Below are 123,062 nucleotides of genomic sequence, written 5' to 3' on the forward strand. Positions count from 1 at the left end.
ATGATCCACCCACCTCGGCCTCCCAAGGTGCAGAGATTACAGGTGGGAGCCACCGCACCCACGCAAGTGCGTATGTTATATGTCAGGTGAGTTGTCTCAGGCCCGAGCCACTGAAGTGCCTCCCTCAGCCATTTCTGCTCTGTGACTTGGGCGCCATGTTGGATGCAGTGTTAGCCTGATCCAAAGGCTCCCTTGAGAGATTTGAAGACTCCTCAGGCTACACCCAGGGAAGTGGGAGCCCCAGCCCTGCTGTTCTTGTTTCTATTCTCTCTTCCGCCTGGGGCTTTCATCCTGATGGGTGGGGCGGGAAAAGCCAGCACACTCCCAGCCTGCCCCTGGCCTGCCTTTTCTTCTCCCGTTTCTTAACACCTCCAAGTCTCAAGGTAGCTGTGCTTCTTCCTGGGGGGTAGAAACTTCCCTTTTGTGAAATCTGCATTTTTCTCTCCTCCGTGATTCACTCAATAATTACTTGATTTCACTGAGCTTTGATTTTTGGATATGTAAAAACCCCAGCCTTGGGGACTTCAAGAAAACCCTTTCTCTCTTTCTGCAAAGCCTGGCGTTTGAGACTATCGTCTTGCGATCAGATTTTAAGTCTACTTTGAAACTCAAAGCAGAAAAATGAAGTCTTTGATTAATGCTGTCACCACCCTCCTCTTTCTTAGAGAGGTTTTCCACTGATTCCTGGCCCAGGCTTAATGGCACAAAGGCTATGAGAATAAGTAATGAGGTGGGCACGGTGGCTCATGCCTGTGATCCCAGCACTTCGGGAGGCCAAGGTGGGCAGATCATAAGGTCAGGAGTTCAAGACCGGCCTGACCAACATGGTGAAACCCTGTCTCTATTAAAAATACAAAAAAAAAAAAAAAAAAAAATCTGGTTTTTGGAATTTTCAGCAAAAAAAAGAAAAAGAAAAAGAAAAAAATACCAAAAAAAAAAAAAAATTAGCCAGGCGTGGTGGCATGCACCTATAATCCCAGATACTCAGGGTGCTGAGGCATGAGAATCTCTTGAACCTGGGAGGCAGAGGTTACAGTGAGCCAAGATCACATCACTGCACTCCAGCCTGGGTGACAGAGTGAGACTCTGTCTAAAAAAAAAAAAAAAAATCATTTTATATCTATCAAAGTTGCAAAACCGTTTTAAAATTTTAATATCTAATGCTGATGAGGATGTACTGGTGCAGGCACTGGTGAGACTAAATTCGTGAAGGCCATTTTTTTGTTTGTTTTAGACAGAGTCTCGCTCTGTTGCCCAAGCTGGAGTGCAGTGGCATGATCTCTTCTCACTGCAACTTCTACCTCCCGAATTCAAGGGATTCTCCTGCCTCAGCCTCCCAAATAGCTGGGATTACAGGTGTGCGCCACCACACCAGGCTAATTTTTGTATTTTTAGGAGAGATGGGGTTTCACCATGTTGGCCTGGCTAGCCTCGAGCTCCTGACCTCAAGTGATCTGCCCGCCTTAGTCTCCCAAAGTGCTGGGATTGCAGGTGTGAGCCACAAGGCCAGGCCTCATGAAGGCAATTTAAAATGTAATTTGGCAATAGATATCCTGCCAAGCCCCTCCAGGTGGAGCAAAATCCCTTTGCAGGAATGAATGCCCCTGGGAAATAGGACTTTACCCTACCGATTTTCAGGATGAACTCTTTTTTTTTTTTTTTTTTCTTTTTCTACTTCAAGAAAGAAAGGATGAACTCTTAGGAACGTGCTAGGGTTATTCTGTACCACACCTTGCACCTGGTGAGTGGACAGGTATGCAGCCAGAGTCTCCAAAACACTTGGGGTTGCAGGGCTAGAAGTAGGAGCAATAAACCCCTTCACACCTCCTGTTGGCAGAGGGCACCTGGTGCCTGGCACATGGTGAAACCCTGTCTCCACTAAAAATACAAAAAGTAGCTGGGTGTGGTGGCCATGCCTGTAGTTCCAGCTACTACGGAGGCTGAGGCAGGAGAATCTCTCGAACCTGGGAGGCAGAGGTTGCTGCACTCCAGCCTGGGTGACAGAGCTAGACTCCATCGAAAAAATAATTATTATATATATTTATTTATTTATTTATTTATATTTATTTATTTATATATACGAAACCAGATTCGTCAGCCTCTTTGACTTCTCAGCTTCCTCAAACTTTGTGGCATGTTTGCATAGACCTACCCACTGTGAAACAACTGGGCTGCCTTCTGCTTTCTGTAAACATTTCCACACATTTCCACAGCCTTCATTATTAAAGGGACTCTACTTCCTCTACTGATGTCTGCTATATCATTCTACTGTCATGTCATGTCACATCCTGCAGGGATATCCACATTACAGTGACTTCTTGCTTGCAACAAGCTCTCTCAGCTGCTCCTGGAAAGCTGGGTTTCTATAAACACTAAAATAGATCATCAAGTTCTAGAATTGTAACCACGAGGAAAATATTGAAAACTATCTCTGCAATCAAATAGCTTACTCCACTTCCCTGACAAATGACTGAATATTTGTTAGCTCTGTAAGAGTTCCCAGAAATGCTCTATCATTCCCATAAAATATAAGCCAGACCCAATGGTGACATGTCCTGGCTCTGATGTGTATTTCCTGCTACTGTATTACTGTGCCACATCTAGTTCACCTGTTCACTGAGCTAACACCTATGCATGGAGCATCAACTAAGTGCTCAGTCCTAATCTTTGTGGAATAGGTGCCTAAGCTGAGACTGAGCCTGGCTTTTTGACAACCTTGATGATCAGAAGGGGGAGTGGGTGAAGAGGTGGGTACCGCTCTTTTAAAATTTTAAACATAAGCTGGGCACAGTGGCTCATGCCTGTGATCCCAGCACTTTGGAAGGCCAAGGTAGGAGGATCACTTGAACCCAGGAGTTGAAGACCAGCCTGGGTAACACGATGACACCCCTTCTCTACAAAAAAATTAAAAAGTTATCCGGGCACAGTGGTGCATACCTGTGTCGCAGCTACTCAGGAGGTTGAGGTAGGAGGACTGCTTAAGCCTGGGAGGTCTTAAGCATGGTTAATCTTGGTTAAGCAAAGTTGGAGTTAAGCAAGGTTAAGCTCTGCCAGGCACAAGGCCTTGCTTTAGCAGGCACTTAAGGTTGCAGTGAGCTATGATTGCATCACTGCACTCCAGCCTGGGTGACAGAGCAAGACCCTGTCTCAAAAAAAAAAAAAAGTAAACACATTTTTCTACCTTCTTAGAGCCAGGAGTTTGAATGTTCCGTTGAAGGAATTGGATTTCTTTTGGGAAAAACTTCTAATGGGCCTATTAGTCAGAATTCTGTTGATTGTTGAGGGCATAAACCCATTTCAAACCAGCATGGGCCAAAAGGAGAATTTCCTGGATTAAGTAACCAAATCCCAGGAAGCCGGGGCCTGCAGCTGGGCTCCGAGAGAGACAAGAGACAAGACTTACTCTGGACTTTCTCACTGTCTCTCTCTGCTTCTTGTCTCTGCTGCTCTCAGCTCCTTAGCTTCTTCTATAAGGCTCAGGAAGATGCCCTCAAGAGAAGAAAGGGTCCCATTAGGGAGTGTGCAATCCACATCAACCAAAGGGCAAAATTATGTAAAGGTTTTTCCGTAAAGTTTTTATTGAAGGATTAGAAACGTGCACAAATCAAAAATTACCAATTTGATTCATTTTCATAATAGATTAAACACACTTGTCTAGCCAGCACCAAGGTCAAGAATCAGAACTTGCCAGCACCCACAGCCCCACACATTTCCCTTGCAGTCACTACTCCAGGTCAGTTGTAGACTCTTCTGTAAGTTTGATGTCTGTCGATGAAAGTGTCAAGCAGCATCGAGTAGTTTTGCGTTTTGCCTGTTTTAGAACTTTATGCAATGAATCCAGGCAGTTTATACTGTTTTCGGGCTGGCTTCTGGGACTCACTACCATGTCTGTGAGATGCATCCACGCTGTTGTGTGCCGTCACGGCTCATGCATTCCCACTGCTGCAAGGAATCTCATGGAGCAAAGGTGCTGTTCTACGATGACGGACATGTGGGTAGTCTCCAGGTTTTGGTAATTACAAATAGGGTTACTATGCACATTCTTGTGCATTATTATTGAGATAGGGTCTCACTGTGTCACCCAAGCTGGAGTACAAAGGCACCATCATGGCTCACTGCTGCCTTGATGTCCCAGGCTCAAGTGATCCTCCCACCTCAGTTTCCCAAATAGCTGTGACTACAGGCACATACCACTGGGCCTGACAAATTTTTGTGTTTTTTATAGAGATGGGTTCTCACTATATTGCCTAGGCTGGTCTCTAACTCCTGGACTCAAGCAATCCTCCAACCTCTGCTTCCTGAGTAGCTGGGACTGCAGATGTGTGCCACCAAACTTGGTTAACTTAAAAAAAAAAAATTGTAGAGATGGGTCTCCCTGTGTTGCCCAAGCTGGTCTTGAACTTCTGGCCTCAAGTGATCCTCCTGCCTCAGGCTCCCAAAGTATTGGGGCTACAGGCGGGAGCCACCATTCCCAGACTTCTTGCACAAAATTCTTGGTAATCACACACACTCATTTAGGCTTACTACATACCCAGGAGTGTGTGTCTATGTCATAGAGTCTGTATGTGTCCCGATTGAGTAGATAGGGAGTTACCGGTGTTCCATGTCCTCTCCAGCACTTGGGATGGCCAGCCTTTTAATTTTAACACTCCAGTAGGTGTGTAGTGGTAATTCATTGTGGTTTTATACTGAATTCCATTTCATATCTTTATCAGCCACTTAAATACAATCACGCACCACATAATGATGTTTTGGTCAATGACAGACTGCACATACAACAATTATATTACACGTTTATAATACCGCATTTTTACTATACCTTTTCTGTGTTTAGATGTGTTTTGATACACAAATATTTATTGTGTTATAGCAGTCTACAGTACAGTAACAAGCCAAACAGGTTTGTAGCCTCAGAGCAATAAGGCTACACCATATAGCTTAGGTGTGTGGTAGGTTGTGCTAGCTAGGTTTGTATAAGTACACGCTATGATATTTATTCAATGACAGAATCATCTAACCCATTTTTTAGATCATATCCCTGTCATTAAGTGGTGTGTGACTGCATTATCTTTTGTGAACTGCCGATTCAGGTCATTTACCCATTTCCCGACTGAGCTGTTGACATTGCCTATTGGCATGTTTATGCACTGTGACTCTTCTGTGAGATGCATTTGTCACAAATGCCCTCTCAGTCTGTGACATCCTTTTCATACTCTCACCTTCTGATGGTTGGAAGTTCTTAAACTTAATGTAGCCCAATTTATCAAAAGTTCCCCTGATGGTTAATGCTTTTTGTGTTATATTTAAGAAATCTTTGCTGATTGCAGAGACTGTATTTTAAAGGTGATTTTAGGTACAAAGAAATGAAGTTTTAAAGTAAGAATTGCTTAGAGAAAAAATTGTAAGCAAAATGTTTTGTACATCCAAGTTGTAATGTGAAAATTCCAACTCTAAAACATATATTTTAGACTTAATTGGACACTAAAACTAAAGTTTACTGCATCAGTTTGTTTTTTTTTTTTTTAAATTCATCATGAAATATCAGGGTTGCAAAGTCTGAAAAGTCTTGCCTTTCATCAGTCTGACTCAGGTCAACAAATACTCACTGAGCACCCTTCTGTGTCATGCTCTCCTGGGAATTAGGAAGGAGAGAGAAATGAGAAGTTACTGTTGCTCCGGACCTGGTAGGGAGGATAGCAGGGCACCCCAGTCATCTTGATGCTGCTGCAATGAAATCATGTCCCAGGCATCTGAAGCCTCAAAGTAGAAGGGTACATCTGCTTGAGACAGAAGGCCTGCAGAAGAAGAGAGATACTTAGGAATTGGGTCTCTCTTTTTTGAGACGGAGTTTCGCTTTTGTTACCCAGGCTGGAGTGCAATGGCGCGATCTCGGCTCACTGCAACCTCCGCTTCCTGGGTTCAAGCAATTCTCCTGCTTCAGCCTCCTGAGTAGCTGGGACTACAGGCGTGTGCCACCATGCCCAGCTAATTTTTTTTGTATCTTTAGTTGAGACAGGGTTTCACCGTTTTGACCAGGATGGTATCGATCTCTTGACCTCATGATCCACCCGCCTCAGCCTCCCAAAGTGCTGGGTTTATAGGCATGAGCCACCGCGCCCGGCCTTTTTTTTTTTTTTTTTTTTTTTTTTTGAGACGGAGCCTCGGAGTCTCGCTCTGTTGCCCAGGCTGGAGTGTAATGGTGCCATCTCAGCTCACTGCAACCTCCACCTCCTGGGTTCAAGTGATTCTCCCTGCCTCAGCCTCCCAAGTAGCTGGGATTACCGGCGCCCGCCACCATGCCCAGCGAATTTTTTGTGTTTTTAGAATAGATGGGTTTCGCCATGTTGGCCAGGCTGGTCTGGAACTCCTGACCTCAGGTGATCTACCCACCTCAGCCTCCCAAAGTGCTGGGATTAGAGGCATAAGCCACCATGCCTGGCCAGGAATTGGGTCTTAAGCAGCTGTATGGGAGCTCTCGAGTGGACAGCGATGGAGGGTGGGGTTGTTTATTTGAGACAGAGTTTTGCTCTTGTTGCCCATGCTGGAGTGCAATGAAGCAATTTTGGCTCACTGCAACCTCTGCCTCCCAGATTCAAGTGATTCTCCTGCCTCAGCCTCCTGAGTAGCTGGGATCACAGGCATGCACCACCATGCCCAGCTAATTTTGTATTTTTAGTAGAGACAGGGCTTCTCTGTGTTGGTCCGGGTGGTCTCGATCTCCCGACTTCAGGTGATCCTCTCTCCTCCGCCTCCCAAAATGCTGGGATTACAGGCATAAGCCACCGTGTCCAGCCTGAGGGTGTTTTATTCCAGGAGAGGAAATAGGTGATCTGTGGTTTGTGCTTATATGGACTGGGCTTGAATGGGAGCAGTTACAGCCTGCCTTGAAGGCTTCTATGTGCCTCATGGGCTCAAACTCCAAAACAAAACTTCCAAACACCCTATTTCTAGACCTGTGTTGACAACACTGGGAAATCTAGGATCTTGAACCTAAAGACCAGACCCAGGATAGTAGGTGGACTGTATTGCCCTACTCGGTAGCGTCTCATTGCCTACATCTGCTCTTTGAAGGAGTTGGTGGCTTTTAACTTACTAGGAAAGGTTTCTCTTGCAGAAAAATTGGTTTGGAAGGCCCATACATGAAGAGGAAGCTGTTGAAAAGAGTGTTCCTTTGCCGAACCTCCTAGTGTCACAATTACTGGTGTAATATGACCGATCCTTTATTATTATTATTATTATTTTTTTTTTTTTTTTTTTTTTTTTGAGACGGAGTTTCGCTCTTGTTGCCCAGGCTGGAGTGCAATGGCGCGATCTCGGCTCACTGCAACCTCCGCCTCGTGGGCTCAGGCAATTCTCCTGCCTCAGCCTCCTGAGTAGCTGGGATTACAGGCACGCGCCACCATGCCCAGCTAGTTTTTTGTATCTTTAGTAGAGACGGGGTTTCACCATGTTGACCAGGATGGTCTCGATCTCTCGACCTCGTGATCCACCCGCCTCGGCCTCCCAAAGTGCTGGGATTACAGGCTTGAGCCACCGCGCCCGGCTCCGATCCTTTATTATAACCATTTTTTTATTTTTATTTTTTTAAATGCCTGGCTTCTAGCGACAATGCACACCTGGAAAAATAAACAAGTTTGAGGCAGTTGCAAAAGGCAAAACAGATGCTCAATAGGTGCTGCATAATTAAGAGGGAACAGAAAAAGAAGACATTTGATTAAGCACCAGTGGTGTCTGAGGTTATTCTAAACATTTTACTCACTATATTTCATTTTATTACTGTGACACAGAGGTAGGGTGTAATAATCCCCATTTTACAGTTTCCATGAGCAAACAGAGCTCCAGAAACGTTAAGTCACCAGGTTGAACAGTAACAGCAGCACCAGAATTCTCACTTGGGTCTGAGTCTGACCTCCTCTAGCTAGAATTATTGCAAAAAAAAAAAAAAACAAAAACAAAACAAAAACAAAAAAAACCAATGTGCATGACACATGTGGGCCCAGTTATATCACTGCCACGCAATTTTTTCTTTTTCTTTTTTTGAGACAGTCTTGCTCTGTCACCAGACTGGAGTGCAGTGGCGCAATCTTGGCTCACTGCAACTTCTGCATCCCGGGTTCAAGCGATTCTCCTGCCTCAGCCTCCCCAGTAACTGGGACTACAGGTTTGCGCCACCACACCTAATGTTTGTATTTTTAGTAGAGACGGGGTTTCACCATGTTGGCCCGGACGATCTTAATCTTTTGACCTCATGATCTGCCCACCTTGGCCTCCCAAAGTGCTGAGATTACCGGCGTGAGCCACAAAATTAAAAAGAATATTTGCCCCGGGGAGAAGAGGGGCACCTGGTGATGAAGTCCCCTGAAGTGGCAAACTGCTTGTGAGTTCAGGGAACGTAGACAATGACACCGGCAGGTCCCAGCAGGCTCCTTGCTGCTTCCCTGACCCTTTGAGCTTGCTCTTCCCAACAGTCACACGGGAGCATCCCTGTCTTTCTGCTGTCTTGCCTCCAAGTGTTCCCAACTTAGCCTGTCCTTTTAGATCATTCTCCAGACTTCTAAATAGGTTCTCTTTTCTGTTGATTCTAATAAAAAAAAAAAAAATTAAGGTTTTGATTCTAAGCCTGTTACATATAATGATTCTTAACTGTAACTGAATGGTGACTGGTGATGACTCGCTCACCAGCAATGTAGGGTTTCCTTACACTCCTACGGGCTTGGAAAGTATTCCTGAGAGCCTTTCCTTGTCTTGAAGTCCATTCATCTTCCTGGCGTTCCCCAGCCTTACACATCATCTGTCCTCCCTGTCTGCTTCCCCGCAGTGTAATCAAGAATCTCACAGGTGTGTTTGATGCTCAGAGAACTCAGGGATGTTTCCATCAGCGGCTGTCCCAGAGCGGCCCTGCATCTTTGTCATCATGTTCTGATGGGTGTCTGCACTCCCTTCCCTCATGAGAACTGTTAGTTCAGTGCCCTTTTAGGAAAGGATCACCCAGCAGCAGAGGTGGAGAAGTCTTGGTCTGCATACTAAGCAGGAATCGGGAGGAGAGGACAAACACAATTGAGAGGCTGGGTTGGGGGAAGAATGGGTATTAAAGCAGGTAGAAAAGGTGGCTGAACTCCGGGCAGGAAAACACAGTCACAGAGGAAGGCTGTCTGGAGAGGAGCTAGCCTTGGAGGAAGGCTTGCAAGGATGATTTCACCCTGCATGGAAAAGATGGTTACGGTTTTTTGTTCTTTTATTTTCTTGTTTTTGAGAACGGAGTCTCGCTCTTATTGCCCAGGCTGGAGTCAAACGGCACCATCTTGGCTCACTGCAACCACCTCCTGGGTTCAAGCAATTCTCCTGCCTCAGCCTCCAGAGTAGCTGGGACTACAGGCACCTACCACACTTGGCTAGTTTTTTTGTATTTTTAGTAGAGACAGGGTTTCACTGTGTTAGCCAGGATGGTCTCCATCTCATGACCATGTGACCTGCCCACCTTGGCCTCCCAAAGTGCTGGGATTACAGGCATGAGCCACCACGCCCAGCCCTGCAGTTGTACTTTTTAAAGATGGATGCAATGTCTCCCACCTCTCCCCAGCCCCATGCTTTTCTATTATCTTAGCATTTCTCCATCAAAGGTGAAGTTCAATTCCCCTTGATGTTGGGTGGGCTTTTGTGACTGGTTTGTTTGTTTCTTTGTTTGTTTTTTAAGACAAGGTCTCACTCTGTCACCCAGGCTGAAGTCCAGTGGCACAATCATGGCTTCACTGCAGCCTCTACCTCCCCAGACTCAAGCAATCCTCCCACCTCAGCCTCCCGCATAGCTAGGACTACAGGCATGCAGCACCATTCACAGCTAATTTTTGTATATTTTATAGAGACGGAGTTTTGCCGTATTGCTCAGGCTGGTCTTGAACTCCTTAGCTCAAGCAGTCTGCCCACCTCAGCCTCCCAAAGTGCTGGGATTACAGGTGTGAGCCACCATACCCACCCCCTTTGTGACTCTTAATAACATGCCATTGAAGTGACGCTGTGTGACTTCAGAGGCTCAGCTCTAAAAGGGACACATATTCCACCTTATTCCCTGTGATCCTCAGTCTTAAACCCTTGAGGCTTGTGTAAGCATTTTCACTGTCCTGAGGCCATCAGTCTGTAAGGAAGCCTAAACCAATCTTTCTCACGCTGAGAGGCCACACTGAGGCCCTGAAACCATATAAAGAAACAGAGGTGCCCAGCCAGCCACCTGCTGCTTCAGCTCTGGTTCTCCAAGTTCCAGCCGCTGTCCGAGGGTAACCACACAAAAGACTGGAGCCAGGACCACCCAAGCAGGCCTTCCCAAACTCCTTATCTTCAGAAATCCTGAGAGATTACCAAACAATGACCATCGTAAGTCACTAAATTGTGAGGCAATTAGTTCTGTGGCACTAGCTGGCCGAACAGGAGTTCTGGCCGAGTCTATATTAGGCCAGAAAGCAAAGTGGAGTCACTGTAAATCATTTGAAGGAAGAAACACGTTTGCTTGACTTTTCTGGATTTTCTATGCCAAAGCATTTTGGATTAAATCAATAGCACCTTCACCAGTCTATGGCCTCAAAACGATGCCCTCCTTCCTTAGAACTGCATGGTAAAGACCTAAGCCCCGTCATCTTGACCACTGGCTGTCAACAACCCTGTGGTTCAACCTGCTATTTCTGGGCATCACATGGGGTGTCCTCTCAGGCCTGCTGACACGCTACAGTTTCTACCCCTCCTCTGCCCCACTCCCTGCCCCAGCCACTCTTCCTCCTGGCCAGGACATTGCCCGCAAGGTCATTTGGTGGAGCTTTCCCACCACCATGCCATCAGTGGTCCTGGTGCTGAGGCAAGGTGACCAGTCCTGCCCACAACCAGTGCCATGTGGTGCTCCCCGGACCCTTAAGCAGTTACGCTTTTGCCCAAGGTCTCCAAAAATCTCATCTGGCAGTTTCAGCCTCTAACCCTTTTCCTTCCTCTATTATGATTCAAAGAAGAGATGCCATAGCATCCCTCTGGTGGTCCTTCCGCCTCCTCCAACCCATCGGCCACATAAAACTAACTCCTCTTCTCACTGTAGATCCAAAGATCCCATGCAGGCCAGGTGCAGTGGCTCACACCTGTACACCCAGCACTTTGGGAGGCCGAAGAGGGCAGCTCACTTGAGGTCGGGCGTTTAAAATTGGCCTGGCTAACATGGTGAAACCCCTGTCTCTACTAAAAATATAAAAATTAGCTGGGCGTGGTGGCACACACCTGTAGTTCCAGCTACTCAGGAGGCTGAGGCAGGAGAATTGCTTGAACCCAGGAGGCAGAGTTTGCTGTGAGCCGAGATCGTGCCACTGCACTTCAGCCCAAGCAAAAGGGGCAAAACTCTGTCTCAAAATTTAAAAAAAGATCCTGTGTATACAAAGAGATGCTGGATAGGGATGGGATGTTTTTTCACACATCGGGGCCCTGTGTAACCCACCAAAAATTCTTCTTAAATAATCTCAAGCAACAGCCTCATCTCCACAGTGTACATTTGACTTCTGAGGAGTCAAAAATTTGAAAAAGGACTATTTAAATTGCATTTCAGAGAAATTAGGGTGAGAGGATTAAGATATAAAACCTGCTGGCAATAAAACTCTCAGTTATGGGAATCTTTCCTGGTGGATTTCGTGGGAGCATTATTGCACATTTCATTACAGACTTGAGCAGACACTGGTGCCATTATGGAAACATATCACAACGCAGGGTTCTCTGCAAACCAGTTTGCTTTAAAAATGCATTTAAATTTTGCTGTGCAGGTTTTATGCCATCGACCTGAAATCAGCTAAAAGCTGGTTATCCCGGGGTCCTGGTCCACATGATCAGCGGAATCTATTAATTTAGGGTGTATCTATCAGGTCACTGGGAGTCTGAAAGGACAGCTGCGGTGGTAGGGAATGTTTTCTAGCGATGCAGAACAGAATCTGAGCTGAAATCTGCAGCTGTGTACCCACTTGGAGCCTCTACACAGGACACTAAAGATGAGGAAATTATTTCTTCAGCTCTCAGGAAAATTAAAGACATGAGAAAGAAATGAAAAGAAAAGCTATGGCTTTAAAGAGTCTGCAACAGGGAAAGAGATGTTCAGTGTTAGTGAAAGTCAGTGCAGACAGAGATGGAGTGGAAATGCTGAAGCACAAGCCACTATTATCACAGACTACAAATGACATCTCACCAGGGAATCTCGCAAGGTGAGAAGCGCTGTATTCAAAAGAGCTTATATTATTCACCATGGCCACTGTGAAAATACTTTCCCCAACTCTTACCCGCCCTGAGGTTTTTCAGAAAATCACTAAAATGTCCTTGACTAATAGCAGTACCTAACCCCTGCCACAGAGATGTCTGACCTACCACCTCTTTCCTCCCCTGCCAGGCAGTGGGTGCCCATTCCTTCAGCCCATTCCTCCTTTCTTCCATCTCCACTGCTTATGGATCAATTTGCTCTGAGACATATGGCTGCTACCCAACCACTTGTCCAACAAGATTCCGGCTTTGTTCTGTACCTACCTCCGTGACAGTTATGTGATTTGCAGGGGATGAGCCCACCCTCATCTCCCGAAGAGTGGGTGCTAATTAGTGCAAGCCAATGTTGGTGGCACCACTACCCTCACCTGAGATTGGGTTAGACAGGAACATATAATACAGTTTTGGCTAATGAAATATAAGAGAACATTTATGGGGAGCTTTAGGGAACCATTTTTATTTTGGTTTGGGTTTTGTTTTTGGTTTTTGATTTTTGGGTTTTTTTTTTTTGAGACAAAATCTGGCTATGTCATCCAGGCAGGAGTGCAAAGGCATGACCTCAGCTCACTGCAAACTCTGCCTCCTGGGTTCGAGAGATTCTCCTGCCTCAGCCCCTGGGTAGCTGGGACTACAGGCATCCTCCACCACACCTGGCCAATTTTCGTATATTAGTAGAGACAGGGTTCCCCCATGTTGGCTAGACTGGTCTTGAACTCCTGGCCTCAGGTGATCCACCTGCCTTGGCCTCCCAAAGTGTTGGGATTACAGGCGTGAGCCAGGTTTGATTTTTTAACTGAGAAAAGGTCTCATCATATTGCCCAGGCTGGTCTTGAACTCCTAAGCTCAAGCAATCCATCTCGACCTCCCAAAGAGCTGGGATTATAGATATGAGCCACTGTGCCTGGCCTGGGAATCATTTTTTACTGGTAAAAGACGTATGGAAAGAGGTGCCTCTCCCTTTTATCAGTAGGCATCATTGGGTCTGCTGATGATGCTAGAACTGTGGTGACCATCCTGGGACTAAGGAGAGCCAACCTAATGATAAAAGAGCAGAAAAAGGGAAAGAACCCAGGTGTTTGGGCATGTCTTTGAGCTGCCAAACTATCAATTTTGGAGACACTCCGGCTTGGGGACTTTCATTGGTTAGTCCATTGTCAGTTGGTATTTCTGTTGCTTGTATCTGGAAATATCCTAACTGATATAACCATTTAACTTATTTCTTCCTCCATTCTTCCAGCTCTTGCCCAGCTGGAGAAAGGCACTTAGGGATTCTCTGTTTCTATATTTTTCCTTTCCCTTTTTATTCCTGTTGTGAACCCAAAGGTAGCTATAATAATTGCTGATAGATTTAAGAGACAGCTCAACCTTGTACCTGTATCATAAAAATAGAAACCCTGAAGTTTTAAAGTTAAATGACACAACATGTTCCAAAGGAATTGTTCTAATTTTCAGGGGTCACAGATCCCTTTGAAAATCTGATAAGAAGGCCAGGCATAGTGGCTCACACCTGTAACCCCAGCACTTTGGAAGGCTGAGGCGGGTGGATCACTTGAGGTCAGGAGTTCAAGATCAGCTTGGCCAACATGGCAAAATTGTGTCTCTACTAAAAATACAAAAATGAGCCAGGCATGCTGGTGGGTGCCTGTAATCTCAGCTACTCAGGAGGCTGAGGCAGGAGAATCCGAGAGGCAGAGGTTGTAGTGAGCTGCATTATGCCATTGCACTCTAGCCTACGTGACAGAGTGAGACTCTATCAGAAAGAAAGAAAGAAAGAAGGAAAGAGGGAAAGAAGGAAAGGAGAAGAGAGGAAAAGGGAAAAGGAGGGAGGGAAAATCTGATAAGGGCCAAGAGGCAGCTCATTAGAAAAGTGGACATGCAGGCTGGGCGTGGTGGCTCAAGCCTGTAATCCCAGCACTTTGGGAGGCTGAGGCGGGTGGATCACGAGGTCAAGAGATCGAGACCATCCTGGTCAACATGCTGAAACCCCGTCTCTACTAAAAATACAAAAAATTAGCTGGGCATGGTGGCGCGTGCCTGTAATCCCAGCTACTCAGGAGGCTGAGGCAGGAGAATTGCCTGAGCCCAGGAGGCAGAGGTTGCGGTGAGCCAAGATCGCGCCATTGCATTCCAGCCTGGGTAACAAGGGCGAAACTCCATCTCAAAAAAAAAAAAAAGAAAAAGAAAAGTGGACATGCACACCCAATGTGCCCATATACTAAAGCTTTCAGAGGGACTCTGGAATCACTAGTGGGAATCTCCCCAGCCTAAGGTATGTTCATGGTGCTGTATGCCCAGCCCCATCTAGGCATTTTAATTCAAGAAATGGGATGGAGGAAATGTTCTTCACCAGAAATCTGGAGAAGGCTTTAGAAGAGAGCAGTGGGGCCAGGTGGGTGGGGCATGCTGTTCTCATGAAAGAAGTCATAAAGAGACTGGACTGTGTTCTACAAACGTTTATGGAACGAAAAGGGGAAGAGAGGAACTTTGGAAAATAACGAAGTGGGAAAAAACAGAAAGGCTGCAGGCACCCAGATGGTAGATGGCCATGTGTGTGACGAGGCCTCTGCATAGTCCCTCTAAGTGTCACTGAATTCACCAAAATTATGAAATGTTGAGAAAGGTTAGGTTCCCTATGGAAAAGAGTGGTGGAGGCTAGAATTTACATTTGGGTTTGCTGTGGGGCAACACACACAGACATACAGGGTGAAGGCAGATAAAAACTAGCAAAAAAGTATTCTGAGACAGAGTCTCACTCTGTTGCCCAGGCCAGAGTTCAGTAGTGTGATAATGGCTCACTGCAGACTTGACCTACCAGACTCAGGTAATCCCCCTGCTTCAGCCTCCTGAGCAGCTGGGACTACAGGTGCATACCACCACACCCAGCTAATTTAACTTTTTTAAATTTATTTTAAATTTTTTTTAGTAGATATGGGGGTCTCACTATGTTGCCTAGGCTGGTCTCAAATTCATGGGCTCATGCGATCCTGCTGCCTTGGCCTCCCAAAGTGCTGGGACTACAGGTGTGAGCCACCACACCCAGCCCAAAAAAATTTGTAAAAAAGAATTAGGAATTAGAACATGCAGAAACTGTGAGGCAAACTCTGAGTTTACTTAATCCACTCCACATTGGGTTTAAGTCAAATTTACTAAATCTCCAAGGGACAGGAAGGCCCCTAAATGGCAATCAGGTCATATACACACAGCTCTGAGTTAAGCGGCACGCCCAGAATAACACAGTTCCTAAGTGACGAGCTGGGATCCCAAGCCTATTCGGACTCAGATGCATCAAAGGAAAGAAAAATGTTTTAAAGGTTATTTTTCTTAATCACCGGTACTGCCATAATATTGACTTCTACTATTATTATTATTATCATGGTTTTTTTGAGACAGAGTATCACTCTTGTCACCCAGGCTGGAGTGCAATGGCGCAATCTCGGTTCGCTGCAGCCTCCGCCTCCCAGTTTCAAGTGGTTCTCCTGCCTCAGCCTCCCAAGTAGCCGGAACTACATGCAGGCACCACCACCCCTGGCTAATTTTTGTATTTTTAGTAGAGATGGGGTTTCACCATGTTGGCCAGGCTGGTCTCGAACTCCTGACCTCACATGACTCACCTGCCTCTGCCTCCCAAAGTGCTGAGATTACAGGTGTGAGTCACTGCAGCCAGCCCCTATTTTTATTATTAAAATATAACTTTGCAACAATTCAGCTATATTCATTAATTATTCTTTCACCCCTATTGATCAAGAGTCTATGCTATACATAAGGTACTCAAGGTTGGCCTTTGGTTTTCTGATTCTGACATTCCTCTCTTCTACCCCTGGGATTTCTCATCAAATGAACTGTACTCATAAGGAACGAAACCAAATGGGAAATAAGGTAGTACTGGGTGTTACTGCATAAACACAGAGGAAGACCCAGTAACTAGGGTGACCATATGCCCTGGTGTCACTGGAACGTGCACGGCTTGTGCCTGTTTCTCAGCATCCATGTTAATAACTGGTCTCCTCTTCATTCTCAAGATGCCTGGTTTATATCATGAGTTATATGGGGACCCTACTGAGAATCCCAGTGCAGAGTTCTGGTATGAGCTGGTTTGGAGCAGGCAGTTCAGGTTAGGAAACCTAAGAGAACCCTTGATTCTCACATACCAACCCTACTCCCCATGAAGCTCAGGTACCTGAATGTGAAGCCTCCAACCTTACGTGGAGAAAGCAGACTCGAACGGCAGGTCTTGCCAGTTTGCGTGCACTACGTGGAACAGAAAGTGAAATAGAAAAGAATGGCTGAGCCCAGAGAAGACAGGTTCTGCTTATTTATACTTACCACATGTGGATGGGAAGGGCAAGGGGAAATTCTCTAATGTGCCCCCACCTCTGACACTCAGTGACCCTACCCACTGGTAAACTGCTGCCCAATCCATTTCTCGGGATCTGACCACTCATGTTACCAATTCTTCCTCCTGTGGGAGGAGATCAGTGTCAGGGCAGCCAACAGGCTATAATAGTACATAACATATACTAACAGGTTGGGCTCAGTGGCTCACGCTTATAATCCCAGGATGGCTTAAGCCCAGGAGTCCAAGCTACAGTGAGCTATGATCACATCACTGCACTCCAGCCTGGATGACAGAGTGAGACTCTATCTCTAAAACAAAATAAAGGGAGAAGGGATTATTATAAGGACTGTGGAATTGCACAGCTCTTGCTAAACACCACTGATGCTTTAAAGAGAGAAAATAACAGGCCAAGGACAAGTCATCATCAGTTCAAACTGTGAAAGTCAGAGGACTTCCTTGGCAGTAGTTAAAGGCATAGTGGCCCATCTCTTATAGCCAAAGGGCAGACCATGCTGAAGAGCAGCCTTAGGACACAACTGTAAGAGCAGCAGAAATTCAAAGCATTGCTTTCTCAGCCCCATCAAAACCAGAGATGTTAACCAGCCCAGCCCAAGTGCCATCACCCCGTAGCGGGAAAGCTGTCCCATGAAGGAGACTGACCATGGACATCAAATGACCATGTCACCAGAACTGTCCATCATGAGCTGGGTAATGTCAGACCCACCAATTGATAAGGTTGGCAGGCCTGGCAGCAATTCTTCAAAAGATGGAAGGCGCGGACTCAGGATCAGGTGTACATAGGGCAGAGCGTGTGAGTGGGCCAGATGATGAAGTGGCAGCCCCATGTGGCACCGTCACTGTTGCACCAACATCTCTCCCTCCGCTCACCACTCTGGCCCCGCAAGAGGTTCCTATGACCTGCTGACACAGGATAAGGGAAGGTCAGAGCTTGGTTCACGGGTGAGTTGGTTCGATGTGTGGGTACCAGTTGAAATGGATTGCTGCTGTACCACAGCCCCGTTTGGGTGACCCTGAAAGGCAGCTTTCAAGGAAATCTTCCTGATGGGCTGGGCTTTGGGTAAAGCGCACTGGCCCTCCACTTTGTGTGGAAAGAGAGTGGCCTGAGATAAGAATATACACAGATGCATGAGCAGTGAGGAATGGCTGAGCTGGCTGATGAAAGGCCCAAACCAGCAAGATTGGGAGATCAGGGACAAGATCTGGAGAAAAGGCAGACAGTGGACCTATGAGAGTACTCACAAATTATGAGGATCTCTGTGTTGCATGTTAATGACCATCAGAGAATATCTACTGCAGAATAATCACTAAAGTCCAGGTGTGGTGGCTCACACCCGTAATTCCAGCAGTTTGGGAGGCCGAAGCAGGTGGATCACCTGCGGTCAGGAGTTTGAGACTAGGCTGGCCAACATGGTGAAACCCCGTCTCTACTAAAAATACAAAAATTAGTTGGGCATGGTAGTGGGCACCTGTAATCCCTGCTACTCAGGAGGCTGAGGCCAGAGAATCACTTGAACCCAGGAGGTGGAGGTTGCAGTGAGCCTAGATGATGTCACTGCACTCCAGCCTGAGCAGCAGAGCCAGACTCTGTCTCAAAAAAAAAACAAAAACAAAAACAAAAAACAAAAAAGAATAGGTACTCAATAACTTAGTGAACAGGATGACTCCACCAGTAGACATCAGTCTTTGTCCCCAACCACTCATAGTTGGCTCATAAATGGAGTAGCCAGTGTGGCCGAGATGGAGTCTATGCAGAAGCCAGTAGCATGGCTCACCTCTCACCGAAGCTCCTCTGGCTCTTGTCGCTGCTGAGTGTCCTACGTGCCAGCAACGGAGATTAACTCTGAGGCTCCAGCATGGAATTATCCCTTGATAATTCCCTTGAGGAGACCAAACAGCTGCTTGGTGGAAAGTTAATTACCCAAGAAGGACAGCAATTGATCTTGTACAGGATAGGTGCATATTCCAAGAATGTGTCTTCCTTGCCTGCCTGAAAGGCCTCAGCAAGCACAGCAGCCACAAACCGCCCTTGAAAATGTTTACTGCAGGAAGCCCAGAAAGGAAGCACCAAGGTGATTTAAGGGACTGTTCTTGGGGTTGTAAGAGAGAGGAGATAAAAGGAGCAAAGATCTGAGATCCCAGAAGATCTTAGTACTGACTCAAGACTCTCTTGAAAGATGTAAACTCCGATAGAGGGTGTGGATGATTTGTTTGATCCTTTCTGGGGCTTAAGCTGAGACTCTATCAAGCAAGTAAGTGGGGGAGTGCGCTTATGAACAGCTCATTTGAAATAAAGCAGATGTTCTCTTTGCTTCTCAGAATATTTTAGGCCAAAGCATTTTTGTGGGTATAAATTAGCCTCATATCAGCCTCAATGCTCTATTTCAGTTTATTCATGAAGACCTGGTCTTTGGGCAGTAAGCTATTAAGAAATACAGAATTGGCCGGGCGCGGTGGCTCAAGCCTGTAATCCCAGCACTTTGGGAGGCCGAGGCGGGTGGATTACGAGTTCGAGAGATCGAGACCGTCCTGGTCAACATGGTGAAACCCCGTCTCTACTAAAAAAAACACAAAAAATTAGCTGGGCATGGTGGCTCGTGCCTGTAATCCCAGCTACTCAGGAGGCTGAGGCAGGAGAATTGCCTGAACCCAGGAGGCGGAGGTTGCGGTGAGACGAGATCGCGCCATTGCACTCCAGCCTGGGTAACAAGAGTGAAACTCCATCTCAAAAAAAAAAAAAAGAAAAAAGAAAAAGAAATACAGAATTCACCAAGAGTAGTGGCTTATGCCTGTAATCCCAGCACTTTGGAAGGCCGAGGAGGGCAGTACACAAGGTCAGGAGTTCAAGACCAGCCTGGCCAACATGGTGAAACCCTGTCTCTACTAAAAATACAAAAATTAGCTGGGCATGGTGGCCTGTGCCTGTAATCCCAGCTACTCGGGAGGCTGAGGCAGGAGAATTGCTTGAACCGGGAGGCGGAGGTTACGGTGAGCCGAGATTGCGCCACTGCACTCCAGCCTGGGTTACAGAGCAAGACTCTGTCTCAAAATAAATAAATAAATAAATATAAATAAAAATAAGAAATACAGAATTCTCAAGTGTATTTCAAGGAAGTGTAAAAACAAAGTGTTTCCTGCACACTTACGTAGATGTATACTATGTCTATAACGAAAGTGTAAAAATATACATGGGAATGATGAAAACTTACTTTGGGGTAGTGGTTTTCTGGGCAGGCAGGAAGAGAAATGTATCTATGTGTGTTACTTCTTATTTCTGAAATAAAATAGCAATATCTGAGCAACTGCAGCAATACGTTAACTTCTGTTAAATCTGAGTAAGTGGCACCTAGTTTTCTCTATGTTTGAAATATTTTATAATTTAAGTCTTTACAAAAAAAAAAAAAAAAAAAAAACCAAACTTGTAGCTGGAAATCATTAGATTAAAGGGGTGGGTATGGTAAGCTCCTTATAGGTGATGACCTTCTATAGATAATAGATGTTGGGGGGTTGCCCACAGCACCTAGAGTGCTCTTTCTTTCACACAAATCTGACCATATTCCTTCCCTGCTTCAAAGCTTTCCATGGCTCCCTGCTGTCTTCAGGATAAGCTGATGCCCTTTTGACCTGGCACACACCATCAAGTCAGTCGCCTCTCTTCTTCAAGATAGGGCCTCTGTGAGGGCAGGGACTGTCCTTCTGACTAGGCCTGGCCAGAGGTCAGCAGTGCCCTCATCCGTCCTTCCTGCTGTGTCCTGTCCCCCATCAATTCATGCACAGGCCGTGGCTGTACACCTGCTTCCTTCCACGCACGCCCGGAAATACAGCCACACTCAAACTAAGATCTTGCTTGAGTCTGAGGAATGAAACAGAAAGGCCACTTCACAGGGTTGGGGAGCCTTCCATGGCCCACTCCTGTGTTCCTCGGCATCACCTCTCTTTCAGCTCCCCGCCCCCCTCCACTGCTCCCCTCTAGAACAGCCCATGGGCTTGTCTCCTTCCCGTATCAGGCCGAATATCACATCTACCCAGCAAAGGTGCTTTCTTTTCGCCCATGCTAGTGACTGGGAGAGTAATAATATATCCACATTTTTTTTTTTTTTTTTTGAGATGGAGTTTCGCTCTTGTTGCCCAGGCTGGAGTGCAATGGCGCGATCTCGGCTCACCCCAACCTCCGCCTCCCGGATTCAAGTGATTCTCCTGCTTCAGCTCTCCGAGTAGCTGGGATTACAGGCATGCACCACCACACCTGGCAAATTTTGTATTTTTAGTATAGACAAGGTTTTCCATGTTGGTCAGGCTGGTCTCAAACTACCGACCTCAGGTGATCTGCCCGACTTGGCCTCCCAAAGTGCTGGGATTACAGGCGTGAGCCACCACGCCCAGCCTGTGTCCACAGTTTTAAGACAAAAGTTGCTGAGTGCACTTATTTGAGAGGGAAGAAGAATTAGAAGCATCTGGAAAGTGGAGTTTGCAGATTGGGTCATTATTTCAGCTGCAATCTCTCATTTTGAAATGGCCTCATTCACCCAGGTCCCAAGAAACCAGGTGAGCCTCAGCAAAGGGACAGGACTTCCCTAGGGGCTCACTCTTCTCCCGCAGACCCAGACAGTCCCCTCCATGCTTCCATTTATTCCCTTCCCCTATAGGACAAGGACAACATTTAGGAGTCCCAGTGGGCATCAGGCATTAGCTAATGTGATCTTGACCAGTCAGAGATATAATACTTGGCAGTAATCACAGACTCAGAGACCCACTGACTGCAGTTCAGTGAGTTTCCGTTTACTTTTTCAATAAGGACAGGAAATTGTCTGGCCTACAAGCGTGGGCAGCATTTGGAAGCAAGCCCACACTGTGGAGTTACGGGCCTTGAAGTCCACCATGTTCTGAAATGGTCACTTTTGAGGAGTGCTCATGTGTCTATGATTTCATTTCCAAAAATGCACCTAGCAGGGCCCCAAATGGCTCCTTATGAACCCCAGAGAATATAGTCCCAAGATCCTCACCTTCGTCTTCCTGGAAGGCAGAGGGGAGCTGAAAGCAGTGAGAACAACACGCTACCTGGTCCCCAGTCCCCAGTCCCCGATCCCCGGTTCCCGGTCCCTGGAGCACTCACATCTGCATCTCCCCAAATAACTCCACGGGAGACAGAATTCCCCGTACGTTACTTGGGAGGACTGGATGCCTCCAAGGTGGCCTGTGACTTGCCCACAATCTTCCAGCTGCTACGGGCCAGAATTTGCCCTGTCCCTAATGCCCACTGGGGGCGACTGGGCTCGGGCTTTGTTTTGCAGGCAGTGTCCTCTGGCCACCTTTGGCTTGGGCATAAAAACCTCTTGGTAGTATCATCACCCTTGTGCCCATATTTTGAAGCCTGCTGTTTGAGGCTCTCTCTCCCTCTTTCTCTCTCTCTCAATCTCTCTCTCTCATGGGTGAATCCTATTTGGGGTCCCTCCAGAAGATGGACTGAGCCTTCTCAGGACTGAGCCTCTGCTTTCCGGCCCTAGCTCCTTAGAGCTGGAGCTCTGTTTGGAAAGAAGCTACATGTCTATAGAGCTCAATGGTTTTAGTGCGTCCTTAATGAAAGGCAGAAATATGACACAAACACCCAGAGGGTTAACCCATCTGGAGGTGGCTCTGAGCCAGTACTTAGGGCTGGCTGCATAAAGACTTCCTGGGATGGGACTTCTGTCCCCACCAGGCTTCTATCAGAATGTGCTGCCATCATGGGGCCGGAGGAAAAGGAGCTAACGCCAGCACACGGGAGGGAAGACGCAGGGACTCAGAGCTCCACTGCCCTCCATCCCAAACCGCAGCACCCACTCCACAGGTGAAGTGGCTCAAGTGACCTGCCCATGTCACCTTGCTGAGGCTGAAGAGCAGCTGCTTGAAGATGCTGGGAAATAAAAAAGAAGGAAGCCTGATTCTTTCAACCTCAGGCAGCTGTCCTCAAAGGCAGATCGAAAACTAAGAACTTGTTGGCCTGAGTGTCTGCAGGGGCAGATGTCCTGATGGCCGCAAATCTGGCCCCTAGTGGGGGGCCTGCACTTCACAGGTCCTTAGTACACAGTTGGTGGTGGAACGTTAGAATGAAAGAGGCCTTGAAGTTTTGGGGCTGAGACTCTTGTTCTCCCAGGTTTCATTCTGAGCTCCATGGTCGTCTTTTTTCTTTCCAGATGCCCCAGCTCCCCTGGGGGCAACCCTCGCCCTAAGAGAGACAGAGGAGTGCATGAGTCAGCACATTCCTTCTCTGCCTCACCTCGCCTGCCTGCCTGGGATGAGAATCAACCAACACCCATTCCAAACACACTGGTTACCCGGTCGCGCCTCCACCCAGCTCTGCTGCCAGAGTGGCACCTGGCTTGCCACACCCTCGCTGCAGCCTTAACCCTCCCACAGAAGCACAGAAGCAGATCCACCTCCACTGAAAGCACCTCCAACTCTCAGGAGTCAGGTAAGTGAGGACTGGCTTTTACAGTGCATACTTCCTAAAGGACTGGAGGCTGCTCTTTACAATAAGAAACGAAGCGATCCACCAGCAAGGCCTGAAATGGAAGGACAGTAACGGTGTAAGGAAGCCCACGTGCCTTTGCTTGGCAGCAGGCAAGAATTTCTTGTGTCAGGAATCCTGATTTAAACAAGGCTGGGTGGGTTAAGCCTGTAATCCCGGCACTTTGGGAGGCCCAGGCAGGAGGATAGCTTGAGGTGAAGAGTTGGAGACCAGCCTGGTCGACATAGCAAGAAAAACCCAAAAAATGAGCCAGCCATGTTGGTGTAAGCCTGTAGTCCCAGCTACCTACAATCTTGAGATGGAAAGATCTCTTGAGCCCAGGAATTCGAGGTTGCAGGGGGCTGTGATCATGCCGCTGTACTCCAGCTTGGGTGACATAGCAAGACCCCCTCTCAACAAAAAAAAAAAAAAAAAAAAAAAAAAAGGAAAGAAAAGAAAAGAAAAAAAAAAAAAGAAAAGAAATCCTGACTTAGAAAGAATACTACAATTTACACAAAAATCTTGCTCTGAGCCTCCTAGGAGGCAAGGAGAAAATGGTGCTATCTTTATCAGATTTTAAAAAGAATTCCATGTCTTCTCAGGCACCAAAACTCCTAGCGATTTTTTTCTAATATAGAGAAAGCCTTCAAAAAAAAATTTGTGAGGCCGTGGCTCATGTCTGTAATCCCAACACTTTAAGAGGCCAAGGTGGGTGGATCATCTGAGGTCAGGAGTTCGAGAACAGCCTAGCCAGCATGGCGAAACCCTGTCTCTACTTAAAAAATGCAAAAATTAGCTGTCATGGTGACGCGTGCCTGTAATCCCAGCTACTAGGGAGGCTGAGGCAGGAGAATCACTTGAACCCAGGAAGCGGAGTTTGCGGTGAGCTGGAGCGCCACTGCACTCCAGCCTGGGCGACAGAATGAGACTCTGTCAAACAAACAAACAAAAATGTGGAGGGAAGAAAGGAAAGCGAACTTACTCCTAGCCTTGACACCTTCACTACTAAACACTAATAATTATCAACTAAGCGTGGACACTGGCATCCTTTTATAATATACTCAGAGTTCTTTTCCCCGTGATGGCTTCGAAATCACCTGTGGAGCCTGCCAAAGTGCAAATTGCTGATCCTATCCCCAGATCCGTAGAAATGGAATCTCTCAGGGGAGGGACCCTGGAAGCTGCATTTTCCTTGGTATTCCCCATGGAATTCTTGGTTATTCTAAAATTAGAGAACTGTTAGGCCAGGCACAGTGGCTTATTCCTGTAATCGGAACACTTTGGGAGGCTGAGGCGGGCAGATCACCTGAGGTCGGGCGTTTGAGACCAGCCTGACCAACTTGGAGAAACCCCATCTCTACTAAAAATACAAAAAGTTAGCCAGGCGTGGTGGCATATGCCTGTAATCCCAGCTACTTGGGAGACTGAAGTAGGAGAATCACTTGAATCCAAGAGCTGGAGGTTGCAATTAGCGGAGATTGTGCCACTAAACTCTAGCCTGGTCAACAAGAGTGAAACTGTCTCATAAAAAAGAAAGAAAGAAAGAAAGAAAGAAAGAAAGAAAGAAAGAAAGAAAGAAAGAAAGAAAAGAAAGAAAGAAATTGTACCTTCAGTAGGTGGTTAAGAGACCAGCCCAAGCCCCCCAGGAGAGGCAGGTGGGGGAGATGGGGTTCTGCCTCAGATTTACTCCAAAGCCATGTTCCAGGTACACGGCGCACCTCACGGCTTCCCAGATCCAGGCAGGTTAGGAGCTGGTTGTGCTTGTTTGTTTTTTTAACCCAGAAACACAAACCCGCTTCTCTGATTACCACTATGACCACAGACATTCCACGGAAGAGGCAGCCCTTCAAGCCAGGACCTCCTGGGCAGAGGCTGGAGGCAGTGCTACCGCCTGCTCCCTTGGCAGTTGGGCCTGGGGGTAAGAGGTGACTGATGATGATGCTGGAACCTGAACGCTGTTCCCCAAAGGCAGAGCCAAGAGGAGTGCTTTCAAATGCCGCCGCAAGTTCCAGCTTGCACGCTCCCTGGAAGGTGTTCTCTCTAGAGGCAGGGCCCCTGCTTTCACCTCGGCGACCTCTCACGCTTTGTGCTCCAGTGACTCTGAACACACAGGGCAGCTTCACCCCTTCAGCCTTTCCTCCGGCTGGTTCCCTTCTCTGCAATACCTTCTTCTCCATGCTTCGTCATGTACACATTTCCTAGACCATTTTTCATGTGGGTGGCAGTGAGGGGTGGTGCTTAAGGGCTGGGATCAGGCTCTGAAATCCTGTGTCCGGGGCTCTATTTCAGGTTCTGCCGCCAAACAAATGTGTGAACGTGGGCATGTTATTAAACTTCTCCTTGTTCTTGTCTGTAAAGTGGAGCCAGAGACACCTTAGGAGGCCGTTAGGAGGACTAAATAAGATAAATTATATGTCAAGCACTTAGCAGATAGCCTGAAGCATACAGAACAATGACCTGTCTGTCTGTTATCTATCTATCTATCTATCTATCTATCTATCTATCTATCTATCTATCTCAGAGGTCTGGAGATACTGGGGTAGATGTGATGTAGACAGGGCACTTGAGACACAGAGAAGGCTCTTAATGTTTTGCATATGTACGTATGTATTTTTGAGACAGAGTCTCACTCTGTCACCCAGGCTGGAGTGCAGTGGCACAATCACAGCTCGCTGCAGCCTTGACCTCCCAAGTCAAGTGATCCTCCCACCTCAGACTCCCAAGTAGCTAGGGCTAGAGGGCATGCCACCATGCCTGGCTAATTTTCATTTTTATTTTTTTGTAGAGGCAGCATCTTACTATGTTGCCCAGGCTGGTCTCGGACTCCTAGGCTCAAGCAGTCCTCCCACCTCAGCCTCCCAATAGTGCTGGAATTATAGGCCTGAGCCACTGTGCCTGGCCCTTAATGTTTTATTTTTAACTGATAAGGATTAACTTGTTTGTACCTTATCTGGAGTGGTAGAATGTATTCACAAGACAACTTAGAAGTGTCTGGAGTTAAGAACTCAGACTGTTTCCAGCTGAGAACTTCACAAGGAATGTCAGGTTCAAATCCCAGCTCCTCCCTTTCCAGCTGAGTAGCCTTGGAACAAATCTCCAATTTACTTCCCAAGGCTATTGGAAAGACAAAAAGGTAGTTTGAACAGGATAAAGCAAGTGCCATGCAATCAGCAGATGTTAGTGACAGACAGGGGCTTCCTGGAGACAAAAAAGGTGCAAAGAACTGGCTTTGGGGAATGTCAAGCACATGCAGGCCAGAGGAAGAGTGGCATTTGGAGGTAGGGGGCCTTCCCAGTGAGCTGGAAAATTAAGTCTGGAGGACCCAGCTTTGACAGTCTCACATAAAGCTGACTTGGGGCTTTGTCAAAACTCCATCAGTCCTAAAGACAAGGAGCCCTATGGAGGAATAGAGTCAAGAATTCCTGATAAAATGAAGAGTGCATTCAGGAAAAGCTGTGTCTGGAACTATGCCAAGCACTTATCTGTTTTATAGCAGCTCATTTACAATTACAACTCTGCAAAGCATTATACCCATTTTGCAGATGAGGAAACTGAAGCTCAGAGGCATGGTAGCCTGCCCAAGGAAGCATACAATCCATTAATCCGGCAGTGGCAGGATTCCAGCCCAGGGGAGTTGGTTCCAAAGTTGATCCTGAAGAATGCACTCAGGATCTCCCCCTAGAGTGCATTCCTCCTCCCTGGCAGAGCCTCCAGGTAACTTCTGAGCAATATAATTTCTTCTCCACTGCACTCTAGAGCAGCAGGAAGCATTGTCACAAAAGTCTTGGAGTTGAGGTCTCGGGCTCCTAGTGTGCTGGGTTTTCCTTCCTAACTTGAGCCCTGCCTCAGTTGTACAGTATTTACTGTCTGTTATGCATCAATGCAGAGCTGCTTATTGCAACTCATAGGAATTGTCACCTCATAGGAATCATGTACACCTTTTTGAACACCCCAACATCTGGCACAGTGTCCAGTACAACGTGGGTGCTTAATCAATGGTTGTTGAATTAACAAATGAAAAATATCAACTGTTACTTATTGCATATTACAAATCTTCCTCTCCTGTGTTATTATTTTACAATCTTGCTCTGTCACCCAGGCTGCAGTGCAGTGGCACAATCTCAGCTCACTGCAACCTCCATCTCCTGGGTTCAAGCAATTCTCCTGCCTCAGACTCCCAAGTAGCTGAGATTACAGGTGTGCACCACCACACCCAGCTAATTTTTGTATTTTTAGTAGAGACAGGGTTTCTCCAGGTTGGCCAGGCTGGTCTCGAACTCCTGACCTCAGGAAATCCACCTGTCTTGGCCTCCCAAGGTGCTGGGATTACAGGCGTGAGCCACCGCGTCCAGCCAGCTCCTCTATTATCTTATTTGACCTTAACAATAACCTTTGAGGTAATAAATGGATTCCTAGCCCAGCTCACAAAGGGTCTACATGGTTCATCTATGGAGGAGATTGGTGGTCATTCCTCTAATCTCCAAATGTGTAACGCTAATGCAGACATTTGGAAGCAAAACTTCGTTATTGATTCCTTGGCTGTAGGGTGAGAGCTACAATAGTAAAAAGGGCAACATGGAAGCTCCTGAAACTACCCCTTCCCGATCATATTATGTCCCGGGAGGACTGGCAAAGACTAGTTCCACTATTAAACATACTAAAAGATGCAGGGGCGGTGGTCCCTTACAAAAGACTGATCCTGGAGGATGGCAGTGAGCTACTGCAAAGTTCACCCAGTGGTAACCCCAATGGCTGTTGCCAAATGTGGTATCTTTGCTAGAGCAGATTAACAAGGCCTCACATACACGGTATGCAGCCATAGTCTGGCAAATGCATTTTCCTTTTTTAAAAATTTTTATCAGAAACAAGTCACTTCCCCTTGGAGTAGGCAGCAGTGCACATTGCTGACCTTGCCCAAGGGCTCTGCTAACTCCTCGCCCTCAGTCGGAATGTGGGGACCGATCTCACGTGGACAGCCCTCCGAGCATCCTGGATCCACTGCACCGTGTAGATCATGTCACTGAAAGAGAGGATTGAGATTGAGACGTGACCAGCATGTTAGAGACGTCGATAAGACACATGCATTCCAGGGGATAGGAGATAATTCCTATGGGGACTCAGGCACCCACCAGATCGGGCAAGTGTTCAGGAGCGCAGGGGTCCGAGGCATGCCAGGGCACCCCTCCTACGTAATGAGCACATTATGGCTTCTTGTACCACCCCCTAAGAAGGAAGTATAATGCCTGGTCAGGTTATTCGAGTTGAAGGCAGTGTATTATTATACACTTGTAAATGCTGCTTGGAACCAGGTACTGACGGGCAGGCCCAGGGCTAGCTTGAGTGGTGCCCAGAGCAGGAAAGAGCCGTGCAGCAGGTACAGGCTGCAGTACAAGGGGTCCGGTCACTTGGGCTTTATGGAGCAACAGACCCTCTGGCATTAGAGGTATCTGTGGTGGGAAAAGATGTTTGGAGTTTGTAACGAGTCTCAATAGAACAATCCATGAAGCTGACTAGGATTCTGCAGGAAGACATGCCATCTGCAGTGGAGAATTACATACTTTCTGAAAAACAGATCCTAGCAAGTTCCCGGCCCTGGCCATGGGACTTAAAGTGACCACACAGATAAAGGAAGTAAGAACATGCCACCCCAAAACATTCTACTCTCACAGGATAACTCCTTTGAGTGAAAGACACCTGAAAAACAGCAAGAGCGAGAACATCACTCCAGGCTCCATCCTGGGTTTTTGGTTGGTTTGTTTTTGGAGACGGAATTTTGTTCTTGTTGCCCAGTCAGGAGTTCAATGGCACGATCTCGGCTCACCAAAACCTCCACCTCCCGGGTTCAAGCGATTCTCCTGCCTCAGTCTCCCAAGTAGCTGGGGTTACAGGCATGCACCACCATGCCCAGCTAACTTTGTATTTTTAGTAGAGATAGGGTTTCTCCATGTTGGTCAGGCCGGCCCCGAACTCTTGACCTCAGGTGATCCGCCCACCTCAGCCTTCCAAAGTGCTGGGATTACAGGCATGAGCCACCATACCCGGCTCATGCTGTTTCTTAAAAGCAGGAGATGAAGTTCCCATATGAAAGATGCCCTCCCCATACTAGAAGGAAAACAACAGTGTTATCATCCGGGACGAGAAGTTGAGACTGAGAGAATTCTGAACAAAGCTAGTCAAAGTAACTTACCTTCTTTTAGCCTCCTCACATAATTTCATCCCTTTTTTTTTTCAACTTACTCTTCTTTGCGCAATTCAGTACATAAGTGTTCAACTCTAACTGCGGCTTTAGGTCTTCATTTCCTTATGAAGGCTCCTGTGCCACATAAAACTTGTATTAAGTAAACCTGCATGCTTTTCTCCTATTGATCCATGTTCTATCAACTCGATTCTCAGGCCCAGCCAAAACACTCTGAGAGCAGAGGTGTAATGTTTCCGCCCTTACACAGCCAAAGCTGCCATCATGAGCTGGGTTCTTTCACATCCACCAAGGCAGAAGGTCAGGCTCAGCAGGAAGCCATCATAAGATAGAAGTGGCACCTCCAAGATCAGGTCCAAGCAGGACCAGAGGGCACAAGTCACCTGCACAAGCAGATGGCCCAGATCTCATGTCACCTGCCCACTGTGGCACCAGGACCGCCCTCTCCCTCCTTCAGGCCACAGCAACGACCACGAGTTGCGGGCTTGGGGGGAAGGCTGCATTTGGTTCATGGACAGCTCAGCCCAGTTTGTGGGTAAGGGCCAAAAATTGACCACAGCTCCATCCAGGGGCAGTCCTGAAAAGCAGCAGCAGCAGAAGACCTTCCCCATGGCAAGAGAAGTGGTCTTAAATTAGAATTTTCACAGGCTTGCAGGCAGCAGAAAATGGCTGTGCTAGGTCCTCAGGGGCCTAGAAGAGAAAAATTGGAAGAAAGAAACCAAGGAGGTCTGGGAAAGAGGCACCTGGATGGACCTTCCAGAAGGGGCAGAGCGTGACCTGCAAGGCAAGAGGATGGGCCCACGGGAATGGGCACCGAATTGCATCACGCGGCAACGTCCGCCACAGAGCACCCACTGTGGGAAAGGCACTGAGCAGCCACGTGGTCAAAGTGACTTTCCCAGTCTCCATCACTGGCCACACAGGCATGTGAATAGAGTACTCACTGCAGAACAGCGCATGCTACCACGAGCTGGGTTCCTTCACGCCCATCAAGGCAGAGAGGACAGAGGATTGTGCATAGGCTGGACAGCATAGCCTTCCACTCGCCAAGGTGATTCAGCAACTGCCACTATCCAGTGTCTAACCTGACAGCCCCCGAGGCCATGAAACAGCAACAACCCTCGGGGAGCTGAGCCAAGCCAGCCTTTCAGTGGCTAGTTGAACATTCGACCCCTTCCACATTAGAAGGAGCAGCAATTCACTCCGTAGAATTGACCCATACCGTGGGTGTGGATTCACCTTTTATGCCCACGGACCTTGGCCAGAACCTGCAGAATATGTGGTCTACCAACATAGGATCCCATGTAGCACTGAGACAGACAAAGAGACCCACCTTGCGAAGGCAAATGACCATGAGGTCCCTGGTGATACCATGTCCTCATCCCCTCGAGGCTGCCAGCCTGGGGTGGAATGGTTACGGAAGGTCCGGTCAGCCAAAGCACCAGCTGTAGAGGGCACTATGTATCCTGACGCTCTAAGTCAGCAGGTGTGGTATGGTATTGTGCCCCCACCCCCAGAGGTTTCACCAGGAAATCAAAGGGTGAAAGCCTGAGTGGCCCCACTTTCCATCACTTCCTGGACAAGATCTCTAAGCCACAGAGATATGGAAATGAGACATTAACCAGTTTCAATGTCCCATTCCCACAGCTCTGTGGTTTAGAGATCTTGGTTCCCAGAGGAGGATACACTTCCACGGTGACACTGTGAGGATGCCATCAAACTCCTAGCTATGGCTGCTGTCCAGTCGCTTTGGGCTCTTTGTGCAGAGAGACCAGCAGGAAGGGAGAAGAGCCACCATCCCACCTTGGGTAATGGACCCTGGTCATCAGGAGAAGGCAGGATTGCCGATGACACAACTAGGGCAGGCGAGAATAAGTTTGGCACTCAGGTGGTCCATTGGGCATCCCTTGGTTCTCCCCACCCCAATTTTTTTTTTTTTTTTTTTTTTTTTTTTTGAGGCAGAGTTTTGCTCTGTTGCCCAGGCTGGAGTGCAATGGTACAGTCTCGGCTCACTGCAACCTTTGCCTCCCAGGTTCAGGAAATTCTTCTGCCTCAGCCTGCTGAGTAGCTGGGATTGCAGGTGCCCACCACCACACCTGGCTAATTTTTGTATTTTTGTAGAGATATGATTTCACCATGTTGCCTAGGCTGGTCTCGAACTCCTGACCTCTGGTGATCCAACCATCTCAGCCTCTCAAACTTCCAGGATTACAGGCGTGAGCCACCGCGCCCGGCCTAGGGTTTTGTTTTTCTATAACTCAACCCACCTTTTGCTATGGTGGCAGACACTTCCCTTGGTGCAAAGTCCAACTTGGGGAGCTTCAGTTGCACCAACGTCTCTCGAGAACCCTCCAGGAATTCTGTCCTCAACACTCTGGCCTTCTCTACTCTAGCTTCCAACCTCCAGAGGAAACCCCACACTCCCCAAGGCCCTCCCTAAACCCTTTTTCTCAGCCCCAAATCTTTTCAGTCAAAAGTTGTGAATGGGAGAGAAGAGCAAATGTGGCCCAGGGGATTCATTCTAAAATTTTAAAATAGTTGTCAACCTTTACAAATTGAGGAATTTCGCATAACATTTTGTATTTTTCTGCTTCTCTAAAGAGATCAGTCTATCCTTCAGTTCCCTCTGGTGGCACTGGCTGTTGCCAGAAGGAGCCGCCTCCTCTTGCTATGGTTGCTCCTGTGGCCCTGCTCACCCCACTCTGCCTTGTTGCCTGGGGCTGGGGGCTTTGGCTTTGCTGCCCTGAGCTCCCTCATAGGCGCGAGGTTGTCGCTTTGGGAATACAGGTTTGTTAGTCATTTTTTTTTTTTTTTTGCTGAGGCAAAGGTGGGGGAACGAGTGGCAGTGATGAGAGGGAAATGCCAAGAAAGAAAGCTCTTTGAGCTGGGTGGTGAAGACTGGACAGGAGCGAGAAAGTAGGGAGAAGGCCAGGCACGGTAGCTTATGCCTGTAATCCCAGCCCTTTGGGAGGCCAAGGCGGGTGGATCACTTGACGTCAGGAGTTCAAGACTAGCCTGGCCAACATGGCGAAATCCCATCTCTACCAAAAAATAAAAAAATAGGCCGGGCGCGGTGGCTCAAGCCTGTAATCCCAGCACTTTGGGAGGCCGAGGCGGGTGGATCACGAGGTCAAGAGATCGAGACCATCCTGGTCAACATGGTGAAACCCCGTCTCTACTAAAAATACTAAAAATTAGCTGGGCATGGTGGCGTGTGCCTGTAATCCCAGCTACTCAGGAGGCTGAGGCAGGAGAATTGCCTGAACCCAGGAGGCGGAGGTTGCGGTGAGCCGAGATCGCGCCATTGCACTCCAGCCTGGGCAACAAGAGCGAAACTCCGTCTCAAAAAAAAAAAACAAAAAAACAAAACAAAACAAAACAAAAAAAAACCCCATTGCTACAAAAAAAAAAAAAAATTGGCACGTAGTGGTGTGTGCCTGTAATCCCAGCTGCTCAGAGGCTGAGGCATGAGAATCCCTTGAAACCAAGAGGCAAAGGTTGCAGTGAGCAGAGATCACACCACTACACTCCAGCCTGGGTGACAGTGAGACTCGGTCACAAAAAACAACAGAAAGTAGGGAGAAGCAGAGACGGCATCCTAGGCAGGGGAAACCACCTGAGCAAAGGCCCAGTGGTAGGACTGGGGCATCCTTGCTGGGAGACTGTGAGGGTACCTGTCTGATTAAACCATGGGATTGACATTATGCAGCAGTGGGGGAGAGGCTGGCTGGGGAAACCAGGGATAGAATATAGATAGCAACCTTGACCTACCCAACTCCTAAGCTTGTGGGCAGCTGCAGGCAGAAAATGATTGACTTCTCCAAACATTCTGTGTTTCTGAATGACTTAATGGGAAGGAAGTGGGTTCATAACAGTCTATCCTCTGCACCCAGATCTGTACCAATCCAAAAGCAATTTGACTCAACCAGCGATTTTGCCTAATACTCTGTTCAGGGCTCTGTGTTAGGTATAAGGAAGAGGGGTTCAACAAAGGCCAACGGTGGGGACTGAAAACCCATCTGCAAGTTCCTTAACATTCCTCCTATGGAATGGTAGAGCCTCATTCCCCTTTCCGTGACTATGAGTCCCTTTCAGTGACTTGATTCTAACCAATAAAACACAGGGGCGTGACACTGTGTGACTTCTGAGGCTAGGTCATAAAAGAAAATACAGCTTCCTCCTGCCTGATGTGTTCTCTCTCTCTTCCTTTCTCTCTCTTGGAACCCAGCCATCACGCTGTGAAGAAACCCAGGCCATAAAGGGAGGAGCACTTGTGGGTGTTCCAGCCAGCAGTTCCAGCTCAGGTCCCAGCTACAGTCCCAGCCAGCATCGGTCACCAGCCGTTAGTGAGCGTGCCTTGGAAGATTCCTGCCCCAGCCTTCTGGCTGCCCTAGCTGATACCACAGAGGCGAGCAAAATCAAGTCCCTAAGTTTTGGAATATTTATTATGCAGCATGAGGTAACTGGAGCACAAATACACAGACTCAGACTCTCACCCAACCCAGGACAACTGGGAGCCAAGCACGGTATCTGGAACATCCGAAACATTCCTCAGCTGACAGGTGTATATTCCGCTGCTTTCAGATGGAACAAAATCCGTTCTGACCTGTGGTACTGAGCCGCAGGCCTGCAAACAGACGATGTGCCGTCCAGGCAGGGGACATGAAGGAAGGCCTCAGAGGGGAAGCCATTTTGGCCACACCCTGGAGGATGAGGAAGAGAATTTCAAGAGAAAAGGGCAATGCAAATCACAGACCTGTGAGTTGGACACTGTGGCCTCAGGACCCTCTGGTCAACCCCAGCATCCTCCGTTAAAGACTGGCAGCACTGACTCCTGCACTCAGGCTTCCCAGGTCCTACTGGGCATGTCCTCTCTTCAGGTTCCCTAGAGGCTGCCCTTAGCTCTCCTCTCCCTGACCTGTGGGGTCAGAAGGATTTGCTAGGTTTTGATGTTTATCCACCAGAAGTGGTCTGTTGACTGTCGAGTGATTTCCACAAACCTGTGTATTTGCATTCCTTATCTTTCCATTCCCCATATCGACCTCTGCAAGGCCCAGCAATTCCTTTTCACCACTCACTGCTTAGCCCATGATGGAGTTAATTAGTCAGATCTCATCAGTCCCTCCGCAATGGACCCTTCTCTCCTGTTCCACTGCCGACCAAGGGGCTTGCTCTCTGCCAGCCTTCCCTGGTGAACTGCGATTTGGAATCAAGTAATTGTTTTCGGTTACTCATTATGTTTTAAAGTTATAAATGTAAGACAAGTACATTACAGAAAATGCTGGAAAATCAAGAAAGAAACTACCCGTAATCTCATCATCCCACCCGCCTTCAATAACCACTCATTTCATCTTCTTTGAGTATGTTTTTCAACACCTATAGCATTTTAAAAATCCTGTTGGGGCCGGGCGCGGTGGCTCAAGCCTGTAATCCCAGCACTTTGGGAGGCCGAAGCGGGTGGATCACGAGGTCAAGAGATCGAGACCATCCTGGTCAACATGGTAAAACCCCGTCTCTATTAAAAATACAAAAATTAGCTGGGCATGGTGGCGCGTGCCTGTAATCCCAGCTACTTAGGAGGCTGAGGCAGGAGAATTGCCTGAACCCGGGAGGCGGAGGTTGCGGTGAGCCGAGATCGCGCCATTGCACTCCAGCCTGGGTAACAAGAGCGAAACTCTGTCTCAAAAAAAAAAAAAAAAAAAAAAGTCCTGTTATAGCCAGGCTTAGTGGCTCACACTTGTAATCCCAGCACTTTGGGAGGTAAAGGCGGGCAGATCACCTGAGGTCAGGAGTTCGAGACCAGCCTGGCCAACATGGCAAAACACCATCTCTACTAAAAATACAAAAGTTAGCTGGGGCCTGGTGGCATGCACCTGTAATCTCAGCTACTTGGAAGGCTGAGACAGGAGAATCGCTTGAACCCAGTAGGCAGAGATTGCAGTGAGCCAAGATTGCACCACTGCACTCCCGTCTGGGTGACAGAACAAGGCTCCATCTCTAAAAAGAAAAAGGAAAAAAAATCCCTGTTATAGTCATACCGCACATTTCATTGTGAATGCTGAGTTTTCTATTTAGAGTTACAGAGCATGCTTTTTGTCACCATTTTCTTTCCTAATGAATACATAGTGGTGTCAAGCGGCTGAACCTGGGTTTATTTAACTGTTTTTGCAGTGTTTGGCTTCTAGATGTTTCCAGTTTTTCCCAGCAGAAAGCATCTCCCTGCTTAGGGCTTTTTCCGAAAGCAGAATTACTTCCTCAGGACAGATTCCTAAGAGAAATGACTAGGTCAGAAGTTGTGGGTATATTAATGGCTCTGGACATAGACCCCTCGTCAAATTATCTCAGTGACTTTTATTTCTTTAAATTGTGATCTTGCAGTTAATGCTGTTGTTATTCTGGATGTATTAGATAACCAGTGGAGAAAATTTGGAAACATCGAGAGAAGTAAATAAAAATCACATTTCACCCACTGAAAATTATCATTATCAGTAGCCTGTTGGTGTATTCCCCTCCAGTCTATTTTTCTTTATGTAAATTTTACGGTTTTTTTGTTTGTTTCAGTGCATATCTGAATTAGCATAATTATGATGGCACTGTAAATAAATTAGACATCATAACTTTCCTTGAATATAGCAGCTAAACATTTTCCACTTTATTGGAAACTCTTCATAGAGTTTAAGAAATGCATAATTTTCCATCGGGTAGATGTATCCTCATTGACTTTCCCATTATCCTATTTGGGGACACTTACACTGATACCAAATTTTTGCTCTTAAAAACGTTTGCCAGAATAAATCTTCAAGTTATGACTTAAAAAGTAATTTGTAAGTTGGATAAACAGAAAAATGATGAAAACTTATGATAGGAGAGTTGACTGATTGGTCTTGATTGTGGAAAAGGCTAATTTCTAAACTCCTTCCTAAACTCCTGAATGGAATTTAAATGACCAAGCTTGCGGGGTGTGGGGGGGGGTTTGTTTGTTTGTTTTTGTTTTTTTAAAATCAAAGCAAACCCAGTGAAGACGACTGATTGGGAGCCCAGACACCTGGTTTTCTGGTGGTCTTTTCCCTTGGACAAGTCACAGGCCTGGCCTCTCGGGACTTAGTCAAAGGCACAGTCGGACTAAACGGTGGTGGCACCCAAGCTGCTGGGCTCCCAGCTGATTCCTTTTACCAGCCCACACCGCTGTCAACTGCGGCGCCTTTGTTAAGCATTCCTCAGTCACTGCAGCGAAGTTGCCATTTGCTTCCTGCCTGACTCTGACTCACACAGCAGCCTGGGGCACAAGTCCTCCCGTCTGGGGGCCTGGGCTGGCTGGCGGCACAAAGAGGAACATAAACTGTGTCTGGATGCAGAGGATATGAAAAACAAGTGATGCTGCTTCTGTGTGCAGACAGCAAAAGACATGCAAGAGGCTCACGATGATGGAAAACAAACCAACAGCAGCAGCAGAAAACAAACCTGAGGGCAAGGCAAGCAGATGGTCCGCTACCGTTTGTATAACAATAAAATAAACCAGATATGCACATTCCATCCCCTCTCCCCAAGAAGTAAAGAGCTCAGGGGCAGCGAAGGGCTATATAGTCACCACTGGCAACCGCAGAGTAGATACTTATTGTTCCTCAGAAAATGACTGTTTCCCGCATGACTCAGTTTTGTTCACTGCATTGGCCAGTTGAAAAGTGACATGGGCTTGGGTGGAAGGAGTGAAGCCAGTTCCCCAAAAGCTTCCTTGGTCCCCAGGCTGACCTGTGGTGGACACATTCTCCCCCGACACCTGTGCCCATTCCAGTGGCTGGCAGGCAGGCCGGCAGATGCAGGCACCCTGAGAAATGCAATTAGGAGAGAGAGGGAAGGAGAGGGAGAGAAGGGAGACAAGGGATGCCGCTGGAGAGGGAATGGAGTGAGAAAAAGAAAGAAACTTTGGCCATCTTTTGAACAACCATGATGATCTTGAGGAGTTTTGGTGATGCTTCACTTAGGATGAGGTTTTCATGGTCTTATTCTGTAAAGCCAGCCTCCCTCTCTGGATGTACTGACCCTAAGCAACTCAGAAAATCAAGGGCAGCTGCAGCCTGGCAGCCTATTGCTAGGGACCTGTCCTGCCTGGAATGGGTCTTAAGATCCTGGGTTGGCCTGACCTCCATTCCTAGCCCTGTCCTTCCAGCTCGGTAACAAGTGACCTTGGTCCATGACCGTGGCTGGCCACTGCACAGTCTCTGGGAGGGCCTCAGCCCAGAAGCCCTCTGGTCACCCACTGAAATGGGCCTCTCCAGCTACCCAGTGAGGCTTTGGAGCAGAGCCACTGAGAACCTGAGGCCCTAGGAGAGAAGAGAAGAATTAGCAAGTTCAGTTGTTTCCAGACATCTCTTATGTCAGGATTAATCTTTGCTACAGGGCTGTTAAACTGGACAGAACACATGGAGGAAATAAATGCATATAAAGCAGATGTCCTGGATCTTGGATAACAAGGAGAGGAGGTAAGAACCGCAATGAGAACATGCAGTGGACAGAAAGCCCTGCCCAAGGATGACACACATGACAGCAGGAAGCAGGGACCCTGAAGGCCAGCCAGGCTCCTGAGGCCTCAACCCAACCGCTTCAGAATCTTCCGCCAGCATCTTGACACATCGTTTCTCTGCCTTTTGGCTAAGATCAAGTGCAGCATTGTGACACTGGTTCCCTGTATTAGTCTGTTCTCACACTGCTATAAAGACATACCTAAGACTGGGTAATTTATAAAGAAAATAGGTCTTATTAGCTCATGGTTCTGCAGGCTGTACAGGCTTCTGCTTCTGAGAAGGCCTCAGGAAACTTAATCATGGTAGAAGGTGAAGGAGAAGCAGGCACGTCTTACATGGCTAGCAGGAGAAACAGAGAGAGGGAAAGTGCTACACACTTTTAAACAACCAGATCTCCAGAAAACTCTGTCACAAGACACCACTGAGGGATGGTGCTCAACCATTAGTAACCACCCCCATGATCCAACCACCTCCCACCAGGCCCCTCCCGCAACACTGGAAATTACAATTTGGCATTAGATTTGGGTGGGGACACAAATCCAAGCCAGATCATTGCCCCACTCAAGAGGCTGGGCTGCCTGCAGGGCACTCCCTTCCTTGCTTCCTCCTCCCCATCTTCTGACTAGGGTCGGTAAAACTGAGTAGCAAGCCAAGGCCGGCCTGGCCACAGGCCCTGATTTGCTACAGAAAATTTCTCTTCTGATCACCTACCTACTGCTTCCTGCCGCCATTAGGGACTGAGCTAGTCAGTGTCTGCAAGTCTTTTTTTGTTCCTGAAAAATGACTCAGGACACAGGAAACAGAGATAAAAATACTGTGTTTGGCTGGATGCAGTGGCTCACGCCCGTAATCCCAACACTTTGGGAGGCTGAGGTGGGTGGATCACCTGAAGTCAGGAGTTTGAGAGCAGCCTGGCCAACATGGTGAAACCCTGTCTCTACTAAAAATACAAAATTTATCCAGGCATGGTGGTGTGTGCCTGTAATCCCAGCTACTGGGGAGACTGAGGCAGGAGAATCATTTGAACCCAGGAGGCAGAGGTTGCAGTGAGCCAAGATCACACCACTGCATACCAGCCTGGGTGACAGAGAAAGACTCCATCTCAAAAAAAAAAAAAAACAAAAAAAAAGTTGTGTTCATAATAATAGCAAATGCTTCCAAGTACTCATTAAGTGCCAGGCACTATGCTCCATTATTTGGTCCCATTTGGTCCTTATAATGACCTTATCAGGTAGATGCAGTTATTTATCTCCAGTTTATATGTAAGGAAACTGAGTCTCATAGAGGGTAAAGATCACACAGTAGGCTAGATTTGAAGGCAGGCAGTCTTCAAGTGTGTACCCTTGGGACAGTAACATGTCTCATTACTAACACAGCTGATTGGAGGACTTGGCTTAGATCTGTCACCGGTGGGGCTTGTTAATGCGTTACTCTTGAATGAGACTATCGTAGTCACTCACACTTGGCATCACCAGAAGGTGCGGGGAGTGGAGCCCTGGAACGCTTTTCGCAGAGGCACAGAGGACACCTGCACCCCAAAGAGAGAAAAGCCACCAACCTCGGAGTGGAACATGCTGCAGCACCTGAAGTGAGTGGGAGTAAGGGCGATGCTCCAGCACTGTGGGCTCTCACCCTTGCCCGCATGTTAGTCATCTGAGAAGTTTTCTTTCTCTCTCTCTCTCTTTTTTTTTTTTTTTCTGAGATGGATTCTTGCTCTGTTTCCCAGGCTGGAGTGCAGTGGCACAATCTTGGCTCACTGCAACCTCTGCCTCCTGTATTCAGGCAATTCTCCTACTTCAGCCTCCCAAGTAGCTGGGGTTACAGGCACCACTATGCTCCGCTGATTTTTGTATATTTATATAGAGATGGGGTTTCACCATGTTGGTCAGGCTAGTCTAGAACTCCTGACCCTGTGATCCACCCGCTTTAGCCTCCCAAAGTGCTGGGATTACAGGTGTGAGCCACCACACCCAGCCTGAGAAGTTTTCCGTTACTTCCAATGCCCAGCCTCCCTGCTGTCCTCCCGTCCCCCAGTGAAATCCTACCCCTGGGTCCCATATGGACCTAGGTATCCATATTTCTGAAACTCCAGATAATTCCAATGGGTGGCTAAGGTTGAGAACTACTTCTGGGCAGGAATGTCCTTATGGGACAGTGGGTCCAAGGGAATGGTTCCTCCTCTTTTACATGAATTTTGGGATGTGGAATGGGATGAATAACAGCTATAAGACCCTGTCAGTCTCTCACACTTTGGTGTAGATTAGTTTTGGTCTTGATTCCCCTCATGACGGTACCAAAGCAACGTCACTGTTTACAGCAGAGAAGGGAGGGGTATGTGTGACCCACTAGGGCCAGCCCCAGAGAGGACCAGCTCTGGTGGGAGATACATTGGGCCAGAGAACAAGGGTCTTAGAGAGAGAACTCGAAGATGGACAAACATCCTGTGCTTCCCAGCGTGCTCCAGAGTTAGCCCCAACTGGCTGTTCTGTGACTGAGTCTCTGAAGCTCAGAGTCAATGTCTTAGAATAGGCCAGTGTGGCCCTGGGTGACAATCACCCAACATCTGTTGCAGACTTTTCACAGCTCAGGAGGTGGTTCTCTCCATCCTGAGTACGTCTTTGGACAAACAGCTCTTTCTCAAACTAAGCTGAAAGTCCTCTTCCTGTGACATCGAAACCATGCCCAGAGTTCCACTCTGCAGAGATACAAACAATAATCCCAGTCCTGCCTCAGCGCTGAAACCCATCCCCACCTCCCTCAGAGCCTGCTCATTCCCTAGTTGCCTTCATGCTGCCCAGATTGCCTGTTCTAGGCTTTCAAAGGAACCTTTATGGCTTGTTCCGTGGATGGCCATGATACTGCCATGTATAGGTGATGGCTGTGACCTCCAGCCCCAATTGTAGGGTTCTGTCTATCTCCTGTATGTATTCTCTTGAATCTTCAGTATGATACTGCAAAACAGACACTCTGATGAGCATTTTATAGATAAAGGAACTGAAGCTCAGAGCTACAAAGTAACCTGTGCAAAGTAGCAAAGCAGGTCATTGGCAGATTCAGACCCAGGCCTGCCTGTTACCAGGACTCACACCCATCTCAGTAAACCTCCCCTGTCAGTCCCTCGTAGGGACTTCCCAGAACAGCACACTGCAGCAAGTGCTCTGAGCATCACAGGAGCAGTGGAGCCTCCTTGGCCTGGAGACCCTCCTTGACGTCTAAGCAAACATGAGATTGGTTTGGCTTACCCCAGCCAACCCCAGGAGGCCCAACTCTACAAATGCTCCCAGAAAAACTAACCCTGTCACTGATGAAGTTCACCCCATCTCCCTCATTCACCTTGGAGGTGGTATGAGTTTTCCTTCCACCTTCTTGTTTAGGCTACTTTTCTTTCTTGACACTTCAAATATATTTTATTACTTGAAAAATTCAGGCAGGGAATGGTAGCTCACGCCTGTAATTCCAGCATGTTGGGAGGCCGAGGCGGGCAGATCATCTGAGGTCAGGAGTTCAAGACCAGCATGGCCAACATAGTGAAACCCTGTCTCTACCAAAAATACAAAAACTGGGGCCAGGCGTGGTGGCTCACGCCTATAATCCCAGCACTTTGGGAGGCTGAAGCAGGCGGATCAACAGGTCAAGAGCTCTAGACCATCCTACCCAACACGGTGAAACCCTGTTTCTACTAAAAATACAAAAATTAGCTAGGCATGGTGGCACGCACCTGTAGTCCCAGCTAGTTGAGAGGCTGAGGCAGGAGACTCACTTGAACCTGGGAGCCCGAGGTTGTAGTGAGCCAATATTGTGCCACTGTATTCCAGCCTGGTGGCAGAGTAAGACTCAGTCTCAAAAAAAAAAAAAAAAAAAAAAAAGTTTGTAACCTGATTCAATATGGAAACAAGAAGTTGGTGTAGGTGCAGTGAGGCATGGAAATCCAGCAGTGGGACATATGCAGTAGTAGAGTCACAGATATTTGTCACTAGAGGAATGGCTGCAATTCTATATTTTCTTGCAAAGCTATAACCAAGTGCTATAGGACTTAGGTAAGAATGCTGAAGACACAGAGTTAGAATAAGCTGTCTTGTCACAGAGAAGCATGCAGAAGAGCAGACTACATGCCAAGCAATGCAAGGAAGGACAGGAGAAACTGCTGAATCCACAGGGTAGACGAAGGAAGGGCCGAAGTCATGCAATTAAAGCTGGTGTGACCCATGCCTGTGCTGCACAGGCTGCCATCAGCACACTAAGCATCCATCGTCAGCGGCTTCCCACCGATGTTGACTTGACTTTTAGAAAATGAGATTCAATTAAGGAAAAAATAAAGCAAACTATGAGTTTAGTTATGAAAGAAAATGGTAACACTCACCCTTGGAGTTCTTCAGTTTGCCTCAAAATTATACTGACAATGTAAGAAAGCATTGTATTGTAGATTAATTTGCAGTGTTTTTTTTTTCTTAATTGTACATAAAATAATGATGTTCTTTACCATGGCAGTATCTTTGATTTGCTGAAGATACTATGTGCCTTGAGGGTAGAACATGAGCTGTCTTCACTCAGGAAAGGACTTTGAAGAGGTAAGCCCTGAGGGAACCTGAAGGTGTTACTAGAATCAAAGCAACACATTGAGAATCAACAGCTGCTAACTTCACAAAAAAGAGACACCAGGAGCCTCCTGACAAAGTCCACAGCCCTACCCATGAAGTGGTCCTGATGAAGGAGTCAAACAGGAAAGAGATCAGGCCTCTAGATCCAAATACCAGTTTATAGGAAATACAGAGGGCAAGGGAAGGTGTAAAATCATGTCAAACTTCAGGACACAGTACAAGACAAATGACCTAGTTTCCTCAATAAATAAATTTCAAAAAAAAAAAATAAAAGGAGGAGATTCCCCTCTATAGACTTCATCTGACTTTACCTTATAAATTAAAATAGATTTACAGACATATCACAGACTTAGTGGCTCACTTCCAAAGAACGGAATATGGAAAGGGGAAATTTAGTAACTTAACAGTGGATAAAGGCTGGGTGTGGTGACTCACACTTGTAATCCCAATACTTTGGGAGGTCAAAGCGGGTAGATCACCTGAGGTCAGGAGTTCAAGACCAGCCTGGTTAACACGGTAAAACCCCATCTCTACTAAAAAATACAAAAAATTAGCTGGGCATCGTGGCATATGCCTGTAATCCCAGCTACTCGGAAGGCTGAGGCAGGAGAATCACTTGAACATCGGAGGCAGATTTTGCAGTGAGTCGAGATCGTGTCGTTGCACTCCAGTTTGGTCAACAAGAGCAAAACTCCATCTCAAAAAAAAAAAGTGGAGAAATCTAGCAGACAGCACCTTAACCAAGCGATGAGGGTTAACATCACTAGAGATGTGGGGACATCATGTACCCCTGATGCACTGTGATGAGAAAGAAGAGCACATCACCTCTGTGAAATTCTTCCCAAAGAGTACTTTTTTCTTGAAACAGAGTCTCGCTCCATAACCCAGGCTGGAGTGCAGTGGTGCAATCTCGGCTCACTGCCATCTCCACTCCCCAGGTTCAAGCAATTCCTGTGCCTTAGCTTCCCGAGTAGCTGGATTATAGGCATGTGCCATCACACCCGGCCAATTTTTGTATTTTTCGTAGAGACAGGGTTTTGCCATGTTGGCCAGGTTGGTCTTTAACTCCTGATCTCAAGCGATCCACCCACCTCAGCCTCCCAAAGTGCTGGGATTGCAAGGATGAGCCATCACACCCAGCCTTCCCAAAGTATCTCAACCCTATCTAGTCATGAGAAAAATATTGGACAAACACAAATTGAGGGAAATTTCTGCAAAATACCTCATCACTACTACTCAAAATTTTCAAGATTGTGAAAAACAAAACCTGAGGACCTGTCACCAATGGGAAGAGTCAGACACAGTAACTAAATGCAGTGTGGCGTCCTGGATCGGATCTTGAAACAGAACAAGGACATTCGTAGAAAAAGGAGTGAAATTTGAATAAAGTCTGGAGTTTGTTCATAGTAAAGTACTGATGTTATTGCCTTAGTTTTGACAAATATTCTGCAACATGCAAAATACTGACATTAGAACTAGCTGGCTAATGAGTGCATGAGCGTTCTCTGTAGTATCTTTGCAATTTTTCTGCAAATCTAATTCCAAAATTAAGTTTATTTTTTTAAAAAGACACACCAACTGGGCCGGATGCAGTGACTCATGCCCGTAATCCCAGCTGTTTGGGAGGATGAGGCGGGCAGATCATGAGGTCAAGAGATCGAGACCATCCTGGCCAACATGGTGAAACCCCATCTCTACTAAAAACATGAAAATTAGCTGGGTGTGGTGGCGCATGCCTGTAGTCCCAGCTACTCCGGAGGCTGAGGCAAGAGAATCACTTGAACCCGGGAGGCGGATCAGGGTGTGAGCCGAAATCGTGCCACTGCACTCCAGCCTGGGTGACAGAGCAAGACTCAAAAAAAAAAAAAAAAAAAAAAGAACACGGTGTGTGCTTTTTTTCTTCTCTAGAGGTACTTGCAACGGTGGCGTAAGATACATGGATGGTATCTGAGATGGAGATAGGGTATTCATGGTCCATCTGTGGATATTCTTCTGAGCCAGTGATAAGAAAAAAAACATACCAACCAATTGTAATATATAAACCTTATTTGGATCCTGATTCAAACAACAAAACTATTATTTAATTATTTATTTGTTTGTTTTTCTATTTAGCTTTTGAGACAGAATCTTGCTCTGTCACCCAGGCTGGAGAGCAGTGGCATGTTCTTGGCTCACTGCAGCCTCCATCTCCCAAGCTCAAGCAATCCTCCCACCTCAGCTTCCCAAGTAGCTGGACCACAGGCACACGCTACCACCCCTGCCTACTTTTTGTATTTTTAGTAGAGATGGGGTTTTACCGTATCGCCCAAGCTGGTCTTGGACTCTTAAGTTCAAACGATCTTCCCACCTCAGCCTCCCACTGTGTTGGCATTACAGGAGTAAGCCCCCATGCCAGGCCTAAACTATTTTTAAAATAACATTGATAAGGCTCTTGAAAATCTGAACAGTCTGACTGGATAGTAAATGCGATTAAGGAGTCATGATTCATTTATTTATAGGTGTGATGATGGCATTGTAGTTATACTTTTTAAAAAGAGAACATATGGTGTTCCTCAAAAAATAAACATGGAATTATCATATGATCCAGCAGTTCTACTCTGGGTATTTGATAAGGTAAATCCTTATCAATTGAAAACAGCATCTTGAAGAGATATTTGTACAACCATGGTTCATAACAGCGTTACTCACAATAGCCAAGGGGTGGAAAAAATCCAAGTGTCCATTGACAGATAAGTGGACAAATTGTGGTGTGTATGTGTATCTATACAATGGAGTATTATTCAGCTTTAGGGAGGAAGGAAATTGTGACGTGTGACAGCATAGATGAATCTGGAGGACCTTATACTAAGTGAAGTAAGCCAGTCTCAAATGGACAAATAATATACAGTTTCATTTACAAGGCCGGGTGTGGTAGCTCATGCCTGTGATCCCAGCACGTTGAGAGGCTAAGGTGGGTGGATCACCTGAGGGTCACGAGTTTGAGACCAGCCTGACCAACATGGAGAAACCCTGTCTCTACAAAAATAAAAAATAAGCAAATACATAAATAAAAATTCCATTTACATGAGGTACCTAGAATAGGCAAATTCACAGAGACAGAAAATAGAGTGTAGATTACAGGGGCTGGAGGGAAGCAGGGAATGGGGAGTTATAGTTTGATGGGTACAGAGTTTCAGTTCAGGAAGAAGGAAAAGCTCTGGAAATAGATGGTAGTGGCAGCTACATGATAATGTGAATGTGCTAATGCCACTAAACTGTACATTTAAAAATGGTTAAAATGGTAAATGTTATATTAGATACATAAGCTATCACAATTTTTTTTTTTTTGAGACGGAGTTTCGCTCTTGTTACCCGGGCTGGAGTGCAATGGCGCGATCTCGGCTCACCGCAACCTCCGCCTCCTGGGTTCAGGCAATTCTCCTGCCTCAGCCTCCTGAGTAGCTGACCTCGTGATCCACCTGCCTCGGCCTCCCAAAGTGCTGGGATTACAGGCTTGAGCCACCGCGCCCGGCCCAGCAATTTTTTAAAAGGGGGCCAGGCACATACCTGGCTAATTTTTAAAATTTATTTGTAGAGACGGGATCTCACTATGTTGCCCAGGCTGGTCTCAAACTCCTAACATCAGGCTATCCTCCTGCCTCAGCCTCCCAAAGTGCTAGGATTACAGGCACAAGTCAGAGCACTCAGCCAGGAACCAAGATTTTTCAGAAAGGAAAGCACATGAACCATTGGATGGATACCTGGCTTCTGCTCTGAAGGTCACCTACTATGTGACTCAACTGTGTCACCCTTCCCAAGCCTGTATCCATCAGAGAGGTGTCAACCAGATGAGCTCCAAGTCCTCAGCTGAACGATTATGTGATTCGATTCCCTCTCCAGGGGGAGGAAAATCCCGAAGAGCGCTACTAAAGCTGTTTTTTCCCAGATTCCAAGAAAACACACAGAAAAAAAAAAAAAGAAGCAAAGCTGGCAAGCAGGGGCCTGACGTGGGATGGATCATATCCGAGGGTGGTGTAGTCTCCAGGGATGGGCAGGGTACAGCTCTCTCTACCCTCTGGGCAAGTGACTTACTGAGAGCCGGTTGCACAAGCTTAAGAAAGGAGTAGACAGCTATATTTTTCCTCTGTTTTTGCCCTTGGGCCTTTCAGCCCGACCTCTTATATGGTACAGTTTGGAGAGGTGACGGTGCATAGATCCCAGGCCTCTGGTCGCTTTGGGGTGACCTCAGAAGGTGCTCAGCTGCCTGCTGCCGAGTTCCTGAGTCATCAGAACTGAGTTCATTCAGACCCTATCCATGGCGACATGACTAGCTCCTCCGCAAGGATTGTTCTTATTTGTCTTACTCATCCTAAGACTGAAATTATACCATGTGGTTACCCTTGGGCAAATTACTTGGCAAAGTCAGTCATTCCCAAAGAACTTCTATCTAATCCTGAGACAATAGCAAACTCTTCTGTTTTGAGGCTCACAAAGAATCTCTGCTGAAATTGTGATTGGGAAGTTTTCTCCTTCAAACAGTAGTTGACATTGACAGTGACATTAACAGCTATTTGTGCACTGAAAAAAATCTCAACATTATTAACTTGCTTAATCACTGGAGAGCAAAGTTCCCAAGAAGTTACCTGATTCAGACAAATGTTCCTTCCGCCCTCTGTTCAAACTGGCCCACCAGACTCTGGACAATCCCACAAGGATAGGGAGGCTGCTAGACATCCAACGTGGCCACAATGACCTCATTCGAGAAGCCAGGGGCCTCACCCCTTTTTAAAATGAACTGTACATTCATCTTTTCAGGGTCACATGTTTCAAAGACTCCCCGGGCTCAGCGGCCCAATTGGTGGGATAATCCACACATCCTTAGCTAATCAGTTCATTCATTCCCCAACTAGTTGTTAAGCATTGACTCAATCCCTATATTCAGCTCTAGAAATATCAAGATGAATAAAACAGAGAGAGCTTCCTGCCTTGAGGAGCTGACACTTTCAGATTGGAATGAGACTGTGAAGAAGTTTGTCTGTAGCCTTCTCTTTCAAGAACTCTCCACTCCACTTTCATAGCTTCCCTCCCCACCAAGCTGATACCCACCTTTCATCCTTTGGTCATGGCACAGGCAATCTCAGCTAACTTTACTGTGCATTTACTATGTACCAAGCAATGTGCTAAATGTGTTCTATATATTACCTCATTAGTCTTTACAATACCCTATTCATGGACCCAGTTCATGGATGAAGAGGAAACTGAGGCACATATAGGTGAAAGGAGTTGCACAAGTCAGTAAAGTTGCAGAGACAGTATTTGGTTTTGTTTTGTTTTGTTTTTGTTTGAGACGAATCTCTCTGTCACCCAGGCCAGAGTGCAGTGGCGCAATCTCGGCTCACCAACTCCACCTCCCAGGTTCGAGTGATTCTCCTGCCTCAGCCTCCCGAGTAGCTGGGACTACAGGCCCATGCCAGCATGCCCGGCTAATTTTTGTATTTTAGTAGAGATGGAGTTTCACCACATTGGCCAGGCTGGTCTTGAACTCCTGACCTCAAGTGACCTGCTCACCTCGGCCTCCCAAAGTGCTGGGATTACAGGTGTGAGCCACAGCGCCTGGCAAGAGACAGTATTTGAATCCAGGACATCTGACTGCAGAATGCACATTCACAGTCGCTGAGTCGTTCCATCTTACCCGTTTAAGTCAAGTCCTTTATTTGTAGTGAGTCGCATATGTCTGCCCTATGCATTTTCTCCTATGCTTGCCTTAGGATGAGGTTCAGACGTAAAAAAGAGAAGTTTGTTCTTCTCTCATGTAAAAAGCCAGGTGTGTATCCAGGGCTGGTGCAGCCTCCTTCTCTGTGCTTGTTCAGGTGTATGTGGCTCATGGCATCTGCAGAACACAGGTTTGTGTGGAGGTGGGGGTGTCTCTTAACCAAGCACCATTAATATTTGAGAATCTCATCACTAAAAGCAGTGGTTCCCTTTGATTTCACTCTGCTTCTCTGTTCACTCAGGAGGGAAGGGTGGCTACAGAATTCAGGGCCCAGCAAGTTGGTCATATGTTTATGGCTTGACTCACTCTGGACACTGGGCTCTCTAACATCACCTTGAGAGTTCCTTGAGTCTCTCTTGGGCTGTATCTGTACTTCACATATCCAGAGGCAAACACACCATGAAGCTGAGATAGCTCAAATGTGCTTCCTTTGGCGTAGGTCTTTGTCAAATTTGCAAAGGCATGGAATGTATTTTAACTGCAGAAAAGTCCTTCCTTCACTTTCTCTCCATCAAACTCCCCCTTATACAATGTAGTGTTGAGTGACTGTGGGCATTTTGGGATCTGGCTAAAGGGATGTTGACTCAGACATACATTTATTATAATTGGGGTCGGGTAGGAGATATGTACTTGATTCATGGTCATGTTCACGTATAGTTAAGCCATTGCTTGCTCTCACACTGTAGTGATGGCTTCTAGGAATACTCCCATCCACTGGGCTGACTCACAAGGTGAGGCCACCAGAAGGAGCAAGGCCAGAGGTGGTATTGCATTATGAACCCATGCTACAGTGCCCAACACCCAAAGTATGTGCATAGTGGAGGAGGAGGAGTAAAGTGAAATGTACAGATCCAGATGAAGCTAGTCTGTGGAAAATTTTTCCAATTATCGCAATTAAATTTTAAGCAGAACATGCAACCCATCATGGCTTATCAAAAACGATGGGCTTTTTTTTCTGCCAGAAACAAATTGGTAATGCAGCAATATAATTTTGAAGGCACTATACTATTTTGATCTTTATCTTTTATAAGAATCACACAAATGGAATTTGTAGGAATTTCTGTATTTGTAGGGCACAAAACTATAATGGTTCTATGGACGGTGGGTATTTCCGTATGTGAATTCACATGGCTTGTGCATCTCAACATTATCAGTTGCGTCTTATTTGATGCAGCTTGCAAAATGACCTAGAGAATGATTTAGAGTTGTACCCAGCAATTAACAGTAAAAATACTGCTATTTTTTTCTGGATTTTGGAACATTTGTGATATTTTTCCATTTATAATTCACTGAGATTTCTTTCCTCAGTCTAAATACAGCAATCACTTTTCACACTTGATTTTCTTTTTTTTGAGACAAGAGTCTTGCCCTGTCACCCAGGCCAGAGTGCAGGAGTGCAGTGGTGTGATACCAGCTCACTGTAACCTCCACCTCCCAGGTTCAAGCCATTCTCCTGCCTCAGCCTCCCAAGTAGCTGGGATTACAGGTGTGCACCATCATGCCTGGCTAATTTTTGTATGTTGAGTAGGGACGGGGTTTCACGATGTTGGCCAGGCTGGTCTTGAACTCCTGACCTCAAGTGGTCTGCCCACCCCAGCCTCCCAAAGTGCTGGGATTACAGGTGTGAGCCACTATGCCTGGCCCCACACTTGATTTTCTATTTGCAACTTTGTATTCCTTTTCTTTTCCTTTTTTCTTTTTTTGAGACAGAGTCTCCCTCTGTCACCCAAGCTGGAGTGCAGTGGCACAATCTTGGCTGGCTGCAACTTCCGCCTCCCAGGTTCAAGCAATTCTCTGCCTCAGCCTCCTGAGTAGCTGGGATTACAAGCACATGCCACCACGCCCAGCTAATTTTTTGTATTTTTAGTAGAGACGGGGTTTCACTGTGTTAGCCAGGATGATCTCAGTCTCCCAATCTCATGATCCACCCACCTCAGCCTCCCAAAGTGCTAGGCGTGAGCCACAGCACCTGGCTATATTCTTTTTCTTAGGGTAATTATGTTTACCCCTCACAAATCTGTATCAACTCCTCCCTGTGTTGCATGCATTTTTTGTTTTAATAGAACACATCTTCCATTATTTTCTTGAAAAGAGGTATATAGGGGGGGTTGGAGATTTTTTTTTTTTAAGATTTGGAACTTTTAGAAGTGTCCATTTTTGACCAGGCATAGTGGCTCACACCTGTAATCACAGCACTGTGGGAGGCTGAGGAAGGCAGATCATGAAGTCAGGAGTTTGAGACCAGCCTAGCAAATAGGTGAAACCCCATCTCTACTAAAAATACAAAAAATTAGCTGGATGTGGTGGCAGGCACCTGTAATCTCAGCTACTCAGGAGGCTGAGGCAGGAGAATCACTAGAACATGGGAGGCAGAGGTTGCAGTGAGCTGAGACCATGCCACTGCACTCCAGCTTGGACAACAGAGTGAGACTCTGTCTCAAAAGAAAAAAAAAATTGCCCCTTTTCTATCTTATTGCTTAATTGGTAGTTTGGCTGGGTATAAAATTCTAATTTGGAAGTTAACTCTCTTCAGAAGTTTGAAGGTATTGCTTCATTGGTTTCCAGATTCCAGTGTTGTTCTTGAGAAATCCAAAAACACTTTGATTTTTGTTCTATCTGTGAGACCCTTTTCTTACCTTTGCAAGCTACAGATTCTTCTTTTTTGTTTGTTTGATTTTTTTTTTAAGACAGTCTCACTCCATCACCCAGGCTAGAGTGCAGTGGTGCAATCTTGGCTCATTGCAACCTCCGCCCCCCAAGTTCAAGTGATGCTCATGTCTTAGCCTCCTGACTATTTGGGATTACAGGCATGAGCCACCACACCCAGCCTAGAATCTTCTTTTTGTTCATTGGTTTCTGATATTTCACTGTGGTGTTCCTTAATGTGAGTCTGCCTATATTATCCATTGTGCAGGACACTCCATGAGTCTTTTAATCTGGAAACTCATGTCATTCAGGCTTGGGGAATTTCTTGAATTATGTTATTGATGATGTCTTCTCCTCTGTTTCATCTGCTTTCTCTTTCTAGGAAATTCATTTTTCAAATGTTGGATCTTCTGAACTGGACCTCCAGTTTCCTTAACTTTTCCTTCATACTTTTTATCTCTTTGTCTTTTTGCTCTACTTTCTGGGATCACCTCTAATTCTTCTATTTATTTATTATTTTTTTAAATCTACAATCACTTTTTTTCATTTCCAAGAATTCTTTTTTGGTTCCCTGAATCATTTTTGTTTGTTTGTTTTTGTTTTCTTTTCTTTCTTTCTTTCTTTCTTTTTTTCTTTTTATGACATGCTGTTACTGCTGCATAGAGAGAATGTTGGCTGGCACCAAATTATAGTTGCCTACATCACTCTAAGAGAGTTAGTAATTGTTTTGTTTTGCTTCCTTTTATTTTCTTCTTTTTGTATGGTCTCTCTTTCAGGTTGCTGCTTCTTTTGTTTTTTTTTCAGTTTGGTTACTTGGTTGGCTTAGACTCTATTATGTTAGAAGCTCTCCACAGATATCCTGAAATCCTGGTTGCTCATATTTAAAAGTGAGCTATTGGCCAGGTGCGCTGGCTCATGCCTGTAATTCTAGCACTTTGGGAGGCTGAGGTGGGGGGACCACATGAGGTCAGGAGTTCAAGACCAGCCTGACCAACATGATGAAATCCTGTCTCTATTAAAAATACAAAACTTAGCTGGGCATGGTGGCAGGCGCCTGTAGTCCCAGCTACTCAGGAGGCTGAGGCAGGGGAATCAGTTGAACCCAGGAGGTGGAGGTTGTAGTAAGCCAAGATCATGCCACTGCACTCCAGCCTGGGTAACAGAGCAACACCTCATCTCAATAATAATAATAATAAATAAAAGTGAGAGATTAAAAAACTAAGTTGGTGGGGCTTAGTCAACTGAAAGCCTCATGGTAGGAAGCTGGTTAGCCTGTTTATGAGAGTCGTATGTTCATATGTTTGGGTCTTTTCTCCTGTCCCAGTCAGATTCCCCAGAAGACTCTTTCCATCCCCAATATGGATAACAAGCCCTTTTTGTCTCATCCTTGGAGGCAGGTTGGGGCCAGATAGCTGGGGATCTCAGCATTCAGAATGCATTTCTTCCCTTTATCAACCTACTTTTACAATGTTTCCTATGCCTTCAGCTGTGCATGGCATCCCTCAGCCCTCATCCCTAGGTTTTAATTTCTCAAGAAAGCAACACTAAAGTTGTTAAACTTACCCACCCTCTAATTTTTTAAGATCTAAAGTTGGATAGTATAGTCAGACTCACATCAAGGCACATTATGATGAAATTTCAGAAACCAATGAACAAAAAGAAGATTCTACAGTATTAGAGGCAAGAAAATGGTCTCACAGAAAAAACAAAAATGAGAATGTATTTGGATCTCTTAAGAATGACACTGCAAGCTGGATGGGCGAGAGGCTGTTGCCCAGACAGGGGTAATGGTGGATAGGTTCCAGGATCTAACCATAGTACTTCTCAAACTTTCTCCCAGCCTTTCTTGTGTTAACTCCTCTTTCACCCTCCAGTTCCAGAATACCTTGTGCTGCCATTTCCCGAGGATATTTTTGAGGATTTCCATGTTAAACATGTTATTTTCAATTTTCCCCACTACTGGCTTAGGGTTCTGCCATCTCTAGGATCCTAAGGCAGCTGCAAGTCTACAGGGTGATTTTGTGGTTGTCTTCTCTCTGTTCTCCCCACCTTTATGGGCTTATGTATTTTTCTTTTAATTCCTGTTTTGTAGCCTTTGCAGGGTTTCAGAAGAGGTCAACATTAGATGGGATAGTCTGTTTTAAGACTCATCTCCTTTTTTTTTTTTTTTTTTTTTTTTTTGAGGTAGAGTCTCACTCTGTCATCCAGGCTGGAGTGCAGTGGTGCAATCTTGGCTCACTGCAACCTCCGCCTCCCGGGTTCAAGTGATTCTCCTGTTTCAGCCTCCAGAGTAGCTGAGACTACAGGCACCTGTCACCACGCCTGGCTAATTTTTGTATTTTTAGTAGAGATGGGGTTTCACCACGTTGGCTAAGCTTGTCTTAAACTCCTGACCTCATGTTATTCACCCACCTTGGCCTCCCTTGTCTTGGGATTACAAGCATGAGCCACCACACTCGGTGAAAACTCACCTTTCAATCTGTCATTTTTCTCTAGCACTAGGTTATAGTTACCTACATTGCTTTCCAGTTCAGAAATAACCTTTTAAAATTTACTCCTTCCCTTCAGCCATATTCGTAAAGACAAACACGTCCATCCTTGGAAATGCTTTTTCACATCCACTTGGAGGACCAGAACAGCATGTCAGGACATCTTTACTTCAATTATATAGTCGGGTTGTCATGCAAAGGATGCTGAAGTGACTCCCTACTTTTCTTGCTTCTTTCTCTTTGCTGCTACTTTCTGGAACCATCACTAATACTGCATATTTGGGAATCAGTGACTCTTATCCCATTCTCAGGTAGCTGGTATCTACTATCCCAAGAAAGACAGTTAAGCAAACTTTGGAGAGACAAAATAGTAACGAAATAACTTGCTCCTTAGGCTTAACTTGTCAAGCAGCATTTCTGATATTTTGCATTCAATACACTGCCATTCTAGTACTGGGATGGTGGTTAATCTTATGTGGGAAAATGGTGTTACAGATGCTAAGAAAAGATGCTGGGGTATATATGCCTGCTTAGAATTAGGAGAAAAGACAAATCTGCTTTCACCCTCCTGATCAGCATAAATATTTTTAAAGAGTGTTTAGACTTTTGTCAAGATTTATTTCTCTCAGTGAATTTGTCCTTGATTCAGTAGGGGGAACCAAGAGCATCCGTCCGTTTCTCATCCTCTCCCTTCCCTGTAGCTCTCAGTTTTCCCGTCTGTCTGCAAGAGGACAGCAGCGGACTAGAAGATAATCGAAGTTCCTTCTGGCTCACACTACAGGCCCTCCCAGAAGTGGGAGTGTGGGCAGGGTCGTGTTCCAAGTTCTGCCTCCCTTGATGGACTGTGGGCTTCCAGAGGGCAGAGCTAGCTCTATTCTCATGATTAAGGACACGGAGAAGGAAGGCGTGAAGCTCCTGGGAGATGATTTCCCATCCCTGTTCACAACAACGATTGCGGAAGCCTGGAAAGGCTCAGTTCCCCGCCCCCCACCCCCACCTCCACCCCCACCCCCAAGAATTAAGCAGAAGAGTAAAGGAAAGTTTTTGTCTTTGGGACTAGAGTGTAAACGGAGGCTGTGGCATATGTTTTGGTTCCTGTCTCAAGCCTCCCAGGTTGCTCTGGGTGACCCTGGCCCAGCTTCTGGCTACCCATGAACACAAGTAGTCCCAGGGAGTCATTTTGGCAGAGGTCTGCCAGCTAAGAAATCCTGAACCATTCACAATCTCTCCTTGTGGCTGGGCTTGGTGTATGGCCTGCAGGGTGGAAGGAGAACCCACGGGGCCTCTGAAGACAGACAGGTGGCACTCCTGCTGCTGGGAGGAAAAGGAGTCCAGGGTCATTCATTTTCCATTCATTTGACAGCCCAACGTTTGACCTGAATGCTTCACACCCACACTGCACACACTACTCCATTTATAATACAACTCGAGAAGGGTACATACTACTCCATCCACAGCTCAGTGAAGCGACAAATACTACTCTACTCACAATTCAACAAAGGGGCGTATCTGCCTCTAATTTACTAGCTACCCTGGGGACCCAGGTTATCTGTCTGGAAATACTGCAGGTGATCTGTGTGGAGCAGGCTGAGAGTGAGCCTTCACTCTCCTGCAAAGAGTAGCTGTGGCACCACCGGCTTTAAAGTCCAGCAGACCTCTGGCCAAGTCAGGTAGCAGAGTATCGAGGGCTTGGGTGGCCGCCAAATATGATTCTCGGCCAAAACGAGGCGACTTTGTCTCCTGGATAGAAAAGGGAAGGTAGACTGGCTTCCTCTATGGGCGACCTTCGTGACTCTGGACAAAGACCTGATATTCTCAGACTTGGGAAGGAGGATTAAACCGGGAAGGATGGGGACAAGTCCGCCTTAAAGCCACAGTGGGGAGTAGAGGGGACCCAGCAACCCGACCCCAGGAGCCCTGCACTCTGGGCGGGAGAGGCGGTGGCTGAGGCAGGAAGAGGAGGAGGAGAGTGAGGAGGGACGCGCCAGGTCAGCTCGCGCTCCTGCTGCGCAGGGCGGGGTCGGGCCGGTCCGCCTGCGCGCAGGTGAGTGAGCCGAGGCGGAGCGCAGCTGCGCCGGGCTTGGGCGCCTGCGGCCGCCGCTCCTAACCACCAGTCACAGTCGCTTTCCCCACCGAGACCGAGGCGTCCCGAAGCGATGGCCGGCCTGAACTGCGGGGTCACGATCGCACTGCTAGGGGTCCTGCTGCTGGGGGCGGCGCGCCTGCCGCGCGGGGCAGGTGAGTGCCGGGCGGGCTATGGAAGTGGGTGGCGCGGAGTCGTGAGCTAGCCAGCCAGCCGAGTCCCGGCGGGGATGCGGCGGAGGGACGCAGGGTGCGAGGGTGCGAGGGTGCGGAGAGGGCGGGGGCGGCGAAGTCAAAACGCGCAGGTGGCTCCGGGTCCCAGGGACTGTCCGGCTTCTGTGCGGGCCGCGTCGGGCGCGTTGGCCTTTCCCTCCTGGAATCAACTTTGCCCTCGGCACGTGAGCTTGTCCCCGATCCGGGTGGCTCCTGGTCCTGGAGGATAAGCCCGGTGCTGGCCGAGAAGGCGGAAAAGAGCGTCCCGGAGCCGAGCCCAGGCGATAGGTCCAACATGGCTCGCCGTGCGCCCTGGGGTCTTTGCCGGGGTTCTTGAGGACACTCAGGCAGGGTGTGGAAGAGATATTTTCTCTCCAGGTTGGCCCTCTACCTCCTCGCCTGGTCCAGGGAGAAAATGCAAGAAAAGTGCTTTCAGGGTCGAATTTCCCACCAGATACCGTTTTTCCCGTCCGCGCGCTGCCTTCCCCTCTCCTAAAGTTGAAGAGTATTAATGCGAAAGTGAAAGCGCCCAGATTTCTTTTAGGCGTCCCAGAGAAAGCCGCCAGGCATTTGCGCCGCCACTGAGGCTGGACATTCCCGCGCCCCTCGAGCTTGTGGGCGGTGGAGAACGGCAGGAGGCTGTTGTTCCAGGGATGTGTGTAAATTTTGAGTTGTTCCGGTTGGGGGAAGGGACCGTCACGTCCCAGCGACCTGTGTCAGCCAGGAAATGCTCTGTGGGCCCTGGAAGTATAGAACATAGTAAATAACCTGGTTTCTTCATGTAAGAACTTGATGTGAAGCTAGTACAGGTTTCGCGAGATTAGTACAGGTTTTGTGTTTTTTAAATAGAGTGCTCCAAGAAGCCGTGCGGGTTTGACTCCCTTTGCTGCATTTAAGGTGGGTTTGTGTTTCAGGTAGGTAAATTAGATTAAGGGATAAAGGACGCAGGTGAGGTTGAACTTGGGCATCCCGGTGACTGCTATCATTACAAATTTAAGACAGGAGCTTGTAAAATATCAATATCAGCTCCAGGAATGCTTCCTCGTTCATTCTTCAACATCAGGTGACATATTGCTGCATAATAGAAAATTTAAAACCTCATTTAAACCACGGCATGAAATATATATATATATATATACATATATATTAGAGACAGGGTCTCACTATGTTACCCAGCTGGTCTCGAACTCCTGAGCTTAAGTGATCCTCCCACCTGAGCCTCCCAAAGTACTGGGATTACAGGTGTGAGCCACTGCACCTGGCCAATGAATTTTTACTATAATTTCTTAGGACTGAATTTTCAAGATTCTCTTTGAATAAAAAATAATTAGTTTAAGAATAAAAGGGAAGTGAAAATATGTGTAAATGTGTGCTGAGAAAAATGTGTGCCTACAAATCTTGGAGCTGTATTGAAAATGTGGGAATTGTTTGAGATATTTTTGGCTTTCTGTGATAACAGTAGAGAACTCCTCCAGTCGAATAGGGTGTAAATCAAGGCATTGCTAATAATGAGAGCCTCTGTTCCTGGTCTCATTTCTCCCTGCGATCTGGGGAGGCTGCTATTTTGGTCATGAGTAGCTCCAATGGAGTCCCTTCCAGGAAGTCTTTGACTGGCTGAGCCCTGTCTCACATATATATATATATATATATATATATATATGCGCCTAGAACCTTTCCCTTTCGCTTTCTTAAGTTCCTCCCTATGGTCTTAGGAACCGGCCCTTTGAGGCCACATCAGGCTCAACTGAGAGTTTCTGTGGTTGGAGCAGTTGCCTGTAGTCTTGAGGATCTAGCTGGCAAAGGCCTTTGAGAAGTTCCTGGAGTCTGTCCTGAAAAGATAGAGAAAGCCAGAGTCCTGGCACAGTGGATTTGTTTTATAAATCTGGGAAGTCTCTTAACAAGGAAATACTCAGCAGAGTAAAAATGAACCTGGTGTCACTGCAGAGCTGAAGAGTAAAGGAAAGTTTGTGTCTTGGTGTGACTTAGGTATCCCCACCAACTCTCCTATTTCTGGGAGTGAAAAACTGGTTACTTTGGGATTACGGCCTTTTGACAACCTCAATTTGGTTGCTTTCTAAGAACCACTCAGATACCAGAATCCAGGTCAATGACCCCAATCTTGCCACCACTGTTTCTTGCCAAAAATGTGAGTAGACAGATCCAATGATGTGTTTACACACCCTGGGTGAGTGTGGGTGTTCATTATATTTCCGATTCAAATGAGGAACTACGGGTTGTTGTCTGGAATGTGTAACTGACAGGGCTGATGAGCCTCCCCAAATCCTCCTCCACATCCCCACAGATAGGCATGACGTGGAGTCAGACATGTTAGCCCCAGGGCTCACCTCAGATACTGCCATTTCATCTGTGATGATTGCACACCTTGCATGTACACACACACTCTCTTCTGGGCATTCTCCCTGGCTATCAATGTGAGTGAAGGAAGTTAATAATTAAGATGTTTTAAGTAGCATATGGTTATTGTAGAAAAAGTGGCAATAAATATAACCAAAATGGAAAAAAATTATCTATGAGCAAACTGCCTCATTCACTTTGAGGCAGCCTCCTCATTGTGTGCGCATGCACCCTCAGGTACACAAACCAAAACTGGGAGCCTCCCATTGCGCAGCCTTACCCAGTCCCCAGTTGTTGGACATTTAGGTTGCTTCCAGTTTTTCCTGTTAAAAATAGAACATGTCCAACAATGTTACTTGTATCAATTTTAATAGGTCTTATTCAGCAAAAAGGCCCTTGAAATTACGTAGCACAGATTCGAAAATGACATGAAGGGGTGAACCTTTACCATCATGTTGCAGAAGTTATAAAATAGTATGAACTGGTTTATCCCATTTTGATATATCTGAGAGTGTGTTCTTTGGCTGTGCTGCTCTGCATGCTCTTATTTTGTCCAGCTACAGTTCTGGAAGCAGCGCTAGCTGGGATGAAGAGTAGAGAGGCTTTTAGGACTTTGGATGAGTATTTCCATGTTGCCCGTGGAGAGCCTGTCCTGGTGTGCTTCCCAGCCATCGATGTGTTAGTGCCTGTTTCTCACATTCTCCCAGGCTCTCCTCATTGTTGTTTCACCAGCATCTATGGAAGAACCATTTTCCTCTCTCCAATTTGGCAAATAGGATCTGGACAGTGTTAGTAGATTCTCAAGAGTCTCAGAAGCACCACCCTAACTAGATGTTACCAATAGCTCACCAGTGGGTTTTTTGCCAAAAGAACAGAACTGGGTCCCTTGGCTTATGACACAAGCCTCACCTGCATTTTTGTCTAGCAGCGCTGACCTGGGTTCGGATGGTACAGGATGAGGTGGAAAGTGGGTAGGGAGAAGAGTCAGCTGGTCAGAAAGACCCCTGATTGAGGTCAGGGTGGGTGGGACAGTGGGAGGTGATAAGACTACTGATGTGGGGGACCTGTGGCTAGGGTTCTCTGCCTTGGTGGTTAAGAAATTTTATATCTAGCCGGGCGTGGTGGCTCACGCCTGTAATCCCAACACTTTGGGAAGCTGAAGGGGTCAGATCACCTGAAGTTAGGAGTTCAAGACCAGGCTGGCCAACATGGTGAAACAATGTATGTACTAAAAAATACAAAAATTAGCCAGACATGGTGGTGCACACCTGTAATCCCAGCTACGTGGGACACTGAGGCATGAGAATCACTTGAACACCGGGGACAGAGGTTGCAGTGAGCCGAGATCATGCCACTGCACCCCAGCCTGGGCAACAGAGCAAGACTTTGTCTCAAAAAAGAAGAAAAGTTTATACCCCTTAATTATCATTCTAAATTATAAAAATTATGCCTCAATCAAATTATTTCAAACCACTTCCCACAACCTTGTAATTTGCCCATCATCTCCCGGGCAGCTGGCAGCATTCTAGACAAGCAGGTGAGGAGTGCCAGCTCCTTCCCTTACCTCTTTGTAGCCTTGGGTTTGTATCTGGTCCATCAGTTCTTAAAAGTATGAAGTAATACTGCTACTTGTAATAGCCGACATATTGAGCATTTGCTGTGCCTGCTCCTCCTCTGAGGGTTTTGCACATAGGCATATTCTGATTAACATCAGTTATCTATTCCTGAAAAACAGACATTCTGCATGAAAACACTAAGCAACACCATACATCTCATTATTTCATGTGGGAAAAATTATAGCAACCCACTGCACAGCGATGCAAAATCTCTAACAGTTTCTGAAAGCGCGATGAAACACAGGAAGATAACCTTATATAATTACCCAATCCCGTTAAGCATAAAGTGCGTAAGACATCACTTGAGGACCACCAAACCATGTACTTGGTTGTTTGCAAACAGTTGCTTTGTGTGCAGTAACATAGGGCACCTCCCTTTGTTGATACTTGATCCTGACATTCTATTTTTTTTTTGAGACGGAGTCTCACTCTGTCATCCAGGCTGGAGTGCAGTGACATGTTCTCAGCTCACTTCAACCTCCACTTCGTGGGCTCAAGTGATTCTCATGCCTCAGCCTCTTGAATAGCTGAGATTACAGGTGTGCCCCACCATGAGCAGCTAACTTTCGTATTTTTAGTGGAGGTGGAGTTTCACCATGTTGGCCAGGCTGGCCTCAAACTCCTGGCCTCAAGCAATCCACCTGCCTTGCTCTCCCAAAGTGCTGGGATTATAGGCATAAGCCACTGTGCCCAGCCAGATCCTGACATTCTTATTCCTATTGTATTTGGAATAGAAGTCAAGACTTTCTGAACATAATTTTGTTTAAAATGTATTGAGGTTGGAGATGTAACACATATTTCTGAAATAGACATTGACCAAAAATAACTTTGATAGATGAAACATAAGTTCTACAGTGTTCTACGATAAAAATGCAGCGATTTTCTCCTGAGAGAATGTAAATGAGGAAGGTGGTCTTGAGTTGGTCTGCATGCTATTTAGCTCTCCATCCTCAAGCAAGTACTCCTACTAACCTCCTGTTAGTAAGCACGGAGATGTGACGTGACTTGCCAGGGCAGCTTAGCTGGTATGTAACGATGCTGAGCTGGTAGCCCTGGGAGTATGACTCCAGAACCCAGCTCGGTCATAGGACTGCAAGGTCAGTAAATGCCTCCCCTCAAGGCGTGAATATTCTCAAATAATAAATTTGGGAATGTCTTGAAAAAGAAAATTAAAACTGTTTCCTGAGCACAGATGGCAGTAACTTTCTTTAAATTTTAAATGAAGGTCAATGATCCTACCCTCAGTGACAGAAGATCAAAGGTTCTGGGTGAAATGTGCCAAATGCAAAAATGTACGAGGTGACAATTTGCTGCCTTTGCCTGGGTAAATACAGTCTCCAGAAATGAGTTTCATCAACTCCCTCAGTCCAAAGATTGTATAGAGTTGAAGTCGGGCTGTTGTCTTTATTTTGGGTCTGCCTACTTCCTTGGCATCTGCCATATACCACTGGAGCCATCAGAGGGCTTCTGCAATTCTTGATGACGTGTGGTCCAGCTGGGAGCTGAGCTAGAATGGTGTACATCCAGGCATATGCCATATGCATCCAAACAGATGCCTTATCTTCTGTTACTGACCTGAAGGCAAGAACATCTGGCCATCTCAAACAAGGACGTTTGGCTAAAACAATGCTTAACCCCAAGAACAACTTAGAGCAGGCAAGCAGTTTCTGGGACATCACAGAGAATGTGGAGGTGGTAAGATGAAGCCCCTCCTGAGTTTCAAGGACTCATGGCATCTCTTGGACCCAGGTAGACACTCAACTCCTACACAGAGTAGCCACCAGCCATAGCGGCCACACATCACACCAAGAACCAAACAACATGATGGGATGAGTTATTATCTGCTACTGCTCATACTGGAAGTCTGTGCTTTTCTGGAGTCTGACCAGGGACAGTGTAAGGAGGGTCCAGCCTGTGTTAATGGGCTGTCTTCACGTCAACTGCCCTGCGGACAAGTCTCGCTGGAGTTGCATCCCAGGCCACCTCCAAGGATACAAACACCAGGCTCTCTGGGTCACTGCTTCTGAGTTATTGCTCACTGCTGCATTCCCCATGTCCTTAGACTGCACATCCCAAAGGGCTCAACTTCCCAGCTGCTGCTCCTTTCGCTATGTCATCTCTGCACAGCAGCTCCCCTTTGCCTTCTGCCATGAGTGGAAGCAGCCTGAGGCCCTCATCAGATGCTCAGTCTTGAACCTTTTAGCCAGAAGAACTATGAGCTAAATAAACCTCTTTCTTTTCTTTTTTATTTTGAGACAAAGTTTTTGCTCTGTTGTCCAGGCTGGAGTACAGTGGCGTGGTCTCAGCTCACTGCAATCACCGCCTCCTGGGTACAAGCGATTCTCCTGCCTCAGTCTCCTGAGTAGCTGGGATTACAGACACCCACCACTTAACCTGGCTAGTGTTTGTAGTTTTAGTAGAGACAGGGTTTCAACATGTTGTCCAGGCTGGTCTTGAACTCTTGACCTCAGGCGATCCACCCAACTCAGCCTCAGCCTCCCAAAGTGCCAGGATTATAGTGTGAGCCACTGGGCCCAGCCAAACCTCTTTCTTTATCAATTATCCAGCCTTAGGCATTCCTTTATAGCAACACAAAACAAACTATGACACTTTGATTATTTGAATCGGGCCCAAGAAGAACATTTTGTTATTCAATAGGCAGACAACCTAGACCAAAATTATAGGCTCTCATAGTCTGTATAACCAGGTCTCTAGCAGGAGACATTAAGATTGTTTCAGACTCTTGCTTCCTACACGCTATGCTTGGGTTACTATCCCTGTGCAGTCGACTTTGGGCTCGTATAAGGATACCTGTGGAAGAAATTCCTAGAAGTGAAGCTGCTCGGTGAAAAGCTGTATGAAGTTATTCTAAAAGACACTAGAACAAGTTTTTGAAAACTCTTTTGTGAGCAAGTGCCTGCAGACACATGAATTTCCTGTTAGCCAAGGAACTGACTGGTCCAGTTTTATGACAACTTAGTGTCATGCCCAATTACACTTGAGATGGGGGTGGAAACACCCCAGCGGTCGCCTGAGGATTGCAGCTATCTTTGTGACCGGGTGTTATTAGCCAAGACTGGGCTGGAGCGTGCCCATCTGTGAAACCAGAGCTAGAGCTCCATGGAGGGAAACCTGGCAGGGCCCTGGCCTTTAATCTGTGCTGAGAGATGGAAGATTACTCTGGAACTGGTTTGGAAGTTTCTGACAGTCTTATCAGGCACTTCAGCCTTGGGCTATATCTGTCAGGGCCAAGTTATCTTCACAGAACATAGAAAATGTTTTTCTTTTCCTTTTCTTTCTTTCTTTTTTTTTTTTTTTCCTTTGAGACAGAGTCTCACTCTGTCACCCAGGCTGGAGTCCAGTGGCATGATCTCAGCTGACTGCAGCCTGCGCTTCCCAGGTTCCAACCATTCTCCTGCCTCCTCCTCCTGCGTAGCTGGGATGACAAGCCTGTTTTAGTAGAGATGTGGTTTCACCATGTTGACCAGGCTGGTCTCAAACTCCTGACCTCAGGTGATCTGCCCACCTTGGCCTCCCAAAGTGCTAGGATTATAGGTGTGAGCCACCGCGCCTGGCCTAGAAGACATTTTTCAAGTTGTAAACAGTGCTTGGGTCATCTTGCAGAAGCCCACCACAATCAGAATGGTGCCAAATCCTCCACATAACTTTTTTGTTTTTGAGACAGAGTTTCACTCTTGTTGCCTAGGCTGGAGTGCAATGGTGCAATCTCGGCTCACTGCTACCTCTGCCTCCAGGGTTCAAGTGATTCTCCTGCCTCAGCCTCCGAGTAGATGGGATTACAGGCATGTGCCACCACACCTGGCTAATTTTTGTATTTTTAGTAAAGACAAGCTTTCTCCACGTTGGTCAAGCTGGTCTTGAACTCCCAACCTCAGGTGATCCACCTGCCTTGGCCTCCCAAAGTGCTGGGATTGTAGGCATGAACCACAAAACCCAGCCAACATAACTTCTTCTAGCCTCACTGGCCTCTGCCTATGCCAGGAATACAACTCAAGTTCCAGGCAGGAACCTGGAATGCTGGTGGGAAGGTGTGTCCCACTGGCATCTTCCCCTCCTCGCCCTAGTCACTAGAGACGGGAAATAACCCAAATGCTCATGGTTAGAAGCAGGCTAGGTAAATTATGCTACAGCCAAACAATGGGATGTTAGGCAACTGTTTAAAAGAATGAGGTGGGCTGGGCGCAGTGGCTCACACCTGTAATCCCAGCACTTTGGGAGGCCGAGGCGGGTGGATCACGAGGTCAAGAGATCAGCACTAGCCTGGTCAACATGGTGAAACCCCGTCTCTACTAAAAATACAAAAAATTAGCTGGGCATGGTGGCGCGTGCCTGTAATCCCAGCTACTCAGGAGGCTGAGGCAGGAGAATTGCCTGAACCCAGGAGGCGGAGGTTGTGGTGAGCCGAGATTGCGCCATTGCACTCCAGTCTGGGTAACAAGAGCAAAACTCCGTCTCAAAAATAATAATAATAAATAAATAAATAAATAAATAAATAAATAAAATACAAGAATGAGGTAAGTCTTTGTAAACTAATGTGGAATAACCCCCAAGATATATTATGGAGAGAAAAACACAAGGATCAGAACAGTCAAGTATGGCATGCAATCTTTTGGCAAAATAAAATGAAATAGGGGTGGTATAGAAATACACATTTGCATATTCATAGATTACTTCTGGAAGAGTGTACAAAAACTGGTAATAGTGGTTGCCTTTGGGAACAGAACCAGATTCAAGGGTAGGAGAATGACTTTTTACGTTTTGTTTTACTTTATTTTGTACTTCATGTGTTATTTATCTAAATGTAAAAGTATTTTTCAGCTCTGTTGAAGTATAATGTATATACCATCAAACTCACTAGTATCAGTTGTATAATTCAATGGGTCTTGTCAAGTGCGTGGTATAACATTTCCATCATCCTGCAAAGTTCCCCCAGATTCCTTTGAATAAATCTGTACTCCTTAGCCCCTGGCAACCACTGATTTGCCTTCTATCACCGTAGTTTTGCCTTTAAAATATTTTAAAAATAAAAACAATTCAAAACCAGGCATGAATATAGCACTCACTAGTTTTGTTGCATTCAAACAAATTTCTCAAGTACAGACCCCATCTTTAAAAGAGCCTGCAGTTGGTTTCTGCAAGACTTTGGTCCCGTCAAAGGGACGGAGTAGAAGTGTTAGGTTGCCAGGAATTGAGGCGCTGATGACCCAAAAAATGCCTTCTCGACTTGGAACAGCTTTTCATGAAGAGCAACTTGTGATTTTTTTTTTTTTTTCTTTTTCCCCTATCTACTTTTAGGGCCTATCACTGAGCAGGCCTAGAGAATTTGATTTGTTATTTGATCGATAACTGGAGATCATCTGTAAGAACGAAGCAGAATATAGCGGAATGACGATTAATGCTTCATGGCCACAAATTTTCTAGCCGAGTTTTGTTCCCATCCTCCTCTTTCTTCCGTAGCAATAGCTCTCAGCAGCAGGGCTAGCTCCTACTGTAAGAAGGGAATATGGTTCATGAAAAGGAAAGTACTTTGACCCACCGTCTCTCTCCCTTTCAGGAAGAACCATCTGCTTTCTTCCAGCCACCCACACAATGTGCTTTGAAGCCAGGCTTCTCAAAACCCATCTCAGCAGTCTTGGTGCCTCAACTTAGTTTTTCACATCCCTGAATTCTTAAAAGGTCTTGAAAAGATCTAGCCCAGTCCAAGTTCATTTTGGTGACAAGTTCTGTTCATTCTGTAGCTGTTGGAGGCCCCTTGTGCGTCTAGCTCTGTGTGCCCTTATCCCTTGCCCTCCAAGGGCTCACCATCTGGAAGGGATTCAAACATGGAAGCCCGGGGGCTACAGATTGGTGGCCTAGGAGGCTTGGCCTAATTCTGTTTTGCATGTTTTGAAAAAACCTAAATGACAAAGTAGTCGGTAGAGCTTGCACCCTCTAATTCAACAAAGACCCTCTTCTCTATGCTGCCTTTCAATATTTGAGTTTGTGACACTTCCCAGTGTAATCAGTACAGCAAAAGGTGTAGGTATAAGAATTGCGATAAAGGTTGCAATAAAACTTCTATAGGCAAGACAGGAGAAAGAGGAGGACCAGATATTCTCCTGATGCCTGAGGTCTGTGGTGCATTATTAACAAAACCCTGAGTTTGGCCCTGGAGCAGAGGCATAGCTCTGTTATTAATTACCAATAACCCCACAGTGGTTTTTTTTTTCTTTGATATTTAAAATGGCATCTCCCACCATCTCTGAAATGACAACTTGCTAAGTGACCCACTATCTGGAAAGATGTAATTCAGAGTTAATCCGTCAATATCTGTTTTATAACTGGAGACCACCTACAAGAGCAAAGCAGAATATAGTCTAATGAGGATTAAGTTCTTGATTACTCCGAATTTTCTAGGTTGTGTTTTGTTCCAAGCCTCCTTTTCCTCCCTTGGCACTAGCTCTTAGCAGTAGGGCCAACTTCTACTGTAAGGAAGGACTGTAGAAAGTGCTCTGCCCCACAGCGTCTCTCCCCTTCAGGAAGAACCATCTGTTTCTTTCTTCCACCCACACACGCAATGTGCTTTGGAACCAGGCTTCTCAAAACCCATCTCAGCAGTCTTGGTGCCTCAACTTAGTTTTTCATACGCCTGAATTTTTGGCATATTTATCTTAAGATCACTGGCTGGTCCCAACAGCGACACTGTCTTGTTGCCAGTAAAGACCTTCCTAGTTGATGTGACACCTTCCATAATGGCTGTCCCTGTTCTTGTAACTTCATCGTGATGGCCAAGCACATTTTATAATGGCTGTCCTCATTGACTCAACACCTTTCATGTCAATACCTCTTATTGCAGTCACCCTCGTGGATGTATCTTCCACCATGACCATCCTTGTGGATACAGTATCTTCCGTAATGGCCTTCCTCTTTGACGTAACAGCTTCCAAAGGTAACCAACTTCTGATGTTGGTCATTTTGGAGAATGGTCTGTAATGGCCATCCTCATTGACATATCACCTCCTGGAGACTGCCCTAGGCCCTCTGAGTGAGGAAGGCCTGTGTCTGACTGGCCCCAAAGATCTCCTGAGTGTGCTGCATTTTGTTACTGATCTGTTTATCCCAGGCTGCCTGGTTTGCTGTGGAATCATATTATTGACCTGGCTTGTGGGCATTTGCAACAGCTTCTTTCAGAAACCTATTTCCCGTCTCAGGCTGCGTGGCTTGCCCTCCCATCCCCCACTTTAAGATTGCTGGACACAACAACAGCAACATTAAAAATAGCGTTAATCCCTAGGCCCTAAAACAGAAGGTTGAAACTGAGGGATGTATTCCCGGTTGGCTGCCCTGGCCCCTGGAATGGCACCTACAGCCACACTCCCCGTCGAGTCCCCTGAATGATCAAGAGGTTGGGGCTTTGCAGTTAAGAAACAAGTAGATCTAAGGCCTCAGATACATGGGTTTCTCCCCTTGCTCGGTGGGTACTTAGTGGAGGCTGACATCCCAAATGGTCACTTCCTCTCACACCCTGGCTGCCGTGGGTGGGTGCTGCAATCTGTCCTTCCAGGGCAGCAAGAAAGGAGCGGGGGTGGGGAATGAGTCAGCTGGTGGTCATCCTTCAGACCACGGTGAAGCAGAGGGTGGATTGCTGCCAGAGTATCTAAAGTAAAGGCAGTGACGGAGGTGGTGAGGACATCAGAGATAGAGGAAGAGCAGATGCTGTTCCTGATTGATTGCCCAGGGCTTGTGATTAATGAGGAAGAGTTTGGGGGACTCTGAGAGGCAACATTATAGGCAAGGGAGGGGCCACGCTAGGGAGAGTCACTAGGGAGAGCAGTCGTGAAGGGCTGCTAACCTCTTTCCTACCTACAGAACACATTCTGGAGCCACTGCAGCCTCCTCACTACTGTAAAGGGAAAGGTGGACAGTCAGAGTGGCGTGTGGGACAGAAAACACCAGCACTCCTTTCTGCTGCTGGTGTTGAATGGTACACGCTGAACCGTGTCTCTAACCACCGCTCTTCTCTAGCTGGGGTTCAGGGCAAACACTTGGTCCCAGGCTGCCCAAGCTTGTGACGTTAGAGGAGCAGAAGGTGCATGGACTTTGGAATCAGGCAGGCCTAGGTTTGAAACTCAGCTGTGTATCTTCCTGGTGTGTGTTTAAACAGTTGACCTAAAGAAAATGTCTAGAAAGTACCCAGCACATGGCAGAGGCTGAACAAATGACAGCTGCTAAATTATTGCCATCATTCCTAGACGCCCTCTCCCACCTGCCTTCAGCCTTGGCTGGTACCTACACAGCCTACCTCTTCTGGATTCTGGACTTTAAAGCCAGCCTCCCCACTGGATTGCTCCTTGATCTCTGATTTTTGTCTGGGGCTCATGCTCAGCCCACAGGTCTGGGTAAGATGACCAGCCGTAAACTCTCTTTGCCTTATCATCACCTTGTCTCTGACCCACTCATTTGCCTCCCTTCTGTCACCTTCCAGCATCTAGAGGTTAAAGCTTTACAGTAAATCCAAAGTTTTAGACATCCTTGTTGATATAACATTTTCTTTCTTTTTTTTTTTTTTTTTTTTTGAGACAAAGTTTCGCTCTCGTACCCAAGGCTGGAGTGCAATGGCGCGATCTCGGCTCACCGCAACCTCCGCCTCCTGGGTTCAGGCAATTCTCCTGCCTCAGCCTCCTAAGTAGCTGGGATTACAGGCACGCACTACCATGCCCAGCTGATTTTTTGTATTTTTAGTAGAGATGGGGTTTCACCATGTTGACCAGGATGGTCTCGATCTCTTGACCTCGTGATCCACCCACCTCGGCCTCCCAATCTTTTTTTTTTTTTTTTTTTTTTTGAGATGGAGTTTCACTCTCGTTACCCAGGCTGGAGTGCAATGGCGCGATCTCGGCTCACCGCAACCTCCGCCTCCTGGGTTCAGGCAATTCTCCTGCCTCAGCCTCCTGAGTAGCTGGGATTACAGGCACGTGCCACCACGCCCAGCTAATTTTTTGTATTTTTAGTAGAGACGGGGTTTCACCATGTTGACCAGGATGGTCTCGATCTCTTGACCTCATGATCCACCCGCCTCGGCCTCCCAAAGTGCTGGGATTACAGGCTTGAGCCACCGCGCCCGGCGATATAACATTTTCATAAAGGCTGGCTTGCTTACATAACACCTTCCGTGTGGTAATTCAGCTCAGAATGGGAGGCTCAGCGTCCCGAACAATACCTTGTATTTGTCCAAACTTCTTTTTTTTTTTCTTTTCTTTTCTTTTTTTTTTTTTTTAAAGAATAAAGAAAAGGAAGAAAGTGAAAGAAGAAGAGGGAGAGAGGATGGGGGTATTGCTTTATTGCCCGGGCTAGAATGCAGTCTAAATATGGGTATGCCTATAATGTCTAAATATGGGTATGCCAAACTTCTTTCCTCGAGCAGCTCAGCAGATCCTACAAACCACCCCATCTTTCCCTACCTGGTACCCCATCTAGTTTAGAGTTCTTGGCTGGGAGCTGTGGCTCACTCCTGTAATCCCAGCACTTTGGGAGGCCGAGGCAGGTAGATCACAAGATCAGGAGTTTGAGACCAGCCTGGCCAACATGACGAAACCCCATCTCTACTAAAAATACAAAAATTTGCCAGGCATGGTGGTAGGGGCCTGTAATCCCAGTTTCTCAGGGGACTGAGTCAGGAGAATCACTTGAACCTGGGAGGCAGAGGCTACAGTAAGCCAAGATCATGCCACTACACTCTACCTTGGGTGACAGAGCAAGACTCCATCTCAAAAAAAAAAAAAAAAAAAAAAAAAAAGAGTTCTGTTTCGGTTTTCTGTTGCTGCATAACAAAATGCCAGAAACTTGGTATTATAAAACAACACCCGTTAGCTCACAGTTCGGTAGGTCAGAAGTCCAGAAACGTGCTGGGCGTGGTGGCTCACACCTGTATTCCCAGCACCTTGGGAAGCCGAGGCAGGTGGGTCACTTGAGGTCAGGAGTTCGAGACAAACCTGACCAACATGGTGAAACCCCATCTCTACTAAAAACATAAAAACTGGCATGTGGTGACACCTGCCTATAATCCCAGATACTCAGGAGGCTGAGGCAGAATTGCTTGAACCCAGGAGGCAGAGGTTGCAGTGAGCAGAGATCACGCCATTGCATTCCAGCTTGGGTGATAAGAGCAAAACTCTATCTCAAAATTAAAAAGAAAAAAAGTCCAGAAACATATATCCAGTATGGTTGGGTTCTCTGCTCAGGGTCTCAAAAGGCTGAGATCGAGATGTTGGCCAGGCTACATTCTCAGGAGGAGCTTGTGGTACACTTCTGTGTATGTGAGTTATAGCAGAATTTAGTTCCTGTGGCTGTAGGTCTGAGGTCCCCCTTTCCTTGCTGGCTTTCAACCAATGCTGCTCTCAGCTTTCAGAGACCACCTGCATTCCTTGCCATGTAGACCCCTCCATTTTCAACGCTAGCTACAGAGACTCTCCCTTATGTTGAATTGCTTTCACACGTCAACTCCTTTTCTCCAGGAAAAGCCCATCCTCTTTTAAGAAAGAGTTCAGCTAATTAGGCCAGACCCACCCAGGACAGTCTCCCTTTCCTAAAGTTAACAGTGTCATTCAACATGGCCTAATCAGGCGAGTGATATCCCATCCCTCCCACACTCAAGTGGAAGAGATTCTCCAAGGATGTGGATCACTAGAGGGCATCTTAGATTTCTGCCCGCCCCTGGGTGCCGTGGCTCAGGGGCTTTGCCTCGTCTGCAGAAATGGTAATGATCATGGCCATCACTCTTCTTTTTCTTTTCTTTTTTTTTTTTTTTTTTTTTGAGACGGAGTTTTGCTCTTGTTGCCCAGGCTGGAGTGCAATGGTGCCATCTTGGTTCACCGCAACCTCCGCCACCCGGGTTCAAGTGATTCTCCTGTCTCAGCCTCCTGAGCAGCTGGGACTACAGGTGCCCACCACTACAGCTGGCTAAATTTTTTGTATTTTTAGTAGAGACAGGGTTTCACGACGTTAGCCAGGTTGATCTTGAACTTCTGATCTCGTGATCGCCCACCTTGGCCTCCCAAAGTACTGGGATTACAGGCTTGAGCCACCGCACCGGGCCATGGCCATCATTCTTTGAGGGCCTGCCACATGCCTGGTTTTGCACATGTGGTCTCATTCCAGTGCTTGTAAAAGCCCTACACAGTTGATGTTTTTAGCCAAATGCTGCAGATGAGAAACTTGTGGTTCAGAGAGGCCAGGTGGTTTGTCCACAGTGGCCCAGCCAATGAAATGATGAGGCACACAGACAGGGAGGTCAGGTGACAGGGGCCGCAGAACAGGTCTCTGTCTTAATAGAACCTCCCCTCCTGCTGCCTTTTCCTCCTCCCCATGAGCGGATTTTCAAAGCTGCAGGCTGAACTAACCTAGAGCCGAACATTTTGGTAGTGAAGCGTTTCCCTGCTGCCACCCCACCCCGTCTCTAGTGTTTTCTTTTGAGGGATGACGAATGGTAAGGTAGAAATAGCCAGATATAATCTTCTGGAAAAGCTCATTTTAAACTGAACTTTATTTTTAGTTTAAGCAGCTCATGGCTTATGTTCAGACAAGTAAAAACGTTTTCTTTTATATGGCTTTTTTTTTTTTTTTTTTTTTTTTTTTTTTTTTTTTTTATGAGACGGAGTCTCGCTCTGTTGCCCAGGCTGGAGTGCAGTGGTATGACCTCAGCTCACTGCAACCTCTGCCTCCCAGGCTCAAGTGATTCCCCTGTCTCAGCCTCCTGAGTAGCTGGGATTACAGGCATGCCCCACCACGCCCAGCTAATTTTTGTATTCTTTTTAGTAGAGACAAGGTTTCACCATGTTGGCCAGGCTGGTCTCGAACTCCTAACCTCAGGTGATCCGCCCACTCTGGCCTCCCAAAGTGCTGGGATTACAGGCACGACTCTTACATGGCTCTTAATCGCCAAAAAAATATGGTCCTGTCAGAACATTTCTCGCAGGCCTGTCCCCAGCAGAGCCCCTTTGTATGGTCCACAGAGACCAAAGTAAGGTCCCTGAATGCAGTGGCCAACAGGCCGCACGACGTGCTCACCAGTTTTTCACTTATCAGGGAAATCCTTCTTATTTTTCACGACCTTTTGCAATCTTTTATGTTTTCTAGTTATTAACATCATTTTTCTTTAAATAAGTTTCTCTCCTTCCCTTCCATAGTAATCCAGGGGATTACTGTGAAGATAAATGAGTTTGAGACAATGTTGTTTTAGCCAATTTTTGGTTGATATCCAAGTTAGTCATTAGCAATTAATTCTCACCTACATTATGCTAAATAAAATAAGCCAGATACAGAAGGACAAATACTGTCTGATTCCACTTAGATTAGCAGTCAAATTCACAGGGACAAAGTAAAATGCTAGATGCCAGGGCTGAGGGGAGAGACGAGTTATTATTTAATGGACACGGGGTTTCTGCTTAGGAAGTGAAGACATTCCGGAGGTGGATGGTGGGAAGGGTTGCACAGCAATGCTTCTGAACTACACACTTAGAAATGGTTAAAATGATAAAGTTTGTGTATGCTATTTTGCTATAATAAAAAAGCAAAAAGAAACGTTTGCAGGGTTGATTTGTAGGTGCTTTTTTCCTTTTCTATTTTATTGAGTTGAGTTTTTTTTTCTACCACGATTAAAAAAAAAAAAAAAAAAAATTTAAGTAAGTGAAGCATAGGCCAGGCACAATGGCATGCACCTGTAATCCCAGCACTTGGGGAGGCTAAAGCTTGAGCCCAGGAGTTAAAGACCAACCTGGGCAACAAAGAAAGATCCCTGTCTCTACAAAAACAAAAATAAATATTAGCCAGGCATGTTGGCATGCGCTGGTGGTCCCAGCTACTCAGGAGACTGAGATGGGAAGATTGCTTGAGCCCAGGAGGTCAAGGCTGCAGTGAGCTGTGATTGTGCCAATGCACTCCATCCTGAGCAACAAAATGAGACCCTGTCACCAAAGAAAAAAATGAAGTATTCCTTGTAATTCTATGGCTAGCTTTGTGAACGTACTATTGGTTTCTAAGGCTAGACCGTGTCTCTGCTAAAAAGGAAGCCTTGACACACAAGGAGGTTCCTCCCCTTACAAGGCCTGGGAACGATATCTGTAAGCAACTCCCCTGAGCATAACTCACTGCACTTAGGGTTCAGATTGTGAGGAAGGACCAACAGGTTTTTCTCCTCAATTTTCGGAGTTGTGCAAAAAACAATTTGTTATAACAAGAACCGTGAAGCCCTGCAAGAACCTAGTGCCTGGAGGGCAGAGACTTTGAATCATCTGTGGATGAGATCTTGTACCCAGCGTCTTGCAGACACAAAGAGAGACACAGAAGGGGATTGGTGCGTGCCCAGAAGGATGGCAGGAGAGGAGCTTCTCAGCATCAGAGAAAGTTTCACATAGCTAGCAATGGTTTTTCTGAGTTTTAAGAATTCTTTTATTGTGTCTAGACACAGCCTCAAGCCTCTGATCCCAGCACTTTGGGAGGCCAAGGCAGGAGGATCACTTGAGCCCAGGAGTTCAAGACCAGTCTGAGCAACATAATAATACCCCATCTCTATAAAAATTAAAAAATTAGTTGAGTGTGGTGGCATGTGCTGGTGGTCCTAGCTACCCAGGAGACTGAGGTGAGAGGCTTACTTGAGCCTGGGAGGTCAAAGCTGCAGTGAACCAAGATCATATCACTGTTCTGCAGCCTGGGTGACAGAATGAGACTAAGTGTCCAAAAAAAAATTGTTTTATTGAGACTTAAGTACACAAATCTTAAGTGTGTAGCTAGATGATTTTTAGGTGTGTCTGTGTGTGTGTGTGTGTGTGTGTGTCTGTGTGTGTGTCTTATAACCAAGATTTGAAACATTCTAGTACTGCAGAATTTTCTCTCTTGCCCCTTTCTAATCACCTGCCCACTTTCCCCACCCCAGGTTCACTATTCTGACTTACACAAGCACAGATTGGTTTTGCCTTCTTGAACTTGGTATAAATAGAATTTACATCAAGTCTCTTGTGTGTGGATTCTTGTTTAACCACCCCCCTGCTGACTTTGTGTCAGAAAAACTTGAATAACTGTTTAATCTCTGATGGCAAAGTTGGACCATTGGAATGATGTACTCTGGGGGAATACTAAAGACACTGGAAATTCAGTAACTTCTAGACATTTAGCAGGTGAGGGAGGGGTACTATGGGCCTTTGCCTATGTGTCCCTGAGTGTACATACAGCTGGGATTTTTTTTTCTCTTTTTTTTTTCTCAAAAATTTTTTATTGCATTTTAGGTTTTGGGGTACATGTGAAGAACATGCAAGATTGTTGCATAGGTACACACATGGCAGCGTGATGTGCTGCCTTCCTCCCCATCACCTATATCTGGCGTTTCTCCCCATGCTCTCTCTCCCCAACTCCCCACCCACACTGTCCCTCCCTTATTTCCCCCCCACAGACCCCAGTGTGTGATGCTCCCCTCCCTGCGTCCATGTGTTCTCATTGTTGAACACCCAACCGGTGGGCTTTTTAATCTACTCCTTTGATTCTTCTCCAGCCATCCTTGTGATCCTCAGTGACTTCCATGGTCCTCGTGACTCACACTTCAAGGTTTAAGAAAATAAATCTTGTTAACATTTCATAAAATGTTAATGTGATTTAAAGTAGCCTTGTGGCATTTTAGCATCTTGCATGAATTACTTACCAGTGGTCATAAGCTGAGTTATATTTGTTATTTAATTCTGCAATTCCCATGTTCAAAGTCTGTTATTATGCAGCTTTCTTACCTTTGTGGTCCTTTTTTGGAAACCATTCCTCCACTGATATGGTGTGATCCAATCTGGAATTAAACGTTAACGTCCATGTTTTGGATTGACAAGGAGCCTTAAGATGGCCTCAGCCTCAGAGCAGTTTATACACAGACATGTCCATTTGCTTCAGACTGTAATCCAGACTGTGACCCAGCAGTACCACCTCTCTCATATGGCATGTGTCTTTGATCATAAAAGAGAAAAATGCAACAGAAGAGTTTGGATGGTTCTATGCAAACCTGTCACCACTTTAGAAAAATGATTCAAAGCATAAGCTCTGCAGATAGTGGCCTGCTAGCATTGCTTTTGGGGAATGGTTCAGTTACTTTAGAAAATAAATAACTTGGCCAGGCATGGTGGCTCATGCCTGTAATCCTAGTACTTTGGGAGGCTGATGTGGGCAGATCACATGAGGTCAGGAGTTCCAGACCAGCCTGGCCAGCAGGGTGAAACCCCATCTCTACTAAAAATACATAAATTTGCTGGATGTGGTGATGGGCACCTGTAATCCCAGCTACTCAGGAATTTGAGGCAGGAGAATCACTTGAAACCAGAAGGTGGAGGTTGCAGTGAGCCGATTTTGTGCCGCTGCACTCCAGCCTGTGCAAAAAGAGCAATACTCCATCTCAAAATAAATAAAAGAAATAATTTGCATCATTGCATATAATTTTCTTTCTAAGGACTTTGGGAATTAAGAGCAGGGAGTGAATGTATGTACACAACAGTCCCCTGTGTTGATAAACTGTTCCAACAAGTATGGATTGACTAAGCGTGCACATGGTTCTCTTTAACATTGCTATTGGAACTTAATTTTACTCTCTTCTATAATTATTCTAAGAGCTATGGAAATAGTAAACTATTTTAATGGGAACTATGTGTCTCTTTCACTGAGGGGGTGGGAACCTGATGTCTCTTGAGCCTTGAGGTCCCTGAATGGAAGTCTGGAAGTCAGAGCCCAGCCTTGTTCTTCTTTGTATGCCAGCGCCTGGCCTGGATGGTAGCTCATGGCAAAATGATCTTCAGAGATGTGGCCAGAGTCGGCCTTCATCACCATTTTGCAGCAGATTGTCTCTGTACTTCCCACCTGCACTGCGCATGCTCTTGTCCTACTCCCTCCGGCCTTCATCCCTGCCCTGACGTCCCAATGCAGTCCTGTGTCCCCGGTCCCGCTGTGCGCGGGAGGTTGTGCTTGATCACTCCCTAGGTCCTTTTATTGATAACCGGGGTCTATGTCCAGTCCTTCCTGGGTGTTAACCAATCACTGCAGTGTTTAATGTGGTCCTTTCCTTTGGAGAGCCTATTCGGGTAGAATGGCAAGCAAGTTCTTGGAGCCACCTGTGGCACAGTATCTTCAGTTGGGAGGTGCACTGCGGTTGGGGCTGGGGAGTGGGATGGTTACCTGCCCTGCCACCCATCCCTTTCTCCAGACCTGCAACAGTAGCCTGAAAGCATTTCCTCTGCTTGGTCTGGCTGCTGTCCCTTGCCCCAGCTTCTTTCTGGGGGTGCCTGGTGAGGAGCCATTGTTTCACATCCCTTGACTTCTCAGAAGGAGAATGAGAGATTTGCCCTGCTGTCTTGACAGGCTGCTTTCCTGAAACCAGCCACGCGAATAAAGTGGAAGGAGTGGGGTGGGGAAGGGGGATTGGCAGGCCTTGGCAAGTCCTACTTGACTTCCAAACCAATGGATGAAAGGCTTCACAGCTCAGATACCCAGAAGGACAGGTGTGTGGGGAGGTCTCTTTTAGGAAGAAGCATTTCCTGCCAAGCCAAAGCAGAAGCCCAGCTGAAATTGACTCAAACCTGGGTCTGATTTCCTGTCTCATTGACAGCTGCCTAGAGAACTGAGTCCTGCAGGCCAGAGCTTCTGCAGCATGCTTTTCGGCCAAAACTTGGCACTGGTCTTTCATTCCCAGTGCTTTGTTTTAGAATCATGGCTGCTCTTCTTTTGCCACCAACTCAGCCACATTAACCTTCCATGCCCACACTTGCCAGGCAGACCTCACAAAGCTGTGGAGGCATCAGCAGCTGCACCACGCCAGTTCTGTTTCTTAGAACAATACCAAAGAATAGCCACATCCCAAACAGTTCAAATTCCATGCAATTTAAATCTTAAGCTTAAATTCCAACTATATTCTCAAATTACTTTGAAATGAAGGAGGATTTGCAGTAATGTGGTGTGCCTGTTGGACCATTTAAAACAATTATCTTTTCCTTTGGATACCCTGGAGAGCCAGCAGCTTGGAAATACTTTATTCTACCTTAATTGACTTTGTTGGTGAGAACAACCCACCATCATCAGAAAGTTCCTGGTTGTGTGTGGAATTCTTCGGGTGGGGCTAGCCCTGCTGAAGGGTCATTTATCATGCTGCAGGTGCCAGTGTCAGAACTGGAGGCACAAAACTTGTCCCTACCTCTTATTAATCATGTATGCCTGGGCACATTACTTAACGTGTCCAAGCCTCAGTTTCTTCATCTGTACAATGAGGATTAATATTAGAATCTACTTTATGAAGTGGTTGTGGGAATTTATAAATACTTATCAAACATATGCAGGGAGGCGGGCTCATACTAAGAAATCATTAAATGTTTGTTGTTGTTACTATTTAGACAGGCCTGGTGGTATCTAGATTCCAAAGGTTTTCTCCCATCCAAGAGAGAATGATTAGCCCTCGAAATGGCAATGCATGTTCTAGTTCTTTCTTATGTGAAGGTGGAGATGGACTATTCGCGGGAAGGCAGATCAGTAGTCTTCTTGTTTTTGGTGAGAATTCCACCTCTGTTTACCAGTCTATAAATGGACCAGGCCAAGTTAGTGACACACGGATTTCAAGTGGCTAAACCAGTTGTCTCTCTATGCCTTTAGGCCTCACTGCTACAGGTCCACTGGACTAGGAAGACTCCAAGTTCGGTGATGTGACAGTCTAGCACCACCCCTCCCACAGCAGGCACTGTTAGAATGAATTCTGTGGGTGGTAACCCCCAACTTCTTGGAGTCAGTCAACAACTACATTCACTTGATAAGAATGGCAGTTTGTGTCACCTCCAGGGTAGACTTGAAGAAAAGAAAGAATGGTAGCAGTTTCTCCTCTTCTGCTGGGTCACTTGACCAGCTTTGGCAGCTTCCATGAGGGCAGCGCAGTGTGCTACCCTGGGTGGGGGTAGAGACTGCAGAGGTGCGAGGGTTGAACCAGAATGTCCCAGCTGCCTCCTGAGCTCAGCAAACTAGAAGAAGTGAGGTCACTTCTCTGAGTCTCAGTGAGGGTGCTGGAGTCCCATGAGTCAACACCAGTGCGTTGCCTGCCTTATGTAGTCCCCACCCAGCCAGCCGGGACTACAGGCTTTAGACTCAGAGCAAAGCTGCTGCTACAGTTGTCTGCCTAACACCCTTCAATGGTGCCCCATCACTGCTAGTAGTAGTTGTGATATGCTATCATTGACAATATCAACAAAAATAATATCCAATATTGATTGACTACCTGGCACCATTCTAAGCACTTTATAAGTATTAACTCATTTAGGCCTTACAGGAATTACATTATTATCCTGTTTGCAGATGAGGAAAGTGAGGCACTGGGAAGCTAAGGAATTTGTCTGAGGAGGCACATCAGGGTAAGTGGTAGAGCCAAGAATTGACCCTAGACACTCTGATTCTAGAATCTGTACTCTTCACCACCACACCAAGCTGCTAAAGTGTGCTGGTCCCAATGGGTGAAGCCCGAACTCCACAGCCAACAGCCAAGCCTTTTCCCGCTTCTCCAGCCTCCTCTACCCACCCAAACCAAACTCTGGCCAAATCAGCCTCCTTAGAGTGTTTCCAAGGAAGTCATGATTTTCATATCTTGGCATCTTTCCACGTGTTATTCCTTCCATCTATCCTTCCTGACACTCATCTCACCTGTTCCTAGTTAGCAAATTCATATGCATTCTTTTTTTTTTTTTAGATGGAGTTTTGCTCTTGTTACCCAGGCTGGAGTGCAATGGTGCAATCTCGGCTCACTGCAACCTCCACCTCCTGGGTTCAAGCAATTCTCCTGCCTCAGCTTCCCGAGTAGCTGGGACTAAAGGCACACACCACCATGCCCAGCTAATTTTTGTACTTTTAGTAGAGACGGGGTTTCACCATGTTGACCAGGATGGTCTCCATCTCTTGACCTCGTGATCCACCCACCTCGGCCTCCCAAGTGCTGGGATTATAGGTGTGAGCCACAGAGCCTGGCCTTCATATCCATTCTTTAAGACCCATCTTAAGTCATGCCCCTTCTGCAAAGCCTTCCTTGACCACCACCCCCAGATGGTTGATAGCACACCCTCAGTGTCTTCAGAGTACCTTGAACTTCCCTGGAGTCCAAAATTACTATCTTGCAGGGTCTAATAAAGAGATAGGTAAATGTACATTCAATGTATGTGAATTCAACACTTGCTCCCTGTAGGGAATAAAGGTTGGGATAAATAATTTAAATGGTGTGTGTGTCCCCTCAGGGTGGATATGAGGTAGGGCATAAATTTGCCAATCTGCTGGACATGCTGGGATTCTCATGGTGTACACATCCGCAATTTAATAAAATATATTTTCAAAACTGGCCCCTAAAAGCAAATCACTACTTACCTGGTGCTCAATCTGAGAAACAGGGATGTGTGCTCCGTGGATGGAGGAAATGCCAGCTGGTAGCTTCATTGAGAGTGGAATGTTGTCTGCAACATGACCTCTTCCTAAGAGACGACAGGGCTATTTGGGCTGTAAGTGGAACCTGACTCACACGCAATCATGACTGATCAGCCACAATAATTCACGATTATACTTCTTCGTTTCTGTCTCCCTTGGCATCCTGGGCACTTCTCCAGGGCATCGTGCATCTTAATATGTATCTGCTGGTGCCCAGGCTGAGCCCAGCCCTGGCTGGGAGCTGCTCAGTCCATCTTCCTTGGACAGAGAAAGTGAATGAGAGCCGAGTCCCACAGGCAACCACACCCAGAACTGAGGCAACTTGTTCCAACTTGTCTACAAATTTTAGACAGGTTGCCAGTTACTTTGCCAGTCTTTTAAACTGTATTTGACAGATCTGGGAGAAAAATGATGTTCTGGTGTTTATCACAAGTGTTTATTCCCTTCCCTAGAACTGAGAATTGCAAAGAAATAGGATGGCAGGGAGAAGAAATAACAGAGATGTGTGATATGGTGATTAATGAGTGGTGAATAATGAATGATGATTAAACAACTGGAAATTCTTTCCCTAACCCCACCTGCCCAGGAAGGAGCTGGTGAGGCAGATGCTCACAAAGGTGTCCTAATAAGGAGAGGTCAGGAGGCAGGAGAGCTGAAGAAGAGAGCTGTGTGTGACTCAGGAGTCCAAGCCTGTGCCTTGCAAGCTTTTCCAAATGCCCTAAGCCCAGGAACCCATGCACTGCTACAGTAAAAGCTTGACTGTCTTTCAGCCCATAAGGCCTCAAAATCACACCAGAATCTGGAGCATTTCTGAGTTTCTCTGAACCTGAGTAATGATTTTCTGAAATATTAGGCCAATGAAATACCAAAATCCTGGGGAGGCAAAAGAAAGAGGTATGATCCAAGCATTTGTGATCAAATGAGCTGTCAAGTTACTCTACTTAAGCAGTGGGGATTTTACCACTGTTTTTACTGCAGTGAAGTAAGTTCCTCTAGAGTGGTAGAATTGGTGAGGGTCGGGAGAGAGTCCGTATTTCAAGTGTACACAAAGTTGAATCATTATCTTCTTGCTCCTATTCACCCCTTCCAGCTAACTTATTTATCATTTAGGATAAGGGAGACCATTAAAAATGGCAGCCATGTGGGTGACGTGCCTTTGGCTATGACCCTAGAAAAAAGCCTGTAATGTAAGTAATCTCCTCCTGATGCAAAGGTGGCTAAACTCAGCTTTGTCTAATATGTGTCTTCAGCTTAGTTGTTTCCTCTGAACTATGAGCTGGACACCACATAGGGATTACTTAAGCCCAAATTCTCTGGTCTGGTACACCAAAGAATAATTACAAACTACACCTGGACAGTAAAACGTGCTGGATTGATCATCTCAGCCAGGGCGAACAAGCACATTAAGATGTTAAACGTCTACCAGGAGTGAGTCATTTAATGCTCACAAGGTTTCATCTTCCTTGATTGCAAAATGAGTCTGCATGAAAATCTGGGTTATTTAGACGCTAAATAAAATATATGAACAATAGAAGTAGCATTAGAAATTAATGAAGGACTGGTATATTCAATGCTTAGAGTTGGAACAATGGGCTCTCCATATGGAAAAAAAATAAAAGTGAATACCTACTTCTCACTATGGACCAAAAAAAATCCCTACCTCTCACCATAGACCAATACAGATTCCCAGAGCCCTTGATACACCTACTGGGGCTTAGAACTTTATCATAGACCATTTGTAGGCCTTTAGTCTAGGTTATTAATTCCCTGAGGGCAGGGACTCCGGCTGTTTTTATCATTAAGTCATTTGCACCAAGTATATCCCTAGAATAGATTATGAACCCAGAAAATATTTGTTGAATGATTACATCATTTCCAAAATTCTTTCAAAAATGAATTTCTAGGCCAGGCACAGTGGCTCACATCTATAATCCCAGCACCTTGAGAGGCCAAGGTGGGAGAATCACGTAAGTTCAGGAGTTTGAGAACAGCCTGGCCAAACATGGCAAAACTGCATCTCTACTAAAAATACAAAAATTCGCCAGGCGTGGTGGCGCACCTGTAGTCCCAGCTACTCAGGAGACTGAGGCACGAGAATCACATGAGTCCCCAAGGCAGAGGTTGCTGAGATACGCCATTGCTCTCCAGCCTGGGCAACAGAGGGAAACTCTGTCTCAAAATAAAATAAAATAAATTCTACGCCGAGATTACATTTTTCTTTGGCTGTCATTATAATAGAATAGCTTACCATATACCTAGAATTATTTTGGGCACTGACCTGGCCAAACAATGGAGAACTCAGTGGAAAGATTTTGGTGAGATCAGGCTTGGTCTTCTCTGAATCTAAGTTAAACAGATTTAAAATATTACATACCTAGGCTCCCCCTGAAATAATATTGAACCATATTTTAGCTGTGGTAATGATTATTCTTTTATTAATTTATGACATGCCTACTTTGTGTAAAAACATGATCTTTCGAACACTTTTTTTTTTCTTTTTATTAAGGTATAACTTACATAAAATAAACATCATCAGTTTTAAGTGTACTACGGTTTGATAAATTTTGGCATTTGTATACAAGATGTGATCACTGCTATAGCCAAGATACAAAACAGTCCCCTCACCCAACACAGTCTGCTTGGCCCCTGGTCCTCCATCCCCTCTCCCTACTGCTAGCCTCAGGCAACGCAGCAGCTCTGCTTAGTGTCTGGCACTAGTTTAAAATACTAATGATCACAGGGGCAGGAATTTTTAAATAAAGGGTAAAAAACCTGACCGAAGGGGAAATGGAAATGAGAAAGACATTGGTAACATAGCTAGGCAGGCTGTAGCCTCAGATTGGACTCTGCTTCACCTGATGGTGAATTCGCCCAACCTGGAGAGACTGGGTGCTCCAAGAATTTTTTTACAAATAACACAGGCATTTTTATGATTACAGAAAAAGAACACAAGAGTCGTAATATACAGCTCAGACATAAATCTGGCAACTGGGTTTCTGAACATAGATCTGGATTCGTTTTTAATCTGATGTCTTAAAGAACCCCTCAGCCTCAGAAGATTCGAAACGGCCACACTGCTTGAAGACCAAGCATTTGAGTAAATAAAACTTATGCCTCAGAGAATGTATTCTGTCGTTCAAGCTATTAATTAAAAGATTCATAGTTCCTTTTCTTGCCAGAATTTATTAGCCCAAAGAAAATATGTGAATGGTGGTGTGTCTATGAGAAATTCAATGCGGTGAAGACAAGAACATGAGTACTAATAGTTTTATATAGTGCCGTTTTGGGGCTTAAAACTTTTTGTCTCCTTGTGGGCATCAGGCACTGTCTGGGTCCTGGAGCTACCACTGAAAAATACAGGCCAAGTTCCTGCTGCCTCCTGTAGGAGCCACATTCTGATACCGGGAGGCAGGACTCTGCTGGGGAGACTAGGGTGGGGATGGGTGTGAAGCGCAGGGTTCAGGAGGACTGAGGGGGCGGGGGAAGAGCACTTTGGTGGGCTGGTCAGGGAAGGCCACTTTGAAGATGTGACCTTTGTGCTGAGATTGGAATGACGAAAAGGAGCCAGCTTTTTCTAGAGAAAGCACTTTGGTGTCGGGACCAGCACATGCAAAGGTCTTGAGGTGGGAAAGAGATTAGTATGTTCAAGAAAGAAGGCCACAGTGGCCTGAATCCAGTGACTCAAGTGGAGAGGGTTACAAGCAGAGACCAGAAAGACGAGAAGCTTTGCTCCAAAAACGGAAACCTAAGCACTCTTGTAAACAGTCATAAAACTGGCCATGACGGTGCCCTGGTGCCCAGAGAGAGATGTCACTTCTGGGCAGTAGTTGTGAATGCTTCCAGTTACTCAGGTACTGGTCATAAGCTCAGAGATGGAAGGGAGTGTAGAGTTATTCTAGCCCCACCCCTTCATTTCACAGTGAAGGAACAGAGGCCCAAAGAGGATGACAAACCATTCTAAGTCAGGTCAAAAGGCAAATGATAAACTGGGGGAAATATTTACAGTTCATATCACAGGTTGGGAGATCCATTTCCATACTCTGTAAGGAGCGGCTCGCCAGCAGGGCTGGAGCAGAGTGTAGGATGGAGAGAGGCACAAAAAGAGGGTGACAGACATCCAAATGTGTGATCGCATACAGCTGCTGAGCTGTGGGAATACGGCGTGCCCACTCACAGCCCCTGGCAGAAGTACATCCAGTCTTGTGCAGGCTAGCAGTTCTGGTAAAATTACAGCATGTGGCTGGTCCATTACTGAAGAGGACTCAAATGTCATTCAGCAGGTACATGGATAAATAAATCATGGCCTATTTTGTCAATGGAATAGTACTCAGCAATAAAAAGAAGGAAACTACTGACCCATGCGGCAGTGTGGGTGAATCTCACAAGCATGCCGAGCAGAAGCAGCCAGCTACAAAAGAGAAAGTACTGTAGGCTTCCATCTGCATGAAGGTCCAGAGCAGGACAAATTCACTGACGGTTTTCTGGGACCTGGAGTGGAGGTTGACTGCAGAGGGGCACCAGGGGAATTTTTGAGGGTGAGGAAAACGTTTGTCTATCTTGATTGTGGTGGTCACATGGGTGTGTACATTTAGTCAAAACTTTTCAAATAAGTGGGTCCTTTTTAATGTGTGTAAATTACTCTCAATAAGGTAGATTATTTAAAAATAAAATTTTTAAAGAAGGGAAAAAAGAATAGATGGGAAACAAAAGCTTCCCATCTATTCTTTTCACGATTAGATTGTTATTCATTCACTAACTGCTTATCAAGCACCATTTGTGTGCCAGCACGGTAACAGATCCCTACCCGCTGTTTGCACCAGAACACGGTACCACAATGGTTGTGTGAGCCCCTGGGCTTCCTCTGAAGTGTTCACCTACAGCCTATCCTCCCATCATCTGCTGCTCCCAGACCATCAGCTGCCTGGAGACTCATAATCAGAACCCAAGATAGGGCAGGGGCAGTAGCTGCTAAGGAGAAAGTGGCTCTCCCTTCTTTGTCCAAGAGCACTTAATCCATCAAGCAAAGCAAATGGGAAGGAGATGGGGCTTGTTTGTAAACCAGAGGCCTACCCTGACATTTGTACAGTTCTGCTTAATAACTAACTGCCGGCTAGGTGTGGTGGTTTACGCCTGTAATCCCAGCACTTTGGGAAGCCAAGGCAGGCAGATCACAAGGTCAGGGGTTCGAAACCAGCATGACCAACAGGATGAAACCCCATCTCCACTAAAAGTACAAAATTAGCCAGGCGTGATGGTGCATACCTGTAATCCCAGCTACTCAGGAGGCTGAGGCAGAAGAATTGCTAGAACCCAGAGGGGAAGGTTGCAGTGAGCCAAGATTGCGCCACTGCACTCCAGCCTGGGCAACAGAGACTATATCTCAAAAAAAAAAAACAAAAAACTAACCACCACCTCACTTGCTTGATATTGTTTGCTCAGATGTTTTTACCATACCCCAGTCTGAGACAGTAGTATTGTTTTACTCTAACTTTCCCAGTTCATTGATACAATGTGATTATATCTAATTTCTGCACGTTTTTCTAGCCCCCACTTCCATATGTATGTACATATGTATTTATGTATGTATGTCTGTGCTGGGCATATAAAGCATTCAGGACGAGGGACAGCAGCTCTTTGCAGATAAATGTGTCTCCTTACAGATGGATGGTTTCTGTGTGTAGACTTTGTTCTACAGTCGTGTTGAGAAAAGGTGTGGGGGTTACTCTGGTTGTTATTAATACCATTCAGGTGGGATCTCTAACAGCGTATACTGCTCCAGACATAGAGAATGTGATATAGTGTTTTCAATTTGTAGACAAATTGATAATGCAAACAAGAAACACATGTTAGTGACCAGCCAGCGGTGTCCTGGTTCTTTTTGATTGCTAAGGTCAGGACTGTTATCTTGCACCATCCTCCTCAGAAAAGGAGGGAAGGAACGAAGTTGTCAGAGAGGGGATCCTTTCTGAACCAGATTGGGGTGGGGGCTGGGGCGGACCACAGCAGTTTGCAGACCTAAGTCATCCTGCTTACTTCATTTTTCTTTCTTCCTTCAGAAGCTTTCGAGATTGCCCTGCCACGAGAAAGCAACGTAACAGTTCTTATAAAGCCAGGGACCCCGACTCCACTGGCAAAATCCTGTAACATCATCATTTCTAAAAAACCTACAACCATGTTGCACATCAAGTCTGGAGAAAGGATCATCTTTACCTTTAGCTGCCAGAATCCAGAGAATCACTTTGTCATAGAGATCCAGAAAAATATTGGTAAGTACACATTTGTGAGCTGTTTGACAATATCTTTTAAATGTCCCTGCACCTTCCTGCCTGTCTTTCCCATGCTAAGTCAGTCTCTAATGCTAGAGAAGTAATATCTATTCTGAAATTCTACATTTTTTTAAATTTAGCCCTTATATGTGGCCAGTTAGAGTTCTATGTGCTTTACACAGCTTAATTTGCTTAACCTGTGAAACAGCCTTATGAGCTCACAGAGAGAGGAACTTGCCTCAGTGGGCACAACTAGTAAGGACCAGATCAGGAGAAGAACCCAGGTACTCTGGCTTTCAAGTCTTTGCACTTAGCCACTGTGCACATGAGCTCTTCAGGCAGCGCTACAGAAGCCCACAAGCTACAGATCTTTAGGTCTGTGAAGCTCCATCTCGGGTGCTAAAAACATCCGGCTTATATGGAAGACAAAACAATCAGAAGCTTGAGGAGAGGCTGGGCATGGTGGTTCACACCTGTAATCCCAGCACTTTGGGAAGCTGAGGTATGTGGATCCCCTGAGGTCAGGAGTTCCAGACCAGCCTGGCCAACATGGTGAAACCCTGTCTCTACTAAAAATACAAAAATTAGCCAGGCATGGTGGCAGGTGCCTATAATCCCATCTACCTGGGAGACTGAGGCAAGAGAATCGCTTGAACCCGCAAGTGGGTCACATTGCAGCTCCTCAACTCTGCTATTACAGAGTGAAATCTGCCATAGACGATACATAAAACACCTAGCAATTCAGTTAATGTGATGCTTTGCATTATTAGGTTAGAGAGAAAAAACTACATATGATCATCTCAATAGATGACCTTAAATATCTCTTTTTTCCTATGGAACAGTATAGCTGCTCAACGCTGTTACTACAGGGTGAAATCTGCCATAGACAATACATAAACCACAAAGCAAATCAGTTCATGTGATGCTTTGCTTTATTATTAGGTTAGAGAGAAAAAACTGTGTATCATCATCTGAACAGATGACTTTAAATGTCTTCTTTTTTTTTTTTACAGAACAGTATGAACATAGATTTTAAATGTCTTTCATAAAACACTCTTAGTAAATTAGGAATGGAAGGATGTTTTCTAAATTCAGTAAAGAGTGTCTATCAAGAACTGAGAGCAAATACCATATTTAACCATCAGATGTGGCAGCATTACCAATAAAACAGGCAATAACATAAGGAGGCTTATTGCATGCCCTTAGTCACCATTATTCAGAATCTCTAATTAAATATATAGAGATTATCTTAATAAAGACGTAAAGTATATGAAACAAAATATGAAATTTTGCTGAAAGACAAAAGAGAAGACTTAAATAAATGGAAAGATATGCCATGTTCCTTGATAGAAAAACGACGTAATTTTGCAAAAAATTAGCCCAGCATAGTGGCACATACCTGTAGTTCCAGCTACTCAGGAGGCTGAGGTGGACGAATCGCTTGAACCCAAGAGGCAGAGGTTGCAGTGAGCCGAGATCTCGCCATTACACTCTAGCCTGGGGCAACAGGGTGAGACTTCGTCTCAAAAAAATTAAAAAAAAAAAGAAAAACTAAGCTTTTAAAGTGTGAACTCTCCCCTATATTATCAGTTTAAGTCAATTATAATTAAAATTTTAATGAAGCTTTTACAGAACTAAAGACAATGTTGATTTATTTAAGAATCAGCTGGACTGATGTGTCGCTACTAAGAGAATGAAGTAAGTTTGTGTATTTGACATAGAAAGGTGCCCAAATAGTTTTGTTCCATTAAAAATGATGTAGCTTACAGTAGGACAGTAGTTTATACAGTTTGATCCTACTCTATTAAATACACGCATGTGCACGTGCACTTACATGCATGCACACAAACATGCACACACAATCATACAGATCCCAAAGTCTGGAGGGATAAACTCCAAAATTCAAACATTCTAACTTGTCACTATTTCCATAGGGGATAGCAGAGGGGAACAGGTGACATTTTCTTCTTTCTATTTTTCTATATTTCCTCGCACCCCCCACCCCCCAACCCCACTTTTTTTTTTTTTTTTTTTTTTTTTTTTTTTTTTTTTTTTTGTCACCCAGGCTGGAGTACAGTGGCATGACCGCAGCTCACTGCAGCCTCAACCTCCGGGGCTCAGGGGATCCTCCCACCTCAGCCTCCGGGGTAGCTGGGCACACACCACCACAGCCACTTGTCTTTTTGTTGTTGTTGTTTTTAATAAGTATACATTACTTTTATAATCAGTTAAACCGGTAAAGTGACTTCCACTTTGAAAAAGGAAAAATGTAACAAGCAACACATTTCACAAGTCAAGCCTTTGAATGCATTCAGTCTCTCAATCCCAGGATGCCCACGTGGTTTACTATGTAGTAAAAATGGACGCTCACAACTTTTGAAAATGACCTGAAAGTATCAATTTCTAAAATAATCAATCTAGACACTGAATCAGGTCCCGTGGTCCGCCTGCCCCTCATTGCCTTTTCTGAACAATCATTCTGAAAGCATCGGATAAAATTTGACATCTCTGCTCTCATCTCTTCTTGAATAGTTCTATGAGAGTTAACGAAAGTTGGCTGGGCATGGTGGCTCATGCCTGTAATCCCAGCACTCTGAGAGGCCCAGGCGGGTGGATCACCTGAGGTCAGGAGTTCGAGACCAGCTTGGCCAATATAGTGAAACCCATCTCTACTAAAGATATAAAAAAAAAAAAATGGCTGGGCATGGTAACACATGCCTATAGTCCTAGCTACTCAGGAGGCTGAGGCAGGAGGATCACTTAAACCTGGGAGACAGAGATTACAGTGAGCCAAGATTGTGCCACTGCATTCCAGCCTGGGCAATAGAGCAGGACCCCCATCTCCAAAAATTAAAAAAAAAGTTAATGAAAGTAGAAATATGCTGGGGAAAATGAGTTATGAATCACTTCAGAAATAACACTTCTCCATCCTCTGGACAAGAATCATTTTAGGTATGTAGAATGTTTGCACTGGACAGAGTACAGACGATTCTGAGGCATGCTGATCATTTTGACTACTCTTACCTGTGTGTCCATCCTAAAAAACAAAGCTCTTAGCATCAAATGAAAAATTGCTTTCATAACCTGACTCTTGCAGTGTCACACGGCTGGTGACAGAGCTGAAGCTGAGAGCTGGGGATTTTTGACTCCAGATTCTTGGTATAGAATTACATCTGAATCCCTGGGATGGTCCAGGTGTGGTTAAATGGCCTGCAGGTGAGTTGTAGGTGGAACCAGAGCTGAGAGCCACTGTCTTACTACGGTTAAGTGTTCCCAGACGAGTACAGAACCTAGCCAGAGCCAACTGACGTTGCCCTGGGCACACTGAAGGTGTGAGTGGAAAATCGCTTGAGGTCAGTTTTTGAAGGAAAGAGTTGGCTTGATATAAACAACGAAGTTTCCATGAGCTCCTAAAATAGGTACTACCTTTACGAACATGCAGAGTCTAATTTTAGTCACATTAGTCACCGTGTTATCTAACCCTGTTTTACTGGTTAGGCAGCACAGTGCATTGGCAAGGAAGTGTTGACCAAACACAGCCTGAGCTTTCATCTCGGGATCTGGGATTGCCGTGCACTTGCTTGCAAGTGCCAGCCCAAGCCACCTGGATCCACAGCTGCTTTGCAGAAATCAGAGATCTGGCGTGGATGACCTCAGAGAGCCGAGACTGCTCTGAAATTCTTCATAATTCTGTTTTGAGTGGACAGTACTTTCAAATACCCCAATAGAACAGCAGTAAAGATTCACAAATTATTATTACAGAGGCCAGAGGCCATCACGCCTTTCGTATATCCCCTGCTCAAGACCACAAAACCTTAATGTCACATTGCCAACTTTCTATTTCTTCCCCTTGCTTTCTTCTTGTTTTCTCCTTGATAATTATATTTCTTGGTTTGTTTTAAAAGGCTTAGGAAACAAACATATCAAAGGATGTCACTAGCTGTTACCCTTAAAAAAAAGAAATTCAGTTGCGGTGGTAATATAAAATACCAGCATTAAGGCAACGCTGGAAGAGAAATGTCGCTGCCAGGTTCCAGCCATCCAGGGGAGTTGCACATTCAGAGTATATTCCCTGTGTTGATGAATGTGTTGATGGGGAAACCAGTTTTAAAGGATGGATCTGGCACTGTGCTCTACAAATTGTGAAGTCGTGACTATCTCAATACAGGGGAAGTAGGAGATCCCACAGCACAGACTGCACTGCAAATGCCCTCCTTCTGGCTTCACACACTGGACCCCAGGAACTTAATCTGGAAATCACAGTAGTTCAGAGATGTCTCGAGTCTGGTGACCTGGAAGCAGAGCCTGAGACAGGGATTTTTGTTTAAGTCGTTAATCAAGAAAGTGCCCTCAGAAGTGAGGAAAGCAGGATAGAGCAGGGCACATAGCTGAGCGCAGATGTGGTTTTAGCGGGAGCGGCCTCAGCCTGACCCCATGGGGAGCTCCAGAGTATGAATGGCATGCCCAGGTTATGTCACTTGAAGCAAGGAGGTCAGAGGCTTTAATTCCTGCATGAGGCTATTTCTGGCGATAGACAGCAACTCTCCCTTGGGATGGGGGTGAGGGGCTGCAACACCTCTCAGGCTTTTCTGGTTCCAAGGCAGCTCCTGCAACTGAGGCACTTCCCAAAGGAGGGTGCATCTGTGAGCCATTGGCCACGGAGACTCACAGCAGCTGGGGCCTGGGTGCACCTGCCTGGTAAAGGCCACCTGGGTGGAGTTAAAGAGTCTGCTACAGGGGGCTGGGCAGTGAAGGAGGAGCAGTGTGGGCTCTTGGAGCGTCTGTGATCAAAATTGCTTTCGTGACTGTTTTTCAGACTGTATGTCGGGACTGTGTCCTTTCGGGGAGGTTCAGCTTCAGCCCTCAACATCATCGTTGCCTGCCCTCAACAGAACTTTCATCTGGGACGTCAAAGCTCATAAGAGCATTGGTTTAGAGCTGCAGTTTTCCATCCCTCGCCTGAGGCAGATCGGGCCAGGTGAGAGCTGCCCAGACGGAGTCACTCACTCCATCAGTGGCCGAATCGATGCCACCGTGGTCAGGATCGGAACCTTCTGTAGCAACGGCACTGTGTCCCGGATCAAGATGCAAGAAGGAGTGAAAATGGCCTTACACCTACCATGGTTCCACCCCAGAAATGTCTCCGGCTTCAGCATTGCAAACCGCTCATCTATAAAACGTGAGCAAGCCCCTCCCCACTGTCTGATTAGGTTAAAACACACAAACTCATCATTGTTCTAGGTCAGAAATGGCTAAATGTCAACAAATCTCTGAGATTCAATCCAAATACCATAAAGGAAGATCTTGCTCTGCTATAAGGGACATGGGTCACTCATTCCTAGTGTGAACCCCTTCTTCTCTATTAAACAGGGGGTGACTCTCTTTGTCCTTTTTGCATGTGGTATTTGTTTTCAAAAAATGAAAAGGGATTGGTTCTACAGATCCACCTTGACTGCTTTGTTTCTAACTTCTTTGCTCTGTCTGCCAACTCTCTCGCATTTTCTGTAAACGTATCAGTGATGTGCAGAGCTCTCACACTGGCTCATGAAAGCTGGTTTTTTGTTTTCTGTTTTGAGACAGAGTCTCACTCTGTTACCCGGGCTACAGTGCAGTGGTGCTGTTTTGACTCACTCCAACCTCCACCACCAGGTTCAAGCAATTCTCCTGCCTCAGCCTCCCAAGTAGCTGGGTCCATAGGCATGTGCCACCACACCTGGCTAATTTTTGTATTTTTAGTAGAGATGGTTTCACCATGTTGGTCTCAAACTCCTGACCTCAGGTGATCCTCCCACCTTGGCCTCCCAAAGTGCTAGGATTACAGGCATGAGCCACTGTGCCTGGTAGACAGCTGACTGTTAAATGTTCAGGCATTTTGTGAGATGATGTGAAACAGATCCATTATTTTAAAAAATAGAATTAAATTAACTTATAATTAAATAAATCATTTTAAAAACAAAGGTAATGATATTCAAAACTTATCACTTGCTAGTTAATTCACTGTTGCTTGTGCTCTCAGGGTTATTTGCATTGTTGTATCTGTATGGAGGGAATAATAAAGTGCTGTGCTACTGCCCGGCTCCACATTCAGTCACGTTGGTAGTTTGAAATCAGCCATGGAGGGAGTATTTACATCCACTATGGAAGTAGGCAGATGCTGTAAGTCAGGGTTTTTCCTTCCACCACTGGATCAGTTATTAAATATTTACTCACACACCACTGATGTGTCTGCATTCTCAATCTCTGCCTCGAGTTCAAATATACTGTATCCAGACCCACTGCTCAGGATCTGAGAACTGCAGTCATTTTTCCCATGCCCCCACCCCTCAGGCTGCAGACAACCAAGACAGGGTCTAATTGCTCCCTATTCTTTCTGGTTTGGGTTCCACTGCCAATAGGTCTGTGCATCATCGAGTCTGTGTTTGAGGGTGAAGGCTCAGCAACCCTGATGTCTGCCAACTACCCACAAGGCTTCCCTGAGGATGAGCTCATGACGTGGCAGTTCGTCATTCCTGCGCACCTGCGGGCCAGCGTCTCCTTCCTCAACTTCAACCTCTCCAACTGCGAGAGGAAGGAGCAGCGGGTTGAGTACTACATCCCGGGCTCCACCACCAACCCCGAGGTGTTCAAGCTGGAGGACAAGCAGCCTGGGAACATGGCTGGGAACTTCAACCTCTCCCTGCAAGGCTGTGACCAAGATGCCCAAAGTCCAGGGATCCTCCGGCTGCAGTTTCAAGTTTTGGTCCAACATCCACAAAATGAAAGCAGTAAGTGAGCCCCACTTTCCTTTTCCTCCCTCTCTCAGCACCTTCGTTGTTTCCTGGGTGTTCTGCCTGGTGTGAGACTCCCTTCCTGTTTCTTGTCTGTGGCTTCTCATACACTTCGATTCTGGACCCTGGAAGAGTTTCAGGAAGTGGGTTGCTAGGCAGTAAGACAGCCTCACTGGTGAACACCTGGTATGTAGTTCCATTTCAGCACAATAAAAAGCAATCTTGCATTTAAGATGCTAAGTTGTTTTTAACAAAGGCATTGATAGGTTATTTTCTAGATCTCATGTCTTGACCCTGCAATGTGAATGAGGATGTCACCAGCACCATCAGCTGATAATGGGAACTTGGAGTTTTATGGCTCAGCACCCCCTACTATGGACACACACCCTGCACTTCATCTTGGGTTAGGCACGCCACTTACAGAATCTCAGCTAATCTTTATTGCAACTCTGTAGGGCAGGTGGGAATTATCTTCATTTACTAATAAGAAACCAGAAGGTTCAGAGAGGTTATGGAACTGGCCTGACATCACACAGCATGTCAAGAGCAGAGCAAGCTCAGAACCCTGAGCCAGTGCTCTGGCCCATCCTGAAGCCCAGTTACGGTGATGAGACTTAGGTTGGGCATCATTCCACAAATGTTGCCGAGATCCCATGAACACAGAGGAGGAGAGTCAGGGCCAGGACTGGGGTGAGGCAAAGTGCCCAGGGTGCAATATTTTTTTTTTTTTTTTTTTTTTTTTTTTGAGACGGAGTTTCGCTCTTGTTACCCAGGCTGGAGTGCAATGGCGTGATCTCGGCTCACCGCAACCTCCGCCTCCTGGGTTCAGGCAATTCTCCTGCTTCAGCCTCCGGAGTAGCTGGGATTACAGGCACGCGCCACCATGCTCAGCTAATTTTTTGCACCATTAGTAGAGACGGGGTTTCACCATGTTGACCAGGATGGTCTCGATCTCTTGACCTCGTGATCCACCCGCCTCGGCCTCCCAAAGTGCTGGGATTACAGGCTTGAGCCACCGCGCCCGGCCCAGGGTGCAATATTTAAGGAGGTACCCATTCTCAGGGTCGTGTAACTGCAAGGTCAGCCCCTGAGAGTGATCACCTCCTCAGACTTTGCTCTCTGGGTGCCTGGCTTGCCTCATCCCAGTCTCGGCCCTGAGGGGAGTAGTGCAGATTTTGAGATAAAAGATATAAAATGAACTCAGAGTGGCTCTTCCTGGGGCTCGTCTACGATGTGGAGGAATGAGTTTACATCATGTCTGGAACCAGGACATCTCTGATCTGTGCTGAGGATGGGCGCTGTCCAGGGGGCCGATTCTCATTTTTGTTTTTACTATTATTTACTTCTGGGAAGTAGGTAGAGCCAGGCAGAAAAATTAATAGGAGTGTGGAATGGCGTGCTGCTGGTTTTTTTAGGGCCAACAAGCATCTGAAAAGTGGGAGCGTGGGATCCACTAGAAGGATTGCCCAGTGGGTGCTTCCCTGGAAACTCCCATATGTATGTATGTGTATGTGTGTATAGATATGTATATAGGCAGCCGGGTGCGGTGGTTCACGCCTGTAATCCCAGCACTTTGGGAGACCAAGGCAGGCAAATCACTTGAGGTCAGGAGTTCGAGACCAGCCTGGCCTACATGTGAAACCCCATCTCTACAAAAAATTCAAAACTTAGCCAGGCGCGATGATATGAGCCTGTAATCCCAGCTACTTAGGAGGCTGAGGCATGAGAATCACTTGAATCCAGAATGCAGAGGTTGCAGTGAGCCGAGATTGGGCCACTGCACTCCAGCCTGAGTGACACAGTGAGACTCTGTCTCAAAAAAAAGTATACATACACACACATACACACACACACACACACACATATAGTGTGTGTGTGTGTGTGTGTGTGTCCATTGAGACATTTTTATGACTCCACTGTCACGATTGTAAATCAGAATGTTGAAAACAGCCACAAAAGGATTTAGAAATGGAGTGGGTTTGGGGTTTAGAAGACAGGAGGATTTGTTTATCACCTCAGTCATGGTGGAATGCTGCTTAGAACCTCTGATTAATTCTATTAACTGTAACATCAGCTGGGTTGATTTCTAAAACTAATCAAATTGTTGAACATGCTATAAACAGCATCAAGAGGGATATGGATTTGGTTCTGAGATTAAAGGGGAATAACTGTCATTGAGAGGAGTTTCGCAGTGTCACGGCCTCTAACTTTGCACTGTCTCTACAGGAGTGAGTGGACTTGGTGGCAGAAATATCTTCAGGGATAGTCTTAGGTTGGGCTGGACTGCCTGAGAATTCTGATCACTGGGTAGCTTCATCTTCATCCTCTGAATCCCTATGTGGATCCTATCTTTCCAGGGCTAACCCAAGGAAGCCAGTCCTGTGCCCACACATGTTTGTCTGACCCTTTTTTTTTTTCTTTTTTGAGGTAGAGTCTCGCTCTGTTGCCCAAGCTGGAGTGTAGTGGTGTGATCTCGGCTTTCAGCTCACTGCAACCTCCACCTCCTGGGTTTAAGCGACTCTCCTGCCTCAGCCTCTCTTGATTAGCTGGGATTACACCTGCCATCACCCTGACTAATTTTTTGTATTTTTTTTTTTTTTTTTTTTTTTTGAGACGGAGTTTCGCTCTTGTTACCCAGGCTGGAGTGCAATGGCACGATCTCGGCTCACCGCAACCTCCGCCTCCTGGGTTCAGGCAATTCTCCTGCCTCAGCCTCCTGACTAGCTGGGATTACAGGCAAGCGCCACCATGTCCAGCTACTTTTTTGTGTTTTTAGTAGAGACGGGGTTTCACCATGTTGACCAGGATGGTCTCGATTGCTCGACCTCGTGATCCACCCGCCTCGGCCTCCCAAAGTGCTGGGATTACAGGCTTGAGCCACCGCGCCCGGCCTTAATTTTTTGTATTTTAATAGAGACAGGGTTTTACAGTGTTGGCCAGGCTGGTCTTAAACTTCTGGACTCAAGTGATCCACCCGCCTTGGCCTCCCAAATTCCAGGCAGGTGTGAGCCACCATGATTCTTTATTCTCTCTTATTCACTAAGTTTTTGTGGGCAGCTTGCATTGTAAGCAGCATAGCCCCATGGTTAAGGGCAGTGACCTGGATGTATTTGAATCTGGTTGCACCATTTACTTTGACCATGGGCAAGTCACGTCACCTCTTTGTGACCCAATTGCTCATCTGTAAAATGGAAGTGATAAGGCTGTCCTCATGGGGGTGTTGTGAGGACAATGTGAGGTAGCACAGGGCCTGCCAGGTAGTGAGTGCTCTTTAAATGTTTCCTGCAGGGTTCTAGGTCAAGGCAGGATGCAGGGTTAGAAAAGACACGCTTGTCCAAAGAGATTAGACTGTGGCCCAGAAATGACTGGTAGGACGCAGCAAGTCGCTCTTGAAAGGAGTTCCAGTGGTGTGTGGTGAGGTTGGAGGCAGGAGAATGGACTGCAGGCTGGTGGGAATACCAAGGGGAGACTCGGGGCAGAGTGGAGTCTGACGCTTCTCACGCTGCGCAGGAGGCCTCATCTGTGCCTATGGTGGCTGCCGCTTATTACTGCAGGAAGAGCTCTATGTGCTGCTCTTGCTTTCTTGGCCTTGGAGATGAAAAAGAAGCTGAGAGAGAGGAGCCTCAAGGGGACTGAGTTTTGGGTGGGAGCCTCTGCCCTTACTTCTCCTGTGAATGCTAGAGGAAAACCTCCTGGGGCTAGTCTGCCCCCAGCTCCTCACTGCTTCACCTCTGAGTCCAGCCCAGGCATTGCCCAAACTTGACCTTCCTTTGTCCTCAGAAGCAGGGGAACAACTACCCAGACCAAAGCCACCACCCCAGAAGTGCACGTGAGGGCATTCTGCATTCTTCATACATCACGTACTTATCTGTCTCCACGTCTGCATCTCACTAAACCCCTCCCAGGCAGGAATCTTGTCTTATTGCTCTTTCTATTCCTGCCAAAGCTTCTGGTACATTCCAGGCCCTCCATAAATCCATGTTGCACCAATCTCAGGAGTCAGCCTCCTGTCTAAAGTGGCTTGAGAGCCAGATGTGCTGCCATAAGAATCCACAGCCCATCAGAAGGGGCAAGGCGGATAGGGTGAAGTGGGGCGCCCACGAGAGCAGCTGCTTAGGGAGCAGCGTATCAGAAATAAGAGTAAAGGCAGAGCCTGGAGACCTTCTCAAGTGGAGAAGCAACCATACAATGCCAAAGACTCAGCAGGGGTGGAGAAAGCTGTGAGAGAGGCACCAGCCAGCCCAAACCTCTCATTATCCAGAGCAGGACTTGAGCACAGGGGGCCCAGGCCGCAAAAAAACAGGCAGATGTTACCTTGAACCTAATTGTCCAAAAAACAAAACGAAAAAGCAAAAAAATCTACTATCAGCCCTCTCTCTGCTGGAAACATGAGATAGGTTCAAACTAGACCCCGAGAACTCCTATAGGGAATGTTTTTCCATGGCTGGGCCACAAACATCCTGTGTTTTAAGTTGAGTCATGTACGATTACCCAGGAACTGAAGAATAATGGATGTGGCCATCTGTGACAACATGTGTGAGCAGTAATGGCTTAAGCTGCCCACAGTGTGCAACCCAGGGATGTCTGAGAGCTCGGTTCATGTTCATCCCCACCAAGCAAATCTTGTTTTCAGGTGCTCCACAATGCACCCTCTCCTTTCTTTTTTGATAGCACAATATTACCATGTCATGCCTGGTGTTATTACCACTTTCATCATGCAGCTGGTTCCTCTTTGTGTTTAATTTCTAAAGGTTCAAGTGGCCCTGCTGATGATGATTATAAGAGTTAATGGTACAGTATTCTACCCATCTATATTATGCTCTTTAGGGAGAGCCTTCTGCCTTATGCATCCTCCTCTAGCTTTTGGAAAATACGTTCGCTTTCCTGAAAATACCAAACTATTATCTGCAAAACCCATGGGCTTCTGGGTGATCATGAGTCACACACGAAAAGCAGATGTGCATTTCCAGTGTGCTTCACAGTATGCTTTTGTTAACCACTCTTTGTAGATGCTAGTTGTGGAAGCAGATACATTGCAGCTTTTTTGGCTTTTTTTTTTTTTTTTGAGACGGAGTTTCACTCTTGTTACCCAGGCTGGAGTGCAATGGCATGATCTCGGCTCACCGCAACCTCCGCCTCCTGGGTTCAGGCAATTCTCCTGCCTCAGACTCCTGAGTAGCTGCTTTATTGGCTTTTATAACCTCCAGAAGCTACCTGGAACCTTTAAATAATTATTGGATTTGTTTTTGCTTCTTGTTTTTTGTTGTTGGGTAACTTGTGTTCCATGAGTCTTAAATTTGTTCTACCAGAGTTGATAGGTATTGTGGCTTTTGACTTATTCCCATGGGGTCCATTTCAAAAAAGAAATTTCTCTCTATAGGTGCCACAAAAATGATTAGGGGCCTTTATGAAACATTAGTGAGTAACCTAATCCCTTCAAAGGTCCCTAGTGTGGCTTTTAAAACAGTGTCAATAACTAATATAGTGAAGGATTTTCTTTTGGTGCGGGGTGGGGGTTAAACATCAGGCTCAAATGTTTTTTATATGAAGGCATCTGCAATGTTGTAGAAAAACTGTGAGATTCTTTCAAGGCAGGAAACTGTCCAGATCACAGATCTGCCCCGTTTTTAGGGAACACTGAGCAGTTAATTCGCACCCTTCTCGGCTGTAAAATAACAATAGTCATTCCTTCTTCCCCCCATGTTGTGAGGGTGAAATAAGACAACTTGTCAAAGCACACAGAGCACACTGAGTAAGGATATGTCTTGTCTTGCCATAGACTTATGAATGTTAATAGGTAATTTCACATTTAAAACACCCATCTGTGAGAGGTGAGGGCTGCACATTTCTACCCTGTTTTGCCTGCCGAAACCGCATATGAAAACATTCTGTAGGCAGCAGGGAAATTAACTGTGTCTATCCCTCAGGTTCCTTGGGTTATTTTGAGATCCAACCAAAAAAAGTGTGGAAAGAACACATGTAAAATGAATAATGAACGGGATGCAAATGCAAGATAGAAAATGGAGTGAAGTGTGATATTACAGAGAGCCTCCTCGTAACGAGATGTCTGTCTTGCCCCCAGAATCAATGAACTGCACTTCTGTTTTGGCTGGGACATCAGGTGTCTCACCACAGTCCACCCGATTATTATACAATAATTTCCAAAAGAAATGTAAACTGTAAAACCACAATAGCATTTCATACCCACTAGAATACCTAAAACAAGAAAAACTGAGAACATCAAATGATGGTGAGAATGGGGGGCAACAGAACTCTAATGAAGTGCTTGTGGGAGTGTCAAACAATGTGACCGCCTGGGAGAACTGTCTGGAGGACTCTCATGAAGTTAAACTTTCACTATTCTCGTAGTCCGTTTAATGTTGCCATAACAGAATACCTGAGACTAGGTAATTTATAAAGACAAGAGGTTTATTTGGCTCACAGTTCTGGTGGCTGGAAAGTCCAAGAAGCATGGCAGCGGCATCTGCTCAGCTTCTGGTGAGAGCCTCTCGCTGTGCTATAATGTAGCAGAGGAGCAGCAAGGGAAGTGAGCATGTGGGAAAAGATGAAAGCATGAGCGAAAGCCTAGCTTTATAACAGCCCACTCTTGTGAGAACTAATCCGCTCACTCGCATGGAACTAACCCAGTCTTGTGAGAGAGATTAATCTGTTTTAACAACCTAATCACCTCTTAAAGTCACTGTCTCCCAACACTGCCCCATTGTGGACTGACCACAACTCAATGTGAATTTGGGTGGGAACAAACCATATTCAAAGCATAGCACCTACCTGTGACTGACCTAGGTGTTTACTCAAGAGAAAGAGAACTATGTGTCTACTCAAACACTTGCAAAAGAATAATAATAGCAGGCTTATTCACAAAAGTCAAAAACTGAAAACAACCTAAATCACCAATAGAAAAATGGATAAATCAATGTGAGGTGCTCATTCACGGAATACTATTCAGGAATAACAAGGGAAAGAATGACATATCCACAACAACATGGATGGGCCCAAAAAAACATCATTCTGCAGAGAGAAAAAAAAGCCAGAGACAAAAGAGTATATACTGTATGATTCCATTTCTATGAAGTTCCAGGGCAGTCAGAATCTGCAGTGATGGAAATGAGAAAATGGTTGCCTTTTAGAGGATGGGAAATTGGGGGAATTGACTGGAAAGGGGCACAAAGGAAACTCTGGGATGCTAGGAATGTTCTAGATCTTTCTTTAGATGATTGATACCATGGATATAACAAAGTTATACAAATGCATCACACTGAACACTTAAGATTATGTGTTTTTTATTATGTGTAAATTATTTTTTTTCTTTTTTTTCTTCTCTTTTCTTTTTTCACTTCACAATTCTTTTATGACTGACATATGTATAAATTATTTGTTAAAAAAAAAAATGAAGACTGGGTGTGGTGGCTCACACCTGTAATCCCAGCACTTTGGCAGGCACATTTGGTTAAACCCAGGAGTTTGAAACCAGCCTGGGCAACATGGCAAAACCTTGTCTCTACAAAAAATACAAAAACTAGTTGGGTGTGGTGGCATGTGCTACTAGGGAGTGGTCTCAGCTACTTGGAGGCTGAGATGGGAGGATCACTTGAGCCAGAGAGGTGGAGGCTCCAGTGAGCCATGAACTCCAGCCTGGGTGACAGAGTGAAACTGTCTCAAAATAATAAATAATTTTTTTTTTTTTTTTTTTTAGTAGAGACCAGTTTTCACCATGCTGGCCAGGTTGGTCTTGAACTCCTAACCTCAAGTTATCCACCTGCTTCAGCCTCCCAAAGTGCTAGATTACAGGCATGAACCATCACACCTGGCAAATAATTTTTTTCTAATCCAGGGAATATGTATCGAAAGGTTAAGAGGGTATGTTTGGATGTTGGACAGCTTTGGGTCCCACATACTAGCTAGCTATGTAAGTTTGGGCAAATGGCTTAACTTTTCTAAGCTTCAAAATTGTATTTCACAAAATGAAGATATGCTGGGCATGGTGGCTCACACCTGTAATCCCAGCACTTTGGGAGGCTGAGGCAGGCAGATCACCTGAGGTCAGGAGTTAGAGACCAGCCTGGCCAACATGGTGAAACCCATCTCTACAAAAAATACAAAATTTGCTGGCACATGACCCAGCACATGACCACATTTAATACACTTCTAGAGCACATCAAGGAACAGCTTCACTATCATCTTAAAACTGGATGGCAGTTGGCAGGGTTTTTTCATGAGTGTGTCATCTATAAGTGAGTGGCATGAAGCCAGTCCCAGGGCTCACCCAATTTCTTGTCTCCTCAGGGCACCCACTAGGCTAGAGGAGAGGCAGTTGGGTCTAAGAAAGCAGTAAGCATCATAGAAAGAGCACAGGCTTTGTAATCAGAAAGATATCCACTTCAATGCCATTCTTAACACTTCCTAGCCTTAAATTCTCTGTCTGCGAGGTGGGAATGATCGTGCCTACTGTGCTAGATTGAGTTTTTGTTCTAAAATATTCACCACCCCTCCTGAGGGAGGATTGGACTTGGTACCTCACTGACCACAGCCTTGGCCATGTGGGTTTGCTCTGGCCAATGACATGTAAACAGAAGTGAGCATGCCACTTCCGAGAGAAGCCTCAGCACGCATCGCGTGGTTCACATTTTCAAACTCTGTCACGAGACTGCTGTGTCACAAATAGAGGCTTCTTCAACTTGGATCTGGAATTCAGAAGACATAACCCAGAGCTGCAGCCAGCTCACAATGGATATGTAAGGTGAACAAGAAATAAACCATCGTTATTCTAACCATTCAGAGTTGAGGATCCTTTGTTGCTGCAGCATAATTTCGCCTCAGCTGATTTACACACTCTCTCTCAAGGACATTATGAGGATGAACAGCCTAACATAGTAATTGATCCCCTGCCATGTACCAGTTATGGACAGCCAGGAAGTTCACATTCTGGTGGGAAAGTGAATAAGTAAAAGGAAAATCATGATTTCTCATTAAAGATAGCTTTGCTGCCTTTGTACACCCTACTGTAATAGGTTTTCTTAGAACATTTTAAAAGTATTTTAAAACATTTTAAGGTACAATTTTTTTTGTACTTTAGGTTCTGGGGTACATGTGCAGATCATGCAAGGTTGTTGCATAGGTACTTACATGGCAAGGTGGTTTGCTGCCTCCATTCCCCCCGCCCAGTCACCTACATCTGGCATTTCTCCCCATGTTATCCCTGGTTCCATTTTTAAAAATATTTTTAAAGGCATAAAATTCAAGGAAAAAGAGAAATGGAAAGGAAATAATATCATAACATTTCATAAAGGAGAAAGGTGGTAACTGATCCAGCAGACGTGAAAGGGCAGAATCCTAAGCTGACAGTGGGATAAACCAAGAAGAACTCTGGTTTATCCTGCAAAGCATCAACAACTGGCAGCCAGTCTCCTCCAGAAACGGGGGCAAATGTGAGGCTAAGATGGGAGAGCCACTAGAGCCCCAGATCGTCTCCTTGCCAGCAAGCAGCCAGAAACTGCTCTTCCCTTAGAAGACAGAAGTTTCTTTTCCAGAGATGAGAGTCCCTGAACCAAAGATCTGTCACATTGAAGGTGGAGGTGCTGAACTGAACGTGGGGGATCAAGTAAAATTGAAGTACTGACCATGAAGCTCCATCCTTCCTTCACTGGTTCCCATGGGTATGTTTCTTCCCTTTGGTAGAGGATGAATTCTTCTCTGGGGGCATCCGACCAACCTAAGAGGAAAGACACAAAGATACTGATGTTATGGGCTCTCCAGGAAGCAGTCTGACCATATCACCCTACTGAGAAGCCCCATAAACAAGCAGAGCTATTCCAATAGCATTAGCGCCTCACTTTCAATAAGAGCAGTGTATAGATCCCCAGACATCTGATGACAGCTAATGAAAAATACAAAGACTAAAACAAATGAGAAGAAAAGCCACTTGGAGGAAACAGAGACTATAGAGGGAGAAAAAACTAAAACAAAATCAGCGATCAAGAACCTCAAGTTAACAAGAAGAGATGCTGCATTTATGTAAAAGGAACACGTTGCAATTTTTAAAAAGGGCTTTCAGGAGAAAAGTCCAAAGGAACTCTTGGAGATTAAAAATGTGTTAGCAGAAATGAAAGAGTCAAAAGGGCTGAAAGGTAAAGATGAAAATATCTCCCAGAAAGTGGAGTGAAGAAAAAGCTGGCGAGATAGAAAGGAAGAGAAAATATAAAATTCAAGGACCAGTCAGGGAGGCACAATATCCAAATAAAAGGAGTTTTAGAGAGAAAAAATAAAGGAGAGGGAATCATCAAAAAATATTTCAGGAACATTTGCCAGGACTGATGAATATGAGTTGCCAGTTGGAAGGGTCCACCAAACACAGTGGATACAAATAGACCCACACCAAGGCACAGTATTGTAAAATTTCAGAGCATCAGGGACACAGAGACCCAAGCTTCCAGAGAAGAGTTAAAAAAGTTTTATACAGAGGAAGAAGAAACCAAATGGCAATAAACATTATCAGCAACACTGGGTATTGTAAAACAGTGGAGCAAGATCTTCAAAATTCTGAAGGAATATTATTTCCAACCTGGAATTTTATACCAAGCCAAACAATTAGTATGAAGGCAGAATAAAGACATTTTAGACCATATATACTTTCTCAAGAAGCACCCGAAGGCTGTAATCCACCTAAAAAGAAAGTAAAAATGAAAGAAAAAGATAGATCCAGGAAGCCCAGGATCTAGTCCAAAAGAGAAGCAAAGGAAATTCCAGGATGCCAGTGAAGAAGACCCAGGACCACACCTGGGCACCAGGCATCAAGAGCAGCCCCTTTAGATTAGAGCCTTGAAAAGCTCTGGAGCGATTTCTTCAGAAGTTGAGGAAGTACCTAATGTTTTCAAATTTATTGAAAGGACATATATACAAGTGGGAGAGACTTTGGTGTCAAATTTCTGATAAGTCCATAGAAACTAAGGAAATGATTAAAATGACAATAATTAACTCCAGAGAACACAAAATTTTGTGTGGAAAGGAAAAGCAATTATAGTGTGCGTTATAGTATGACTACCTAAACACTCTGTTAATATCACTACATAGCCATGATAACATAAACACAGAATGAAGATCTAACTGCAAATGTCACGCTATCAGGAAGATGAGGGAATGGGAATGGGAAATGCGTGTGGTGTGAGTGTTCGCTAGTGTGTGGAATGTGGAGGGGGTGTGGGGTGTGGAGGGGCTGTGGGGTGAAGGAGGAGAAACCCATATTTTTCTTAGTGGGAAGCCAATAGACAGTGCCTGAAACTGAAAGATCCATAGGCAGCAATGGAACAGAGCATGTTATTGAATGATATGAAGGTAATTCTTAAAAGAGCCTGCTACTTTGGGAAGCTAAGGCGGGCAGATCACTTGAGGCCAGTAGTTTGAGACCAGCCTGGCCAATGTGGCAAAACCACAACTCTACTAAAGATACAAAAAAAAAAAAATTTAGCCAGGCATGGTGGCACATGCCTGTGGTCCCAGCTCCTCAGCAAGCAGAGGCACAAGAATTGCTTTCACGCGGGAGACAGCAGTTGCAGTGAGCTGGGATCGCACCACTGCACTCCAGCCTGGGCGGCAAAGCAAGACTCTGTCTCAAAATAAATAAGTAAATAAGTAGGCTGCTAGAACAGTTGAAAGTTGTTGTTCTGGGGAGTGGTGGAAAGGTATGGGGGGAGTTTTGTTTTCAAAATAAAACTTCTCAAATTATTTGATTCTTTAAGCCAGTGGTTCTCAACTGGGAGCAGTGTGGCCCCCCCAGGACATATCTGACAACGTCTGGAGATGTTTTGGTTGTCAGTGAAGAGGGGATGTGCTGCTGGCATCTAGTGGGCAGAGGCCAGGGATGCTGCTAAACATCCCACAGTGCACAGGACAGCCCACAACAAAGAACCATTCCGCTCAGAAGGCTGAAGGCCAGGCATGGTGGCTTACACCTGTAATCCCAATGCTTCGGGAGGCCAAGGCAGGAGGATCACTTGAGCTTAGAAGTTCAAGACTAGCCTAGGCAATATAGTGACACCCCATCTTTACAAAAAAATTTAAAAGAATTAGCCAGGCAAAGTGGCACATACCTGTAGCCTCAGCTACTTGGGAGGTTAAAGCAGGAGAATCGCTTGAACCTGGGAGGTTGAGGCTGCAGTGAGCCATGATCACGCCACTGCACTCCAGCCTGGGTGACAGGGTGCAACCTTGTCCGAAATAATAATGATAATAATAAAGACTGAGAACCTTTGCTTTAAAGTATGTGCATGCGTGGTTTTAGAAAGATGCAAATGAGGAAGAGTGGGTGGGGAGACTACAGCAGTGTGTGGCTGGGCCTTTGTAAAGGTAGGCAGGGACTGCAGAAGCAGAGGGGCTCCTAACCCTGCTTTGGGGTGGTGGGGGGCTGTCCTGGAGGTAACAATGAAGGTGAGTTTTGAAGGACAGTAAGAAATGAACTGAATATGCTGGGCGTGGTGGCTCACGCCTGTAATCCCAGCACTTTGAGAGGCCTAGGTGGGTAGAGTTTGAGACCAGCCTGGCCAACATGGCAAAACACTGTCCATACTAAAAAAACAAAATACAAAAATTAGCTGGGCATGGTGGTGCGTGCCTGTAATCCCAGCTATTCAGGAGGCTGAGGCAAGAGAATTGCTTGAACCCAGGAGGTGGAGGTTGCAGTGGGCTGAGATAGCACCATTGGACTCCAGCCTTGGGAGACGCAGTGAAACTCCATCTCAAAAAAAAAAAAAAGAAAGAAAGAAAGAAAGAAAAAAGAAAAGAAATGAGGTGAATGTGGGGCTAGGTGATTGAAAAGGTGACTGTTTTCTAAATCAAATTATATTTAAGTTAGCAGTGTTAGAATATGTACTTCAGCTCTAGACTTGGCATCTCTCTAACTAAAGCACTACTGGATACAATGTCAAATTTTACGTGGCAAATAGACTGTGAACTACACAAAGCAATTAACAGATATGACAGCCATAAAACGTTTTTTTAATTGTGCTTCTAATTTGACACTGAGCTCCCCAGCAGCCAGTTCAAAAGGAGCAATTCCACCAATTATATGGTTCCTGTTATGAGGAAGAAGGAAGTTTAGCAGGCCTTTTTGGGAAACAGAGCTTTCCCAGCTAAAATTGAATTCATTCGCTGGCACTGCTGGATGATATTGTCAACACCCTTGACTTGCAAAGATAGCACCACTTTCCACAGGCACCTTCCTAATCTGATTTTTTTTTTAATATATATAAAAGAAGAATGAATGAAATTCAAAAGCAACTCAGTAAAAGTTGATCCCCAGGCAGCTGTAGTGTAGCACAGGGATAACATTAAAAAGTGAAATGACTTTTTTATAAAGTAATCTGGTAATCTATTCTAAAGAGTTGAAAGAGTATCCCTTTTATTTATTTATTTATTTATTTTTTTAAAGACAGTCTTGCTCTGTTGCCCAGGCTGGAATAAAGAGGCATGATTTTGGCTCACTGCAACCTCCACCTCTCAGGTTCAGGCAATTCTGTGCCTCAGCCTCCCGAGTAACTGGGATTACAGGAGCATGCCACCATGCCTGGCTAATTTTTGTATTTTTAGTAGAGACGAGGTTTCACCATGTTGGCCAGGCTGGTCTGAAACTTTTGACCTCAAGTGATCCACCTGCCTCAGCTTCCCAAAGTGCTGGGATTACAGGTGTGAGATACCACGTCTGGCGCTATTCATTTATTTCTAATGGCAAAATTATAGAAATCACCGATAATCAGACAGTTTTTCCAAATGATACAAGAAATAGGTAAATATGTTCTTGTTAGAAATTTAAATATTACAGGCAAAGCTACAATCCTCTCCACTCCCAAGCTCTTCCCCTCGGGTAACCACAGTCACGGATTTGTCATATTTCTCTCCAGATCTTTTTTCTTTACCTGCATATGTAAGTCTGTACATATAAATAGCTATTTTGTTTCATAGAGAGATTTTACCATCTGCATTGTATCGTACTCTACCTATTATCTACAACTTGCTGCTTTGCACAATATTACATTTAGGTTTCCAAATCTCCCTCTTTTTCTGAGACAGTCTTGCTCTGTCATCCAGGCTGGAGTTCAGTGGCACGATTTTGGCTCACTGCAACCTTCACCTCCTGGATTCAAGCAACTCTCCTGCCTCAACCTCCCAGGTATTGGGAGGTTGAGGCAGAAGAATTGTGCCTGGGATTACAGGCACATACAACCATGCCCAACTAATTTTGTATTTGTATTAGAGACAGGGTTTTACCGTGTTGGTCTCGAACTCCTACCTCGAATGAGCTGCCTGCCTCGGCCTCACAAAGTGCTGAGATTACAGGCATGAGCCACTTTGGCTGGCCCTCCTTATTATTTTTAACAGCTGCATAATATTCCATTCATAAATGTCCCCATAGTTTATTCTAGTATAAGGTGGTCTCTAGTTTTCCACAATCACAGTGCTGCAGTGAAATGTGGGCACACATGGCCATGTCACACTGTTTGGTTCCCAGAAGGGACAAGATTTTATACTTTTATTAATTCCCATGTTCCTGTAATAAGCTATTCCAGGCTCCCTCCATCGGCCCCATCCAGCTGTGTCAGAGAGGTCCTGTTTCCTGTAGCTTCCCCAGCTTTCAATATGGCCAAATATCTATATTTCCGCCCCCTACCCCTCCAATCTGAAGAGTGTGATACAGTAATACTTTGTTTTAACTTGCTTTTTCTGATTAAAAGGGACATTAAGAACTTTCTGTAGCTTGAATATTTGATCATTTATATCTCCTTTTCTGTGAGCTGCTCCATCACTCTGTATTGCAAACATTTCTCCCAGTGTGTCCCTTGTCCTTTAATTTATTTATAGTACCTATCGTCAGATGTTTTAATCTTTTTTTGCTTTTATAATTTGTGTTTATTCCACATTATAATTATTTTCTCTCTGTTGTTATGGCAATGAAATCCATTATTTCTTCTTAACTTTCTTTTATAGCTATTGTATTGTTGCCTTAATGATATGTTTTCCCAACATGATCTATCCATGATGTGATATGCCATTTTCTTCCTCAGGAGAGGTTTTCTACTAATTTTTGCCATTTCCTGTGGTCGCTGCTGATCCATGCTTCATGCCTGTTTTCTGTTTGTGGCTTCAGATAAAATCTACGTGGTTGACTTGAGTAACGAGCGAGCTATGTCACTCACCATTGAGCCACGGCCTGTCAAACAGAGCCGCAAGTTCGTCCCTGGCTGTTTCGTGTGTCTGGAATCTCGGACCTGCAGTACCAACCTCACCCTGACATCTGGCTCCAAACACAAGATCTCCTTCCTTTGTGATGATCTCACACGTCTGTGGATGAATGTGGAAAAAACCATAAGTACGCCCCTGAATTAGTACATTCTTCCCGGGCTATGGATGGCTCTTCTCTCCCTGCCTTGCCTTAGTGGGGTTCCCTAGGTAGGTTGTAAATCATAGGACCCAAAATGCCCACCCACAGCCCGGGTGAGCAAAGGTGACCAAGAGGCAAATGGAGCGCATGTTGACACATCCCTGTGGGACCAGCCTCAGGTGGAGCCTGCAGCCCTCAGAAGTGCGTCATACTGCTCCATGTCCAGCCTTATGTCTCTCTGCCCAGGCTTCCAATCTTCCTCTTGTGAAACCCTCCCCTCCTTTGCTCAGCCTTCCCCAGCCTCTCCCATCCCTATTCCCTGCAGCTTCCGCACTCACTGCCCTCTTGTCTTCTCTCGCACAAGACTAGGATTCCTGAAATCAATAACTTTGGCTTGTTCCATTTTTCTTCCAGTTAGCCCCTACCAGTGCTGGACATGTGCTATCACTTAAAAGCTGTTTGATAGGCTGGGTGCAGCGGCTAACACCTGTAATCCCGGCACTTTGGGAGGCCGAGGTGGGCAGATCACGAGGTCAAGAGATTGAGACCATCCTGGTCAACGTGGTGAAACCCCATTTCTACTAAAAATACAAAAAACAAAAAACAAAAAAAACTAGCCAGGCATGGTGGCACGTGCCTGTAGTCCCAGCTACTTAGGAGGCTGAGGCAGGAGAATCTCTTGAACCTGCAAGATGGAAGTTGCAGTGAGCCAAGATCGCACCACTGCCACTGCACTCCAGCCTGGTGACCCAGTGAGACTCCATCTCAAAAAAAAAAAAAAAAAAAACCTGTGATGACTGAAGGCCAGTAAACCAACAGCCACCTCCCTGCTGGGCTACCCTGACCTCTGACGTGTGCTCTTAAAGTCTCTACAAATGCAGGAGCTAAGGTCACAAGAGGCAAAGTAGCCTGCCCAAGATCACCCTGTTAGGAAGTGGCAGAACTGAGATCCCCCCAACACCACTCACAGCTCCAGCCACTGCCCAGAACTGACATGGGTCCACACGTCTGGGTGGAGTGAAACCTGTGCCCCCATGTCACTTAGCATCTAAGACACAGATACACAGAAGAAATAACTTGAGCAAAAAGGGAAAGGAAATTTCAACCCAGAATACTCCCCAGAAGTTTGTCTGCCAGTTTAGCAGACAGTAAGAATGTGAGAGAACGCTAGAAAAGGTACACGGAGGAGCCAGAAGTGGAGGGCAAGGTGGGAGAAGAGAGACGGAAGGGAAAAGCCGGGCAGCAGATGCCCAGCCTCAGGCTGTCGGGAGAGGTGGGGAGGGGGCCCTTCTGGTCTCGTGTGTGCGCGGCTACCATGCCCTGCTTCTTCCAGGCTGCACAGACCACCGATATTGCCAGAGGAAGTCCTACCCGCTCCAGGTGCCCGGTGACATCCTCCAGCTGCCCGTGGACCTGCACGACTTCTCCTGGAAGCTGCTGGTGCCCAAGGACAAGCTCAGCCTGGTGCTGATGCCAGCCCAGAAGCTGCAGCAGCATACTCATGAGAAGCCCTGCAACACCAGCTTCAGCTACCTCGTGGCCAGTGCCATACCCGGCCAGGACCTGTATTTCGGCTCCTTCTGCCCGGGAGGCTCTATCGAACAGATCCAAGTGAAGCAGAACGTCTCGGTGACCCTTCGCACCTTTGCCCCCAGCTTCCGGCAAGAGGCCTCCAGGCAGGGCCTGGTGGTGTCCTTTATACCTTATTTCAAAGGTAAGGGGGGTCTCCCCCATGTCCATGCCCCCTTAGTTTGGGCGTTCATTTTATTTTAGTTTTGTGATCATCTTAATTAAGTTGCCGGTTTGGAGAGAAGGGATAGCTCAGTATGCAGGTCCTTGCCCAAGAAATCTGAAAGATAGTGAGTCCTAATCCTCACTTTACCATTAACCTAGCATGGAAAATTCCCGAGATTAGAAATAAGAAAAATGTTTCTGACAGTGGGAGGCAATGGTTGGTAGGCAGCAAAACACATAATCAGGTTTGAGTCTTTTTTGGAAGCAGGCAGGGCATAAATGAGAAATCGCCAAATATTCCTCAGTCCTGGATTTTTAAGGTAGTGACATGAAAATCCTTAGGCAGACATTTTTATGGCTCTGCTTTTGCAATTCAGAATGCAGTACAGAGGGCACAAAGGGAGGAGGGTTGGGAGAGAGATGAGTCTCTGGAGCCAGAGTCCTGTTCCACAGCAGTACGGCTCGGCAGACCCAACCCTCCCGGGAGGCTGCACATGCTCTCCATGTTCCCAGGCAGTAAATGAGTCCTAAATGGCTCACAATGTGACTTCTACATGGTTGATTTTAAAAGTCACAGTCACCATTAGAAGTTGCTCCAAGAACAGCTACATTAAGTTGGAGGCCACTTTAAAATGGACCAAGACCTTTGTTTGGTGTTTATTTTATACTCTTATTCTCAGAAGTGTGAGTGGGAGGGAGAATCTTTGGTCATAAGATTAAGGTCGGTCCAGGCTGCCTGATATCTCCAAGGTTACCAGAGAAACTGCTTCTGAGGAGTCTTGCAAATAAGACACATTCTCATCAGTGTGGAATGTGTGGGATTTATCTCTCCTGAAGGTCAGGAAGGGATTAGTTGACATGTCAGGAGCTCTTTCAGCTTTGCAGTTCCTGAAATCTTCCCAGAACCTGAAGATATTTTAATGTCTCAAACAGAAATCAGTATATACCAGTCCCACCCTGGAGCAGGGCAGTAGATGAAGGTAGTAGCTATGTTAAGAGCATTTCTGAGGGGAAGCTGAGATAACCACCGGTTTCCCCTCAGAAATGCTCTGGGTTTTGTTTGCCTGTTTTTTTCAAAAGTCCTGAGTACCTCCTCTGACTGAGACTGCTCCTGCACTGACCGATACAGTGGTGCTAGCCACATGTAACTATTTGAATTTAAATGAATACGAGGCCAGGCACAGTGGCTCATGCTTGTAATCCCAGCACTTTGGAAGGCCAAGGCGGGCAGATCACTTGAGCTCAGGAGTTCAAGACCAGCCTGGCCAACATGGTGAAACCCCGTCTCTACTAAAAATACAAAAATTATCCAGGTGTGGTGGTGCATGCCTGTAGTCCCAGCTACTCAGGAGGCTAAGGCAGGAGAATTGCTTGAACCTGAGAGGTAGAGGTTGCAGTGAGCCAAGATTGTGCCACTGCACTCCAGCCTGGGCAACAGAGTGAGACTCTGTCTCAAAAATAATTAATAATAATAACCAATTAATATGAAACAAATTTAAAATGCAGTTCTTTGGTCATGCTGGGCACATTTCAAGGCTCAGCAGACATGTGTAGCCGGTGGCTATCCTCGGCAGACCGTGCAGATCTAGAACATTTCCATCATCACAGAAAGTTCTGGACAGTTCCACCTCGCGTCCTCCGCTGCTCCCTTTCCCCTCCATGTTGACCGATTGAAAGAACGTCTGTCTGGATCTCCCTCCCTTTCCTACAGAGGAAGGCGTTTTCACAGTGACCCCCGACACAAAAAGCAAGGTCTACCTGAGGACCCCCAACTGGGACCGGGGACTGCCATCCCTCACCTCGGTGTCCTGGAACATCAGCGTGCCCAGAGACCAGGTAGCCTGCCTGACTTTCTTCAAGGAGCGGACCGGTGTGGTCTGCCAGACAGGGCGCGCCTTCATGATCATCCAGGAGCAACGTACCCGGGCCGAGGAGATCTTCAGCCTGGACGAGGATGTGCTTCCCAAGCCAAGGTTCCACCATCACAGCTTCTGGGTCAACATCTCTAACTGCAGCCCCGCGAGTGGCAAGCAGCTAGACCTGCTCTTCTGGGTGACTCTTACCCCAAAGACTGTGGGTAAGGTCCTTCAGGGTCTTCGGGGACGGTGATAAACAGAAAATTGTCAGCTGAAGGATAGGGAGCAAGCCTGGAGACAAGCCAGAAACACAGATTGAGTCCTGACTATCCATGTATCAGTCAGCTATTGCATCAATAGTGCTGCATAACAAACCACCCCAAAACATAGCAGCTTCTTAGAAGCAGCCTCTATTATTGCTCCAACATTGGCTGGGCAATTCTGGTCTGAGCCGGACTTATCTGGGCTCCCTCATTTATGCACCTGCAGGCAGCTGCAGGTTGGCTAGAAGACTTTGCCCATCTTAGCGTGGTGCTTTCACAAAGCTGAGGCTCAGCCAAGATTATCTGAGACAACTGACATGACTTGGCTTGACTCTATGTGGTCTCTTATCCTCCAGCCTGGGCTGCTTTCATGGCAGAGGCAGAAAGATCCACAAGAGCCTGGAGGAGGCATATAGGGTCTCTTGATATTTTTAGGTTAGGAACTCACACACCATCCCTTCAGTGGCATTCTTTTGGCCAGCCTAGGTTTTTTTAGTCAATCTACCAGCATCTTTTACCATTCACCTCTCTTTTACATAGGGGAAGTCTCTTCATACCTATGATCTTCCTCTTCTACAGAGAGTAGATAATAATAGCTACCTCATAAAAGTATCATGGGATTCAGTGTCAGGAATTAAAATACGGGCACTTGAAAAGTCTGACAGGTACATGGTTTTTTATTTAGTCTCAGCGAAACACTGGAATCCATGAAATACCCTCAGTGGGAGACCTTGGAGCCAGGACGATGAGTTTGCCTTTATTCCTCAAAGTCATGGGTACCACTGAAGCAAGGGAGCGTGGGTGTGGCAGGGCAGGCCGTGGTGGGGCCATGTCGCCCTTCACTCAGCAAAGGTCATAGAGCATCACCGTGTCAGAAGCAAAAGGGACCATGGAGGCTGCTTCTTTCCCTTCCCCTTTCTGGGGGTCAGAATGATTGAGGGTCCACCCAAGCTATACAACTGATTAGCCACAAGAGAACCGGTGGGAGCCAAAACCACAAGTGGGAACCTCTCCACACTCACACGTTACCTCCTGGGTTTTCTTCCTCTCTTAGATTCACTTTCTTTTCTTTCCATTCCTCTTTCTTTTGGAGCTCACTGTTTGTTTTCTTTGTGAACAAGTAAGACATTCCAAATCCCTGTTTGGTACAGGGTCCCCCTCTGATTTATTCTCCTCTTCCTCTGTGCAGCTGCAGGAAAGGACGGCACAAACGAAACAACCCTCTCCTTAGCTGCCTCACTTCCGACTTCTGACTTCCTGCTCTTTCCTCCCTCTGCTCTTCTCTCCGAGACAGACTGGCAATCGGTGGAACATACCTGGTTTAGGCCAGGCGTAGCCTTTGGAGTCGATCCACTAGGTCCCTCAGTTTGTTTCAGTTGTTCATTGCTACATGCAAACTACTCCAAAATTTGGTGGCTTAAACAATAACCATTTTGTTGACCCACAATCTATGGATCAGAAATTCAGACAGGGCACAGAAATGTGGCTCGTCTGCACTCCAAGATATCTGAGTCCCAGCCAGAAGCTTTGACATATAGAGAGGATGAGTTGGAGAATTCAGCTGGAGACATATGTCTGGGGCCTCGGTTCTCACCTTTGGCTGGGTGGATTTTTTTCCCCTGTGGAGTCTCTACGTGGCTAGCTTGGGCTTCCTCACAGCATGGTGATCTCAGCATAGTCAGACTTCTTACATAGCAGCTGGCTTTCCCTCAGAGAGAAAGTGCAAGCTGACATCCTCTAAAAAGTTAGGCCCAGAACAGGCACAGTTGCCTTATATTGGCTGACCCAGATCCATGAGGAAAGGAAATAAACACCTTGTGCTAGGAGGAGCCCCATGTGCACACAAGGAGCCCCATGTATGGTGCTCCGCCTTTGGAAAGATGGCAGCCACCTTTGGAGATGCCTCAAGTTCAACACAGAGCTAACCCCAGCTGCCTCCTCATCTGTCTCTTTTATGTCTGCTCACAGACTTGACTGTCATCCTCATAGCCGTGGTGGGAGGTGGAGCCTTACTGCTGTTTGCCCTCGGACTCATCATTTGCTGTGTGAAAAAGAAGTAGGTGGAATCTCTTACGGTCTTTATCTGATCTGATGCCTCCTCAGATCACACAGACTGGGTGGATTGTTAATTATTGACTTCGTTTTCTTGCTTCCCATTTTTTCTGCCAAAGATCAATGTTAAACAATATTGCTGGATGTGAGTCATGCTTTCAGGAAAAAAAAAATCCCGTGCCTGCTGAGGTTGGGGGGCGGCAAAAAACGCATGTGACATTTTCACCTGTAGTTCCTGGTGCAGCTGCCTTAGCACAAGTCCTCTGTAAGAGACTTGCCGTTTGTTCAATAGATTGATCAAGCAGGGGTGATCTTGGCAAGAAAATGCTCACATAGGCTCTCCCAGACCACGCCTCTGAAACCACTCCCTCTGCCACCTTAAGGAGAACAAATGTGTGTTGTCCCGGCTTGTTCTACAGTTTCTTAAACAAACTGTTTTATGCTTGTTTATTGGGCTCCAGATAAATAACAGAGGCCGGGCCTATGGCCAAGAGGAAGGAAGACCCAGTTAACCGCCTCAGTCTCTCTTTCCATGCCCTTGGGAGGACAACTTCTGTTTTGTTTATTTACTTATTTTTTGAGACAGAGTCTTGCTCTGTTGCCAGTGGCACGTTCTCGGCTCACTGCAGCCTCCGCCTCCTGGGTTCGAGTGATTCTCCTTCCTCAGCCTCCTGAGTAGCTGGGACTACAGGTGCATACCACCACGCCCAGCTAATTTTTTTCTTTTTTCTTTTTCTTTTTCTTTTTCTTTTTCTTTTTGCAGAGATGGGGTTTCACCTTGTTGGCTAGGTTGTGCTTGAAATCCTGAAGCGTTGAGATTACAGGCATGAACCACCGCACCTGGCTGAGCTTCTGTTTTATAAGAGGAACGTTGACCTTTGACAGAGTCCATGCAGCCACCAAACTGTTTAAATTCTGCTCCTATTTCTGATTAAAGCCATGGGAGAGAGGAGAGAGCTATTTTCCTTAGCATGATTTGACCTTCCAAAAAGCCAACCTCAAAAAATTCTTTTTTAAAAATTAACTGTGAACCAGAGAAAACAACTGAACTTCCTGGTCTACAACAAGACTGTCTCCACATGTCTCTGCTGATGAGGAAGGACTGGCTCGCTGGAGGTCTTTTCTCCATGAGAGGCAGCTGTAACTATATCGCATCGGGGAAAAGGACTTCTTTTAAGGAAACACCATGCTACTGTTTCTCTCAGGGAATGTTCCCATCTGGGGTGCGTGGCATATCCCACCCCACTGGGGAAGCGTGGCATTAACACGGGGTGCCAGCTTCCTTATCAGGAGGGAATTGGACGAGGAAAGAGACCCAGCACTGGCCTCATCTCAAAGCAGCTCCAGTTTAGGCCTGAGAATCATCAGCCCAGCCTTGCTGCAGGTCTTGCTTGTGTGAGGCCACTGGCTGGCGGGTTTGCATAAGGCCCGTTCATGCTCAGGCTGGTGTAGGAGGACAGACAGGTTGTGCAGTGAGAAGGAGGAGACAATGCCATCCACCTTGTTCACTAAGCGGCTATTTCCTGAGTGTCGCCCGGGCACTAGGACTCTTTGAGGTACTGGGGATGGTGACGAGCAAGACAATCACTTCTATGGGGGCGAAGGGCCTGAAGAGATTGTCTTCAGGCAAATAAACAGTCAGTTTCAGGACAGCATGACAAGAGTTTTAGTGGAGACAAACGTTACCAGGCTTCAGGCGGGAACCTTAGGACCCCATCGTCCTGGCCAGAGGCTCAGTGTTACAGGCTAAAGGTACCAGATTTATTTTTATCTCGGCAAAGTACAGAGAGCCTGTCCACAATTATGAACTGCCGGCCTGTGCCTTCTATGGTCCATTACGCTAATTGAGCTAATGTCCTCCATTTGCATCGCTGGTCAGCTAAACAGTCAGCATTCCCTGCTGTTTAGTTCCTGGAGATGGAGAGCAAAGCTGTTTTCCATGGCAGCAAGCGCTAATGCCCATCCACGTCCAAGTACTAAGGAACATTAAAAACCAGACGCTAATGATGTTGCTGAAGAACTCTGGCACTGCAGCCTGAATTTCGTCTTCGTTTTAGCTCTTTCCTCTATTGGAGGTGACTACTGAGGCACTGGGTCTTTGCTAATGCTGAGTTCTCTCCTGAGATCTCATACTGAAAACTAAGATGCAACCTGGCCTCCCGAGTCTCGTATATTACCATTTAGAATCTAGATGGTCAGAGCTTTTCCCATGCAAAAGAGAGAGAAAGCACGAGCTTCGGCAAAGTAGTAAGAGAGCTAGGAGGTTGACCCGGGCACGCCTGAGCCTGATGTGGGTTAGAAGGGCTGGGACGCTGCCTGTTTCTGGCAAAATGAGAGTAAGTGGATTGTCAGGTGTCTCTGCCATTGGATACCACATCTATCAAAAGCGAGTGAGCACAGATAGTGTTAGAGGTGCTCTGTCTAAACCACTCTTTTACCACCTATGATCTGTTTCTACTTTGAAACCTGGAGACAAAATCTGGTCCCTTCTAAATGTTCACTGAGGACAGTAGTTTCTGTTTCAAATGCTGAGCAATTTGAGGGATTTGGGGGAGGCATGGTCAGAGCCCTGAAGAATCCAAGCTCTAGCAGGGCCATAGCAACGGTAGCCATCTGAGAGTCTTTCATTTCTGACTTCTGTCTTGTTCCCTTTTTCCAAATAGGAAAAAGAAGATGAACAAGGGCCCTGCCGTGGGTGTCTACAATGGCAACATCAATACCGAGATGCCAAGGCAGCCAAAAAAGTTTCCAAAAGGACGAAAGGACAATGACTCCCACGTGTATGCGGTCATCGAAGACACCATGGTGTACGGGCATCTACTGCAGGATTCTGGCGGGTCCTTCCTCCAGCCAGAGGTGGACACCTACCGGCCGTTCCAGGGCGCCGTGGGGGTCCGCCCTCCCTCTCCGCCCACCATATGCTCCAGGGCTCCAACTGCAAAGTTGACCACTGAGGAGCTGCCTCCTTGCTCCCCTCCTGAGTCCGAGAGTGAACCATACACCTTCTCCCACCCCAACAATGGGGATGTAAGTAGCAAGGACACAGACATTCCTTTGCTGAACACTCAGGAGCCTGTAGGGCCAGCAGAATAACTTCATACATTCTGGAGACTTTGCTGAGTTTCATAAAGCAGTGCACCGAGACACTCGTCGGTGTCTCTAACCAGAAATCCTGCAGAAGAGGAATTACAGAAGGAACAGCAGGGGTTTTCCTGGACACCACCAACTTCACATTGCTCAAACTTCACATTGCTCAGTGGACTCAGTCTAAGGGCGAGACATTGAAAATGATGCATTCTGATATGGATACAGTCATGACAGCTCATGTCCTTCTCAGCTCAGCCTGTGTGGCTAGCCAGCCTGTAATGAGAGGAGAGAGGCCTGAGTCACCTAGGACAGGGTCACAGCAAGCCCTGGATTCAGAGTGTTAAACAGAGGCTTGCCCTCTTCAAGACAACAGTTCCAATTCCGAGGAGCCTACCTGAGGCCCCTACTCTCACTGGGGTCCCCGGGATGAAAACGACAATGTGCCTTTTTATTATTATTTATTTGGTGGTCCTGTGCATTTAAGAGATCAAATGTATAACCACCTAGCTCTTTTCACCTGACTTAGTAACAGCTCATGCTAACTGGTTTGGATGCCTGGAATGTGACTTCTGCCAACCACTAGATAAACGCGTGCCTGTTCCCGGGAGGTGGGAATAATTTACAACCTCTCCAGCCAGAAAAGGGTGTATGTGTTTGAGCAGCGTTGACGCATATCTGCTTTGATAACAGACTTCCTGATTCTCTAGGTTGGCTTGTGGTATCCCACTGTGGAAATTCATCTTGAATCCCATTGTCCTGCAGTCCTAGCAATGAGAGAAATTTCCTCAAGTTTCCATGTGTGGTTCTCCCAGCTGCAGCAATACTTTACCATTTAAAGAGAAATTTAGGGAATATTCTCATCCTCTAAAAATGTTTAAATATATACCAGACAGGGGCGCCCTGCATTAGTTTTCTGTGGCCACTGAAGCCCATTACTTGGTAGCGTAAAAACAACACACTATCTTACAGTCTTGGGGATGAGAATTCCAAAATGGATGTCCCTGAATGAAAATCAAGAAGCAGAACCGTGCTGCTTCTGAAGGCTCCAGGGAGAAGCCAGTTCCTTGCCGTGTCCAGCTTCTCGAGGCTGGCTGCATTTTTAGACTCCAGTGGCTGGTCAGGTTTTTTTCACATGGCGTCACTGTGACACTGACTCTTCCACTTCCCTCTTTCATTTACAAAGCCCACCAGGAAGATCCAGGATCATCTCCCCATCTCTAGATCCTTCATCACACTGGAAGAGCCTTTTACCATGCAAGACAACATAGCCACAGGTGGAGATTAGGACAGGGACATCTTTGGGGTGCCTTTATTCTGCCTACAACACCTTCCTGCCTCTGACTCCCACAGGAGAGGCTACAAAATGATCCGGCCCACAGGGATGTTTGGTTTGGCTTGCAGACTCTTGGTTTAAGAATTAGTTACGAACATTTAAAATTATAAAAAACTTTTTTCTTTCTTTTTTTTTTTTTTTTTTTTTGAGACAGAATTTTGCTCTGTTGCCCAGGCTGAAGTATAGTGACGTAATTTCGGCTCACTGCAACTTCAGCCTCCCAGGTTCAAGCAATTCTCCTGCCTCAGCCTCCCAAGTAGCGGGGATTACAGGCACCCGCTACCATGCCAAGCTAATTTTTGTGTTTTTAGTAGAGACGGGGTTTCACCATGTTGGCCAGACTGGTCTCAAACTTCTGATTCCAAGTGATCCTCCTGCCTCTGCCTCCCAAAGTGCTACAGGCATGGGCCACCATGCCCGGCCCAAAATTTTTTCGTAACAATCCAGATCAGAAGATCTGGCCATGCTGGGACTCACATTCTCACCTAGCAACAACTGGCTGGAGCTGGGCAGCAGCTATGCCTTTAGATGGGGTATCCACTTCACTAGGTCACTGCAGTCCACACTACTCCCTATTGCCTCCCACAATGAGGCTAAGTGATTATTTCTACCAATCAATGCCCCAGCAAGTTGCATTTCTTGTAATGAAAAGGAAAGATTGGGATTAATCTCTAATCAGGTGAATAGACCATGAGACCAATACATCCTCACATTCCTCTTTTTTTTTTTTTTAAATCTGAGACAGAGTCTCACTCTGCTGCCCAGGCTAGAGTGCAGTGGTGCAATCTCGGCTCACTAAAGCCTCTGCCTCCTGGGCTCAAGCAGTTCTCCCACCTCAGCCTCTCAAGTAGCTGGGACCACAGGCGTTTGCCACCATGCCCACCTAATTTTGTCTTTATTCTAGAGACAGGATTTCACCATATTGCCCAGGCTGATCTCAAACTCCTGGACTCAAGCAATCCTCCTGCCTCAGCCTCCTAAAGTGCTGGGATTACAAGCGTGAGCCACCGCATCCAGCCCCACACCCTCATTTACACCAATTACCTGCCCAGCGCCTGTGGACGTCTGCTTTGTGGTCCCTGCTCTAATCTGCGAGGAGAGGGATGTGCTATAGCTTGTCGGCACAGTCCCAAGTTCAATATTTCTGTGGCAAAAACTTCCTTCAAAAAACAAATACTTTATTGCATTCAATGAATTCACCTTGGAAACGTACCACCTCAACTTGTTCATGTGACCTGAATGAAAGGAATTGTAAAATCTCCTAAATGGTGTGTACTCCAAGGCCTCCTGAACACTTTCCAGAGGACAGGATATTTAATGATGCCCTTGGCATTGCCTGTGGCACCTTTCTCTTCTGAAAGTCTGGTTCCTGCCCAGTGCCCCACTTTGGCCTTGTGAGCCTCCACGAAGGGCAAAGGAGGGCTGGGGTTCCCTCCCTCACTGAAGAGCCCTTATCTGAAGTCACTGTGTGGAGCTCTGGCCCTCCATTCGTGACCTTCCCCAGCCTCCTGGCCCCTTCCAAGCGGGACTAGCCACATTCCACCCAAGGTGGGGTTGGCCATCTTCAGGCTGGCTCCTTGTCCCCATCACCAACATCACTGTTACATGCAAGAACTCCATGTGGCTATTTTCCTTCAGCTGAGGGCTCAAAAATCCTGACAAGTTGCTGGCTCTTGAGACCAGGATTTTCTGAAGCTGTGCCTCAGTGAAGGGGCCCAGCCTGAGGAACCATGGCTCTTTTCTTTAAAGCGCAGGCGCCACTAGTGTAAAATATTTCAGGGTCACTGGAAACAGCCAAGTGCCATTTGTTGAAGCCTAATGCAAACCAGCCATGCCTACGGGGAAGGCCAGCACGTGCAGGACTGCTCCCCAATGCTGTGGTCATTGCTCAGAAGGGAAAGGTCTCAAGGAAGAGTCACCTGGAACAAGCACACGCCCACCAGCCATAGCCTTGGTAAAGATTAGAGGACCGGTGTGTGCGGATCTGCGGGGCTTCAGTGGAAATCATTTATTCGTTGCAGATACTTTTTAGGTGGCATTTTATTCATTTCCTGTGCTTTTTTAAATAAACCGATGTGCCAGAAAACAAGTATCAAACTGTTTAAATGCTTCGGCTACTTGTCCCCTGGTTCAGTAGAGGCCCCCTGGTTCCCAGTCATTGACTGCGACAGGCTCAGCATGGGCGCGGCAGATGCTGTCTTCATTTGCGTGTGGCACAGAAAGCCGGGCTTTGAGATACAAGCTCTTCCCTCTTCATGTGATGCCACGCAGTCAGTATGTGAAGCAGATGTTTTTGCCCAGAAATAGAAATAATAGTCTTGGTGTCTCGCCACCACTCATTTTCAAGTCTCACCTTGGCACCACCTGTATGCCAGTGGAAGGAATGGAAGCTGTTGCCAACGGGTAGCCGAGAGGCCGGGGATCATTCTGTTCTGTTTTTGTTGGGGCAACATGGGCCCCCCCATGTGACCTTTCCCAATACCTAATTGCCGTAGAGGCCCAGGGCCACCCTAACACTGACCACAGTTGACCTGCAGGTCACCAGCCACTGGAACAAAAGTAAAGGGAGAGCGGTGAGAGAGGAAGGTTCCCACGGCCCCCACCATCTGCCAGGAACTTGGAGAGATCCAACCATGTTGGGTTGAATCCACTGGGAAAGCCAGATGCTGCTGTGTAATGAGCCACCCCAAAATTGAGTTAACAATCATTTGTTTTGCTCACAAATCTGTACTTAGAGCAGGGCTCAGCAGGGACTGCATATCCCTGCTCCATGTGGCCTCAGCTTGGGCAGCACAACTAAAACCCCCTTTCCAGAGGGCTCTGTGACACAGTTGGTTAACCAGCAGGTTAGTGCTGGCTATCGGCTGGGAGCTTTCACACCTGGTCACGTGGGCCACTGCACAGGGCATCTTCACAACGCAGTGGCTGGGTTCCAAGACTGAGTGCTCCAGATTCAAGAGGTCAGAACAGCCAGTCTCTCAGGGCTGGGCCTGGATACTGGCGTGACATTACTTCCATTTCATTCCTTTTTTTTTTTTTTTTTCTTTTTTGCCCTCTTGACCCAGCTTTTCCCAATTCTGGGAAGAACCAGGAAGAGAAGTCTTTTAGGTCTCACTCTGTCACCCAGGCTGGAGTGCAGTGGTAGGATCATAGCTCACTGTGACCTTGAACTCCTGGGTTTAAAGCGATCCTCCCACTTCAACCTCCGGAGTAACTGGGACTACAGGTGTGCACCACCACGCCCAGCTAAACTTCCATTCTATTCTATGGGGCAGTCAGCCCCTTCAGCCCCAGCCTTTCACAGAACCTCCTCAGGTCTAAGTGAAGGAAGCAAAGACTCCCCTCAACCCCACCTCAGTGGAAGAGGTGTCAAAGAATTTGCAGCCATCTGTAATACGCTGCATGGGGCTGGGGAGATCAGAGTCAAGTGCCCATGCCCTGGGACAGCACTGACCACCTTCACCACCATGTCCTTGATCACATGACCACCTCTGACTGCTCCTTCTCCTGGATCCTGCTCTCAGGACTCAAGTTCAGTCTTTGGCCTTCTGGCCTTTTCTCTCTGTACAAACTGCCCCATAGGGAGAGTACTGTCTTAGTCCATTTGTGTTGCTACAAAGGAATACACAAGGCTGGGTAATTTACGAAGATAAGAGGTTTATTTGGCTCATGGTTCTGCAGGCTGTAAAAGAAGCATGAAGCCCAGCATCTGCAACTGATGAGGGCCTCAGGCTGCATCCCCTTCTGGCGGAAGGCAAAGGGGAGCCAGCAAGTGCGGAAATCACAGGGTGAGAGAGAAAGCAAGACAATAGCAGAGGAGGGGTGGTGCTAGGTTCTTTCCAACAACCAGCTGTTGAGAGAACTAAGAGAGGAAGAGCTCACTGCGCACCCAGGGAGGGCATGAATCTGTCTGAATGGCAGATTACCCCTTCTAAGGTCACTTCCAGCTCTAGAATGCTTTGCTTCCTCCAGTCACCCAGGCCCAGAGCATTGGACCTAACTCTGTTTCATCCCTGTACTCACCCTGATTGTTCTAGATAATCCTCCCATCCAGTATCCCCCTCCATTCCACCGTTCCTTTTTCATCATGTGACTCCCTTGCTCCGAAATTGGTGCCTCTAGACTTGGTTGGCCCTTAGAGAACAGAATCCTTGGTCTTTTGCTGGTGGTGTGGCACCTTCGTTCCACTGCCTGGTCCTCCTTACCTCTCCAGACCTCTCTCTGCCCATTTCACCCATGACCTCAGAACTCTATTCCAGTGGGGCTCTGAATCCACTCCTGCCCACATCTTACCCATGCCACCATTCCTGGACAACTCACAGCAAAAGCTGCCTACCCTCCAAGCCTTACCAGCACTTCAGAGTCTATCACAGAGCCCATTTTCTCCAGGAAGCTCTCCAACTCTGCTAAGCTCTCCTTCTAAATCCCCATAATCCTTTTGATTCATAATTCTTCTGCATGTAGCTATGTTCATTTCATTATTTAACAAGTTTGTGCTTGCATGTCTTTTGCTAACCAAGCTGTTACATTTCTGAGAGGTAGGGGCCCATGTCTTGTACTTGGTCCATCTGCCTCACATTACCCAACACAATGGGTATCCTAGAAATGATGTCTGTTACATGTAATTGTCAGAGACACGTTGTACTTCAGCAGTGACTTCAGGCAGGTGTTATACTGGAGGCTTCCAGATGGCAAGGAGGAAGTAGATGTCAGGCAAATGCCTTGTGTTTTACAAACCTTATCTCATGTTGCCTTCTAATATCCTAGCAGCAAAGCTTATCTTCAGCTTACTGGTGAGAGAAGAAGGCCCAGTAAGGAGTCACGAGCCCAAGGTCACAAACCAGCGAGAGGCAGGGCAGCAAACATAGAGCCTTTACATAGTGCTCTGCTACTCAGTTAGACCATGAGACTGGGTTCTCCTGGGAGTCACGGTCAGGAGAGGGTCTGCCAGAGAGTCTGGTGGACCCCAAGGCTCCCTAGACAATATTTGTTTCCTCTATTTGCTTTCCTCCAAGAGGCCACAGGTTTGAAGTGGAGAAGGCCTCAGGGACGCTGAGGTACAATATCTAGTCCTGGGCACAAGATTAAATCTTCTAACATCACTTCTAACTCTAGAATGCTAATTCCTCCAGTCACCCAGGTTCAGAATATTGAACCCAACTTTGGTTCATCCCTGTCACTCACACTGATTGGCATGTCTGCTCCCACCTATACGCCCTGTCTGGACTTTGTGTTGGCAGCTCCTCCCCCAAGTCAAGGATACTTGGAGATCTGATGTTAG

At 46.3% G+C, this 123,062-nt stretch overlaps 1 protein-coding gene across 1 annotated transcript; it reads left to right on the plus strand.

The window, feature by feature from the left end:
• The first annotated feature begins 55,340 nt into the window (after window positions 1-55,340).
• Window positions 55,341-119,897, plus strand: CDCP1 (CUB domain containing protein 1). The gene is made up of 9 exons (XM_003926245.3): window positions 55,341-55,549; window positions 85,092-85,301; window positions 90,118-90,480; window positions 91,697-92,065; window positions 107,223-107,444; window positions 108,790-109,170; window positions 110,902-111,267; window positions 113,278-113,365; window positions 116,025-119,897. Exons 1-9 carry the CDS (start codon window positions 55,468-55,470, stop codon window positions 116,452-116,454), a joined length of 2,511 nt encoding a protein of 836 aa, XP_003926294.1. The 5' UTR covers window positions 55,341-55,467; the 3' UTR covers window positions 116,455-119,897.
• The last annotated feature ends 3,165 nt before the right edge of the window (window positions 119,898-123,062 follow it).

Source organism: Saimiri boliviensis, chromosome 8 (genome assembly GCF_048565385.1).
Source record: "Saimiri boliviensis isolate mSaiBol1 chromosome 8, mSaiBol1.pri, whole genome shotgun sequence".
NCBI lineage: Eukaryota > Metazoa > Chordata > Mammalia > Primates > Cebidae > Saimiri > Saimiri boliviensis.

Bases quoted from the DNA above. Each gene is read 5' to 3' on its own strand.
- CDCP1 (XM_003926245.3), top strand. From the start codon at position 55,468: ATGGCCGGCCTGAACTGCGGGGTCACGATCGCACTGCTAGGGGTCCTG. The intron at 90,481-91,696 runs GTGAGCAAGCCC...CACTGCCAATAG, and splicing joins AAACCGCTCATCTATAAAAC to GTCTGTGCATCATCGAGTCT. The intron at 111,268-113,277 runs GTAAGGTCCTTC...GTCTGCTCACAG, and splicing joins TCTTACCCCAAAGACTGTGG to ACTTGACTGTCATCCTCATA.